General features: G+C 43.3%; 11 protein-coding genes across 16 annotated transcripts; 4 read left to right on the top strand and 7 right to left on the bottom strand.

The window, feature by feature from the left end:
- Positions 1 to 29,850: 29,850 nt before the first annotated feature.
- Positions 29,851 to 32,086, bottom strand: LOC6596824. Its single transcript, XM_002022024.2, has 2 exons — positions 30,104 to 32,086; positions 29,851 to 30,047 (listed from the first exon to the last, which is right to left on the bottom strand). The coding sequence occupies exons 1-2, from the start codon at positions 32,075 to 32,077 to the stop codon at positions 29,919 to 29,921; spliced, it is 2,103 nt and encodes a 700-aa protein (XP_002022060.2). The 5' UTR covers positions 32,078 to 32,086; the 3' UTR covers positions 29,851 to 29,918.
- Positions 32,087 to 70,037: 37,951 nt separating this feature from the next.
- Positions 70,038 to 77,329, bottom strand: LOC6596827 (DNA repair endonuclease XPF). The gene is made up of 6 exons (XM_002022027.2): positions 77,068 to 77,329; positions 76,840 to 77,001; positions 76,183 to 76,779; positions 75,968 to 76,122; positions 75,091 to 75,914; positions 70,038 to 71,596 (listed from the first exon to the last, which is right to left on the bottom strand). Exons 1-6 carry the CDS (start codon positions 77,307 to 77,309, stop codon positions 70,655 to 70,657), a joined length of 2,922 nt encoding a protein of 973 aa, XP_002022063.2. The 5' UTR covers positions 77,310 to 77,329; the 3' UTR covers positions 70,038 to 70,654.
- A 361-nt stretch (positions 77,330 to 77,690) lies between these two features.
- On the top strand, positions 77,691 to 79,441 carry LOC6596860 (mitochondrial ribonuclease P catalytic subunit). The gene is made up of 2 exons (XM_002022028.2): positions 77,691 to 78,977; positions 79,038 to 79,441. Exons 1-2 carry the CDS (start codon positions 77,719 to 77,721, stop codon positions 79,369 to 79,371), a joined length of 1,593 nt encoding a protein of 530 aa, XP_002022064.2. The 5' UTR covers positions 77,691 to 77,718; the 3' UTR covers positions 79,372 to 79,441.
- Positions 79,379 to 80,450, bottom strand: LOC6596861. Its single transcript, XM_026990189.1, has 2 exons — positions 80,075 to 80,450; positions 79,379 to 80,017 (listed from the first exon to the last, which is right to left on the bottom strand). Exons 1-2 carry the CDS (start codon positions 80,401 to 80,403, stop codon positions 79,450 to 79,452), a joined length of 897 nt encoding a protein of 298 aa, XP_026845990.1. The 5' UTR covers positions 80,404 to 80,450; the 3' UTR covers positions 79,379 to 79,449.
- Positions 80,451 to 80,514: 64 nt separating this feature from the next.
- Positions 80,515 to 81,101, bottom strand: LOC6596862. Its single transcript, XM_002022030.2, has one exon. It carries the CDS (start codon positions 81,073 to 81,075, stop codon positions 80,698 to 80,700), a length of 378 nt encoding a protein of 125 aa, XP_002022066.1. The 5' UTR covers positions 81,076 to 81,101; the 3' UTR covers positions 80,515 to 80,697.
- A 112-nt stretch (positions 81,102 to 81,213) lies between these two features.
- Positions 81,214 to 84,652, top strand: LOC6596863 (PHD finger protein 12). Its single transcript, XM_026990016.1, has 5 exons — positions 81,214 to 81,327; positions 81,491 to 81,678; positions 81,780 to 82,455; positions 82,546 to 84,074; positions 84,140 to 84,652. Exons 1-5 carry the CDS (start codon positions 81,280 to 81,282, stop codon positions 84,333 to 84,335), a joined length of 2,637 nt encoding a protein of 878 aa, XP_026845817.1. The 5' UTR covers positions 81,214 to 81,279; the 3' UTR covers positions 84,336 to 84,652.
- Positions 84,653 to 85,358: 706 nt separating this feature from the next.
- Positions 85,359 to 87,358, bottom strand: LOC6596864 (zinc finger protein 316). The gene is made up of 4 exons (XM_026990060.1): positions 87,132 to 87,358; positions 85,998 to 87,076; positions 85,750 to 85,939; positions 85,359 to 85,678 (listed from the first exon to the last, which is right to left on the bottom strand). Exons 1-4 carry the CDS (start codon positions 87,333 to 87,335, stop codon positions 85,436 to 85,438), a joined length of 1,716 nt encoding a protein of 571 aa, XP_026845861.1. The 5' UTR covers positions 87,336 to 87,358; the 3' UTR covers positions 85,359 to 85,435.
- A 207-nt stretch (positions 87,359 to 87,565) lies between these two features.
- Positions 87,566 to 88,918, top strand: LOC6596865 (protein GUCD1). Of its 2 annotated transcripts, none has more exons than XM_002022033.2 (3): positions 87,566 to 88,108; positions 88,226 to 88,311; positions 88,375 to 88,918. In XM_002022033.2, exons 1-3 carry the CDS (start codon positions 87,630 to 87,632, stop codon positions 88,476 to 88,478), a joined length of 669 nt encoding a protein of 222 aa, XP_002022069.1. In that variant the 5' UTR covers positions 87,566 to 87,629; the 3' UTR covers positions 88,479 to 88,918. The 2 variants fall into 2 exon arrangements, with proteins under 2 accessions (XP_002022069.1, XP_026845858.1); XM_026990057.1 differs by having other exon boundaries at positions 88,166 to 88,311.
- LOC6596866 (dopamine N-acetyltransferase) lies at positions 88,918 to 89,664 on the bottom strand. Its single transcript, XM_002022034.2, has one exon. It carries the CDS (start codon positions 89,619 to 89,621, stop codon positions 88,932 to 88,934), a length of 690 nt encoding a protein of 229 aa, XP_002022070.1. The 5' UTR covers positions 89,622 to 89,664; the 3' UTR covers positions 88,918 to 88,931.
- A 3,906-nt stretch (positions 89,665 to 93,570) lies between these two features.
- Positions 93,571 to 94,787, top strand: LOC6596867 (probable V-type proton ATPase subunit D 2). The gene is made up of 4 exons (XM_002022035.2): positions 93,571 to 93,759; positions 93,819 to 93,936; positions 93,991 to 94,354; positions 94,413 to 94,787. The coding sequence occupies exons 1-4, from the start codon at positions 93,719 to 93,721 to the stop codon at positions 94,637 to 94,639; spliced, it is 750 nt and encodes a 249-aa protein (XP_002022071.1). The 5' UTR covers positions 93,571 to 93,718; the 3' UTR covers positions 94,640 to 94,787.
- Positions 94,788 to 98,760: 3,973 nt separating this feature from the next.
- Positions 98,761 to 135,688, bottom strand: LOC6596868 (PDF receptor). Of its 5 annotated transcripts, none has more exons than XM_026990056.1 (9): positions 135,431 to 135,688; positions 104,395 to 104,825; positions 103,357 to 103,467; positions 101,586 to 101,749; positions 101,245 to 101,514; positions 100,894 to 101,190; positions 100,560 to 100,823; positions 100,200 to 100,372; positions 98,761 to 100,127 (listed from the first exon to the last, which is right to left on the bottom strand). In XM_026990056.1, the coding sequence occupies exons 2-9, from the start codon at positions 104,798 to 104,800 to the stop codon at positions 99,755 to 99,757; spliced, it is 2,058 nt and encodes a 685-aa protein (XP_026845857.1). In that variant the 5' UTR covers positions 104,801 to 104,825; positions 135,431 to 135,688; the 3' UTR covers positions 98,761 to 99,754. The 5 variants fall into 5 exon arrangements, with proteins under 5 accessions (XP_026845857.1, XP_026845855.1, XP_026845854.1 ...); XM_026990054.1 differs by lacking the exon at positions 135,431 to 135,688 and adding an exon at positions 135,215 to 135,417; XM_026990053.1 differs by lacking the exon at positions 135,431 to 135,688 and adding an exon at positions 132,058 to 132,207.
- Positions 135,689 to 135,922: the final 234 nt, after the last annotated feature.

Raw genomic sequence — 135,922 nt, 5'->3', positions numbered from 1 at the left:
GGAGACGGCAATGGCTGACTTTGTAGCCGGTTGAACTTGAGTGACCTCGAGGCATATAAAAACGAAAACTGCGACAACAAAGGCGCACAGAACGAAGGAGGAAGCGCTCCAACAGGGAAGCAGCACACAGGACTCCACAAACATCAAGTGACATTTGAGCAAAGACAAAAAGTCATTATCACGGCGACGTTGTGCCGCACTTGGGCTCTGACTCTGACTCTGCCTCAGACTCAGACTTTGCCTCTGACCCATGTGCAGCGTATGGAGCAGGAACAGGAGCACGTGGTTGAGGCGGCCGTCGCCATCTCTGTCGCCATGTTTTTTGCCTTTTCCGGCATTTTGTTTACGATTTCTTTTTGTTTTAGCCCAGTCTACGTGTGTGTGTGTGTGTGTGTCTGTTTGGGCTCCCCGGAGTACGCGGATTTCCTTTCGAGATGCCGGAGTTGGCAGACGGCAGTTTTCCCTGAATGATTTTCACTTGTTTGTCCTCGTTGGGTGCTTTGTTCGCCGTAGAAGGCCGACCGACCGACAGACAGAACGCCACCCGGCCCTGTTTTGTCCCTCGCCAAGTGCAATTGTCATAAAGTGTCATTGGCTGACGTCGCTTCGCGTCGCGTCGCGTCGTGGCAGTATCCACGGCAGCATCCGTGGCAGCATCCTCCACGGCACGAGTAAGAGTGAGTATCCTCGTCATCCAGCCCTTTGTCCGCAGTTGTGGGTGTGCGGTGAATCAACTTAAATGAGTATCCGCTTTGTAACTACAAGTGCGTGTCTTCGCTTTGTCCCCTTTGGGCCATCCATCCCTTTGGGCTGAGGAGCAATTGGCTTTGTGTGCGATTTAGCTTTGTTTCAAGACTGGGGTCTAGGTCTAGGGCTGGCCGCGGCGAAGGGGTAATAGTAATGGCAATGGAAATATAAACGGAAATGGGACCGGTACCGGGAACGGGTCTATCGTATGGCTGCTGTCTGGGAGAAGTCATAATCCATAGCCTTGCTTACTGCCACTTGTACTACTACTCTTTAAGGCAGGCCTCCTTCGGCCTCCTCCATCACTTACAAAAAAAGCTATCCCCTAAATAGATGGTGATAAAAAAATCCCTATGTCGGGCTAAAGCAAGCAAAATTATGATATATGATGTGTATAAGATAGTTTTTATGGGAGAAAGCACCCCTTAAGATACGTATCATGTACATATGAACATGCTAACATATGGAAAGAACAATAGCTTTTCATTTGATTGCAAGTGCCTTATCAATTCTCTATCATGCCCCCTTTAATTACCCTTTTAGGCAGCTTTTCCGCGCAATGCAGAACTGTACGTTGTGCCCGGCGGCAGCATCTATGCGTGCCAGAGCCAGTACGAGTGCGAGCATATGAAATGGCAAAAGCAAATGGCTAAACGAGCGGAAAGAAGGAAGCGAGGACGAAACTTGATTTATGCGGCAACACTGTTGCAGTTCCCATCAAAAAAGAAAAGGACTGGCAGCTTCCTCCCTTAAGCGGCTTACAGAACTACTAGCGAAACTGGCTCCTAAGCGAATTATACTGCATCGCGGCAGGACACTCGCAGCAGGACTCTGGACCATGCGGCAGCCGGTCATACGCTTTTCGATTCGGTCCCGCAGCCCTCCTTGGAACTTGGCCAAAATCCCTGAGAAATTGGGGAAAGTGGCAGCTTCAGGTGAAGAGGTCTAACAAACTTTGTACATATGTATGTACAATGTACATACATATTTGTCTATGTTGCATTCCTATGGGATGTGCGACGGGGGATCTGGGTTCCTGAAGCATTTTTCGCGAATTGAATGAAAACAATTACAAGAGAGCTAACACGGAGGCGCCGGAGGAACACATAAATGCCACCAAGGAATGATAAATTGACGGAAAGAGAGCAGACTCGCGATGGGATTACATTTGAGGATAGGATTGCAAATGGGAATGGGAATGGGACAGGGACTAGGACTGACTCTGGGTTTGCCCAGCATTCGACGCCGACGACGGGCGACATTGAGCAATTGCCGTGTATAAATATTCCAGCACTCCCCGACACAGAAACAGACACGGACAGGGACACTCGCATGTAGGCGACAACCACCTGTCAGTATGGGGAACAGCATAAACAAGCAGAGCAAATCAAAACAAGAAGTAGGGGGAATCCCCCCGGCGAAAGTCGGAGAGAGAAAGTGTGCCGGCCGGCGGCAACATGCAGCCAGGACTAGATACTTAGGACCTGCGCACTGGCCCCAGCCACATTGCTTCCCACTTCGAAATATTGGGCAACATTTTCGAACTGTCGAACATCGCTGGCACCGAAAATAGCCGAGCAGCTGCACTTGCGTGGTGGAGCACCCGCCATAAAGCTCATGAACCAACTTAGGAATGAGAATTAATCCTCCAATGGGCACACAGACCTACAAATATAGTGTGAACAACTAAAGACCTTCAGATACTCCATCAATATGGCAAAAATAAAATATGGTACTTATCCATTTTTATACATTTGCTTGAATAATACCATTAAAATAATTAAAGCGTAAACGCAATATAGTTTTTTGTTTTAATTTCCCTTTTCCGTCCGCTTACTCGATCTAGCACTGCACAAATATACCTTACATATACAACAAAAATTTGAAAGCTAATGTTCAGGACTTCTATTGTCCTAACGAACAGCACGAATGGCAAGTACATTTCATTTAATGGAAGCCGGGAGACGTGCTTAGAAACTGTTACGAACACTAGTTTTGGACTCATTAGTCTCTTCGCAAAAATGCAAAGCTTGACATCCTACAGCTATGCACAAAAACCTTAGGAGCTTATATCTGTGGGAATGAGAATATATTCAAAGCTCTTTATTTGGATTAACGGATAATTCAACGCAGTTTTGGAAAGCCCATTGGGCGGCATAATTACTGAAAATTCCATATTAATGAGTCTTTACTTAAATCCCTCTCGCATGAATGAGTTTGCATTATGCATTATAGCCGACACAAAAAGTTGTGCCGAACCAGGAGGGCCAAGGGTCGCACGTATGTATGTAGTACATACATATGTATGTACAATGTACATACAATATGTATATGAATATATAAATCTGTCTACCCTATATACATATATTATTTATCTTTTTATATAGATATTGTATCTGTATATGGTTATATCGTGCTAGTATTTGTTTGTGCGCCGCGCAAGTGAAATCGTTGTGTAAAAACTGTGTTTAATTAGCATATGGCGGCAATTAATTAATTTGCAGAGCACCGGGCAGCGCACAGCATTTTCTGGCATGGCCCCTGGCTGCTGGACCCACGCTCCCTATGCAATTTTCATATTAAATCAAAGATTATTCTATAATTAAATGTGCACACACAAAGCGCGACAGACAGGGACAGGCGTGGAAGTAGGGGCTCACGGAAAAAGAGGGAGAGGGAGCGCCATTTGAGTCAGTAGATGAGATGGGATGCCCTACAAATACGAATATATCCGATTCTTCCAGCTTGGCATCAACTTACATCTGAATAAATAAATATAACTTGATGCACTCTGCCAGCACTCCAGCACTCCGCAGCACTCTCGATGGCCATTGAGAGCATGGGCAATGGGTTAATTGGCGACTCCAATCAACTGAAATCGAATGGAAAATGCATTCAAAATGTAAACGAAAAATGAAATTAATGAGCGAAAGGCAATCCGACATCCGTATCGAATGGATAGATGTTTGGGTTTGGCTGGGACGGATGTTGGTTTTGGCCACCGCAAAACTGTTGACAGCATAATCGACTTGCACTTAAAAACAGTAGCGAATGTGTTAATTGAATCACACATTATCGCTGTCCAGCAGTCGGCCTCTCGAGCAGCCGAACATCCGGGTATGGGTCTGATTCATCAGCTGCGATTGTCCATTTTAAGCAGGGGTAACTTCCAGTTTATTAGAGCTTATATTTTGCTTTCACTTTTTCAAATAACTGAAGTTCTGGTTTTGTTGAACTTTGCAAATCTGAAAAGCTGATAAATGCAGCTACAAAGCGCATTCAACTACTTTGTAGCTTCAGCCTACCGCCTGGAAAATATTAAGCTAAAAAAATTCAAAATTTATAATTTCTTGCTGTATTTTAGCCTTCGAAATTTGTTCTAACCTCAGAAAAAGTGTAAAAAAAGTATTTCCTAGTTTTTTATTTTTGATAAATACAATAATTAAGCGTCGTTTAAAAATGTTTGTACAAATCTATGGGTAAACTGTTAAGGTGCAGGCGTTTGACCAAACCTTCTAAAGCCGCATTAAATCACGCACTAATGCCCCTTTAATGCATTCGATCATTACGAATTCTGCCTTTAGTCAGTTTCCAATCACCCCGAATCACTTAAAACCGAGTGCGAGCCCAGAAGTGGCTCAAAATCATAGCTCGCATATATCGGTCAACTCTTTGTCACTGTCAAAACTAACAGCCGCGCTCCTACTTTTTTACCCGGTAATCAGTCGGTATATATGTGAGCTTATTTATAAATATATACAATCAGCAAGCTCTGGTTTTCAGCCGAAACATTTCGTTCAGGTTAAGGTGCTCCAGCGTTCAAAAATATTTTTTGTCGATATGATTTATTTTCATATCGACAAATACAGCTGACCTGGTTGCCACGTAAATATACAGCGTGATAAAAATGCCTTTTATTTTTAATTGCCTATTTTAAGTAAGAGATTCAGGAAGATCAAGACATCTCAGATTCGACACCTGTGTATTTAAATCGTCTGACGAGCTGTGAGTAACAGTAAGCATATTGTAGCGACTCTTTACTTATACCTGAAACTCAGTCAGTATGGCTCCCCTCCGCCAGAGGGCAAACACATTCACGACGAAGAGTGTGTTGGCGAGAGAGACAAAAAATAAGTAAGAGTGTGGAGCGACGCTGCGTTGCCTACACACTGCAAATTAATTTTTTCCTTCTGGCTATAATAATAATCCAATCTGATCCATTCGGCAGCCTGCTAGATCTGGTTATTCTCTACGGTTCTGCGTTTTTGTTTTTTTCGTATCTTCAAAATTGCAGATGCCATTGGATAGCATTTTGTAAACTCTATATTTATTACAAAAGATGGGGTTCATCGAACTTTAGTTTTTATAATGATAGCAATATGTGGTCGGAAACGTACCCGAAATAGACCTCGTTCTTTTTACCCGTACAATCGTACACGTATATGAACCCTATTATAATGAATTTGAGTCTTTATCGATACGAGGAGTATCTATTCCATAATTTACCAAAAATCAAAATACGCTCCGCTCTGAAATTTGTCAAAAGTTAAGCTTGCAAGTCATTCCAAGTTCATTGACATGTCATTTGTCTCAATTTGCCTTTTCCACGAGTTGACAATGGGGGGGGGAGGGGGGGGGGGGGGGGCGTGATTGATTCATACCACAGAGTAAGATGCACACAGCACGGGTATGGATGGTCCACCTACTTATGCTCGGAGTTGGTGCCCTTTTATCTTCCGTCTGAAATGACACACTTTACGAGGAGCGTTTGCCTCATTTTAATGCAAATCAATAAATTAATATCCAACAATGAAAACATTTGAATGGCCTGCACAGCTGTGGTGTCCAGTGGCAGAGACAGGGGCACGCGCTGGATAAGGGCTGGACTAGGGCCAGCCCGGGGGCACTTCAAGTTTCGCTCCAGCTTTTTATTTCAATTTCCGCCCACAACCCCTAAAAAAAAGAAACACAAATACCAAACAAAGGACAACAAAAAAGACAAATTTATGCCACATTAACAGCTAAAAGCTTTCAAAATGCGTTTTTCTTACGCCAGAGGGGTTTGAGTTTGGGTTGGGTTCGAGTTTGGAATACGGGGCAGCTCAAAATGTGATGGAGAATTGTTTGCAGAGAGTATGACCAAATTTTTGGCACATCTTGCACATCTTGTATAGTCTCCACACACAAAAACGAAAGCATTAAATTTAACGCGCCAAAAACTTGTCCCATTTCAGGATTCTGGATGCCTGCCGCCTTCCCCTCATTTGTTGCGACAAATTTCAGTTAGCTCATCCGTCGTTGTGCCCCATCAGCCCCGACCCTCAGACCAGTGTCACACAGAGCGAAATAATCATCATAGTATCATGGTAAATACTTATGATATACAGATAATATTAGTTCCCATTGATAATACAAAATGAGGTATTGCTGATATCTTCATGAATGTCATATAAAATATACTGGGAAGAGCTTATAGTGTTTTGGTGTTCCAAACAAGATTGCTGAAACTGAAGATAAAAACAAATCCTTGAAAAATGTATCCCAAATATTTTTCGTTTTTTTTGCGAATCTATCATTATTATAGCCAGAATGAAGGAACAAATTGCATGTGACTTGTACAACTTGTGTCGCAACACGTGTGAAGATACTCCAAATGCTTCACCTACCTTTTTTTTGTCAGTGCAGGCATTCAGTCGGTAACAGAGGCAAAGGCATCTTGTAACGTCAAAAGTGCAGCTCTAAACTTCAGAGAAGTGTGGCAACACCCGTGCGCTCCAGCCGCCGGCTGGCTGGCAACCCTGCCTCCGTCCCCAAAAAGACAGGGTAGATATCCTGTCCTTGCATGCGCTAAAATTAAGATTTATTAAGGCTCTAAAAAACAACAGCGTCACCAACACCCAAAATGCCAGGGGAAGTGGAAGTAAGAGTATAAGTGTGAGGGAGTGGCATGGATGAGAGGGATAAGAGGAAGGGAGATCCAAAACGAGGGAGCAAAAGAGAGCGAACATAGGCAATGAATGCGCCAAAAATTGTAACACCCAAATGATTACAAATGAGGAGTAGTGGGGCGGATACGCCAGTGGGTGTGTAAGAGAGGAGGAAGATGGAGTGAGCGTTGTTTTGTACTCTTCAATGTCTTCCGTTCCATTCCGCGTGTTCCCAATTATGTCCTTTGCTATTTTCCATATGATATCACGAAATGGAAGAAACATTAAGTAGGCAAAACCGTAATGAAATGGTACACTATTGAAGCAAAAGTTCCAATTGGACTGGTTAAATCTTTTGGATCAGTCACCACTGACTTGGGACTTTGGGCGTAAGAATGGGAATAGAAGTAGCATCAATAATGGAAACAGAAGATGTTATAGGAATAAGAACAAAAGGATACAAGGATTTGTGTATAAATGGGACCCGAAATGCCAATATAAGTTTATTATACATACTATTGCCTAACCAAATCGAATATTAATCACACAGTGATTTAGTATGCCTTGTGCGGCGTGGGCGTGGCAGGATAATCACTGCCACATTCCGAATAATTGATTATCCCACAAAAAAGCAAACAAATTCACAAAAAATCGAAATGATTTAATTTTCATGGCAAATTTTTAGCACTCGATGTGTGTGTTTAGCGATTTAATTATGCTCATTATCCACCATTAGGTTGCTAATGGCCTAAAGAAGGAAAGGATGTAAGGGCTATTGGAAATGAGATCGACACGGAGACTTCTCAAACACTAGAATATTCTGTCTGGATCCAAATTCTCAATGGTATTAAAGGGAGAAAATACTGGTTTCGGTGCTATTATTTATTTGACATATTTTCTTTTTGTACTATTGGTGAAATTAAAATTTAAAATGGTACGATATTCATTTAGGCAGTGGACTTGTCAACTACTGCCGGGACAACAATATTGGTGGACCTTCACTGCACTCTAATCAAATTTCCATGAAGATTGGGACGGAACGTAGTCCGAGTCCGAGGAATCAGTGGAGTCACTCGACTCAGTGTCAATACTAACAGGATTTGTGAACTTGCGCTTCCGCGACTTCTTCACAGAGGACTCCTTCTAGGCCTCGGCCTTTTCTTTGGCCAATTCACGCTTCTTGGCCCGCGAATCCCTGGCTGTTGAGAAAGGTGCTGGTGCTGGTGGTTGGTTCCCTTCAATTTCTTGTAATATCTTTCTCATGGTAGCTGAATTTCTTCCGAAGATTTGACGCAACAGTGGCCAAAATATTTATCTGCAATTGAAAAAAAATTTGCGACGTGTTTTTCTTTTTATGTAGTTTTCATTATCTTACCGTCAGTGGCCTGCTTTTTTTACACAGTTGATTTATAATTGAATGAACACTGAAACAATGAAGAAAGGCTTTCAGCTTTTCTTAGTTGCAGCTTTTCTCTAGCAATCTCCCGAAAAAGAGCACTTTCAACACTCAGGATATCTGCAATTGGAAAATGATTTCCAAACTATTTTTGTATTATATTTGCAGCATCGTTTACCATTGTTGCAGGCTTAATTTTCTTACCCTTATCTTTGGAACAATTGTTTTACAATTGAATGAAACTTGATCTCAATATTTGTAGGCGTTTCAATTTATTTTTTCCCCGAACATATTTTCTCGACCAACTTTGTTTTCTGTTCTGACTTCCTTTGACACTGAAGTGTTGCTAGTGTTGGCAGTCAGTGTAGGTAACCAGCACTGTAAAAGCGAATGTGAATAAGGAATTGCAGGGGCCATTAACTTGCCATTAGGATGCACCTAACGACACCCAAAATGTCCCCTAATGAACTGCAGATGCGCACCCTCCTTTATGAATCAACCACCAAATATTTGTTGATATTATTTCCATTTTCTTGTAGAGGCTCCTAGACGCAAGTAACACTTGATAATGATAATGACTTGAGCGAGACAATATTTAAATGCTACTCTCTACGTGACACATTTTTTGCTCCTACGCCGCAGACAAAAAGGAGCGCACAACCCAAAAAAAAAGAGTAGAAAATAAACAGATAAAAATCTTGGCACACTGCAGGAAAACCGCCAACTTCTGGTACTCTTCGAAGTCTTGATGGGATGATAACTCGACTTCTGACCTCAGCAATGACCACATGGGGACATAGACTACAGCCAGTCCATGCCGCAGTGCTTTGGCCACAGATCTGAGAGGAATCAGAAGAAGAAAAATGTACAGAAACCCTGTGGTGATCAACTGAGAAATCCAGAATAAAAACAAGTCAAGCCCGAAAACTACGAATAGTATTGTGATTTTTTTTTATACCCGATACTCAAAATGAGTATTGGGGTATATTAGATTTGTGGTAAAAGTGGATGTGTGTAACGTCCAGAAGGAATCGTTTCCGACCCCATAAAGTATGTATATTCTTGATCAACATCAATAGCCGAGTCGATTGAGCCCTGTCTGTCTGTCTGTCTGTCCGTCTGTCCGTCCGTCCGTCTGTCCGTCCCCTTCAGCGCCTAGTGCTCAAAGACTATAAGAGCTAGAGCAACGATGTTTTGGACTTCCAGAGGACGATCCAGACTTCTGTGATATGTCACTGCTACAAAAATATTTCAAAACTTCCCCCCCCCCCCCCCCCCCCCCCCCACTTCCGCCCTGTGGCAAAATCTGTGGCATCCACAATTTCGACGATACGAGAAAACTAAAAACGCAGAATCGTAGAAGATGACTATATGTTCTAGAGTGTTAAATCTGAAACAGATCGTATAATTATTACAGCCAGAATCAAGAAAACAATTTCATTCTTTCTCGCTCTATCGCTCTCTAACACACAGGTTTCATGGTCGGTTTTGCCAATTGCAAAATATGAGTTCAAGGATCTCAGAACCTATAAAAGGCAGAGCAACCAAATTTGGTATCCACACTCCTGTAATATCGGACCTTGACCGTTTTGTGTCCAAATTTCGCCACACCCCCTTCCGCCCCCGCAAAGGACGAAAATCTGGGGCATCCAAAAATCTCAGAAACTATTAAGGCTAGAGTAACCAAATTTAATATCCGCACTCCTGTTAGATCTCACTATAAAACGTATATCTCAAAATTTCGCCCCACCTCCTTCCGCCAACACAAATGACGAAAATCTGTTGCATCCACAATATTGCAGATTCGAGAAAACTAAAAACGTAGAATCATAGATAACGACCATATCTATCAGATTGCTGAGTCTGGATCAGATCAGATAATTTTTATAGCCAAAAGGAACAAATCTATTTGCAGTGGCTACGCAGCGCCCGACGTCACGCTCAGACTGATTTTCTGTCTCTCTCGCACGCACTCTTTGTCATGTTCTTTAAATTAGCGGTGTCTGCCGGAGGACGGAGGAGAGCCCTACTGACTAAGTATCGGGTATAAATGTAGAGTTGCGGTGTCCGCAGCAACTCACAACGTTCCCCCTCGTTTTTCCTGCAGTGTTCGTGCATCGTCCGTGATGTACGATATGGTCCAGCGCCTTCTTTTTACCACTTGAACTCTGCAGTCCGGACTCCGCATTCGACCCCGTTAAGGGGCAAGTTGGTGCCAATATTGATATTGGCCATATCATTTAGCCTGCTAAGCGCTAACGAGTTGGCCAGGTGGCCCAATGGTGCACAGTCCCGCTGCCGCTGCCTGGCCGGACAGAGCCAGTGGGGCGGGCGGTGTCCTGGCCGTGTTTAGTTTTCCGGCGTGTGGTTTTCGCGGTTTCCGGCTGGGACTCTCGTTTACATGTTTGACTCCCTCCTGGGGGAAGGAGTGGCCTGAGTGCGGCCATGTTAATACATATTTCATGGCCAGCCGGCACACATATGCCTATGCATATGGCCAGGCCATATAACAGGACATAAATGTTAGCTGGCATTTTGCCTTTAATTTAATTAAAATGCCTGCCCCTTTCAATATCCAAAGCGATGAGAGGATTTACCCAGTGGATTTTCACTGCATGTCGGGGAATTTGGCAGCGATTTACCGTCTAATTTGTGTGGCAGCATTTTAATGAAGAGCAGCATAAAAACAATTATTCCTATGCTCCATCCACCCACCATAATCCCAAATACTAGAATAAGAGTGTACATATGTATGTATATATCGGTGTGCGGAGGAGAATCCATATTTCTCTATTAAGCTCTGTCCGAAGATGAGGAATCGTAGTTGTGTGACCAGTGCTAGATATTAGATAGTAACGTGGGCATTACAGTGTTTGAGAGGTACCAGAAGTCGCACAGTGGGACATTCGTCCAATTTAGCTTGCTAAATTAATTATTTCTTTCAAGATTAAGTCTGCACATGTACAGGGAGTTACGACGACTAGAAGCTTCACAATATTGTGTCAAAGTTGAACTTTGTTCCGGCGCATATTTGCCAATATAAAACACAATTTTTGTATTTAATTATTTTTTTTTTGTCTATAAAGAAAGTTTAATGGACATTTTCGCTACATAACACATTTTTATATTTAATTTTTAGCCTTAACTTAAACATTTTTTTTTTGAATTTGCATTATAAAATCTTGTGAATTTTTTATTTATGTAAAAAAATCAAACGCATTGCAAGTAATATTTATTTTCTTTTTCTGTAGAACTTGCTATGCAATAAACCAGTTTTTTTTATGAGTATTGATAATAATGAATAATAAAAGATACCATAAAAAGAATCATAAGATAAATAGTTCTATTTTTTCTTTTCCACCGTAAAGACGCAGTAAGTGAATAACAGTTGAGTACATTTTTGCACACTGAAACAATTTTAGAACTTTAAATGCTCAAATCTCCCAAAGAATGAGTCCGATTATTTGAAAACTAGATATTTGAAAGCTCTCTATTTATCCAAAGCGCTCTTACAATTCATTGACTTTTGCCACCTCTTTTCGGATGATGTCCCACTGTGCGTCGGGGATATGCGGCTGTACCACGGAATGTTTACAGTTCTTCGCTTCTTACGCAAAATTTCCGATGAAATGAAACAATCAATCTTTTAATCAATGGAAAATGAATTCAGCAACACAGGTGGCAAAGTTATACAGCCAACTTTCCAATTCACAAACAAGTTGAAAAGTTTTGTGAAAGCAATTGACTTTGAAAAGATTTCACTTATATTATTTTCTACTGAACGGAATTCATACGAAAAGCATAGAAGAAAGACTGCTCCGAGAGAATGTTTCTGGCATTGGGCTCCTGAAGATTCTCCTGGTTTTGGTTTCGGTTTACGGTTACGTCCACTGCTTTGATGACACTTCACTTGAGCATTTCAATTGAGTGCGGAATTGTTTGTTGAGGGAATGCTGGGGCACAGGCGGAGATGTCTGACACTGACAGCTGCCTTTGACTTTAAGCCAAACAAGCTCTGGAGATCCCAAGTTGAGTAAATTTTAGTTTGTCATGAGTGGATGGGTATGCCGAGGAAGGGCCGAGGGCTGGAATGCCCTCGAATGGCCTGCGGTCCTCACTCAATTTGTGTAATTTGCCAGACAACAGCAGCAGGGCAGCCAGAAAACGGATCAAAACTATGTTAAACGTATGCCAGTCGCCGCCAACTATCCTCCCCCGGAGGTCTGACCCGGAGAAATGAACAGGATGGATGTAAAATGAAGAGATGATAGATTTTTGCGGCTTCCTGGCGATGTCAAGCGACATTTAGTGTTGCATAAAGCCTTGTGTTAGTGTTGATAATATCCAAAGTTTCACCTGCCGGGTGGTCCCCAGATGTGTGTGTCTGGGAGTGTGGAGCTGCAAGCAGCGCGGGAGTGGGAGTGGGCCGCCTTACATAGTTCCCTCTACTTTTGTTCCAACGGATACTTGCGGTCCAACTTCCACTTGAGCCGCATGCCAAACTATGCTAAAGAAACGAGTTTGTGCACAACAGCCAGCAGGACGCAGTACCCACAGGAGCGGCAGCGAAAATGGCTACACAACTTTGGACCTAAACCAGCTCCCGCTCCGCTGCTACCCGGCTTGAACTCAAGAGCAGCCTGCGTTTCGAATGAGTAAATTTTGTGAAACACAAGTTTATGAATGCCACGAGGCTGACCCGTATCAAGCCGAATCATTTTCACTCTTGAGCTTGTACGCATATTTATATACTATAAACACTATATCGGAGTCTGATCTGTAAGAAGTGAACAGATCCTCATTTGACTGGTGTTATTCCTTAATAATCATGTCGAATCGTCAATGGCATGCATATCCTATACGAGAATGCGCCATAGCCCAACCCAGATCGTTTCTTTATGTTTTGTCTTTGGAATAAGACCCCTACCTCTTTGTAGAGAATAAACATTTGCTAAAATATTTTCGGCAAATACTTTACCGCTCTCTCTATATCTATAGCTATATATACTTGTCTCTCTCTCTCTCTCTCTCTCTCTCTGTTCATCATAGCAGTTGTGAAGTTTTTCTTTTTCCCTGAGACTTGGCCGGGCTGGAACCAGAAACAAAGAGACTGAAACCAAAACGGAGCTAAGTTTTCCAGTGCATAAGCAGCTGTCTGAAAAGGGCCTCCGGCTCAGTTACGTAATCCAGAGGGGGAGGGGAGGAGTGGGGTTGTGGATCGGGTAACAGGAGCTGGTAGTAGAAACAGAAACAGCAGAAGCAGAAGGAGCAGCAGCCAATTACCGCCTACATGAGGGACCGAAAAATGTGAACACATTTGCCGCAGGCTCTACTATTCCGGTATATGGCCCCGCCACCGGCACTGGCTGACGTGTGGCGGCCATAATCCATGCGAAAATAGACAAGAAAATCCGTCAGTAAACTCCCGGAATCACCCAAGGAACTTCTCTGCTACGCCACGTATGTGACCGTATCTGTGGGATATGTTTTGAGGTGGTCTGCCGGTATACCAGCTTGCTTGTTCCTATTTGCAGATGCATTATGTGGGATTTGGCCTCTGCATTCGCATAAAATATCAACTTGCCGAAGCCGAGCATGCACCTTATACCGACTGGCCCGACTTTTCCAATTTCAATTTTCCTCCAAAACACAAAAAAAAAACTTTCGCAACAAAGTTCGTTCTGGAAATAAAAATAAATCCATATTGAAAAATATGAGCAAGAACAAGTCGAAAAACTTCCATCACCATCTATCTCTTTCGTCCTTTTCACTTGCTTAGGTCGGGTTCGAGTCTGAGTCAGAGTTTCGGGTCAACTGACTTTGACTAAATCTAATTACATTCCGAAAAAGCTAAGAAATCAATTGCAATGTTATGACATTAGAGGAGGTCACACTGGGGGAGAGCGCACTGCCGTACCGAATCCAAAGTTGTCTGCTTATTTTAGCCAAAGTTTTGCGACCAAAGCCAATGTGGATGGGAGGGACTGGGAAGGGCAAAGGTGCGGCAGAGCTCTTTCCGGGATAATGGTTTGAGTGCAGCCAGATTTCGAGTGGATTCGCCTTAACGTTTTTCATTTGATTTGTGGGATAGACATTTGAATCTTCAAATATGCACGAGTAACCTCATTTTTGCTTATTTCAGTCACGATGTTAAGTTACAAAAATTTGCTCGGTTAATCAGAGTTAAAAATATTCCTAGAACCAATGTTTTGTATAGTTGAATGTATTAGAAAGACTTTGTAGAAAATAATAATAAAGAAAACCAATTCTATAAAATATGAAAAAATACCGAAAAAATTAACTTTGTGCATACCTTTCAAATCGAATAACTATTTATTAATAATATAAGTAATATTTTATAAAAGTAGTTTTATATAATCATATAAACGTTGATGAATTATTTCAATTTTCAGTTATGTTCAATACTTGTTCAGGGGAACATCTGTAGCAGAGCAATAGCGCTGTTAGCACCCTATGTTTTCCGCTTGTTATCGCTCCCGGGTACCACTCTCCATTAACAACCAGTTACAGCGCTTTGTACTCCCTCTTTGACAACACTCTGAAAGCGGTCCCGCGCTCACTTTCAAGATCCATCCGGCTCTTGGCCGGCCTTAGTTTATTAGCTAGAAATCACATAATGAGTTACGATTCCACTTCAACCGATCGGCATTATATAGGAAAAAAACACATATGTATCTACTACGACTACTTCTTTGGAATTATCTTTGGAAACAATACAGGAACGAATCGCCCCCCTACAAACATTGGTCTTTTGAGCCGGATCTTCGTTTCCGAAGCGAACCGACCTCCTACAAGCAATATTAAATTATTACAGTCGAACTTCCATATAGCGAATCTCAAGGGGACCAAACATAAATTCGTTGTACGCAAAATTCGTAATATAGAATTCGTAAAAACAAATTGTTTTTAAATTTTGTTTGCTTTAAAATAATTCGTAGTTTTTGTTTGCGTTTGATTTTTCCACTTCTCCTACTCAACAAAAACTTCAAGGACCTTACAGGTAGCAATACTTTTACAGTCATGTTATTATTATGTTCTCATCTCGACAGAGGTACGCATTACCTGTTTATCGATAGTTCGGGACTTCCTTACTTACGCTGTGGCAGGAAATCACAAGAAAGTTATAGGGAGATTTATTTATTTGGCTTTCCTAGTTCTACAAGCAAGGGGTCACTAGATATCACATTGGTTTTGGTTGGATCAAACTAAACTAATATGAATACATAATCTTTCATTCTAATTTAGGGTTACATATATGTATGTTACATTTGTATTATTCATTATAGGTTATGTTGTTTTATTTATTTTCAATCTTATTTTTATTTCAATCTGGTTTTGAGATATTCAGATGTTCAGTTTGTTAATCTACTGTAAGGTGGGCTCTTAACTGCGTTTTAAACTGTGAAAGATTTGTTATCTTTTTCATGTGATACGATAGCTGATTCCATATGCGAATGACACTGACGAAGAATTTAATTTAAAGTTTGATATCGAATGGTGATAATGTTATTTGTTCTGACAGAATTAATAAATCTAGAAGAATTACAAGCATCTTATATGCAATCCATTTGATAAATTAATTTTTGATATTATGGATGAGAAAGCTGAGATTCTGTCATTAGGGCTTAACCGAAATATATCTAGCTGTATTATTAAAGCCCACGTTCAACTTTTACTTGTCTGCGTAACCACAGTTACCAAATGCCTCAATCCCCTATGTGAGTACAGGTACAGGGCATGGCTTTGCTATTTGCATCCGAATGTTTAGTGGTATATATCATTTGGTAATATTTAAGTTTTCCCAAATTTAAACCCTGACTGAGCAGGCTATATGTCACTCGGGATTCTCCAAGAATATCGCAGTTAAATAAAGTTAAAATAAAGCAGTTAAAATATGGTCAGTTGCATAGGCAGCTGTTTAGAAAAGCCTGTTTTGCAAACCATCTAAAATATGGGCTATCACATCAAATCAAATCGCATACAAAATCATATTTTGACCGTTTTTTGTGCGAGGTTATAGCATGTAAGTCGCTATAGAAGCCAAACGGCTCCGAAGCCCAGAAAGAGCTTTAGACTTAGTTAATAAATAGTTCAAAGAACGTATAAAAAACAAATCTTGGGAAAATTTAGGGATATATTTTTGTAAAGTGCAGTCAGAGTTGAAAAACTGCTCAAAAGTTAGCTACTTATAAATCCATATGCTCAGGTACACTCAATATTAGAATAATTTTCCATCTCGCGCTACCTCAATTATGTTGTTAGTTATGTATGAATATGCAGGCTAGTATTTCTACCTTTACCTGTCGTTTTGACCAGGTTCTGCATGCAAGAATTAACATAGATGTATGGAGTTCATTTTAAAACTTGCATATACCATTCTGCGAGAGGGAGAATCTTTTGACATCAGCACGCTATCCACGGAAATACAAAAGACTAGGAAAAAAATTATTCATTAAAAATTCTTAGACAAACTATCACTGAAAATGGACTGCCCCAAACAAGGATTTGGAAACACAAGCGATGACAGCTCATCACCGACATTCTTTGAGAAAAACGAAATTACTGTATAAATAACTGGAGATATTGACATTATCAAAAGATTGGGTGTTATTTTAAATATTTTAAACTGCAAAGAAAAAAAATACTCGCAAGTTTGGTGAGTATGCCTCGAAGAATGCTGAGCTGTTACAGGAAAAATATCCTGAAAAGAAGCTAACTCCTATGCTTCATAAAATTCTGACACATGGTAAAATTTTAATTGAACACCAGAGCCTACCAATTGGAGAGATGTCAAAGGGAGCCCAGAAAACGAAAAACAAAGATTACAAAAAATACAGGAATATGAATACGTGCAAGACATCACGAATTAAGCAAAACCAAGACCTTTTCGACATGTTGGCAGCCTCTTCAGATCCATATACTTCATCCATTAGATATGTGAGATCACAAATTAAATCGGCAAGTAGTTATTCTTCAGAAATGATAAGATTATTAAATATTCCTCCCACTAAACAAGAAGTGAAGGATTATTTTATAGAAACAAAAAATTCAACCAACTTTCAGATAAAAAGTTTTTTTTTCTTATTTAAATTTTTATAATTAGGTTGTGATGGACCTATGTATTTTATGCTGAGGTAAGCTCAGTCACGTCCAGGGGTCAATCCAGAAAAATTTGTAGAAGTTGATGGAACTTTGAGGGAGACGTCGGGGTTGGCTGGATACTTTAACACTTTTAATTTCTTAATTAGATTAGTTTGATGACTTTAATGATCGCCAGACTTCTCCGTAAGCTCTTGGTACAACGTCTGTATACGAAGCCGGGTTTCTGAGTAAGCTTAGTACAACGTCTGTACTCGGGGCCGCTTTTCTGCGTAAGCTCCCTTCTGGTTCTGACCGGCGAACTATGGTCCGAACGACCACTTTTGTTGGCCAAAATTAATAACTCCCGAACGGAACAAGATTTTTATACCCGATACTCAAAATGAGTATTGGGGTATATTAGATTTGTGGTAAAAGTGGATGTGTGTAACGTCCAGAAGGAATCGTTTCCGACCCTATAAAGTATATATATTCTTGATCAGCATCAATAGCCGAGTCGATTGAGCCCTGTCTGTCTGTCCGTCCGTCCGTCTGTCCGTCTGTCCGTCTGTCCGTCCCCTTCAGCGCCTAATGCTCAAAGACTATAAGAGCTAGAGCAACGATGTTTTGGATCCAGACTTCTGTGATATGTCACTGCTCCAAAAATATTTCAAAACTTTGCCCCGCCCACTTCCGCCCCCACAAAGGGCGAAAATCTGTGGCATCCACAATTTCGACGATACGAGAAAACTAAAAACGCAGAATCGTAGAAGATGACTATATCTTCTAGAGTGCAAAATCTGAACCAGATCGTATAATTATTACAGCCAGAATCACGAAAACAATTTCACTCTTTCTCGCTCTGTCTCACTCTAACACACAGGTTTCATGGTCGGTTTTGCCAATTGCAAAATATGAGTTCAAGGATCTCAGAACCTATAAAAGCCAGAGCAACCAAATTTGGTATCCACACTCCTGTGATATCGGACCTTGACCGTTTCCTGTCCAAATTTCGCCACACCCCCTTCCGCCCCCGCAAAGGACGAAAATCTGAGGCAACCACAAATCTCAGAGACTATTAAGGCTAGAGTAACCAAATTTGGTGCACACACTCCTTTAAGATGTCACTATAAAACGTATATCTCAGAATTTCGCCCCCCCCCCATCCGCCCCCACAAAGGACGAAAATCTGTTGCATCCACAATATTGCAGATTTGAGAAAACTAAAAACGCAGAATCATAGATAATGACCATATCTATTAGATTGCTGAAGCTGGATCAGATCAGACCATTTTTTTAGCCAAAAGGAACAAATCAATTTGCAGTGGCTACGCAGCGCCCGACGTCACGCTCAGACTGATTTTCTGTCTCTCTCGCACGCACTCTTTGTCGTGTCGTTAAATATTAGCGGCGTCTGCCGGAGGAGAGCCATACTGACTTAGTATCGGGTATAACCGTAGTGTTGCGGTGTCCGCAGCAACTCACAACGTTCCCCCTCGTTTCATTTAGTTTTTTGTATTGGATATATACTATAATCAATAAGAAATGGATTTAAGAAAAAAAATGCGTGTGGCACCGCCCCTTTTTTTAATAATGCATATTTAAATTTTTAGTTATAGTGAAAAAAAGTATTAAGCATATTTTATTAAGTAAATTTAAGAATTTATTTATAGCTGCATTTATACCCGATTCGATACTCAGTCAGTATGTGTGTTAGATAGGAAGATGGGAAGCGAGATAGTATGTGTGTTACTATCTCGATTCCTTTCGCTAGATGTCGCACACTGCACGAGCAAGAGTGTGTGAGAGAGGTAATGAGTCAGCGCGTGGAAGATACCTAATTTTATCTGTTCCTTCTGGCTATAATAATGATCCGATTTGATTTAGCAATCTCCTAGATATGGTAATTTTCGATTTTTTCGTATTTGCAAAATTATGAATGCCACAGTTGTTTGCAATTGCACTCTTTTAGTCTCTGAGATCAAGACGCTCATCGAGATTGACAGACAGACAGACGGATTGCTTGCGTCCCAAAAAAAATGTAGATCTCCGGCAATATCTACCAAATTGCCGAACATAGATCACATCGGATTATTATTATAGAGGCTCTATGGCTCAAATGAAATTGCAGTGGCTACGCCTCTCTCACACACGCTCTTCCTCGTGCAGAGCGAAAAAACACGGCAGATGTTGGGGTGAGAATAAGGAAATAAGAAAGATGTAAAATAAAATGTAAAGAAAATTGGAAACAGATAAAATCTAATGCAAACAAAAATTTGTTTGCCAAAAAATCAATTTGTCACTTTTGCGAACAGCGAACATATCAAATATATTATATTAATTACATAAATGATAAAATCACATACATATACATACGAGTATACTTACTAAGTACCAGGAATAAAGGTAGTCCGCCCTTGCCGCGGCTCACAATTTTGTATCCAGTTTTTGTATTTTTATATTTATTTCAAATGTATATATGAATTTATTTGCTAACATTATTTTTATCGCTTTCTTAAGAGTTCTTAAGTTTGTTGTAGAGGAAATGAGTTGCGCTCCTGAGTGATTTTATTTTATGGGGAAGATTGTTCCATCAAAAATTTATACACCATAAAAGAGAGTGGGGATGAGAATTACTTTAGAAATGTATTCATTTCTCATTTCTTCCTGCAAAAAGACGCCGAGAGCTGACGTAACAGACTAGTATTGCTAGATAGCCAGTTGCTATTGAGATATGTTTATTCCGTGACAAAGTGATACTGAAGGTTTTGCCCAGATTAACTGCATGGTATTCATAGGAAATGTGTGTCTTTCCTATGTATTCATTCTCGAGATTGTTGTATCAATCAGGTTTTTGGAAATTACAATACATTTCAATTCTTTTGAATTTATTCCTAAGCCATTCTTCTTTGCCCATTTCTCAATTAAGGAAAGCATTTAGTTAGACGTACTGATACAAAGATTTATTTCATTGACGGGACTACTAACATAAATTTGGACGTCATCGGCATATAAGTTTACTTTACATTCAGCTGTAGACTTCACGTTAGCTAAACACGCATAGACATCAAATTGATTGACCTACACAAAGCTTAAACTGTTTTCACAGAGTGGAATGATATTCAGGTTCGTGTTAATTGTCGCTTCAGGTACATAAATTATCGAAAACTTGTTGTTAAGTTTTTCGACATTTATATTAAGCTCGAACTTCTGTTTACATTTTCCTATTCCTATACTGTTAATCTCATTCCATCTTTGTTTAATTTTGAATCTTAGATTTATGATAGCCACGAATATGAGATTTTATACCTTTGTTAACAGTTGCTCTCAATTCTTTGTAACTTAAACGAAAGTCAGCCGTTCTATATTGCTTCCATTTAAGAAACATCTCGTTAATGAGATAGTTTTTCAATCTCATTGCTAAACCTCGAATTTTGTCTTAGCTTGGTCACTTTGATTTTTAGTGGTTAAAGTTTTTGAGCAAGTACTGAATATTGCTGTTCATAACATTCAATTTACAATCAATCTCATGGAGAGATTCTTAAATGGATGCCCACTCACACGCATTAAATTCTAGATCAAGTTCATTATAGTCAATATTTGTAAAGTCTGTATACGTAGAGGAATTAGTTTGATAGTCCAAAGCCAGTCAAGCCAAAGATAAGGTAATTTTTAGAAGAGGGCCATTAGTGAAGAAAATGTCAAGAATCACAGGTGTTGCTGAAATGTGTAAGAAAGGTTGCATTAACTGCACACAGCCCCAGGGATGGAAAATTATACAATAGATTGCCATAAAGATCGCCTGCAAGAATAATGTCCGTGTATGACACTGAATTGTCCGAGATAATATTTTCTTCTTCGGAATCACATAGTACGATTCCGTGGGTAAATACAGCCAAGCAAAATGTTCTTGCTCGTTTTGCTTGTGATTTCCAACAGGAGATATTCAATAGGACAATAGGACAATAGACCATTTCTGTGATTAGTTTCAGTTTGTTTTTGATCTTGGTGGACCTTCCCGTCCATAAATTCATTTCGCTAACGATTTAATACTGCTTTAATAATAGTTACCTATTGTTTTTTATGCTTCGTTCAGGTTTTGGAGCATCCTATATCATTATTTCCCATATAGCCTGCAATGGAATTACTATGTCCACAGTCATGCCTCACTCCAGTCATCTTACCCTGTAGAGAACTTATATGAACTTTTTCTTTGTTCACTTCTTTCCATCCCTTTCAGCTACTTTTCTGTCACAAAATGGTCGCGATTGTTCCTCCACTTTAATGGGATTCAATAATTCGTGAGCAGCTCTTATTAGTGTTGCATACTCATTAGCATTTTACAGGGGTTCCTTTGCGTAGTGGAATTACCAGTAGGTGCGGTCGCCACCCATCTTACATAACGATTTCGATATTTTTCGACAGTAAACCCACAAATCCCTGCCACTCAGATGACTTTTGTGGGAATCTACGAGAACTCGCATGTGGAGCCTCAATCGAATGGTGGAATAAATCTAAGCCATAACCCAAATGCAGATATCTGTGTGTACATCGCCGCATGGTTATGTGCATATGTAGGTTGAATTGCCGCACATATTTTATATAAAGAAGAAGGGCACTTGGAAATTGGGGAAGCATGCGTTATATATCATTTGATGCCCTTTTTGTTAGCCGTGGGTACTAGTGTTTTGAGCTGAGTTTGAATCCGTAAGATTCGTAAAAGAACTCATTAAAGTATCATGAATATAGTCAATATATTCACGCTGGGGTCTAGTTTATATATTCAGAAATTCTTCAAGCTGCGCCTTTTTTTTATAGATCTTTGATTAGAATTATATGGTCATAACAATCGATTCCCATATATTTACATGTGTGGCTTTTGATGGCCAGTTTGAAGAGTATTGAAAGCTTTGTATCCGTTCTTTCTTCTTTATTTTCGGTGTTTTTTTTCTGAATTCTCCGTGTTTTCGTTTTGTATTACTTCTTTTAGCCAGTGAAATTTATGTGACTCACTTTGCCTTTCAGCCGGCGGCGGTCTTCGGTCTGCCTTCCAACTGCAGCTGCTTTTGGCCTTAGCTCAAGCTCCAGCTTCAGTCTCATCTCTGGCTTTGGATGTTACTCTGGCTTGGCTGTGGCTTTCTTGGGTGTCTCAACCAGGCCAACCAGGGGGTTCCCGTTCCGTTCGCCCATAGCAGACTGTCATATGAATACGAATATTTTCGCGCGCGACTCTCGCATATGCGTGTGGGCTGGCCGTATCACATCTCCAGCAACTTCCATTCCCATACGGATTTGTTTGTGTTTTTACACAATTTTTGTGCATTTTGGAGCACTGCTAACACAATTTGTGTGTGCCTGATCTTATGATAGCCCTGTCTACGTCTCCATCTACGAGTGTGTTCAAGTGTGCAGGGTGTGCGCGGTACTCGTACGTCCTCCGCCCCTGGCCTTCTGCCTGCTGCCACTAACTACAAGCTGACTGTCGCTATAATTTTCCAAAAGGATTTACAATGCTAAAATTACTTCCTAAGCCATCCGACCATGTCGTCGTTTCGTATGAGGAGCTGCACTGCTCTGGGACGGGGAAGAATGGGTGGTGAGGAGACCAGCTGCCAAGTCGCCAAATGGCAAAACTCGCGAGGCCCTCCATCTTTTTCTTCAGCTCTCAACTAAGCACAAATCCTCGATGAAACCGCTCAAAGCTCCCCCAAGCGATGGCTGCGTGAGTCACGCCCCTGCTACCAGCGCTATCACGATTAATTCTATAGGATGTCTTAGGGTATCATGAGTAATAGCTTATCCCGATGTGGTCTGCTTTTGATTAGCAATACATGAAATGGTATAATTAAAATCTAGAACTCAATAAAACACTTCCTCTAAAATGAAGTGATCAGGGAACCAAATCCCAGAGTCATCCAAAAGCTTGTGACATGAGGAGATACCTCAGAAATCTCTCTAGAGGAACACTCCTCTTCTTTAGGTAGAACTCTTGCTTGTTCCTCGCTGTCTCGTGATCCTTGAAATGTGATGGCCTCGTGATGCATTCCAGCTCCAGTTCCTGTCTGAAGTTTTGCACCAAAAGCAGGATCACCTCACGCTCTCCTCCCTGGAGACGCTGTGGGCTCGGAACTTGTTTGTCCTTCGTTTTGGCCCAACATGCCAATGTCCGGGCTCATTTTTTTTTTTTTTTTTCACCAATATCTCTCTTTCTCTCTCTTTCTTCATCTGTGTCTCTGTTCCCGATTCTTTCTTTCTATTTTTCTGCTTCTCGCTTCCTTCTTTCTTTCTGGCATGCTTTTTTGGGCATGTTGTCATCCTCTGGCTTTTGGCGTTGTTCAACTTTCGCCAGACACCCCCACATCGAAATGGCAGATGCTGTCAGTGGTGCCTCTCCCTTACCCCTTGCTTTTTACCTCCCACCCTGCTTGTGCGTGGCGCTTCTTTTAGCTCTTTGTGAGGAGGCAGGATTGTGTCCTCTAAGTCATTCTGTCGCTGCCTTTTTGAACTTTAATATACTGCAGCATTCATGTGTTTGTGCAGGCGACACTCATTCTTTCTCTGTCTCAATAGCTATAGATGTCTCTTTCTTTCACTGTCTTTCCATCTTTCGTTCTCTCTATCTCTCTCTCTATCTCTCTCTCTCTCTCTCTCTCTGTCTTTCACTCTGTCTGTCTTTATTTCTCTCTCACTGCCTGACTAACTATATTTGTGCCTCACTCCTTGTGCGGCGTTCGTACATACATATGTGCTGATATCCTGTGCGTCTGCTAAGGACAGCCGCCAGCTCAAATTTACAAAAGGCGTTGATGTAAGCACACACACACACACACACAAAGTGGTGAAGTGGAAAGAGAGAAGCACAAGAGGGTACCCTGGTAGTTGTAATAGTAATTCCATTTATAATTTACTGTCGTCGATTTATAAATGAGCCTAAGCCATCAACGTTCCGCCAGCACCAGTAGCCAGGCAGCCAGCAGCCTCCGCCTTTACCCTATGCCTTGGGAGCGACGCTGGCAAGTGCTTAACATAATTTAAGGCGCATTTGTGGCATTAACATGGACGCATTTGCATACGAGAGTGTCTGTCCGCGAGTGTGTGTGTGCCGTACACTAGAAAAAAAAACTCGCACGATAACCTATTTTAGATCAGACCGAACAGAATATTTACACATTTAGGACACCTTTCTTTGACATAAATATAAACTAAAAAAACAACTTTTTTCGACTTAGTCTTTCTTCCTGTCCACATCTCATACTCTGTGTGTGTATCTTAATTACTTGGATCCTATGATCTTACCATGTAGCTGTTTTTTTTTTTGCAGAATTCGTGGCAGTGCAGAGCATTCCCGACTGTCGCATTAGGGGCTACAGGTGTGGCTATTGAGGCAAGCTTTTAAGCTGACCGAAGCCGCTGGCCCTGGCCCTGGCCTGTAGTCTGCCATTTGTTTGTGCCTAATCGGGCCACAGGCCGTATACCACATGCCACTTGCCTCACGCCGAACAAGCTTATTAGAATTTTATAAAGTGCCAACGACCAAAACCAGAAGGCAACCTAAAATCTCAGTTTAATTATATATAGTATGTTGTAAAGTTGTCCCTTGTTTTCGGACAGAATACAGAAGGTGTCCTGAGCATGAAAGGAACCCTTTCAAAAGAGTGTCTCTGATGGCGGTTGGCGACGAGAAAGAGGTTCTTAATACAATTCAGCAATACAAGCAAGATACTGTGAAAGACAGATACAGATACAGAGGTATCCCTATTGTACTGCGAGTAAGCTTCCCTTTGCCTTCCCATATTTCCAGCAATCGAGTGTTGGATAAAATCACTAACTAAAACGTGCTCGAGATTCTTAAATTATTTTATTTAGTGTACGCCTCGGAATCTTTTTCCGGCTTAATTGACGCCATCCGCTTCATCGAGCCTTCAGTAAAAGTGTACTGAGCAGACCGACATCAAACCTGGTCGGCAACGATGCAGCTAATCGGATGAACTAGTGTGCAGACCCCATCGACAACAGATTTAGCCGTGACAGAGGAATCCCGTTATGATCTCGGATTGATTGCCTTATCGTTGGATTCTTCAAGAGGCGCAATTCTTGTCAGCCTGGCTGACATGTGTCCCCAGTAGCGGTTAACAACAACGTCAATAGAGGATCGTAGTTACTCGTCGATATTGTACACCGCCATTTTAACTCTAGATTTCATATGCTAGGCTAAAGCATATACTATATATACATTTAGTTATGCAGTCCAGACAACATAATGGTTTTGGGAGCTTATGGGTATGAGAGTAACATTTTTCTTTCTTTGAAATTGCAAAGCCGTACACTTCAGTACGCTTGTGTGCATATAATAGTATTAACTATGTTTTCTTTCCTCAGAAGTATGCACCAACGTTATCATTGAGCTCAACGATTACGAATGGAGTAAGCGGTACTAGACTATCAACAGCGCTGTGAGTTTGTAAATAAAAACATGTACATATGTATATGCACTGAGCTAAGAAGTAACCTGCGTACTACCCCCCTTTTTATACCCGATACTCAAAAATGAGATTTGTGGTAAAAGTGGATGTGTGTAACATCCAGAAGGAATCGTTTCCGACCCCATAAAATATATATATTCTTGATCAGCATCAATAGCCGAGTCGATTGAGCCATGTCTCTCTGTCCGTCCGTCTGGCCGTCCCCATTAGCGTCTAGTGCTCAAAGACTATAAGAGCTAGAGCAACGATGTTTTGGATCCAGACTTCTGTGATATGTCACTGCTACAAAAATATTTCAAAACTTCGCCCCGCAGAATTTGTAAATAAAAATGGTAGCATAAAATTGAACGAAAATGGAACGATTTATATTTCTTTTTTTCGAACAGCGACATCAAACGACATATAAAATATGTTGTATAAATAACATAAATCATAACCTCAAATATATACTGACTGAGTACCGGGTACAAAAAAGATCAAAATTGTTCCGCTCATTTTTTTTGAAGCCATTTAAAGTCATCATATTGTTTGTTATAACTTAAAGTGTAAAAATATTGGTGGACTTGGACGGATTATCCTTAAAGTAGACTATTGGAATATTTGATTCTGTTTTGCGGCTGTTCTAAGTGGATAATTTGTTTGGTTACAAGAATATAAAAAACAAATTAATTACGGTTCTTGATTAGACCTCTTAAGTCCCAGCAGTCCCAGCTATCCATCAAATTATTTCCTGCGTTTAGCCCACTTCTTAAAGAGCAGAGCGGATTGAAAACCAAAATGTAGCCATAATATTTCCCTAATGGTACTTTCTGTCACCCCACATCTACATACATAGATATATGGTACGAGTATGTTATAAGCATATGCATAAAGCTTTTTGTAATTTGTTATGTGCCACGAGGACTGCGGAATGAAGACTTCTGCCAGTAAGCAGTATCCAGCTCCAGTTTCCCCCAAAACTTATAAAATTATGATACCCAGAAAGCAACAAATTTTAATTGCAAGAAAATTTTCGTAATTCACGCACATACAGAAACGCAGAAGGAGGTGCAGCAGCAGTACCAGCGCCAGGGGTGTACCACATGCATGGCGCTGAGACTTATCGTAGATACAAATGTATCTAAAGTAGCGCTAACCAGGCAGTGCAGGCAGTGCCTCCTCCTCCTAGCGAAACCAGAAAGAGGACAAAACGTTCTAAAACTCACTAAAGTTTTGTCGGTGCGGATGGATGCTGTGAAACTGTAACTGTTACTGGAACTTCCTATCCCCGACTATCTGTCTGCGTATCTGTATCTGAACCTCTCTCTCTCTCTCTGTCTGTCTTTCTGTGTATGTGTGCATTTTTGTCTGTGTGCTTGCATTATAAATTTATTTAGCAAAAGCGCGTAAAGCGCATAAATTGCTGGAAGCACAAGCTGCTCAAGGGCTGTGTGCCACCCCCAAAAACGTAGAACAGCAGCCAGCAGCAACCGGAAGCAGCAGCAGCAGGAGGCAGCAATTTCCATGAATGCAATCGTGTGCGGTCTGTGTTTGTGTTTGCGCGTGAAAAATTGAAATTTATTGTTATTGTAAGCTCCATACAAAAGCACACGAAAACAGGGCAAAAGACGATGCGGATGTTTGGATGTGGGGCAGTAGCTGCCTCTTGGGTGGTTACACCTTGTGGTATTTGCTGTTGAATAGCTCGCCGACAAAATAATAATGTAATAATAATCTTTCCAACTCGTTAAGACATGAAACGTGTGCACCACACACGCAGATACGTATGCTTCACCTTTTCCAAGACTCGACCTCCCCCTTTGTAGTGGGAATAAAGGGTGCGTATCTGAAGAAAAGACATTTTTGAACTAATGTTAAATGAAGCTTTAATAGCGACTAAGATCGGAGATCAATCAAATTTATGGTTTGCCTACGTTAGGTTAGGCTAGGTAGAGGTGGCTGTCAGGATCGCTAGGAACCCGTCACACTTAGGTCGGTTTCGGCCTTGGGTCTTCTCCTCTTCTCCCTTGTGAGACGTGATGTCAGCAGTTATCCCATCCGAAATTTGCTATCTTTCTGGGACATATTGTGGAAATTTCTGAAATGTCATATATGAAGGGAGAGCCTAAATGTTTTTGGCTTTTTCTGCTGAGAGCTGGACATGAGTAGAAGAGGTGTTCCACCATCTCCTCCTCTTCATCTTCCCGACAATTATGACAATTATCATTGTAGGAAGCAACCGGCCTGTTTGCATGGGTCCTATTAGCAAATGTCCTGTAAGGGAACGTATGACTGCGCTGCACCGTCTTCTGCAGAGATCGCAGAGCCCAGAGGTGCGCTTTCTATTTATGTTCGGCCATGTTTGCCGAGCTATGCGAAATCGTAGCCCTAATTGCCACCAATTCTCTTTAGTTGCTTGAATGGCTCTTTTATGATGAGCTTACAGGTGGCCATTGAAATGCGAATATCCTCCTCGTCGTGGCAGCCCCCTTGGCTTGTAGTGCCATGTCTGGCCGGTTCCTCTGCCATACAGTTGATCGTGATTTGATTTGATGGCAGCTTGGCTGTCGCTTCAGATGTTTCATGCCGCGGCAGTTGATGCAGCGGGGTGGGGTTCCTGATCCGGCAACAGATCCTACCTGGGTGAAGCGGGTGATCTTCTGGGGAGCTTGCTGGAGGGCCTAGTCGATGGAAGACGGATCTGTCGTCGACATAGATGCGGCTGCAAGCGACTGGTGAACGCTGCTGGCCGTGACAGTAGCACAGGCTGAGGGGTGGCTGTGTCTGGCTCGCTTCGCAGCCGGCGACGAGGCGGTGGACTGGCCTAGGAAGGCCGCCGATAAGGAGGTGGCCGTGAAAGTGACGGTGGACTTGGGATAGAGCGAGGAGTAGGTCCCAGCGGAGAAGCTACCCTGCCCCGGCTGGCACATGTTGCTGGCGAACTGGGAAGCGTGGCGGCGGCGCGTTCGAGAGCTGCCCAGCGATCGGGGCACCATCTTAAAGTGCTCTGAGTTCTCTATTAGGAACGATATTCATATTAGCTATCAGGTTGTCCGCCGTGTAGCCGTCCTCGCACAGGGCCTCGCATTCCACGGCAGGCTGTAGCTTAGTACGTCGTCCGCGTACGTTCCTGGTAGAAGTCTAAATTAATCCCCTTTTAAAATAAATTAAATGCTTTAATTCTGTTTCGTTTCGCAGATTTTACCATATTACTAGATTAAGCGAATGTCGACTTCTGTTTCGTATACTTTTACGACCACATATTTCTCTCATTATTAAAACTCGATGAACCCCATCTTTTGAATTGAACATCGAGCTAAAAAAATGCTATCTAATCGCCTACAAAATCGGGACAATTTTTATTCGTATCTTTTTTTACATCAAAATGAAGGGCGGAAAGGCGCATATGTATACATATATCATTATAAGAAAATACTAAGGCAGAACGGATAGTACATAAATCATGTAAAAAGTGGACCTTAAGATGTATATTCAGACATAAATAAGAAGTCTTGAAACGAAAAATATTATTAGAAATGATATTAAGGAACGGACCAGATATTAAGAACGGACCAAAACATGATGATTCCAAACGATCGACAGCAATGGGTTACAAATCTTCGACGAACAGCAAGTATTAATCGATGAACAGGCAATATTAATAATTTCCCTGGATATTTTCAAATTATAAATTGATGTGCCGCCCCAGCAGCGATGGGGAGCACTAATGAATCGGATCTTAAACACACGCTGACCCCAATACGGAATGCCAGAGTACCTTTTCTATGGCTGTTTTCGATTTGGGCGCCAGCCATTGCATTGCTCTGCTGTCGTCGGTACCCTCGGCCCCTCGGTCCCTCGGTCCCTCTGTGCTCTATCCTCTTCGGGGGCCACTTGTCAGCTCTCTCTCTCCCTCTCTGTCTCTCCTGCGTTCCTGGGTGCCGCACCTGCTGCTTCCAAAATTGTTTTTAGCCATTGTCAAAACACAAGAAATCCATTTGAGGAAACGCTCGAAATCTGTTTGAGCATAGAGAGCGAGAGAGAGAGAGAGAGAGAGAGGGAGGGAGATGGCAGCTCAAAAAGTTTAAATTAATTTATGGGCATAAATTGACTTAATTAAATGAAAGGAATCCTGCAGGAATTATGAAATCAATCAGTGAAGGACTCTACACAATTGAAAAACGAAGGAATACGAATAAATCTTTTGCGGCGCCAAATATTTGTTTTTTTAACTACAAATTTAATTTTACACAATCAATCGAAGTTCAAGGAGAGGGGAGGTGTGATTCAGTGGGAAAAGTGCTCTTCGGATATGTCTGTCTGAGGTACTTGGGCCGCTAGCGAATTCGATGTTTCCCGTTTGTCCGGCTTCTCTTGTGCATTGGGGGATGGCTCCTCCAAGATTTTGCATCTCTCCTGCGGAGAGGTGGATCTTTAATGAATTTCACGAATGGTTTGACTGGGCAACCCACTTTGTATAGCTGGAAGAAGGGCACCATCAGAGTGGGATTTCCCATGTCATGAGTGAACTGGCACAATGCCTTTAATTGTGTGTCATTTGGGTCCGGTGAGTAGCCGTGCTCCTTTCGCCAGCGAGCGCAGTCGTCACGTGTACACTGGTTTTGCACCAAAAACTCTTCCATTTTATCGTTGCAGCTCAGGGGCGGGGCACAATCGATGGCCAGCGACGCCTCTTGCGCTTCGCTCCTTCTTCGGAGGCATCTGGGCGATGCCGATCCAGGCCTACTCAACTGCACGTGCGACAACCAGGCGGTCGTCGATTGCCTGCACAGCGTATTGGTCGCGGGGCTGCTTGTGGCGCTGATCAACGGCGAGTTTCTGGGGGATGTGGTCGGACTGTCCGTGAACGGCACGTATATGTCCGATAAATTATCGGTATCGTCGTCAGTATCCGTGCCTTCAGGTGCCTCTCGCAGAAGTTCTCTAAACCAGTCGATATCATCGCTGGACGATCGCCAATCGATTTCATCGCTGGACGACATTGGCAGGTCATCGGACATCTCATCAAAGGGGATATTGTTGGGGTGATCGCGTTGCGGGTCCCACAGTGGCTCCCAGAGCTTTGTCAGGTCCTTTTCCTTGGAGCGCAACAGGTCTCGATCCTCTTGCGCCAGGGAGATCGCAAAGCTGAGAAATTGCTTGGAGGACAGGTCGACTTGGGGGGGCGGAGTGCGATTGTGGACATGGTAGGGGCAGTTCTCGTCGCAGATCCACTCGCGCGGTGTCTCCATTTGCAGCCTGCAGGCCTGGATAAGGGCCATAAGCACCTGATGGTTATCGAACTGAAGGCACAGATTGGCCACTCTCACGGCCTTGTTGACACGCTCCCAGAGTCCGGGGCAGTAGGCAAAGGCCCGTAAGATAATTGGATCCCCTCTCACTTGGAACCACTCCAGGGGCAAGCCCCATCGGGCCGAAAACAGGCAAAACCACATCTCCAAGAGCTTCGGGCGGGGCATTCGAGTAAAGCGCACGCATTCCATCAGGCGGGGCAAGTCGGACAGCCGCTCTTCGGGATCGATGCACATCCAGCGGAGGGCACCGTAGAAAACCTCAAGTTCTGTATTGACGCCGATTGAGTCCTGCTCCAACAGGGTGCAGATGTCTTCCAGCGGCATTTCGGTGTACTCCTGACTACCGACCATCGTCAGGTAGTATTTTCCCACACGCTTCAGCATCAGCTGGCAAATGCTCCCCATGTTGCCGTAATGCTTCGCCCGCACGTAAACCTGCAGGGCCCGGCGCTCCGTAAAGTGGGATGAGCAGAGGTAGCGGTTGCATAGCATCTCCAGGTCGCGAATGTCCAGATGCTGGGCGGTGAACAGAAGATCCACGATCTGGTTGGGCTCACTGTGCTCGCTTTGCACGCTGCAGTTCAGGGGCTCCTGGAGGCGCATCCAGGCGTAGGCGGCCCGAAAGCCAATCGGCGTCAGCTCTGGCAGGCTGTACTCCTCCCGTGACTGGGGTCTAAAGAATCCGCTGTGACGATTCAGCAGCGCACCAATACACCAGAAGGTTGCCGGCCCGACCTTCACACGCACGGTGGCCCCCAGATTACCCTGAAGCATCCGCGTCCAGTCCTCATCAGAGCTGCACTCAAGGGGCCTTGCGCTTCGCACGTTGATCGTCAGGAAGCGGGCATCGGACCAGGGCATCTCTTCGACCAGGGTCTCCCTCAACTGCTGGCGCCGCTTGTCCCGTTCGTCCACACGGGTCAGATACTCCAGATCGGTCTCGTATCCCAACATCTGCTCGTCAATCTCCCGCTCTGCATCCTGCTGGTTATGTACTATAGCATGCCAGTCGCGCTGGTCAAAGGGGGTCTCCTCCTCCACCTCATGATATTTCTCCTCCTGCGAAGTCTCTTCGAATGAGGCGTGGGACTGGGTCTCTTCGGACTGTGCCTTGAGCTCCGTCACTTCCATGTCTATGGAAAACGTCTTTATCTGAAAGCGGAACTCAAATTAGTTTCCAGCGATCACAACGGGGATTGGGGATTGGGGTTTGGGGTTTGGGCGGTGGGTATTGAAATTGGATTTGAGCCACTTGCAGGCATTTTCAATTACATTTCAAGAGCGCGACAATTAATATCCGGACCAAGACCACGGACTCTGTATGAGAGCAAATCGTTCGACTTCCGTTAAATTAAAAATACACGCCCGAGGGCATGCCCTGCGCGATTTTTGTATTTATTTTTTTTGCGGCTATGTTGTGTGTGTCACGAAAGGGGGTGTTGGGGGAGTTCTGCGCTCTTACCTTATTCAAAAATCTAACGAAAATATAGAAGTGAATAATCCTAAAAGTATACTACGCTCCGCTTTAATATTTTTGAGTCTATACGGAAAGGTTGAATGGGGAACGAAAAAGCAAAAGCATCTATCTCCCTTTAAAATTATATATGCGTATCTGAAGCATTGTATCTGGTTTATTGGGATCCTTAATCATTCTCGACACAACAAGCTGGGAGTGTTTAGTTATTCTTTTTATACCCGATACTCCAAAAAGGGTATAGACCCCGTAAAGTATATAAATTCTTGAGAAAACGATCATATCTTCCAGACTGCAGAATCCGAATCAGATCAGATAATTATTACACCCAGACAGAAAAAATAAAATTTCAGTGGCTACGTACCGTGGCCACCCTGCTTACTCATATTCTGTCTCTCTCTCACACACTCTGTGTCGTGCATTATGTGCGGCCTCCGGCGGAGGGGAGTCATTCTAACTAAGTATCTGTTATATATGTAGAGTCGCGGCCGTAGCAGCGACTCACAACGTTACCCCTCGCTTTAGCTAATTTTCTGTTCTAAAATCAATTGAATTGAAGCGCATTCCGGACTCACGCTGGCCGTTTCTGGCCATTCATCCCTGCGCGTGATGGCACTTAATGATTGATTTCTCATTCCAATCCAATCCATCCACCACAAATCCAATCACTCGCCCTTTGGTCCCGCTATAATGGAATTTTAACACAAATTAGTTGTACTGCTTAAATGCCTGCCTGTAATTTGGTAATGCCAAGTGCCAGATACAGGAGGCAGGAAATAGCGAGCAAGAAGCTAGACCAGAAGCAGAGCCAGAAACCAAGCCGGAGGCATTTTGGTAATTACGACCAAATTTGCGATGGACTCTCACCGCAAAAGCAATTTATTTGGCGGAATGGCATGGCACTCGGTCCTTCAGCGAATGTTTTCCCAACCTAATCTCTCGCTCTCTTCATCTCTATCCTCGCTCTCTGGTAAGTCATATTCAATACTTTCTTTTCCTTGCAATGAAAACAAATCAATAGCAACAAGTGCCTCCTGCAGCCGAAATGAAATCATTTAACCTCGGGGGTCACGCAGAAGCCGAAAATGGAACCCAAACGGAGGAGGGTAGCGCCACAAACGAAACGGGAAGGAGCGAATCGAAATAATATTGAACATGATTTATGCCATTTCACATTGCTCTTAAGAAAAAATATTAGCAAAAAACCTGCGGCCAAAAGCGATTCAATTTGTGGACAAAGGAGAAGCAGTAGTAGCAGGACGACGCATAGCTCTGGATGGCCTGAAGAACCAATAAAGTATCGGAAAAGTAAGAATGATGTAAGATGAAGCAGGACAGAAGGAAAATGTATGATCGGAAATTGTTATAAAGAATAGAAAATTAAGATACAGCACAAATATAGAAAAGAAGGGATTTGTTAAAATATAATAAAAGCCTACACATGTGAAGGAAAGATAAAAGCTTGTAACGATCGAGGGGAAAACCAGCAGAAACAATGCGAGAACAAACAGAATTCTGTCTTTTAGAATGTTTAAATATGGCAAAATTAGATTTAAGAGCATGGATCATCGATAAATTATAAAGGAAAAACTAACTAAAAAAACATTTCACTCTACCTCATTGTACAATGGAATATACGAATACATATAGTAGAGAGAGTTTTTGGATCATTGGTGACCATCCATTGGGTGAATAAGAGATCTCTACTAAAATATGTAAAAGACAAACGACAAATGAAAAATTATATTAATTTTCTGGGGAGCATGAGCCAAAAACTCCAACTCCAACTACCGACTTGCTCCTGGCTCCTGGCGCCTGGCTACTGGCTCCTGGCGAGCACGCTCCAAAAGCAATATGGAAAAATCTCATAAACCCAAAGGGTTTCCAGGCATTCCGGCACGTTGGCAATTTATTTGGCGTGGCTCCTACTGCTTCTTTTCGTCTGCAGGGACAGGGAAAGGGACATGGCCAACTATTTAAAAGAACACACAATAGGAGAAACAGTACGGGGAGGCAGACCCAGGCAGAGGCGATTTGGGGCATGGTGGAGGCGTGATTAATGCCCGTCGTGGGCTTTTGTGCCTTCGTGTGCAAATTTCGTGTAATCTACTTTAAAGCCCGAGCATTGCATAATTTGAGGCAAGAGACCGGGACCTGGCCTCGAAGCACTTTCTGTCCCTCTCTCTCTTTCTCTTGCTGCCATTCCTGTTCCTGAACCACGGATTAGCTGGCCAGCAGGAGCAGCAAGGAGCTGGAGCAGAATAGAGAGGCTGCAAGATATAGGGGCAATATGGGATTGGCTCCGTGTGGGTGATGTGGTTGCAATCTCCCAGGCAACCGCCAGAGCTATGGAGTGTTATTAAAATCATATCTGACAGGCACATTTGTCTTTTGTAGTACTCTGTACCTGTACGTTGTACTTGTTACCTTGTAGGTGGAAACTGGAAGATGGGCTTAAATTGTGGCTGGTGGATGTTAAAGCAGAGCCAAAGCAGTGCTCTATATGAGGCTAAGAAATAGGTTAAGTGGCGCTTCCGCTTTCGCTTCAGATGAAGTCCAGTCAAGAGTCATAGTGTCACAGTTTACAGTGATACATGATAAAGTGAAAGCTAAGGTTCAGGATAGGGAATTCAAGAAGGAACACACTGAAGAAAATATTGCCAAGCTCCATAGCGTTGAGCTTTAAGTGAGGGAAGTATTACCCAAAAGAAAGAAGATTATTACCTAGCCTGAATAGTCGAGTCGATATAGCCATGTCTGTCTGGCCGTCCAGATGAGCGTCTAGATCTCAGAGACTACAAGAGGTAGAGCAAACAAATTTTATATAGTCTGACATCACGCTCTTACAAGTGTACATATTTCGAAATACCCCAAAATTACCCAAAATATAAAACAATTAATTTATTGATAAGAGAATTGCACGATCTTTCATAAGATTTTTTATTTGTGTCAATACAATGAAAATTCCTGAAGATTTATCGGCCTCAAGAATAAGCCTTTAGACTGCTTCAAAAGTACGCCCACAGGGACGAAGATAAATCCGATTTGACGGGCTTCCAAATCACTGGACTATCGTTGGAGGGGGCATGGGCATGAGCATAAAATTGTCAGGCAGCCGCATAAACATTCCAGCAATATGGTGACCCCGACCACAGACTTCCGGTTTACAACTTGCACTTTGAGAGAGAGAGGGAGAGAAAGAGAAAGAGATAGAGATAGAGAAACCGAGAGATGGTATGGGGATAGGGCGAATGTGAGCGGTTGAAGGTTTGTCGCGGTCTGTCCTTGTCGTTTGCGTTGTTGTGTTGTGGTGTCGTGTTGCGCGGTTTCTCTATAGTGGTCGTAAACAATTTTTACAGCCCCAACATTTGGTGGCGCTTTGGCACCCCTTACCCCGTGTATTACCAGCCGTCCTGCCTGTCAGTGGCCTGTGCCATTTTATTTATATTTTTATATTTATTGTGTTTATATATTTAAACACACAAAACGGCGCACAGCATTTTAGTTAACGCTTAGCGCCATTTCCACCTCCCCCCATTTCGTTTTCAGCCAAGGCCAAGTGGCAGTCTATGGAGGCGGGTGGGTGGTATGAGCCACGCAGAGTACGGGAGCACGGCTGTAGCTGACGCTAAGTAGTTGGAACCCCATATTTCCCCGCGACTCTCTCCAAAAGAAATTTTTGTTTGGCTCTTGCTGATTTTATTTGCTGCTCTTTTTCTACTTTTCCTTTCTCACTGTTCCTCTTCCCTCTCTCACTCCCTTACTCTCTCTTTTTAACTATTCAGCCCTCCCCCCTGCCACCTTCTCTATTCTCTGTTTTTCTAGAGAAAAGTTTGGCGCATTTATTTGCGTAAATGGCAGGCAGGCCCGCAAATCTTGTTGCATACTTTTTGGGGCAGAAGCCATTCCGTCCTCATTCCGGCTGTACCCTGCCGTCCTCGTCCTGCCTCCAAAAAAGCGTTAATTTATGCATGTCACTGACAGCCAAATCGGACCATGAACGTTCCTGGTCCACGGAGGACCGTACAGATAAGGTTAAGCTGTGTATAACGATTAACCTGGAAAAGAACTGACCGAGAAGTGGTCCATTGAATAAGAAAAAGTTCATTGAACTACCATTAAAGTTTAGCCCTAGATAAAAAAGAGTATATAAAAATGCGCAACAGCTTATGGAATAATTAAGCTTTGGAAGAAGGCTCTACAAGTCTCTAAACAATATGTCTTTGCTCCTGATTATTCCTGACGATATATTATCTGCCTGATGCCCTGAGCTTCCTTCCGTGATTTCCTATAGGGTATGTACATGTCAGAGCACCACTCGAATTGACATTGAACATATTTTAGGCCACCCATCGGATCAGTCAGGGTGAGGAGGCGGGAGGCAGAAGCCAGTCACGGACTCAAGTGTCAGCGCCGTCTCTCCTGTCGCCTGTCGACGTCGACTGCCGCCTGTCGCCATTCTCATTCCCGTTTATTGCTTTGCACAAAATTTTCTGGTTAAAAAAAAGGAAATGGGGAAATGTAAATGAAGAAAATGAGTTGCACAGAGCACAGAGTAGACAAAGATAAACAAAAATAGAATTGTCCAATTGCAGGTCCAATGTTCAGAGAAGAAGGGAGGCAGAAGGGTGAAAGAGACAGTGAAACCGATTCGACTCTGCTAAGAAGTTGGCATCGCCATTTCCATTTCCCTCCTCATCGTTGGGAAATTTATTTTCGATTTCTATCTGTTTTCTTTCCTCCCCTTTCCCTACCGCCTCCTACCCCACCATCATTGGCCTATCAATGTGGGCCCCCACTCTCTGTAAGTATGTATGTGTGTTGACAGTGGCAATTGCTTAAATAAATAGAGGAGCGAAACCCTGATGCGGATGCTGGAACCTTCTGGGTAAAGTCAACACATGTACAGAGAGAGGGGGGAGCCTCCACCTCCTCCCACACATATGTATATAAATTCGTATATGGAACGAATGCATTTCTCATATTTCTCATATTTTCAAATGAAATTCCATGCAGCGACAAAGAGAAATGAGCTCGGTGCCAGGCAGCCAAACAAATGATGGAGAGAAGCCTGAGACAGAGATGGGGATAGAGATGGAGATGGAGATGGCGATGGGAAATGGGGAATGAGAAAGAGCAAAATAGATAGAGGTAGATGAAAGTATCTCAATATAAAACTAAATTGCTGGACGTACTTTGGAAAGGGGGTTTGTTGTAGGGCCAGAGGTCAGGTGGGAAATCAATCAATATGTTGGGAGTACAATTAATAGGAAAGTATGGTACGTAAAAGGAGAAAGACTTACAGGTATTAAAAAGATGAAAAGATAGATTGATATATATATATAGATAGATAAATAGCTAGATCGAAAGGTACCCATGTCTAAGATATAAGATAAAAGCTGACCCGCAAACCATTTACCGGTGTATTGTAAAACTATTTCTCTTGAGAAACAGGTTGGAATCTGAATCCGTGCCGATGAGCACGCTGTTCCATCTAAGTCATGATTGAGGGGGGGAACGTTGCCACTCTACATTATACCCGATACGTAGTCAGTATGGCTCTCCTTCGGACGGCGACAATATTAATTTATTAATTATATAACAGACTCGGCAATCTGGTAGGTGGGGTCATTCTCTATGATGTGAGTTCTTAATTTTCTCGTATCTTCTAAATTGTGGATGGCACCGATTTCCATTCTTTGTGGGGGCGGACGGAGGCGGGCGAAGTTTTGAAATATTCTTTTAACAGTGACTAACCACAGAATTCTGAATACAAAATATCGTGGCTCTAGCTTTTATAGTCTCTCTTATAGCTCCACAAATCCACTTTCAAATTTAATACACCCCTTTACCCTTTTTCAGTATCGGGTATACCTCTATACCCTTTTTCAGTATCTGGTATAGGAAATATTTAAATTAAATTTCAAATATATTTAGATCAAATATTTTCACATCCATGGTATTATGTGCGTAAGTGAACACAATCTCTTTTTTTAATTTCACACCTGCACACGTATTGGTATCCCCTATCTTTACATCTAAATGAAACTATTCGATTCTCAGGGAATTTTTCTCTGGGTGTAAGCTAGTTCTCCCACCTACCACTTTGACTGAGATTCGGCATCGCATTTTTATTTCCTAGGTATAGTCTTCGCCAAGAGCATACCCAGGGTCTCGCGAAGGAGGGGGAGGCCGCATTTTTTTCCATGCATGATTTTTAGTCGTAAGATGATAATGTTATATGTATGTATGTAAAAAGATTGATTTGGTATATCATATCAAATCAATTAAGAAAAAACCATTATTTTTAAAAATGCAGCGAAAACTAAATGAAAATAAACTTTTTTCTAAGAAGCATGCTGAAGGGGGACACCTGCCTACCCCTGGGGACGCCCTTGGTCTTTAGAGATTACAGTCACAACAGATGCAGGGTAAGGGTGTAAAATAGTTAATCCTCCTAAGTTTCCTACTATCCAGCATTACAAAAATATAGTTTTTAAAATGTGTGAAATCATCAACGGCACTTTTACTCTTTCCTTTTGTAAACATTGGTAGGAAAGCTTTTTATTGCTCATAATATAATTTTAGGGCACTCGACTACGTAAACTTGAATATGTAAATTTTGACAACGCACTGTGTCATCAAAAGACGAGTCGATTGAGCCCTGTCTGTCCATCTGTCCGTACCTATCAGCACCTAGTGCTCAAAGACTATCAGACCTACAGCAACGACATTTTATATCCGGACTTCTGTGATATGTCACTGTTACAAGTATATTTCAAAAATTCGCCCACTTTCGCCCCCACAAAGGGCGAAAATCTACGGCATCCACATTTTCAAAGATACGAGAAAACAGAAAACGCAGAATCGTAGAAAAACTATATCGTCTAGAGTGCAAAATCTGAACCAGATCGTATAATTATTATAGCCAGAATCAAGAAAACAATTTCATTCTCTCACGCTCTGTCTCTCTCTAGCATACAGGATTCATGGTCGGCTTTGCCTATTGCAAAATGTGAGTTCAAGGATCTCAGCGAGTATACGAGCTAGCGCAATCAAAATCTGGTATCCACACTCCTGTGATATCGCCCCACCCCCTTCCGCCCCAACAAAGGACGAAAATCTGTGACATCCCCAGTTCTCAGAGACTATTAAGGCTAGAGTAACCAAACTTGGTATCCACACACCTGTTAGATCTCACTATAAAACGTATATTTCAAAATTTCGTGATACCCCCTTCCGCCCCACAAGGAACGAAATTCTGTGGCAACCACAATATTGAAGAGAAGAGAAAATTAAAAACGCACAGTCATAAAGAATGACCATGTCTACCAGATTGCCGAATCTGGATCAGATCGAATCATTTTTATAGCCAAAAGGAACAAATCAACTTGCAGTGGCTACAGAGCGCCCGACGACACGTTCTGACTGATTTTCTGTCTCTCTCGCGCACACTATTTGTCATTTAATGTTAGCCGGAGGAGAGCAACACTGACTAAGTATCGGGTATAAATGTAGAGTTGCGGTCGCCGCAGCAACTCACAACGTTCCCCCTCGTTTCTTATATGCATATGTTCCCGCCTGAGCACATACACTACTGGCCAAAAAAATAAGTACATCGGTGTCGTTCTAGTTTTTTATGGAATAGCTCGAATTTTTGTAAATGTATGGATGCCAATTGTTTATATTTGGAAAGGTTACCGTCTTGCCAAATATTTAAATCAAAAATTAGAGTGAGGAACCATATTTATAAAATTCTATGCTTTAATGTTTGCTGGATAGGCATTTTTGGTCTGGCCAAAATAATAAGTACACTGCTGTTATTTATAAATATGTAGGTATAGGTATCTGAGGCTGTTTTTCTTGGCATGGCGTTGAGCCGGTACATCGCATAACTGATCCTGTGATCCAATTCTGATATAAAAATATATTGACAGACATTATGCAGCCTTATGCTGAGGAAAACATGCCCTTGAGATGGGTCTTTCTACAGGAAAATTACCCAAAGCACACCTCAAAGGTTGTGAAGGCTTGGTTTACGGGAAAAAATGTAAACGTTATGGATTGGCTAAGTCAGTCTAATGACTTAAACCCATTTGAAAACCTTTGGGGTGACTTGAAACGTCAAATTGGTAAAAATGATTTTCGGAAAGAAAAAGAATTGTGGAGAATTTCTGCCAAAAACGCGGTGTGAAATTCCAATGGAGACTTGCCGCAAACTTATCGCTAGTATGCCAAGAATAATGGCCGAAGTCATCCAAAATAAGTGTTGCTATTTAGGATACTAGTAAACGATTATATATTATAAGAAAAAAGTGGAAAAATTTTGATACGCGTTTAGTTTTTCGCTTTGGAAATTTGCTGTACTTATTATTTTGGCCAGCCCCTTTTTATGCTTTTAAGGTTTAATCGGTCATAAAATATATATTTGAAATGAAAAATGCTTATGGTAAACATTTTTATAGTCTATTGTAGGTTAGAAAACTAAAAGTAAATTTGATTTTTAAATTATTTTTATATGACGTGAAAGAAAGCTCATAATCGTGCTCTTATTATTTTAGCCAGTAGTGTATATGTATGCCTTTTTCAATTGTATTCCGTCTACTTGTGGCGGACATCTACTTGTTTCTTACTCTCAGTCACAAATAAATACCGCAACGAATACTTATAATGTTTCTCATCTCAAAAGTTTCGGAATAATGGCCCCATGGATTTTGCTTATTGCTGGGCTTGTGGTTCCCAATCTACGCGGATTTCTCCAGGGCTTAATTTATATGATCTTTAATATAATGTGTCAATGGCAATCAGTACAGTGTTCATAAGTAAATTCGGAAGACTTTACTGACTACGCGGTGTAAATACTTGATTTGCTTGCTGACGTTGTCGGCCAACTTCTCCGTGAGTGTCGATTACGAACCAACACGCTTGCCTCCGTTCCAATTTTCTTTTTTCATTTCGTGCCCCGTGCGATGAAGATTCACGCAATTGCGACATGCTCACAGTCACATTTTCGCTATCTTGTTAGATTCGTTCGTCTGTTCTTTCTGCTGTAATGTTTTCCGATTCGCAAATCGGTTTAAAATCGGTTTTCAAGAAATTGAAATTTGTATAAATATAAAATTTAATTATTATTTGTATGATATTTGAAGCCTAACTTATAATTTGTTAGCCAACTTTATTTCAAATTACTTCGTAGATTCCTTCAGACATTGAATCTTATAGGGACTGTTCAATGAACCCTCGCTTCAGACGAGCTTGATGCCTTTCCGAAATAATTAAACATCTTTAAATTTTCAACCACATTTCTATAATTTACGCAGAGTTATTCCCATAATTCCATAATTCCAATTAAGAAACAATTTTGGGCTTGAATCCACTTTTTAATCACACGAGCGGTATTTGTTGAGAAATTATCTTGTTGAAATAATATAATTAACAAAAAATGACGTTTTCGACGTTTGGTTCATCCCACAGCGCCAGTTCTGCTTACCAAAAGTGGCCCACTGGGCACATTATATCATAACCTTAAACTTCATATCAAGAAAGTTAAGGTTCTTACCCATTTAAAGTTTGAGAATAGGTTAAGATCGTTTCGACCCTAAGGCCTCTAATCATTCGCTTTACCAGATAAGATTATTTGGTAATGCCAAATGTATGGATCCCCACATTCGGATGATACTCGTGCCAATAGGGACTCAAGAAACCGACATCAATCGGATCCACTCCGGATGGCATTTTTCCCCCCAAAGCGGATGCGAAATGACATCGGAACTGAGTCTCGTATTGGAACTGTGACTGTTACGGGAGCACCTCTTTTGTTTTTGTTACTGTAATCGGCTTACGGAATTGTGCTTAATAAACATTCCATGAATGTTGCTATCCATTCGACGAATCGAATGGATTCCATGGCGTTCACTGGCATTCAATTATTCAGGGAATTCTCCGATTATGCGGCTCCCTTGCACAGCACTTATTTATTATGCCCATGCCGGAGACCGGAACAATGAAAGTAGCTAAAAAAACAAAACAAAAAAACGAGCGGAAACGTTGTAAGCCGCGGCAAGGGCCGCGTCTCTACTTTATACCCGATACTCTGTCAGTATATATGTATGTGAGCTTATGATGTATGTAATTTATTCAATATATTTTATGTGTCGTTTGGTATCGCTGCTCGCAAAAGGGACAAATTGATTTTTTTACAAATAAAAATTTATAAAAATCGGTCATATCTTTTGGGAGAGTTTTGGTTTTCTCGGCAGAATTAAAAAAAAAACTTAATTCAATGTGATATCACCGGAGCACAAAATGTTGTTGCTCTAGCTCCTATAGTCTCTGAAAACTAGGCGTCAAACAAGACGGACAGACGCACAGATAGACATGGCTATATCGACTAGCCTCGGTCGAAAACAATTCATTCTGGGTGTCACACGCATCCACTTTCACCACAAATCTAATACACCCCTATACTCCTCGTTTACCGGGTATAAAACACTTGCCAAAATACCCGTAAAATATAAACGAAAATAGCAGGAAAATGCATCGAAAATCGAGCTATAGAGATTTTGGATCGATCATTTTTTGGGATCAATTTGACCTTCGATAAAAACTTGGAGATTATTGAAATAACCCAATACATTGGAATATATTTCAAAGTATAAAAAGAGCAAAACGTCACATAAGAGTATATTCCTTTGGATTCCTTAGTGGTTGCTATTTTCTTGTTATCCTCACTAGTGAATTATGAGAATTATACAAATTTCGTAAAGTTTTACATAAATCGATTCGTTAACTATGATCAATTTAGCAATTAAATCGGCTAGTCGGGGAAATATTTCTCTGTTATGCAGAGCAGAAGCAGGATGTTGAGTAGCAGAACGGAGAGCAGGAGCTGGAGCAGGGGAAAGCGTGTAAAGGTGGACAGGTGAGGACTTGCGTCGCGCGGCGACATATGCAATTATTTTATTTATGCTCAAGCGCCGCGGTGCCGTTAGCCCGGAACACACACGTGCATAATTCACGGCTTACATGCACGTCCACCTGCCAATATTTGATTTAAGCAGAAACAGGCACAGACTGGCACATCCTGCACATATGCGATGAGAAAATTCTTTTGGTTGGTGATCACAGGTAAAAGGCCGTCACTTGTACATTGTAATGGATAAATAATCGTTCTAGATGATAGTCAGAATATGAAAGGAAAAGGCACAAAGGGAGTGGAAAGTGAAGAGATAATCCATATAGGTATACATATAGGTACAAATAGGTACATATAGGTAAACAAACAAGTTAAGAAATGGATGGATATCATGGATCATGGATGGATATCTAGAATCTGCCATATTCGTACATCAATATCTTATCAATACTACACATTCCGGGCTTGCTGTTTCGATTATTTACATATCAAATTATTGATATGTGCATAAAAGAATGATCTGGCAGGTGGAGTGTACGACTAAATAACCAAATGACACTGCAAAGCCAGTGCGTTCGGATAGTTATCGTTCAATTATTTTCCCGATTGGTCAAAGGGAAGAAAAAAAAAGTATTATATTCGATTTTGTAAAGCTTTGGAAAACTTTTCACCAGGTTCGTTTATTCATGTTATCCAAAGCAATCCTAAAATCTTTAAATTCTGCCACCTCTTTTCGTATAATGCCCCACGGTGCCCCGCCTCTACGCGGACACGCACTCGTCTTGCATTAAGTTTGAATTATGAATTTTTATTTGAACTTCTTCGGCGACGCTTTTCCGCATTTCCCATGTCCCAGCTTTTCTTTTCCTCTTTGCCGAAGCGTTATTCCTGTGCAACGTTTCAGATTGGCGCTGGTATTTATTTAATGGCTCATACCTTTTGCCACAGCATGGCTCTGGCATGGCACGGGACCCGGGGCGCCACAGCTTGGCTTTAATCCTTGGCTCCAGACCCCCAGAACCCCACAAACCAGTTCCCAGTACGGACTCCTGGCCATAACTCACAGGTGCAACTGGCGGCGGTGGTGGGCCAATGAAATGAAATAATGAAAACAATTTCAACGCCCGTGCATTGAACTGCAATGCCATGTCGAAGCCCTGATGGCTGGGGGGGCCGGATGGGTCCCGGATTGGTTCCGGGATTGGTCAGGGATTGGGAGCAGGCGAAGCTAAGGGCTGCGGGACATGGACTTGGGGGCTGCAGGAAAAACAAAGAATAAACAAAACTCTATGGCCAAAGACCTATTAGTTATGCTACATGGGTTTTATGGGTCTTAAGACTTGGGCCACCGCCGGACAGCCCAGACACGAACAAGCACAGAGGCAAAACCAGAGCCCCGTAAACGACCTGAATCCAGAACTACACGAGAGGACAGGACATTGCCCAAAGTGAATTGAGAAGTGGGGTACAGGGAAGTCGTGTGCCGCTTGATCCCTTCGATTAAAATCATCCTCAGTCTAGTCTCTCCGGGCACCCCTTCATTACTTGGACAGTTTATGGCAGTCTCTGATTGCACATAAACCCACCTTTTGACGTTGTGCGGCCCAGTCGACGAAGAAATTTAACTTGTTCTTATTCCCTTCAGGAAATGGCCAGAAACAAAAACGAAGCTGAAAGTCACATTTCTTTAATACAAATTATAGTTTTTATTATAGGAAAATGTCGCCCGTTTATCCATTTTTGAAAGCAAGAGCGAAAGAATGATTTGATTTTGTTCATATTTCACTTGAAATCAAAAGTATTTGTCTTTCCCATGGCCTTGATAAAGATTTATTTGCATACATTTTATCTGACCGCTTGAATAAAACCGCAAAAATAAGCTCGAATTGGTATAGACTTAAACAACTGGCTTTATTCTTAAAGATGTCCAATTAACCAGCCGTGTTCGGGCCATGCTCGAACAACAAAGCATACTCTTCGATTAGCTGCTCGCTACCAGCTAAGAGCAACTAAAAGCGAACGACATATGGTAGAAGCAGAACGACCTGCGCAAAGAGCTTGTTGCCAGCTGATGCTGCGAATATTAGTCTTTGATTACGCAATAGACCATCTTAGACATTATTATATTTCCCCCTGGGACTATTCCTCAACCGCATTACAACTAACGTTAAAATCCAAATTAAATTCTAATATTACAATATATAATAATAATAAATTTAGTAAATAATTTAATTTATAAAATAATTAACACAGTTTTACATAATTCGCTCGTATTTTTCGGGCTGAGAATATGTGATTGATTTTACGTGTTGTTCCATACAACTCCGAGCCAAGACTGGATATTTATAGTATAATCCGGCATCATAACAATAGTCAGCCGAATTAATCTCCATTTGTTACAATATTTTATTAATATATTATTCAGACTATTTACTTTAAGCATATCCCATAAAATATGAATCTTATAATTAATATTCATAATCAGGCAGGCTCCGTTTTTTATTTACTTTTGCAGATTACGTTTTCAGCCAAAACGTTTCGTTTTAAGGTTCTCCAGTTTTCACTAATTTTTGCTGTTTGCACCAAAACGAAAATTGGTGTTGCCCTGGTCAATTTTTTCCGAGCCAAATTTGAGGTTGGGCTAAAATAAAATTATTTAGAAAGAAAGCAAAAGTCAAATTACCCTGATATAGGTGTCAAGTTTATGATAATGCATCAATAAGTCATCAATTATTTTTTTCTTTCGCAATTAAGGGTCGTTACGTTGAATAAAAAGCCGTTTACTTTTCATTTTGTCAACGAAAATGTTTTCGTTTTGAAAACGAATAAATATTAAGGAATGTGAAAACGGCTCCCGTTTTTTTTTTGTATGTGTATTCAAAGGTAAAACTTTTGTGAATGTGAAAAACGTAGAGTGGCTGAAAAAAAATTAAATTAAAAAAAAATTAAATTAAATAAAATAAAAAAAACGAGAGACATTTCATTTCTATACTTAAATAATTTTGTTACATTGTTACATACAATACATACAAATACAAAGTATTTCTAGAAGGGGGAGGCAAATTTGATTTCTCATAGCATGCAGAATCATATATGATTGCATATGATTGTAGGAAACATGATTGGAAGGAAGTTGTTGTAGAATTGAGGATAACCGGCCTCCAAATACGGATAGTACTTTACTACCACAATCAGAGCTCTTACAAATAGCCCCACTCAACACATTTTGAAACCACCCAGAACATCGAATCAATGGGTCATCTGCCGTGCAGACATTTCCTTACATGTAATAGAATCTTTTTTTTTCGATGCCGAAAGAGGCTGATGATGTCTTGTTTTAGAGATAATGCCTTCTGAGTGCCAACTGCGCTCAGTATGGTTTATCAACTACCAAAGTTGATTTTCTTATAATTAGGCAAGAAACTTAATGAGCAGCCACGTACCTGATATTGTACCAGGACCAAGATCCATTTAAATTATTATAAATATTATTATAATATTTGTGGCTATAGTTTCTGCATTCTAAGCATGCAATTCTATGAAGGCCCGCAACTCTTCAATAATTGCATTGGGACTTGGTAAAAAAAAAAGGACTAATTCGAAAATCACGTCACATGATTAATAACAAAGAGGGGGAACGTTGTGAGTTGCTGCGGACACTGCAACTCTACAGTTATACTGTATGGCTCTTCTCCGGCAGATGCCGCTAATATTAAACGACACGACAAAGAGTGCGTGCGAGAGAGACAGAAAATCAGTCTGAGCGTGACGTCGGGCGCTGCGTAGCCACTGCAAATTGATTTCTTGCTTTTGGCTACAAAAATGATCCGATCAGATCCAGATTCAGTAATCTGATAGATATGGTCGTTATCTATGATTCTGCGCTTTTTAGTTTTCTTGTATCTTCAATATTATGGGCGCAACAGTTTTTCGTTCTTTGTGGGGGCGGAAGGGGGTGGGGCGAAATTTTGAGATATACGTTTTATAGTGAGATCTAACAGGAGAGCGGATACTAAATTTGGTTACTCCAGCCTTAGTCTCTGAGATTTGTGAATATCTCCAGATTTGCATCCTTTGCGGGGGCGGAAGGGGGTGTGGCCAAATTTTGAAACAAACTCGTCTCGGTCCGATATATTAGGAGTGTGGATACCAAATTTGGTTGCTCTAGCTTTTATAGTCTCTGAGATCTAGGCGCTAATGTTTTACTCTAAGCAAAGACGCCTATGCTACGTGTGTGTTAGAGAGAGACAGAGCGAGAAAGAATGAAATTGTTTTCTTGATTCTGGCTATAATAATTATAAGATCTGGTTCAGATTTTGCACTCTAGAACATATAGTCATCCTCTACGATTCTGCGTTTTTAGATTTATCGTATTTTTAAAAATGTGGATGCCACAGATTTTCGTTCTTTGAGGGGGCGGAAGTGGGCGGGGCGAAGTTTTGAAATATTTTTGTAGCAGTGACATATTACAGAAGTCTGGATCCAAAACATCGTTGCTCTAGCTCTTATAGTCTTTGAGCACTAGGCGCTGAAGGGGACGCACAGACGGACAGACGGACGGACGGACAGACAGACATGGCTCAATCGACTCGGCTATTGATGCTGATCAAGAATATATATACTTTATGGGGTCGGAAACGATTCCTTCTGGACGTTACACTCATCCACTTTTACCACAAATCTAATATACCCCAATACTCATTTTGAGTATCGGGTATAAAAAGAAACTTGGAAAAATATGGAGCGTAAATTAAATAAAAATTGTTTTTCTAATACACATGCGGCAGCTGCCGCCGCCCCTGGGTACGCCCTTGGTTACATATTTATTATTTAAACTCCTTTAAAATCGCCTACTTTCGAACTGCATGGTTGTGTCCTGCTTCCACCTCACCTTGTCCCGCTGCCGCTGCCTTCTTGACTGGTCACGCCCACAACGGAGCGGAACGGAAAGGGGCGGAACGGAGCGGAGCGGATCACACACACACACAAATGTACGAAACGAAAGAAAAGTGGAGTAGAAAAGTAACACATTGCTTTCCATTTCCAACACACTTGAACATGCTTCCGCACTTAGGCGTGAGCGAGCGATTGAGGGGGGATGGGGCGGAAGCGGTTGCGGATGAGGATGTGGAAGCTGTGAAGATGTGTGAGTGACACTCGAGCTGCATTCGTAGCCTCACCAAAAAAAACCACCCACCCCCCGAAACTGCCACAGCCCGCCCGCCCAATCATCAAGTGTGCACTTCACACGCCTACTAGGGCTCATATTACTTACTTAGTTTGCCTTTTAGTCCTAATGAAGCCGCCTCTCCACCGTGGGGCAGCAGATAGATCCCCCCTTTCCTCCGGTTCCCCATTATCAGGATGAAGAAGGATGAGAACGGCGGATGCCAGCAGCAGGAGGACTGCAATCAGGTGGCCTTCCATAATACGCATCCATGTGAATACCCTTTTTGAATTCGACAAAAATATAAATGTACACTATTGACTTAAGATTTCCTCAAAGATCATTTTAGTACGTATATTGATGTTTGTTTGATGTACATTCTACACAGAATACATATATTTATTCCACTCAATTATATCTCTCATTTATGTGGCATATTTCCCTCGTTTTTGGAACTCATTTGTATGCAGAATCTTTCTACTAATCCTTAATGCACTGTAAGAATCATATTGAATTTATTTACATCGTTGCATTCGGTGCAGAAGCGAACCCCCACTGCCTCAAGACAACAACAACAAATTTACATCAAAACCATAATCGATTTACTTTGTTTTTCCACCAGCAAGGACACACGGGAGACCCGGCATAATGGCTCCACTGCACTCTCCAAGCCCACACTCAGATCCAAATCTCCCTCATTCCTCCTTTCAGAAACCATTCAGACCCAAATTCCCGATGTGGGGTGGCGCCCCCAAAAAGTGCCCCCCCCAAGGTATACGCAGAGCAATGCGCGGACTGGCAGCTGAAAATTTAATTACATCACAATGGAATGGAGAGATAAGAAGATAGAGACAAAGAGAAGAAGGGACAGAGAGGGCAGTGGAGGGAGTGGAGGGAGTGGAGATGTTCGGGCATGGGCCAAGACAGCGCCACATTTTCCACATTAACGAAATGCTTTTAATTGTGCACTTAACGCTCGTAAAATGTGATTTAATAGTTTCTGCGAATGCCAAAGTCCAGGGACAAGGCGCAAGGGACAGGGGGCCAGGACAGAGGCAGGACAAAGGCAGGCAGACGGCAACGTCCTTCGTCCAGCAAACAGCGGCGGAATAGGAAGTGTAAGCGGAAGTGGAAGTTGCTTGCCTTAGTTCCCATTTAACCTTAAGCACAAATACACAAGCACACAGTGACGTCTGCCAGTCCCCTTTTGGGGGCTGCATAGGTGCGCGGTGCTTATCGAGGACGCCACATCTGTGGGGTCGCTTGACTTTTGGGAATTCCGGGAAAACAGCAGGCAAACAATAAAAGCCACCAGTTGGCCTGGGAGAGGAATGGGGATTGGCACTAGGACTAAGACTCGTACTCTCTAAAATCAATACGAATTGCTCGGTCACGTCACCCTCCTCCTCCCGGTGTACAATGTGTTCTGGCCATTTAACCACTTAGAATAGGAGCCGAAGCAGAGGGCAGCCAGTGGCTATTGTGACACCAACAAGCGGACATGGAACGGAATTTGTGTGTCTCTTCAACAGCAAAGGCTGGCGACATGAATCCGCTCCCCTGGGTGGAGGAAGGGCACTGTGGCAATTGATGGGACATCTACATCTAGTCAATCAATCCTTGATTGAATTCCTTCCAAAAATCCTGTTTCAGTTTCGCAAAGCTCTTTATTTATCCCCAAATACAGGGAAACCACGGACCAGGTGGCAGACAACGGAAAGGTTTTCGATTGGACAGTATTACCCGAGTAGGCGTAAATATCTGAAATTATGTGGTGTCGAGTAAGGAACGATTTAGTCCGCTAACTTGACTACTAAAGCCTCAGATCCAATTAAAATTACAAGCGTCACAAGAACAGAGTCTAGAATACCTCTAAAGAAAGCCTTCCTTTGATCACTAGAAGCACATGCTCATTGCCTCACCACCTTTTACTATGACACTATGTATTTCGCTTCGAATCAAACCGACTTTGTCTGATAGATTTGGAACTTAAAAGTATTTAATGAATTTTTTTTTTTATTGTATGGTTTTCATTACAAATTTCAAAAAAGAACGAGGTAAGAGTTGTGTCTCGTTTCTACGGCCGCGACTCTACATTTATACCCGATACTCAGTCAGTATGGCTCCTCTCCGCCAGAGGGCTCACACATTGCGTAACAACTGCAAATTGATTTGTTCTTTCTTGATTCCTTCTGCTTGATTCAGATCCGGCAGTCTAATAGATATGGTCATTCTCAACGACTCTGCATTTTTGGTTTTTTTGTATCTTCAAAGTTTTGGATGCCAAACATTTTCGATCTAAGGGGCGTGGCGAAATTTTGAAATAAACTTGATTTAGTGTGATATCACAGAAATCCGGATACAAAATTTCGTTGCTCTACCTCTTACAGTCTCTGAGAACTAGTCGTCAAACAAGACGGACGGACGGACGGACAGACAGACATTGCTCTATCGACTCGGCTATTGATACTGATCAAGAATATATATACTTTATGGGGTCGGAAACGCTTCCTTCTGGGTGTTACACACATCCATTTTCCGCACACCCCTATACTGACTTTGAGTAAGAAAACCTTCGGGTATATAAGCCGTACCATGAAAACGAAACCGTAATTCATCAAACAAATTTAAATTTAAAGTCTATCAGAATAAGGCGGTTTGGTTCAAATCGTAAATAAAAACTTCAACTTTGTTGCCTAGTGTAATAGGACAAGCAAAAAACCATCTAAGATTTTCATTTGGTTCATGGTTTTTGGCTGCCTTGTCCATGGCTTCCATGCGACTGACTCCCCATTGGGCGGCAATTTCCTCCACCTCCAGAGATATGGGCCAGCGATTATTTCGTTTACATTTACATTTACACCAAATGCAGCCAAATGGGAACGCCAACTAGGAAGCCGTTTGGGTCCTTCGGCTCGTGGGGAGAGGAGTGAAGCTGTCTGGCTGGCATTTCTGGTGCTTCCATTCTGTTGTTGGTCGTTTGGCATTCGCATTCCCATTCGCATTCGCTTTAAGATTTGTCATTTATGATAAGCTGCTCTGCCTGGAAAGAGGGCAATCGTTTAGCAGGGTACCCAATCCACAGAGCATCGAAAGATTCGATGAAAGTTAAGCCAAAGTGGAAGCTCGGATTGCAAAAGTTCTCTTTGGAGAACCTACAAGTATATGATGCCCGAAAAATAGAGGAATGGAATAGTTTCAGTTGGCTGTGGAAAAAAAAGAGAGCAATTAAGCCTAGATGCATTTAGTGATAAAGTGACGGCCTCACCACATCTGCTCTCTTTCGTCATTATGCATGCAAGCGTACAGAACAAGACGAAATTACTTAAATTAAAGGTGGTGTCGTCTGTTGTGGTGAAGACCATCCTCTTTTCCGTTCGCTATCTCGGCTCTCAGAGAGACAAGTTCTATAAAGCGATAGCAAACGTTTTACGTTCTGCAATCTTTGTTCGCTATTTTTTCAGCTGACAGGAAAGAAAATATTTTCTAATATTTCTAATAAATAAAACGAAATAATTAAAAAAGAAATTATAATATCATTGCTAATTAAAGTACATACATGTATGAATATCGTTAAAGAAGTAACAAAATAAGAAAGTTCGCAACTTTAGCGTTGGTGAACATATTTTTCTGGATAGGCAATCCTTGGGATGCAGTTTGTTTTGGTTTTATGCATTAATTTTATAAAAAGAGTGTAGTTGTTTGCACTGTTTTTTATGTTTTCTTACACTGATCTTTAAAAGTTTAAAAGCAACCACATGGTTGATCTAATTGTAAGTGTTTGACTGTGAACTGTGTTTTCTCCATGTACATATATTATTTGCAAATCTAGTAGAAACGATATGGAAGTTTTTCCATGCGTCGACCGTACACTTGATGGCAGTACTGCAATGCTGACCTATGCCAAGTATTCGAGGATTTGTTTTGCTCTGCTTTATCTTAGTCTTGTTTGATGCAGTCCATTACGACAAACGAACAAGAAATTTTAGAGGTACACCAAGGAAAAAGCCGTGTGTATTTAATATTTATGAAATACTAAAACCAGTATACCTAACATGATAAAAGCTTAGTGAGAAATGAAAGCCTGTTTAACTGAGCACAGGCGATCAAAATTTGGAGCAATCGTTGATGAGGCTGCTCTCATCTCTTCATTGATCGTCGCCAGGCGTTCTCTTTTTGTCAATTTAATAGTAGTGAGTAGAAAATCCAAATTCGCATAAGTAGGTTGTGGCAAATGGTAATAGAACTGCAACAGCACGCCTTGAAAGCAATGGATACTTATTTTTTATATACAGCCAAAACGCTGCTATCTCTAATTCGGAAAAACGTTGGTCAAACAGGAAAATAACAGTTAATTTTTTTCGCTAGTAGCTTCAAGTGATTTTGACATTGACTACCATTGACAGCGTGGCTGATCCATAACACCAACAAAGAACGAAAATCTTTGGCATGCACAATTTTGAAGATACGATAAAATTAAAAACGCAGAATCATAGATCAGATTATTTTTATAGCCAAAATGAACAAATCAACTTTCAGTGGCTACACAACGCCTTCCACGAAAAAACCCATTCCTCCTCTCTCAAACACTCTCTCTCGTGCAGTGTGCGACATCTAGCGGAGGGAAGCGAGATCGCAACACACACATACGGACTGAATATCGGGTACAAATATAAAACCGCGGCCTTACATTTACCTTACATTACAACCCTCACAGCCTTCGTTTCCGCTCGTTTAGTTTGTAAATCGGAGATAGCACTTTTTCGTGAGAAAGCCATCGTACGAACATCGTATGAAACAGAAGTGACCGATGATCTGCTGCCATTTCCTGACACTGCACTAACTAAAGTAAACAGACGAGAGTTCAGCGGTCGCGCCTATTGTAATTATTTCTTAATTAGAACATATTGTAGGACAAACAGTTCATCAGGTAGAGACTTCGTCATCAGTACTTCTCTGTGTGAAGAGAAATGTACATTTTTTTCCCCATCCCCAAATTTTTCACGTCGTAGCTATTGCTCCGTCTCCACAAAAGCTTGTGCAATTGTACCATTCTTAATTATGGTCACTGAAGTACTGGTCTGTTACGTTGAATAATTCTTTTCCTGTGGCATAACCAGGTTGTGGTAGACAAAATGAAAACTCTTATTTTAAATCCGCCAGTGTACCTCACTTTTGAGTAGTGCATAAACTCCACTAAGTCTCAATTTTTTAATTAACGTTGGTTCAATGTCGCTAGAAAAATGGAGATGGTATCTACTGACGATAACTTGCGAGCTATATTTATAACAGCTGGATTTACCTTCGATATCGATGTACAAGTCTATTATTTGTTCGATACTGTCGATATGGATATAGATAAGGGGGGCCTTCGCTATTGACTAGGAAAGCTAACCTGAGGGCCTCTGGTTCCATTAGTAATCTACTAATCTACTACAAGTTTATATCCGGCGTTGCAGGAACATTCTGGTCCAATGTTGGACGTTCTATCCACTCGGTCTTCGATTTCTTATTTTTGCAATAAGGCTGCGATGCGGAAGTATGGCGGAGTTGTCATTGGATACAAATTGAGATATCATTGAATTAATCAAACCCGTGAGGCTGATCTTTAGTTGGCACAGGAAATCGATGCACAGAAATGCAAGTTTGTATAAATTTAATTGCGTTCCTTTTACTCTAAGAGTTCTACGAGATACCGAATAGTGAAGATATTTAACAATAATAAAGCCCTCAAAGGAGTCGCTTTAAAGAGGTTCAACTTGGAGTAGCCGCAGATTTACTTCTACACAAGATGCTGGTCAATGTCCAGGGACTGCCAGGGCCATTTATGTCATTCTCCGAGGAGTCCATGAGGAGTCTTTCTCTCCTCGTGAAACCAAAGATGTTGGTAGAAACGGAAGGAAGATGCTGTGGCATCCTCGTTTATGAGAATATGGCGGCGCTTTCGGCGTCCAATGATATGCAAAAATGGCGAACAGGCCGGAGGTTTCGTTTAGTTTGTTGCATGTTTAGACATGCGTCGCTAGCTGGCTTTGGCTGTACGTGACATTTGGCGGAAATGGAAGAGTAGCAGCAGTGGGTGGGCCAGCCAAAAGTACAGTAGGAAGAATAATCCAGAGATGAAGACTCTCCTTTGACTTGTTTGCTACTGTCAGTGCTTTGTGCTTGCGATTGCTTCTGATTTCTAACGATTTATAAGGATTTTCATTGAATTTTCGATACATATATAAAGAAAATTGCCAAAATAACATCTCCCATGGCTACTGCCATGGCTGACATACATATAATCTTGGAGGTACATAAGTTATTTTATGAAGAAAGATACCTTAATAATCGATTAATGTTGTACTGCTACCTTCCGTTAATTTTCCACGAAATTTTCCCATCCTATGCATTTAAGTACTTTTCGGTGCGAAATTGCAGGCATTTTTGTAAGCTGTTAGAAAATCCTCAATGCATTTTACTTGTTGGACTGCACCAAAACTACCATACACAGCCCAAATAGCCCATGAAATCTTTAAAATCGTCCAACTTGCTCGCACTCTGTATTCGGGTCTAATGAAATTAATCAAAAATCGATGGCACGCCTGACAAATGGCTCGTTGTGCCTTTGACTTTGACTAATGAAATTCCAGCAGGCAGACGACTCGAGTCGCAAGTGCGAAATGCTAATCAAGTACATGACTCAACGCAAATGCCTATGGCACGACATCATTGCTTTAGTTGGGATCGTGTGTGAGTGTCACATTGAGAGGTATATTTAAGACAGCAACCACAATAGAAGCAGCAATGTTATTTCATCCATCGATTGATCCTTTTAACTATTTTCCAGTCCACGCTTTTTCAGCTTTTTGGCTTTAAGTATATTTTATTATTATTATTTACTATTACACAGTGAAACATTTTGTGGGGGTAACATTAATCCATGGGGATAACATTCTCTCCACTCCACTCCACTGAAGGCGTCTATTTCCATGACCAGAAATTCATTGATAATTGGTTCGATGCAAATTCGATTTTTGTTCGTCCATTGTGTGTGAAATGGACCTCTCCCCTGAATCCCAATCTATGTGTTTGGCCAGCCGTACGGGAAATATCCAGCTAATAATTCAAATGCCAGCTCCAGTCTCTGAGGGTCCGCTAACTCCTAATGATGCCTACGGTTAACGATGCTGCTGGCGGCTCTTAATTTGCTTTTCAGAGTGGGAATGATTCGAAACTGGGCCAACATTCCAGTCTGCCTCTCTGTTTCCTTCCCTGCTATCACGACAATGAAGTATGCAAAAAGTTTTCAATTAATGTTGATCAATTATAATCATCGAATGAATTAACATTGTTCAATTGAATTCTAGGAATTTCGGATAATTTCATTTGCCACTCGAACGAATCTGTTGCTCAGTTTGTAGGCCTCTAGCTTAGCGGTTCCTTATAATCCATTTCGATTATTGTTTCAAAAAAGACATTCGAAACATATGCTCTTTTGAATGAGGCTTCCAGATTTACACGTTTAAATCAAGATCTCGCTGACGAATTTAATTTAGATTGGCCATTGAAAATTCAGTGGACTAATAATGAGGTGTGGGTGCAGAGTGAGTCAAAAGTAATTAGTGTTTGTGTCAAACGAAAAATCAATCATCAAAATCATTTATGTTGAGAAAAGTTAGTCTTAATCTCCCAATTCAATCTCTTGATGTTGATTACACTAGTCAACAAAATTTAACTTTTTTTCCGCTGTGAACCAAACCAACTTTCTATGATACATTTGGGGGTTTAAAAAGTTTAATAATGCTTTTTTTCTATGTGTAATTTTTTTAATATTTTTTAACATAAAAATTTTGTTTTTTAGGAATAGTGCTTTTTGTGTATGTTGGTGTATATACGTATGTATGTATGTACGTTCTCTCGCGTCTTTCTTTCTATCGCAAATCGACCGCCTGCTCTTGGATCTAGTCTGGACCTAGCACTGAATTCTTGCGCGACCCGACCCCCCCGTCTTAAATCTGACCCAGCCTGGAATCGAGCTAATGATCAAAAATACTCGTCGTGCTCTTATCGTAAACATAACTCGAACATCTCGCTATTCGCTCCATACTTTACAAATAATGTTTTGAGAGATAGAATTCATGGATAAACAGCATGCCCCTACCTTAAATTCCCTCTGATTGGACCCAATTAGGGAGATTAATTATACTTAAATGTGGAATATGTGGAAAGCATCCCAAAAGATAGCGTACTTGTTTTGGAAAAAGTGGAAATTATATTATCGTCAGCTCCTTTTATAAAGTGGTAGAAAAGAAAAGTAGAAAAAGTAGCAGAAGTAGTAGAAAATAGACTAAAGACCAAATTAAAATTAATGAAGGTTATTTTGTCTTGATTACTGAATTGAATTTAAAAAGAAATACCTGGCCAATGGGTAAATTAATAGAAACGTATCCATCTCAGGATGGTCGAGCTAGACGCTATGACTAAAAATGGAATTTAAAAAAGTCCAGTTGTTAAGTTGATTAAATTAAATGTAATGAAAAAGTATTGCCACGAGTAACGCCAATACTTTGGGAGGAGAATATTGCGAATCTTAAATTTTGAATGTTAACAATTTAATTTAGTTTAAACTCGATGAATAGCGATTGTTTGAATGTGCTAATATTTATGGATTCGATCATTTTTGAGAAAATTTTGGATGTGAAAATACATCTAACAACTAAATAGAGAATACCCCAGATATAAATGTACCACATATCTACTTGCAATGAACACCCTGTGTTATGAATTTGATTTCACTGCAAATTGATTTGTTACTTTTGGCTATAATAATCCGATCTGATTCGGATTCGGCAAGTAATGTGAATACAAGATTTGATTGCTCTAGCTTTTATAGTGTCTGAGATCTAGGCGCTAATGTTTTGCGCTAAGCAAAGCCGGCTATTCTACGTGTGTGTTAGAGAGAGACAGGGCTATAATAGTGATACGATCCAATTCAGATTCTGCATTCTAAAAAATATTGTCGTTCTCTACGATTTTTTCTCGTATCTTTGAAATTGTGGATGGCACAGATTTTCGCACTTTGTGGGGGCGGAAGAGGGCGGGGCTAAGTTTTGAAATATACTTGTAACGTGACATATCGCAGATGTCCGGATATAAAATGTCGTTGCTCTAGCTCGCATAGTCTTTGAGCATTAGGCGCTGATAGGGACGTACAGACAGCCAGACGGACAGGCAGACAGGGCTCAATCGAATCGGCTATTGATGCTGATCAAGAATATATATACTTTATGGGGTCGGAAACGCTTCCTTCTGGACGTTACACACATCCACTTTGACCACAAATCTAATATACCCCAATACTCATTTTGAGTATCAGGTATAAAAACAAACTACGTGTTTTGACTGCGACGGCGACAGAGCCGGACTTTTTCTGTATTCTACAGGTACTACACAACAATATCAAAGATCCATTCCGAATGAGAATTAATGTTTTCATTGTTGGACCAGCAGAGGCTGGGTGGATAGGGATGGAGAAGGCGATGTCATTTACCCTTTGTCCGTTACTTGATTGAAGCGTTCGTTGGGGGTCGAATCTAACACTGGAGCGGAATGAAGCGAAAGAGAAACTGACATGTCAAGAAAGAGAACAGGCGCACAAAAATTGGCGCATAATACCGGCAAAGAAATCGGGAGCGAGGCCTTGTAATAGAGTTTTAACTGTGCCCTCTGCTCCCCTTTCCCGGGTCTGTGCCTGTGGCCCACGGGCATTCCCCGTGATCTGGGGCCGCTGCCATCCCGATTCAACGGCACAAAGCGCAGCCAATTGGCAAAAATGCTTTGACACACCGGATCGAAGGCCGCAAAGCCAGTGAGCGCCAGAGTCCAGTGTACCCCGAAAGTTTTCCCCATCATCAAAGTTTTGGATTCACTTACACTGAAAAGAATGCGACCCACACACTCGCCTCGCAGAGGGCCAAATAAAAGGACCAGAGAGATAATGCAAACAAGCAGAAACACGCTCTAAGCGCGCTTTGCTCAATGAGCCGGTCAGCAGCCAGACATCAGTCGAATAGCAGCCGGACAGCAGCAAAAACCGGCACCAAACAAACCATGAAAAGAGATTTCCGTGAAGTCTGGCAATACCGATGAGCGTGGTACCCTAAAAACCGGCATTGAACTGCCAAAAGACACAATGTGCAGACTCTCCCTCCGTATCCGGGCTTTCAATAATACTAGAGAGAAAAAAAAGCCACAAGGATAAAGGAAGAGCTGTGAATTAAAAATGTAGACCAATATTTTCTAAAGTCTACGGACTAGACTAACATAAGTCAGCTATCCTTCAGTCTATTATATCAGAATCTGAAGGATATGTATATGTCGTTTTTTATTTAAACACATAATAATTCCAATTGATACCTCACCAGAAGATATAGAAACCTCCTGAAGGTAAATCCCTGCCTTAGAGAAGATACTTTATGGGTGTAAAGCCAAGATTGAAGCCAAGAAATTACTTCTAACGAGGGGGAACGTTGTGAGTTGCTGCGGACACCGCAACTCTACAGTTATACCCGATACTAAGTCAGAATGGCTCTCCTCCGGCAGACGCCGCGAATATTAAACGACACGACAAAGAGTGCGTGCGAGAGAGACAGAAAATCAGTCTGAGCGTGACGTCGGGCGCTGTGTAGCCACTGCAAATTGATTTGTTCCTTTTGGCTATAAAAATGATCTGATCTCATTCAGATTCAGCAAATCTGATAGATATGATCATTATCTATGATTCTGCGTTTTTAGTTTTCTCGTATCTTCAAAATTGTGGATGCCACAGATTTTCGTTCTTTGAGAGGGCGGAAGGGGGGGGGGGGGGCGAAATTTTGAGATATACCTTTTATAGTGAGATCTAACAGGAGTGCGGATACTAAATTTGGTTACTCTAGCTTTTATAGTCTCTGAGATCTAGGCGCTAATGTTTTACTCTAAGCAAAGACGCCTATGCTACGTGTGTGTTAGAGAGAGACAGAGCGAGAAAAAATGAAATTGTTTTCTTGATGCTGGCTATAATAATAATACCTTCCAATTCAGATTCAGCAGTCTAAAAGATATAGTCATTCTCTACGATTCTGCGTTTTTAGATTTATCGTATTTTTGAAAATGTGGATGCCACAGATTTTCGTCCTTTGTGGGGGCGGAAGTGGGCGGGGCGAAGTTTTGAAATATTTTTGTAGCAGTGACATATCACAGAAGTCTGGATCCTAAACATCGTTGCTCTAGCTCTTATAGTCTTTGATCACTAGGCGCTGAAGGGGACGGACAGACGGACGGACGGACAGACGGACAGACGGACGGACGGACAGACAGACAGGGCTCAATCGACTCGGCTATTGATGCTGATCAAGAATATATATACTTTATGGGGTCGGAAACGATTCCTTCTGGACGTTACACACATCCATTTTCACCACAAATCTAATATACCCCAATACTCATTTTGAGTATCGGGTATAATAATAAAGCCCTCAAAGGAGTCGCTTTAAAGAGGTTCAACTTGGAGTAGCCGCAGATTTACTTCTACACAAGATGATGGTCAACGTCCAGGGACTGCCAGGGCCATTTATCATCTTTCTCTCCTCGTGAAACCAAAGATGTTGGTAGAGCGGAAGGAAGATGCTGTGGCATCCTCGTTTATGAGAATATGGCGGCGCTTTCAGCTTCCAATGATATGCAAAAATGGCGAACAGGCCGGAGGTTTCGTTTAGTTTGTTGCATGTTTAGACATGCGTCGCTAGCTGGCTTTGGCTGTACGTGACATTTGGCGGAAATGGAAGAGTAGCAGCAGTGGGTGGGCCAGCCAAAAGTACAGTAGGAAGAATAATCCAGAGATGAAGACTCTCCTTTGACTTGTTTGCTACTGTCAGTGCTTTGTGCTTGCGATTTCTTCTGATTTCTAACGATTTATAAGGATTTTCATTGAATTTTCGATACATATATAAAGAAAATTGCCAAAATAGCATCTCCCATTGCTGACATACATATAATCCTGGAGGTACATAAGTTATTTTATGAAGAAAGATACCTTAATAATCGAGTAATGTTGTACTGCTACCTTCCGTTAATTTTCCACGAAATTTTCCCATCCTATGCATTTAAGTACTTTTCGGTGCGAAAGTGCAGGCATTTTTGTAAGCTGTTAGAAAATCCTCAATGCATTTTACTTGTTGGACTGAACCAAAACTACCATACACAGCCCAAATAGCCCATGAAATTTTTAAAATCGTCCAACTTGCTCGCACTCTGTATTCGGGTCTAATGAAATTAATCAAAAATCGATGGCACGCCTGACAAATGGCTCGTTGTGCCTTTGACTTTGACTAATGAAATTCCAGCAGGCAGACGACTCGCGTCGCAAGTGCGAAATGCTAATCAAGTACATGCCTCAACGCAAATGCCTATGGCACGACATCATTGCTTTAGTTGGGATCGTGTGTGAGTGTCGCATTGAGAGGTATATTTAACATTTGCAGGACCGAAAGTAGGTGGGTGGGTTACAAAAATATTTGAGACCATATTATTATTATTGATATGACCACAAAAAATAAACAAAATAAATTTCGAGGTCCCACATATCCTGGCTCCCTAGCGAAATAGTGCCTATTGCAACATTGGGCATTAACATACCTACACGCACACTCTTTTCCTGAAGTAAAATTGGGTTGATCGGGAGCATGCTGTTCTATTCATTGTCCACTTATTAGTATTCAAGAGCCCCATTGAATCCTATACGCGATCTGGTTATATCTATATGTATGGTTTTACACATATATCTCGAGACGGTTTCTGAACATACATACATCACTTTAGGAGTAGGAGCTTATTAGTCGGATATAGCTTCATATGATAGAGCTGGTGTTGTTGGAGCTGGAAATGCTGATTTTGAAAATATTGGTGACGAATTAGCGAGTTTAAATTAAATGTTAACTGCGGTGGGTGACCTCTTTTTCGTGAAGAAATCTCATTCTTGCATTGAAGAAGTTCATTCAACTTCTAATTTAAAATTTATTAGTCATGTGTGGTCTCTTAGGCGTAGTACCCAACTATTGAACACTCCCAAAAGACGATGTGCATATGCCACTTATTGGAACGGTGGTTGATTTTATAAAATCAGCCCGCCCATGTCCTTATCATTGCAATCTACAATAGCCGGACGCTTACCATTGATAGATCTTCGCCATAACTGTATGTTTCATTTTAATTTCAAGTATTTTGTCTCCATCTCAAAGTGTCCGGATACACTTTATCGAAATTTTTCTGCACCGTTGCATAACTACTCGTAACTCCGCGATCATTGTCTTCGCCCTCACTCCTGTTCAAAAATGCTACTTCAACAGTGTTTCCTTTGACAATAACATCTGTTTGTTTTCTATAGTGTGTTCTATAGTGTTTTCTAACACATTTTCGAATGTGTAAATTGTGTTCAGATCTCATTAAGCTCTAACAACGAAGAGATCCATTTTAAGAAGAAAACGAGCAGGAACGTTGTGATTCGCTGCTACGGCCGCGACTCTACATTTATAAAGTGAGAGAGAGTTCGTGAGAGACAGAAAATAATTTATCGGCGTGGCCATGGTACGAGGTCACTAATATTTCATTTGTTCCGTTTGGCTAAAATAATGCGATTTTATTCAGATTCTGCAGTCTGGAATATGGTCATTCTCTATGAGTCGTTTTTGGTTTTCTCGTATCTTTAAAATTCTGGATGCCAATTGTTGTCCTTTTGTCCTTTTGTGGAGGCCGAAAAGGGCGGATACAAAATTCTTTGCTCTAACTTTAATAGTTTTTGATAGCTAGGCGTCAAACAAGACGGACGGACTGACGGACAGATGGACAGAAATGGCTCCATCGTATTGGCTATTGAAGCTGATCCAAAATATATATACTTTATGGGGTCGGAAACGCTTCCTTCTGGGCATTACACAAATCTAATATACCCCTATACTCTTTTTGAGTATCAAGTATAACGATATGTAGCGAAAAATGTTTTGGGGGTAATATTAATCCATGGGGAAAACATTCTCTCTACTCTACTGAAGAAGGAGTCCATTTCCATGACCCGAAATTCTTTGATAATTGATTTGATTCAAATGCGACTTTTGTCTGTCCATTGTGTATTGAAATGGACCTCTCCCCTGAATCCCAATCAATGTGTTTGGCCAGCCGTACGGGAAATATCCTGCTAATAATTCAAATGCCCGCTCCAGTCTCTGAGGGTCTGTTACCTCCTAATGATGCCTGCGGTTAACGATGCTGCTGGCGGCTCTTAATTTGCTTTTCAGAGTGGGAATGATTCGAAACTGGGCCAACAATCCAGTCTGCCTCTCTGTTTCCTTCCCTGCTATCACGACAATGAAGTATGCAAAAAGTTTTCAATTAATGTTGATCAATTATAATCATCGAATGAATTAACATTGTTCAATTGAATTCTAGGAATTTCGGATAATTTAATTTGCTACTCGAACGAATCTCTTGCTCAGTTTGTAGAACTCAGTTTATTTCCTCCCAATTTCTCCTATTGCTCCGACAGTTATTCTTATTATTCTTATAGGCAACCGCCGCAAGGACGCACAAACAGACGGCTGGCAAAATAAATGGTGTTCGTGACCGAGGCTTGGCCCCAATATTGAAATAATAAAACAACATAAGGATTTTTTTTTCTGTTCTTCAAAAATTTCCGCTTTCAAAACAATCATCAGATCCAATCCTGTCAGTCTCTGGATCTAAGAAAGATGATGAACCAACAAAAATGTTGGGAACAAAGGGCATTATATTAAAGATGGATGCAGATGGCGATGGCATTTCCCCATTGTCCGTTACTTGATTGAAGCGTTTGTTGGGGTCGAATCTGACACTGGACGAGCGGAATGAAACGAAAGAGAAACGGAAAAGTCGGGAAAGAAAACAGGGAAGGGAACGACTCCGAATGGAGCGGAAGTCAACGGCCCCCAGGGCGCACAAAAATTGGCGCATAATACCGGCAAAGAAATCGGGAGCGAGGCCTTGTAATAGAGTTTTAACTGTGCCCTCTGCTCCCCTTTCCCGGGTCTGTGCCTGTGGCCCACGGGCATTCCCCGTGATCTGGGGCCGCTGGCATCCCGATTCAACGGCACAAAGCGCAGCCAATTGGCAAAAATGCTTTGACACACCGGATCGAAGGCCGCAAAGCCAGTGAGCGCCAGAGTCCAGTGTACCCCGAAAGTTTTCCCCATCATCAAAGTTTTGGATTCACTTACACTGAAAAGAATGCGACCCACACACTCGCCTCGCAAAGGGCCAAATAAAAGGACCAGAGAGATAATGCAAACAAGCAGAAACACGCTCTAAGCGCGCTTTGCTCAATGAGCCGGTCAGCAGCCAGACATCAGTCGAATAGCAGCCGGACAGCAGCAAAAACCGGCACCAAACAAAACATGAAAAGAGATTTCTGTGAAGTCTGGCAATACCGATGAGCGTGGTACCCTAAAAACCGGCATTGAACTGCCAAAAGACACAATGTGCAGACTCTCCCTCCGTATCCGGGCTTTCAATAATACTAGAGAAAAAAAAAGCCACAAGGATAAAGGAAGAGCTGTGAATTAAAAATGTAGACCAATATTTTCTATAGTCTCCGGACTAGACTAAACATAAGTCAGCTATCCTTCCATCTATTATATCAGAATCTGAAGGTATATGTATATGTCGTTTTTTCAAACTCATAATAATTCCTATTGATACCACACCAGAAGCTATAGAAACCTCCTGTAGCCAAAGCCCTTCCTTAGAGAAGATACTTTATGGGCCACTGTATACAAGTGTAAAGCCATGATTGAAGCCAAGAAATAACTTCTAAAAAGGCAACAGAGGGTAGCTCTTATTCGATCAAAAAACGACGGTATATACCGATGACAAGCAGTCCCAAAAAGTCAAACTTTTCCCTAAACCAAAATTAGAGTAGAGTAAGGGCATTACAAGCCAAACAAAATGGACCCCATCCACCATACCGCATTCCATTGAACACTCATACCCATACAATCCAATCCCCATAGCATACCATTTAATGCGACCCTGTGCCATTCCTTTCCACTTCATTCCATTCCATTCCGAATGCCAATTACCTCGCTTAGTGGTCTATTCAATTGGCATCCAATTGCGGTTTTTGAAATTATGCGATGACTCTTTATTGGGTAGGGATGGGGATGAAGATGAGGATGCTGATGGGAGTGTGCTCCCTAGAGTGTGCTCTTTTCTATGTATATTCTTCAATATGTATTTGGCTAGCCAATCGTGGTTTTATTCAGATTATTCGGTATGCTCTGTATTTCACATTCTAATACAAGAGGTAGGGCTCTTTGTGGATGCTTCTGTCGCGGCCGCTACCGGTGCTGGTTCTCATCCTGGCCCCCCTCTTGGGGATCTTCCTGACGCAGCATATGCTGCTCTCCCTGTCCAGCAGGAGGCCAGTGCAAGTTATGCCTTGGCTCTGGCGGCCAGACCACATCCTCGGCCACATGAAGATTGAGCTCCCGCAGGAAAAGGATGGAAAGTCGTCGCAGCCATTGAAGCTCCTCCTCCTGTCGCGCCAATTGCACCACATCATGATCCAGTTGCGGGGCCCCCCTTGATGGCCCCATCAGACCGTTCGTGGACATGCGACGGGCGAGGCCGCCATCATCCCCGCCGGCATCGGGCAGCCCACTGACTTGGCTCTCGAACATGGTCGCCTCGTAGCGTAGTCGCGTCTGGTGCACCATGTTGCGGATAAGGCGCGCATGGGTTCGAGAGCGGCGCACACTCTCGCTGAAGACCTCCATCTGGTTGGTGCGGTGCTCGGGGCTCATGAAGCGGTTCTCGTGCACCCGCTCGATGTCCTCGTCGATGGCCAGCAGTGCGGTGTGGGCCAGCTCTCGCTCCTGCTCGGATCTCATCAGCCGTGCGAGGGAGACGTATCCGCGGCGCAGCTCCATCAGGACATCCAGGACCATCAGCATCGAAGCGTCCTTTTCCGATGCACTCTCCCGAGCGCCCGTTCCGCGGCTGGTGCTGGGCCTCGACTCATCCTCCTGCTGTTCATTGGCGGCCATTGTACTTCCTGCTATCGAAAGAAAGTGCGGAAAATTTTGAATTTAGTATTGGGTTCCGGAACAGATATGTTTTTGGTATTTTGTATTGTTTGCAAGGACAGGCTCTGGTGATATGTATACTCTGACAGACGGACTGACTGTTAGATCATATACGACTACTTGGATGCTAAATGGATATATTATTTAAAGGTGCTTCAAAGTAACGTTGGGCTTTCTAATAAGCCCCAAATCATCAATAGTTATCTCCCTTTGCTACGTTAAATAACACTTTAATAGGAGGCTGGTTTGATACGATACATAAGCCGTGCACAATTGTGTCGTCACCATTAGAAATTGAGCCAGTTGGACTGCGGGTAGGGTATCCTACGCTGTTCAAATTATGGTCTAAAGACATGGTGACAGCCTCTAATAATTGCGATGGAAGATGATACTAACATTATTCAACAAAATCTCCATTTATAGAGATTATAAGAGGGAAAAAAAAGTGCTGAGTGTGAAAGAATACGCCACAATATAATTGGAATAATATGGACTTAATATTATATTATTGTTTGGTATGTGGTTGGGCAATAGTGATGATCAGCAATTGGCCCAGTGTTTTTTTCCCTCTGAGGAACGATCGCATTTTCAGCAGAATTCTCTGCAGTGGCAATTAGGATTGACCCAGCTAGAGTTCTGTGTAGTGAGGTTTCCCTGTAAATGGGTAAACTTTGTTTATTCGATATAAATGTTATGTGTATTTCTTAGAAAAAAACTGCAATAAACCTGTCAACCTGTCATCTCAAACAGCTTGGTGCACACAAAACCGTAACGCTAGGGTGTTTACCGGGCTGAGAGGCAAACGAAAAGGCTAATTTCCTCGCCAAGAAAAGATAAAATAAACCATGAATCGACACCGCTTTGATCGGACTTAGATCGGAAATTATCGCTAAATAGGACGACAAAGAGAATGCCCCGCACTATATTTAAGGAGATCTCAACATTTTGTGGGAGCAACTGCGACCCCCTCACAGGGTTTAGGAAATGATACCCAGCAAAGTGCTAAATTTGATTAAAATCCCAAATATATTGGGCACATAATCATAGACCTAACCCTACATATATTTATATATACATGTATGTACATATACTGCAATACATCCTTTAAAAAAAAATAAAAATAAAAAAAAAAATAAAAATAATGGAAAAATTGTGGCCACCCCTACTTAAGTTTTTGCAGACAAGAGATATATCTAACAATTGTCAAGTGTGTATTTTAACTAAAAATTATTTTTGTTCAAATACTAAAGAGATCAAAATCTCTGCTTATTTATGCGAAAAACAAATTTTTTCAGATGCGTAAATTGTAAAGTTCTATAATTCGATGTGAATCATTAGAAAAGGTAAGTTCTATGAATATTTTGACAGTAAAGTTATTATATTTTGTGATTCAATACCGATAGCCAACACAATGTACGTAACCTCAATTTTTTCGGAAAGTTTTAAAATCACTTCCGAATTCGGGTGTGGCCACCACTTTTTTTGACAAATACATCAAAATAATGTAGCAGTGCTATCTTCTAGTGACACTACACTCGTACATATACTATTAGTTCTTAAGCCCACTGTAATTGCTTCAAAGGTGACTATGTTGAAACCGTTGAGCTTTCATACTCAATGGCTGCCAGCGAGAATGAAATGGACGAGGACGAGCGTCACCCAATCGTGGTATATCCAGATCCGACTTTGCCACGTCAAAGAAGCCCCAATGAAGTCAGAGCCATCTACTTCTTCAGTTTCCTCTCTTCAGCTTCCATTTTAGATCAAATCGGTCCTTGCATAGTGTCACCCCAAATAAACCATTTACTCACGGACGTAAGCCAATCAAAGCAAACGTGCTAACTAAAAAATAAAGCACAGCAGCGTGAAGAAAACAAAAACGGCCAAGGAAGCGAAAAAAGAATCCAAGGCGGCAATAGGTATAGGTTTTATGTTATGGTCACAAGCTATGAGCTAAAAACAAAGCGCTGACCACACCCGAACCACTTTCCATAATAATAATAAAAACGAGGGGGAACGTTGTGAGTTGCTGCGGACACCGCAACTCTACAGTTATACCCGATACTAAGTCAGTATGGCTCTCCTCCGGCAGACGCCGCTAATATTTAACGACACGACAAAGAGTGCGTGCGAGAGAGACAGAAAATCAGTCTGAGCGTGACGTCGGGCGCTGCGTAGCCACTGCAAATTGATTTGTTCCTTTTGGATAAAAAAATGGTCTGATCTGATCCAGATTCAGCAATCTAATAGATATGGTCATTATCTATGATTCTGCGTTTTTAGTTTTCTCGAATCTGCAATATTGTGGATGCAACAGATTTTCGTCCTTTGTGGGGGCGGATGGGGGTGGGGCGAAATTCTGAGATATACGTTTTATAGTGACATCTTAAAGGAGTGTGTGCACCAAATTTGGTTACTCTAGCCTTAATAGTCTCTGAGATTTGTGGTTGCCTCAGATTTTCGTCCTTTGCGGGGGCGGAAGGGGGTGTGGCGAAATTTGGACAGGAAACGGTCAAGGTCCGATATCACAGGAGTGTGGATACCAAATTTGGTTGCTCTGGCTTTTATAGGTTCTGAGATCCTTGAACTCATATTTTGCAATTGGCAAAACCGACCATGAAACCTGTGTGTTAGAGTGAGACAGAGCGAGAAAGAGTGAAATTGTTTTCGTGATTCTGGCTGTAATAATTATACGATCTGGTTCAGATTTTGCACTCTGGAAAATATAGTCATCTTCTACGATTCTGCGTTTTTATTTTTTTTGTATCATCGAAATTGTGGATGCCACAGATTTTCGCCTTTTGTGGGGGCGGAAGTGGGCGGGGCGAAGTTTTGAAATATTTTTGTAGCAGTGACATATAACAGAATTCTGGATCCAAAACATCGTTGCTCTAGCTCTTATAGTCTTTGAGCACTAGGCGCTGAAGGGGACGGACAGACGGACGGACGGAGAGACGGACGGACGGACAGACAGACAGGGCTCAATCGACTCGGCTATTGATGCTGATCAAGAATAAATATTACTTTATGGGGTCGGAAACGATTCTTTCTGGACGTTACACACATCCACTTTTACCACAAATCTAATATACCCCAATATTCATTTTGAGTATCGGGTATAATAAATAGTCATTGTTGGGTTACGCAGCCCGATATAACCCAGTAATACATAGTCAGTGGTGCAGAAGTAGAGTAAATCCTATTATTGTTCGTTATTTTTGTTCACTACCCGCTGTACCACATTGTAATCTACTGGTCAAAACAGTAAACTAATAGCTATCGTGCTTCTCTGTTATGAAATAGCTCGAATGTTTTCGACTGCATGGCTGCCAAAAGTTTATATATTAAAAGGTACCAGTCTTGGCACAAATTGAAATACAAAATTCAAGCGGAGAACCCTCTTTATTTAATTCGAAACTTACATTTTTTTTGGATGGTCATTTTTGATCTGGTAAAAATTAAATTAAATCAAATTAAGTCACTGGTGTTATTGAACGATTTTAAGCATTTTCGTTATCTGCTCTTGGTAAGAAAACTAAAAGTAAATTGAATTTTTATACACGATACCCAAAATGCGTATATGGTATGAGTAGGGGTATGTTAGATTTGTGGTGAAGGTGGATGTGTTTTAGTTTATGAACTAACGTTCAGAAGGATGCGTGTGAGTCCTGGCTCAATCGACTCCGCTATTGATGCTGATGAAGAATATATTTAATTCAAGGGGTCGGAAACGCTTTCTTGTCTGCGTTACACACATCAATTTTCCGCTAAAACTAATATACCACTGTACTTGTTTTGAATAGCGGGTATACAAATCATCGCCTCAGTAGCTTAACAGTACCTAATATAATAGCTAAAATATTTAAAGAACGTTAATATTAAAGTATTTATTTTGTTTATCTGCTGCAAAGATTATCGATTCATAAACTAACATTTGGAACTAGAAAATTAAACTTTAAGTAAATGAACTAATATCCCTTAGCTATAGGCTCAAACAACATACTGGGGGCCAGTACATTTTGCGAAATCTTCATTATGGCATATGCTATTATTTGAAGCATTTGTCATTGGTTTCTTGATGTTTTATAATTTTCTATCACTATGTAGTGATGAGTTATGTCTAGGAGAGCCCTTTTCCAAAAACACAAATTGACTGTTTTACATATCTATAATAATAATATGAACCTAAAGTAGATACTTTTCAAGCCTACACGTAATTGGTTTGGACTTCCCATCGATTGCTCGTATACTTCTTCTCTAATTGTTTACTTTTTACGCAGAAATAAATTTTTAAGAGAAAAGCTTACAAGAGTTTTCATCAGTTCTGGGCTTGGTGCCTTTTTAATTCAGAATACATTTGAAGATAAAGTACTGATAGTATATATATTATAAATCCATACTATCTTATATGACCAATCTGCTTTCTGCTTTTTCAGAATTTTCTTCATAGAAACAGTACAAATGCCTCTTATAAAACATAACCTCAATCTGTTTTTATAGCCTTATTTATACATTTATTTATTATATCCAACAGTTGTGCGCTATTTTTTACTGGAGGCTGCCTGGCAACAGAGGGTCATAGCTGCTATGTATATCAAAGGGTTCGTCCCTTCGGCTGCTGCTGTTCGTCCTCCTCCTCTTCCTTTTCAGTCGATTTTTCGGAGACCGGCGGGAGTTGCTCTCTCTCTCTCTCTTTCGTCAGGTGCAGGCAATTAAAAATGTATTGAAAATTGATTTTTATGCGACGGGCCATCCCTGATGCCCATCTGCAAACTGCTGCAGTAGTCGGTGGCCGTTGGCATTCCCAGTGGTCATCACTGTCCCCGATTGTCAACGTTGTCTGCGTTGGCCAGACATCTACCTGCTCCTGCTCTTGTTTCTCCCACTGCTCTTGCTGCCGATTTAATTGCAACGTTTAAAAATTTCCTTAATTTTGCGCCGTGACTTTGTTCTGCACTGTTTGCCTGGCCGCACTCCTGTTGCCTCCTGTTTCTCGGTCCCTGCCCCTGTTTCCTGTTCAGCGTCTACCCCGACGCGACTCCACGGCGGCCTTCCTGAACCGATTGTGCGAGCCGGCACCAAACTGTTTGCCAGCAGCCAGAAGGGCCGTGGAGCCGGCCACCTCGTCCTTCTCGGGCAGATGGGCTACATGAAGAATGTCGTAGAGCAGCTTGCCGCACTCCTGCGACTGCAGCATCTCGGACAGCTCCGTCTGGGTGCGCAGAAGCAGTTGGCGCAGGCTGCCGCCCTTCCGTAGCAGGCCGTGCACGTTGCGCGTGTGGACGCCGGGCAGACGGAGCAGGAAGTCGTGTATGCCGCTGTTATACTGCAGCTGCTCGCCGGCCACGGGTTCCTCGCTGCCCAGAGCCACGGCCTGGCAGGGGTCCGGCTCCGGCTTGCCCAGCTTCAGCTCCTCAAACAGCTGGGCCGTAGCGTACGGACTGGGCGACCAGATGAGACGCAGCCGGGGAAAGTGCAGTGTGAGCAGCTGCAGCTTTTGCACAATGTCCGCATTGGTGGCCGCCGTCTGCTGCGATAACATGAACTTGCCCTGCAGGTGGAAGGGCTTGTTCTGGTCGAATTCAATGAGCAGTATGGGCTTGGCATAGTGACGCTGCATCTGGACGCACTGATTGTACAGCCGCCCCGAGTTGAGGGACCCAATCAGATCTGAGATTGACTTGCGCTCCACGCACACCTCCGGCGTCAGTATATAGTCCCCGATGGAAATGGTCAGGGGCAGTACCTCTAGCCCCCGCTTGTGGATGAGGCATGGCAGGTCCGATCGGAACTCTCGCATGTCCACAATCACCTTGGGCGTCTCCTTCTGCCTCTGAGGCTGTTTCTGACCGCCGGCTTGCCGACTCTGGGCATTGTCCCCTGGCTCGTCATCGTAGCTCTTGTACAACACAAAAGCCTCGTCCGTCTTGCCGTCCTGATACTCTGGCACAACCATTTTCTGTAAAGAAATGTACACAGTTTAGTGGAAATAAAAATAAAAAAATAAAGGATCTACGAGGGCTGCTTTTTTGGCCTTATTGGGATCCAATATTCATGTGCACTAAACATTTTTGTATTTTCTGCGATAACTCTACTGTTTGGCCTAGCGCCTTCCCATGATCAACAACAAATGGTAATGTTAAAACTCTTTCGATAGAGAAAAGTATGAGTTTTTTGAGAATTTAGAAAACTAACCTGCAAATACGGATTGTACTGTAATACCATATTCCGAGCTCTTACACATCAGCCCTCTCAAAAGATTTTGTAACCACTCAAATTATCGAATCATGCCGCCATCTGCCTTTCAGATATTTCATTACTTCTAATGGGATCTTTTTTTCCAGCTATTAAACAAAAACTGAGTGGTCAAAGTTTTTCTACACCTTCTGTGTGACTAAGTGTAAAATGGGTATCCGTCTTCTTGGAGAATATTGCTTTAGGCCCGTTCGTTTTTTCATAGTTAGGCCAGAAACTTAAGAGCATCTACGTAAGCTTGACTTAGGTATGCATGCAAGCTTTATCGTTGGCCTTTCGTCTGCATCAAACTCCAAATGTAAAGCTAATATGAAAAGCCGGCAGTTTAAAATATATCAAATACTTGAAGAAGCTCGGAAACAAAACTATACAGTTTATGGGGCCATTCCTAAGACCAGAAACAGTAAATGAAGTTATAGGACACATTTTATTGACGATGGGCAGAACAGAACAGAAAGAACAGCTTGCACTTGTACCACAAGATGAGTCTCCCAAGGATCAAACTACTTTCAAACTTGGTAATATATAACATATTAGCTTCGTTATACGGGGAATACAGATTATACGGGAATACAAATTTGAAAAACCAATGCCATCAAAAATATCTAAAAGAAGCTACAGCAAGGTTGAGTACAAGAATGTCAGCAAATATTAAAAATGGCCAAGCTTCGGTACAAAACAAGGCAACTGTAGACCCAGTGGACATGCATGAATTGAATGTACATTTTTAAATGCAAGACCCAAAATAAAATCAAACCAAAATAAAAATCAAACCCCAAGTTCGAACGCTAATAATTGTAATTCACACGGGTGCAGAATTTTGCATTATTAATGAAAACGTAAGCAATCGAAAATGGAGAACAGAAATTGAAATTGAGGTCAGAGCGCAAGGAAATATAATAAACAAATTATTTACTACAATATACATATGTACATACATGAATGTAGATTTCCATGTTTTGAAATATTTAACTTATACAACACATTCCCACAAAAATAAAAAGTGCCGTGCGCGACTGACCAGAGTATCATATCCTTATGTATTTTGGGGCCCTGAACGTCAGGTTTTTTTTCCAAAACCTCAAAAAATCAATGTGGAAACTCATTTGAAAAATTCATAGGATTTGCTTGAAACTCGTGACCGGGGGGTTTTTGAGGGTCGCTGATGAAGATTTCTCTGGGGATTAATTAACTTCTTTACGAGCCAAGACGACGACTCGGAAACAATACATAGCTCAGAATCCGAAGATCGCAACTGTATTAAAATTACAGGAAAAAGCTCAAAATATTTTCAAAATACACATAATACTAAAAGCCGGAAACAACGAATCATGAATCACCCTAATTTTTACTAATACCCTAATTAAAAAAAAAAATACAACTGCAGTGCGTGTAATTAAGCTAAATTTGAGCACCAAATGTTATTATTTATTTCATTTTGTATCCGAAAAAAAATAGTATGTTCAAAAATTTGTTGTCAATAAGAATAACACAATTTAATGGTTCGAAATACACTTTGTTATTCAGTAAGCCCATACAGTAAGCCTAAGTTCCAACGAGATTCCAATTTATGAATTTATGAAAATACGCTTCCACATCTGTTATGACCTCATCAGTTGATGAAAACCGCTTTCCAAGCAGGAATTTTATTTAGGTTTGGAAACAGATAAAAGTCGCTAGGAGCCAAGTCTGGTCAATACGAGGAATGCTCCAGCATTTCAAACTTTAATTTATAGATTTAAGCCATTGTCAAAATGATTTTGTGACACGGTGGATTGTCCCGATGAAAAATAATTTGTTCAGCTGGTCTAAAAGGATACAGCCAAAATTTTTCTTACACTGCCCAATGAGCTGCCAAGGGCTTCTACTAAATCTCTTTCAGTCACTCGATAATTCTTCAATACGATATCCTGTATTTTTTCTACAATTTCTGGTGTTGTTGCTGATTTTGTACGTACTTAACGTGCGTAGTCTTTAAGGCTTGTTTAATTAAATTAAATTAATTAAATTAAATTAAGTTAAATTAATTGAAGGCAAAGAGTCTTTATAAACCTTCAATATTCATAAATTTTCTTTGCTTTTAAAATTTAATTTAATTTTGCTAAATGATTTAAAAAAAATGAAATGACAGATTGAAATGAAACTTCACATATGTACGTTCATATGAAATATGCAAATTAGGCTAGTCGCAACGCCCTCTCTTATCAAACCGCACAACTTATTGGACATCCTTGTATCTTACAATTCATTAATTAAGTAAACACGCCACAGATCGTGGATATTAAACTTATGAATTCTACAGCTGTTAAGTCTGGCAAATACCAAAATACAGATCCATTCACAAATCTTACAATAACACAATCCATAGCCCTACCAATACCAGGCCAAAAGATCTGTTAAACATTTTACTTTTTTCTGACGATATTTCGCAGTTACATACATATAATTTTATAAGGGGGGAAACGCTTCCATCTGGGCGTTACCCACATCCGCTTTCACCACAAATATAATATACTCCGATACTAGAAGAAAGATTTGCAAAATTATTCTTCCATTATAAGGATGATCTTGCTTAGCCATAAACCTGGAGCTAAGGTCGATTTTGGGCAACTACACGTCAACACGGGACAAAAATATAAGTTGTCTTTCGTGGCGATCAATTCAAACTCAGGTTTCAGTGAAATTTGAGGCAATATATTGATGAAAAGTCCTGGTAAATGTTGTGCATTGATACCCATAACTACCAGATTTCCGAATTTGGCTTAGATCGGATCATTATTATAGCCAGAAGGAACAAATGAAATTGCAGTGGCTACGCAACGCCTTCCCCGATCTTACTCATTCTCTCACTCACTCGTTAACGTGCAGAGTGCATCCTCTTGCGGAGATGAGGCATACTCACTGAGTATCGGGTATAAATGTAGAGCCGCGGCCCTAGCCGCAGCTCACAACGTTCCCGCTCGTTTCCACTTGCAATGTGTACGCTTGTACGATTGGGTGGACTTTAATCTGCGACCTTTAGATGGCAGCAATCCCTGGGAAAAGTGGGACATTTAAAAATCCAACATTACTTGAATTAATTTCCTTAGCCTCTGGTATGACTACGTAAAAAAAATTAAGTATCCAATCAAAAGTTGTAACATTTTTGGGCTAGTCCTTTAGGGATCTGTGGCTTTTCTCATTTTGTGTTTTACTCACGCTCTTGGTTTCGATGATTAGCTCGAACGCGGCCTTCTCTCGCCTTAGGCTTGTCAGATATGACTGCTCCTCGACTGTCCGTGCATGGATCAGAAAGTAGACCTTCATCCGTTCGGCGGGTGGCAGGCAGCGACGCGCCTCGAACACTTCCAACTGGCGTATGGCCGTCACATTGGTGTTGTACATAACCACATGGTGCGGCTGGAGCTTCTCCAGTATATGCTCCAGTGCCATGGAGCCCTCGCGCTCTGTCTTGAAGGTCTGCAGACAGACGTAGGGCTGCTTGCGGTGGGCCGCCGCCTCGAGGGCAGCCGTCACATCGAATTGTTCGAGTTCAGGTATCGTTTCGAAAATTGATGTATTCGGATCCGCCTTTAGTTGCTTTTCCTGCGACAGAGAGGGCTGGCTCATCGTCAGCATGTAGCTCTCCTCAAAATGCTGCGCTTCCGCATCCGTTTCGCTTAGCAGCTGCGCAAGCTCATCGATCCCAGCAGCAGCAGGCTGGGAGGCCTCTACCGCAGCGGCTCCTGAATTGGGGTGGTCTACTTTAGAGGTAGCTGCTGCTGTTCCGGCCGCAATGGACTGACTTTCGCGGGCATAGCTATCGCTCAGATTGCCCACGGGCACCTCGTGGTGCAAGGCCTGCTGCAGCAGGAAACGAGGCCCGCCCTGTGTGAGGTATTGCTTCAGCTGGTAACAGGTGCGCGCATCCTGGCAGAGTATCAGCACCTTGGGTTGCTCTTGTCCATGGCTTTTGTGAGATATGTCTTGCGTGAGCAGCTCGGTCAGTGCCTGCCACTTGGGGCAGGGCTCAGGCTCAAATTCTGTTTAATTAAAAGTAATTTTGGGGATGCCATTAAATAACTGGACGACTCACCCTGCTGGCCATTGTAGACGCGCTGCTTGGAGAGCTTGAAGACCTGTTCGGCGGCATCGAGGAGGGTCCATCCCGAGTTGCTCAGAGCATACTCCGTGCTGCGGTAGCGCTTCATCAGGGCATAGGCGCTCACAGCGTCGTGATACATGGTGGATCTGGGAGTGTGATCGCAAATGAAAGCCACTTCCCGCCAGGATTTGCCGAAAAGTACTCACATCATCAGACTACGCAGGATCTTGAGGTCGGCGACAATCAGCTTCGTCTGTGAGTTAAGCTGATGCCAGATGCAGTCCAGCTGCGCCTGTAGGATTTTGTGGAACTTCTTGGTGACACAATTTTCAACGGTGACGGCCTCCATGTCTACGTTCCGATTAATCCGCTTGATCTCGCGCACCAGAAAGTTCATTATGTCCAGGATGTGCGTCTGGATGGAGGTCATATGTTGGCTGAGGGGGACATGCAGCTCGATAGTCTGCGCCTGCCACGGTTTGAGGGCGCCGCGTACTGTTGCATGGAAGCGGGGCCAGATGTACAGCTGCTTGACAAAGAGATTGCGCATGGTGCGCTCAATGTGCGAGTAACCGATGGTGAAGGCCTCCGGGCTGTTGGAAAAGGCCTTCACGAAGCCCGTCTTGTTGCGCTGCCGGTAGAGGCGCAGGGCGAACGCCTCCTGGCAGCTCTCGATGATGGTGTGGGCTCGCAGCACCACTATTCCGGTGATCAGCTCGATGGGGATGCGCTGCTTGAGCAAATCAACCACCAGGATGCGGGTGCTGATGAACTGAAGGCCTCCCTCCAGATAAACACGCTCCCTGCGGAACAAACATGGATCTGAGTGAGAGGGAAATATGAAAGGACTGGTTATTTTTCACCTTTCCGTTGCCGTATTGGCCACCTCGTGCACGTACTTGGCCTCCATTTTCGATTTATAGTACTGCTCTTCCCAGTCGGAGCCATTGATGATCAGAATAAGGTTTCCAGCATCGCTGTACGCCTTTAAAATGTGAACCAAGGCGCGCTCATAGCTCAGGCCCCTTGTTTCGGGCGGATAATTCATGGTGTTACTTGAGTGTGGGCAACCCCAACTGATGGACACTTACTTGGCACACACCAGCAGGCCGTCTGCATGGACCAGATCGAGAAACATTTGCTTCTCATACTCCAGCAGAACAATATCTTTGCTCATCAAATACTCCTCAGCGGTCACAATGTTGGCCAGCTCGTCATCCTCTCGCACGGCCTCGTCTGTCTCCAGCAGTTTGCTTGTATTCGTCTCCTGAGACAGCTCTTTGCCAGCATCTGCATCCGCATCAGCGGTTTTTTCCGCGGCAGTCTCGGACATGGCTTCAAAAATATTTCACAATTCGCACAAAAAATGCCGGGTTAATCAGCTGTTGTCAAGTCAAAGATAAAATCGAAAATGTATTATCGATGGCGGGAAAATTTCAGAGAATATCGACTATTGTTGGTGGTCCGGCAGCGCCTGACCAGGTACAAACAAATCAGGATTGATTAATTCACTGAAAAAGCGAAAATCTTTTGAAGAAATTGCAATAATCAAATGAAAAACGTGGAACTCTAGAATACTAATTCAAAAGATTATGCACCATATATGGCTTTTTAATCAGCATTTTGAGGATGCACAATATCGATGGGGCTGCCAGACTGTTGGAATTGGTCAATTTACAAAATATTCAAAAACGCAAGAAATAAATGATAATACATAACAAATTCATTATAAGCAGTCAATTATGTACAACATACGTTTGCTGCGGCAGCTGCGGTGGTTCGGCGGCCACCACCGCCTGATGGCCAGCCAGCACAAGCGACCCCAGCTGCTAGGCAGCGTGCCCTCCGACCAGCTAGAGCAGCTGAAGAGCAACTACTTCGCTCGGCGGCAGGAACTAAGCGGCGATGAGTGGCAGAGCGTGCGGCACTCGCTGATCGAGGGCTACAAGCACATCAATGACCACAACGTGGACGCCGTCATCCTGGGCGTGTGCAGCGGTCCCCAGCAGCTGTCGCTGGCCAAGAACTACGTGGATTACCTCAGGAGCACCGGAGCCGGACCAAATGCAGCCACCCTGGGACGCCTACTGCGCGTCTACAACACGGCCTACCACACACGGCCGCTCAGCGAGGCGGAGCAGCGGGAGATCCTCCAGATCTGCGACTCGCTGCAGGCAGCCCATGAGACACTAGACGCCACCAGCTGCGAGCAGGTGATCCACGGGCTGGTGGCCACCACAGAGCACTGGCAGCGTGCCCTCCCACTGCTGGAGATGATGAAGGTGACTAGCACGCCCAGCGTATCCGCCTACAGTGCCCTGGCCGAAAAAGCGTTTGGCCAAAGCGACCAGGCGGAGGAGGCCTGGCGCCTACTCGAGGAAATGACTCTGGCCCGCAAGCAGCCCAGGTGCGAAGTGTACCTCGCCCTGCTCAACCGTCTCGCCCAGGAGCCAGCAGCCACCTCTAGCCTGAGAGTCGAACTGGAGCGCCTGCTGCAGTTCCTCGAGCGCCACAACATCCTCGTCAGCCAGAAGGTGGCCCAGCGGCTGCTCCAGCTAGGCCAGCAGCTGCCACAACAGCTGCGAGTGACCGCCAGCCGTCTGGGGCCGTTGGGCAAGTGCCAGGAGTGCCGGCAGCATCTGCAACCGGTAGCCATCAGCGACGAGGAGTTCCGGCAGCTGAGCGAGTGCTTTCTGGAGAAGGTTCTGATACGGGGGGACGTGTTCCAGAAGTCCACACCCGAGGAGGTGCTGCGCTTCAAGCAGTACGTGGAGAAGACTGCCCCCTACGACTGTGTGATCGATGGCCTCAATGTGGCCTACTCCACCGGCGCGAAGAAGGCACCCCAGCAACTCGCGAAGCTCCTGGCGACGGTAGTGCGTCACTTCAAGGAGCGACACAAGCGTGTATTAGTCCTGGGCCGGGAGCACATGCGGAAATGGTCCAAGTCGGCCATGCACTATGTGCAGAACAATGCCAGCCTCTTTCTCACCAACAATCTGTAAGGGACTCCCATCCGATCCGATCACAGAATAACTTTTTTCCCTCCCCCCATTGGCAGATCGCACGACGATCCCTTTCTGCTGTACGCAACGATAAGGAGCGGACAGGAGACTGACTTCTTCTCAAGGGACCTGATGCGCACCCATGCCTTCCTGCTGGGAGCCGAACTGAAGCCCATCTTCCGACGCTGGCAGCAGGAGCACCAGTTCTCTCTGGTCACCCAAACACAGACGGGCAAGATCATTGTCAAAGAGCCCATCCGGCATCGCCTCTCCGTCCACCAGGCGGAGGGTGGGTCCTGGCATGTGCCGTACTGCGATGTGTACACCCCAAATCCCACCGACAGCTTTGACGTGCCGGAGCACTGGCTGTGCCTCATCCTTAATACTTAATAGATTCTCACATGTGTGTCCGCGATTCATTGGACAATAGAAAACCCATACATGGAGCGCATCCCTCGAACCCCCTCCTTACCCGCATTTGGGGGCACTGCACTTGTCGAAAGCGCTCTTTTTGAATGTCGGCTGCTGCCTGTTGCGACGGCGCTCGTAGGAAATCTTCTTCTCAGCAGCGCACATGAGGCGACGCTTGATGTGATTGTCCATCTCCAGGTCCATGTCGACGGGCTTGGCCAGCTCGTTGGGATCACGGGTGGCTGCCGAGTCCAGGGCCTTGATCACAAGACTGAGGAGAGCGTGGGCCAGGCGGTGGCACACATCATACTCGATGGCGTCCTGGCTTGTGTAGTAGATGGCCGACTGTGAGGTCGGTTGCACACCAATGGCCAGCAGGATGTTGCAGAAGATGCCGCGCTGCATGCGGGCGTACGGATCGACCAGCTGCGGCGGTATGCGCATGGTGGTGGCCAAATGGGCTATGAACTTGGCAAACTTCTTGATAAGCACGTTCAGGTACTGTGTACGACACTGGCGCTCCAGTTTGGTCAGCATGTTGTAGTACAGCTCCTGCTTGCGCTTCAAGAAGTCCTCCTTGCGTCGCTCTTTCATTTCGTTGCTCTTCAGAACCTCCCCAAGCTGTCTGCAAGAAAAAAGATTGCCTAATTTGGGTCTTCTATTGGCTTTTGTGCGCACTTACTCTGTGGTTATGGCATTGTATTTGCCCAACATTCTCTTGATCCGCTTGGCCCGCAGCTTAGGGTCGTAAACATCCTTGAACCGCGCGTAGCTTTCCATCAGGTCTTGCATCCTGGGCTGGGATCTGGTCACATCGCTTGGCCGTGCCTTGGGCGGCATGGATGGCTGGTAGGCCATACGGCGGACATATGACCGCAGCTTGTCCACGTTCTCCTCCTGCCTGCGTTGCCGATTGCTAGGACTGCAGTAATCCGGATCCTCCTCTTCGGCCTCCTCGAGCGATGATGTGGGCAACGGCTCATCCCAGTCAGACACGTTCGAGCTGGCCATAATGATTCGTAACTAATATACACAAATATATATTCTCACAAAAATTTTGCAAAACGGAAACAAAAAATTTCCTTTTTTTGAGCGTATGCGAAAAAATTAAACCCGAAATACTTTGGAGCTCACTGATAATTTCAGTTGTTGCTTAGTCGAACGTTGAATATTGAATGAGCGAGGGACGGGATGACCTCACAAATCTCTCGGCCTACCACATTCAATATTCAATCCTTTATTACAGAATGACATTAAAACTATGATAAAGCTATTTGTAGTTAAAATATACATCTAATCAGCTCTCTAGTTGCTATCCTTTTGCACGGACCGCTCCAGGGCGAAGGTGTATTCCTCGGCCAGACGATCGACGGACACCTGGCGCGTTAAGAGGGCCAAGGCGGCGTCCATCTGCTGCTCGGCACTGAGGCTGGCTTCCTTGGTGGTTAGATGGGGCGACAGCTGGAAGGGTATGTCGTCCAGATAGCTGTAGCTTGCGGGGCCGGACACTGGCGCCGTGAATGGCATCGAGGGCGGGTATATTCCGCCAGGATTTGCGCTGGGCTTTCGCTCAATGAACACAAAGTCATCGCCACCACTGGGTCGGGGGGCATCCGCAGGACCTTGTATGGCCTCCTCAGTGGGAGTGGCGGTGGGCTTTCGCTTACCAAATACCGAAAACATTTTATAAAATGTCGAAAAATATAAAAATAAATGACGACTGCGCTCGATATATGTACAATCGCGCACAGCGTTGCCAGTCCGTCGCCTTGATGCGCAGGGCTGCATGCGTCTTGTTGTCGGTATGAGTTTCAACTCTTCTCAAAAATTAGCGACAACAAATTTGTGTACAGATAATTGCTGAAGTGAAATAAAAAAGTGCGAAACATGTCGAAGGTGGACCAAGACGCCAGCGCCTCGACAAGCATCATGGAGGTAGGTGATTGCCGCTGCCCAATGCACAGTTTCCCTGCACACCAGTGCCCGAAGGTGCAGCAGAATCCGCGTACACGCTGGCGGACGCCCCGTCTGCCCGCCCAATTGGGATAAACGCAGATTTTAACTATTAACTCTCTCCTTTTCTGCATGTTTTGTTTAGCAAATCAAGGTGCTTATTGAGCCGCCGCCCAATGAGGACGAGAAGGCCGTGAAGGGTACAAACACCAAGCATCCGTACTACAGGCGTCCGGGCCGTGGCCACAATCACGATTATTGCGATGCCTGCGAGGAGGGGGGCAATCTGTTATGCTGCGACCGTTGCCCGTCCAGCTTCCACCTGCAGTGCCAGTAAGTAGAGATGCGATTGAATCCCCTCCCCTTTCCCCCGTAGGTAGCTCCACCAAGTGCACAGTGTTTTAGTGTTCGCTCCCTTCCCTTTTCACATTCAGTGATCCGCCGCTCAGCGAAGAGGATATACCCAGCGGCCAGTGGCTGTGCCACAGCTGCCGCATGGTGAAGGTGATCCAGCCCCGGTCCAAGGCCAATTCCGTGGAGCGCGTGCCCTCGGGCGGTAGTGGCGGCTCGCGCGGCCACACACCGTCGTCGGGGGACCTGGAATCGATACCGCAGAAGATCCGCAATCTGCGCAAGCGGAGCAACAGCGAGCGAAACAGCACCGAGAAGCTGCTGGCCAAGATGCCCCTGGCCATACAGCGGGCCCTCGACCCAAACAAACGTCCTACGCCGCTGGACGACATTATACGCGCTGCCAGCATGCTCAACCCGCAGCAGTTCTCGCTGCCCCCCGAACTTGAGCTACACACGCAGTTCCCCGGCAACGGCAAGGTGCAGCCCGTCCAGCAGACGCAGCCGCATGCGGGCAACGGGCGGAGCCGGGTCTCGGGGAATCAGCGTCGCAACTCGAAGCCGTTCGAGCTAGATGGCCAGGGACTAGTGCCGTTGCCGGCCAAGACATGCTTCTACTGCAGCAAATCGTGCAAGCGGGCGCCGCTCCTTTCCTGCGACTACTGTCCGCTGTTCTACCATCAGGACTGCCTCGATCCGCCGATGACGGCGCTACCGGCGGGCCTCTGGATGTGCCCGAATCATGCCGAGAACTTCATCGTAAGTGCTCCTCCTTCTGCCACTCCTACCACCACAACCACCTCCTCCAGCTCCACCAATCCTGCAACAAAGCCTGCTCTCTCTCTCCAGGACGCCCACATGACCACCAGCATTTCGGCCACAGAGCGTGTGCGTCTATGGAATCGCTTCCATCAGCCGGTTGACCACGAGAGCGTCAAGATGGAGTTCTTCCGCCGCGTACACACGCGCCATCCCCCGTTTCGTACCAAAACCACGGTCCGTACACGCGCCCACATCGATGTCCCGGCCAGTGTCCGGCACCACTACGAGCATCCCCCGCCCCTGCTCCCCTCGATGCGCCAGACGCTGCGCTACGATGGGGTGAAGCGCCGCAAGAATCTCCCCAATTCCGTCGAGGAGATATCCAGGGAGACGGTGACTGAGTCACTGCTCAAGGATTTGGAGGCCCTGCGCTCTGCCCATGCCAAGTTCCGTGAGATACAGCGGGAGTACGGCAATGGCCAGGATTTGGAGGATCTGGTCATCGACAGCGATAGCGACAATAGTCCAGAGGCAGAGCCAGATGCGAGTACGGCAGCGGGAGACGCAGCAGAAAAGCAGGAGAATGGCACGGCTCCCATGGAGCAGGAAGCAGGAGAGCCAAAAGTTGAGCCTTCGGCAACGGCCATCAAAATCGAGGAGAAGGCGGAGAATCCATTTTTGGACATGAGCTTCGACGAGGAGGAGGAGTCGGACAGCAAGTTGGCGATCATCGACGCGGATCTGCGCCACCTGGACGTGGACATCATCAAAAAACTGGCCCACCAGCGCCTCCAGCAGCTCGTCCAGGAGCATCCGGAGATTGTAACACAGTACAAGAATCGCACGGCCGCCCGTCGTTTGCGTCAACTAACGGTTCAGCAACAGCCGACGACCCCTTGTGCCGCTTTGCAGGGCGACCTGGCCCCGGAGGACATGAATCGCTTCTCTCTGCTGTTCACCAGCGAAACGTCATCGATTCTGGCCCAGAAGAACGGTAATGCCGCCGACGAGGATCCCATGATGGCTCTCCACCCGGCCCTGGCCACCGCCGCGGCCATCGCGGCCGCCGATGCCGCCGCCGAGAGCTATGAGCCGCGCGTGCGCACCGATGCGGAGAAGGCCTACGAGCTGGCCTCTCGCCTCGAACTGAAACTGCTCCACTGCAAGGTGCGCGCCCGTGGTGTGCTCACGCCCCTGGGCGATATGCTCGAGGACAGCCGCTGGTTCAGCAACCTGGGGCTGGAGCAGTCGATCTTTATGCGCTACCGCACCCTCTATGTGGGCTATGGGGGTCATTTCACGCCCTCGACATCGATGTGCCACACCGAGACCGTTGATCTCTCCGCCATCGGCTACTGCAGCCGTATCTCGCCCCAGCACGCCATCATCTTCTACGACGAGTTCTCCAAGTCCTTCGAGCTGATCAATTACTCCGAGTTCGGAACAGAGGTCAATGGCCAGCTGTACACGTGCGATCTATCTGAGAATGGACGCACAAAGGCCGCCAAGCGCATGCGCCCAGACGATGCCGATCTGAAGCGCCGCGTTGACGAGATCCTGGACAAGCGTCGCCACATCGAGCGCCAGTACGAGCCAAAGAAGTCGGGCGAGGAAAGGTGAGATATTTTCGGCGAAAACCATTATATCTCAAACCCATTTTCTTTTCGTCCCTTTCTTGCAGACTGGTGGGCATTGTGAAGCCTGCCTGCCGCTGCCAGGCGACGGGGGAGCCAGTTCCCATGGTGCCGGGGGCCTGGGAGGGTGCCGCTGTGCTCGCCCACGGCACTCTGTTGCGCTTCGGCTGCCTCGCGTTTGTCTTCTCAGTGCCCTCGAAGGATCTGCTGCAGGCCCAGGCACGCGCCAATCGTCAGACGTAGGACAAAATGCATTGTAGCCAAGGACCCCAGGGACCCCAGGGACCCCAGAGATGCCCCCTTCCCTACCCAGAAAATCTCAGTGAGAGCAGCTAGCAGACTTTTCCCCATCCATCCATTATCCCTCATCCTAGAATTAAGTGCCAAGTGCATTCAACAGTTAAACTTCACACAAAACTAATGGAGGTGCCACGGAGGATCACTGTCGTAATTTTTTTGTGTCATTGTAGTAGAAGAACCCCACATCCCAGCCCCTCAAAGCCCACACTCAAACACACACAAATGTATAAATGAAGAATAAAGTCTAAGAAGAAATACGATGAAGAAAGCAAAGTTTTTAATGCTAAGCGTCATCCAAGATTCCTTTTGAAGATGATGTTTGCTGGAGGAATGCACCACGACCTCTAAAGAACAACACGGGACTTCTGGCCATCGGCATTCGGAAGCGCTACCCGCTACCCGCCGAGGAGCTGATCTGTACTCCGACTGCCGTCGCCTTGTCGCTGCTCTGGATATTTTCGGAACACATTCAGGTTTCGACCTGTCTCCTGGCCTCCTCTGCCATCGACATAATGCCCGAAATCCAGCTGCAGATCCCGACTCGCTCCAAGGCGCTGTCCTTCTACTGATATTGATGGAGGCCAATGACCTTTTCACCTTCAGTTTAAGTGCGGGATAGACGCACTGCCGCATAAATCGCATTTTCCTTCGACAGATTCCATAAAGTACTTATATATAACGTCTTATTGAACCCATAATCCATAGACCTGTATAAAAAAAGATTACCTCCTGCAACGTCCATCCGATACGCAATCCACAAGTAATTTTCGGGGCCATTTTGGGGGACAGAAAAAACCGATTGAACATTTTATGGAAATAAAGGTTTTACTTTTGAAGGATAACTCCAGATGCAGACGCAGTCTGGCAGTCGCCAAGGCAAACGTTAGTAATTGAGAATACAGAGGGAAGAGTATACACAAACAGGAACCTCCTTTGAGGACGAAGGACAGACACGGAACAGAGAAATAAGTACATAAAATACATTATGGGCTAGCATGCAATACAAAACATAGAATAGTACAGGAATAATACAAATATAAAAACTATGGGTGCCCTGCGTCCACATAAGCGGCAACGGATGTTGTGGCTGCTGCCTCCTGGACAGCACCGGCAGCACCTGTCTGTACCGTTTTGGCAGCGGCAGCGGTGCGCGTGGCCCTCGAACGCTCCCATTCGACTTTGTGCTTGCGCTTCGTGTGGTGGTACATATTCGATTTGGAGCGAAACTCTGTGGGGCAGAAGGAGCAGGTGTGCAGCTTGACGCCCGTGTGCGTGGCAAAGTGTTCCTGTCGCAACAGAGAGAGGGAGAAGCTTAAGTTTGCGGCTTGCGGATTGCGCAGACACACGCAGTACTTACCTCCAGGTAGCGCTTCATCTTGAAGCACTTGCCGCACACTTCGCAGGCATATTTGGGCTTTGTCAGGCAGCGATGATTCTGGCCGGGCAGCTCCCCGCAGCTGGGACAAATGATGGGCGTTCCAGTGGCAGGCAGAGGAGCGCTATCCTCCATTCTGTGCCGCCGCTTGTCCAGCATTCCAGCCACAGAGCTGTAGAGAGATTCGATATTGGGGCTAGAACCATTTCTTCTGTGACTCTGTGCCTCACCTGTATGGATGCGACAGCCCTCCGCCTGCTCCTGTCGTTATGGTGGTGGCTGCACTCGTACTCGCCGCCGCTGCCGTCATGGCCGTTAAGAGATCCTGCTGCTGCTGGAGGAGTAGGCTCGCACACAGACGCTGCTGCAGGCTGTCCGCCGGCCCGGTGGCAGTCCGGTCGCTGAACGAGGCCGCCGCCACCACAGCGGCGGCCACTGCATTGTAATTGGCCAGCATCAGTTCGTTCTCCTTGAGGCGCTTGTTGTGGTGATGCTCGTGATGCACTGGACTGCTGCTGCTGTTGTCCTTGACATCGACATCCCCATCGCCGTCGCTGGCACTGCATTCGGTGTTTTGGACCTTCTTGGGGGACTGGGTCTTGCGGCGGCTGGACCGAGTCGTGCGTGAGCGGATCGTGGATGGAGACGTTTTGGCCATCGTTAAGTTGATGGCTTCGATGGAATCACTCTTGATGGCGGACAGTGGAAGTGGCGGCGGCGGCGGCGGCGGAGAAGGAAGCGAAACTGTAGGTGCTGGTGGCGGCTCTTCTTTGATCACAGCTAGTTCGCTGGATACATCTGGCTGGGTCTGCACCTGATTCTGGGACTTGGCCGCATCGCGCTCTTCGCGCGCCTTCAGCCACTGGGTAGTGTGCTTGCTCTTCACGTGCGTGTACATGTTAGAGCGGCAGCGGAAGGCCATTTCGCAGTAGGGACAGGCAATTGGCCGGTCGCCCGTATGGGTGGCCACATGCTCCTCTAGATACCGGCGCATCTTAAAGGATTTTTCGCAAAACATGCACGGAAACTTGTTGACTGCCAACGCCGTCGCCGCTGCTGCGACAGTCTTCGATTCGGCGTACTCAGGCTCCTCCTTGAGGAGCTGGCAAGGGGACGCCTCATCGACGTCAACATCGACATCAACAACATCGCCCTCCTCCGACCAGTTCACATCGCAGTCAATCTCCAGAAACTGGCTGCACAGTGTCGTCTGCTTTAGCTCCACCAGCTTCCAGAAATTGTGGAAGCTCTCCAGCTGCCCGCAGCAGTCGGTGCAGATGCAGGTGGAGATGGCATCATCGCGTGACAGCTGCAAATGGCCAAATTGCGTACTGCAGGATACTGTGGGATGGGGTATTACTTACGCAGAGATACAAGTGGATCGAGATCAATTGGACCAAATAGCTTTCCGGCACTGGTTTGTTGTTGGCTGCTGCTGGCGCTCCTGCTCCTGTTCCTGCTGCCGCTGCACTGTCGCTGTCCGGCGGGGCGTCGGGGGGAACGGTGCCACCGAACAGTAGGACGGCATTCTGCTCGTCCAGCGTGTTCAGGCACAGACGACAAATCATTTTTTCAGAATATTTTTATATTTTTACTGCAGCATTGAGTAGTTTATATGTTTTACAGTACGGTCACACCTTTACCTAGCGATGGGCGATATCGATTATAAATTATTGAAAATTATAACTATTGATGCATCGGTATGCGTTTACGCGTTAGGGAATTTTCAGAACAAATATCGATATTATATCGATAATCAATATGATATGTTTTTGTATCTGTATTTCGGTGGCCAAATACTCAATTCGGGTCTTAAAACGTTGCAGAACATCGCATTTCTGAAGGAGCAGCATTCCTGAACAATGAACGGCCTCCCACAAAGCAAGCACTACAATCTGACGCACTACCAGCAGAGGTACAACTGGGACTGCGGCCTGTCCTGCATCATCATGATATTGTCCACCCAACAGCGGGATGAGATGCTGACCAATTTCGAGGCCATCTGCAAGGAGGAGGGCTTCGGGTCGAGTACCTGGACCATTGATTTGTGCTACCTGCTGCTGCGCTACCAAGTGCGTCACGAGTACTACACCCAGACCTTGGGCATCGATCCAAACTACAGCCAACACACGTACTACTCGAAAATAATTGACAAGGACGAGAAGCGCGTGACGCGCAAGTTCAAGGATGCCAAGGCCCATGGGTTGCGCGTTGAGCAGCGCACTGTCGACATGGAGGTTATTCTCAGGCATCTAGCGCGACACGGTCCGGTAATCCTGCTGACCAACGCCTCGGTGCTCACCTGCGAGATATGCAAGCAGAATGTACTGGAGAAGTTCGGGTAAGTGTGGACAAACCCCTTCCGTTTGCTCAAGCTCCCCTGCTCATGTCCGCTAAGCTGTTTCCATATTCCTTGTATTGCCCGAAATACACGCTTGCCCGCCGCCACCAAAAAAAGGTATGCCGGACACTATGTGGTGCTCTGCGGCTACGACATGGCCACCGAAAAGGTATTCTACCACAACCCGGAGGTGCACGATGGCCGTAAGTATCTTACTATTTGTCCATCAATTAAGAGCTAAAGCTATATAATCATTATGTATGTAGATATTTGCCGCTGCCTGGCCGAGTCGATGGATACGGCGCGTCGTGCCTATGGCACGGACGAGGACATCATCTTGATATTCGACCAGATGGCCAGCAAGGAATAAAGAGACTCCGAGCGGAGCGTCTGCTGCTCATCGTAATCGTAGTACCTGCCCAGCAGTTGCCGTGCTTGAATGGAGGATGGATCTGCGCTTTGTGATATTATTGGATAGGCTAGAAAATTACTAAACGAAGAAGGATTCGATTGGATTGGAAATGGAATATGGTTTGGCTAGGCTTGGCTGCTACGTTGTCGAAGCGAAGCATTTCATTGGCACAACAGTGGACTTTATTTGAGTTTAGTTATATCATTGATACGCGCGCGGCATCTGACGCAGTTGGTCCCAAAAAAAAACAACAATTACAAACGCAATTATGCAAACAGGACGCCGATCAGGCTGATGTCCTGCCCACATTCCAATACGATTATCAATACCTTTGTGAATGTATAAATACTATATATGTTGAGTGTCTCTGTAGAAAATACAAAAGATTATTGTTGAATGCGAGCTGCTGCCTTACTGTGGATCCTCATCCCCATCGTCGTGTCCCACTTTTTTGGTCAGCAGCTGGAGTTTAATGTGCGGCGCCTCTACGGGCAGGACGACCTGACCGCCTGCGTCCGTGTACTTGGCGTACAGCTGTTCGGCAAATAGCTCGAACCCGTGGGAGCGGAGGATCTTCTGCGAGAAGATTCCCGTGGCATCCGCCTTGAGCAGGCGGAAGCCGCGCTTGCGGGCCAGCGACTCGGCGTGCCTAACCAGCTCCTTGGCAATGCCCTGGCCGCGGTAGCTCGCATCCACCGAGAGGATGCGCACATCAAAGATACGATCGACTTTGAAACGCCCGAAGAGATCAACCTTCAGGTTGTGGCTGTAGAGCAGCTCGAAGATCTTCTTGAAGTTGAGGTCGCTACTCGCCTGGAGCTTCTGCAGGGCCTGCGCTGTGTCGCCCGGGCGCAGGATGCCGTTCAGTATTACTCCGGCTATCTTGCATTCCTCCTGTTCAGCTCCTTCGCTGCGATCCACGGCCATCAGGCTGAGCTTATCGTGCAGCGTCTCCAGGCTGTGGTGCTCCAACTCGCTGTTCCCGAATCCCTTCTGGCACAGTCCAGCGGCCTTGTTCAGTGGCTCGTCCGCAAAGAAGTTCCTCCTCAGGTGGTCGATCACCTGCTCGTAATGCTCTGGTCCAATCAGTTTGTACTCCATAACGGCAATGCTAGTGCAAGTGGGTGGGTGGGTGCCTGGGTGCCTGGGGGATGGAATGCTCCTTTAATTTAATTGAAATTCTGTTATACATACATTTGCAAAATGTCTGTTATAACCACACAAAGGGCTCATCTAACTTTCCGTATAACGCAATTAGCTGTTACCGTCGTCCTACCGTTCTTTCAGACACACATACATATGTATGTATGAAAAGTGCACTCACTGTTGGGCAAGGTACATACAGAATTATTTAAATGAGGTGAGATCTCGAACAATTAGGCAGCCATCGTATGAGTCATTTCTGGCAATGCTTCACCCCATATGAAGACACCTTGCAGGCAGTAGGCAGTGGAAGTGTGAGAGTGTGAGCCCCTTACCCATTTGATGCCTTGTTGACACACCTCTGGCTTTGAGAGCTTAAATCTTTACTCTTATTTGTCTGCTGCTCTCTCCACTTATCTTTTTCAATTAGGAAAAAACCAAACTTTACCCAAGGAGCGCACTTAACTTAAACAATTATTTAACAATTTACAGTTACTTTCAGTTACTTTCACTTGTTGTCGAGCCTGGAAAAAAATGTGTAACCTACTTGCGGGCGCTGCCAAATGCGAACTGCGACGAGTAGAGCCTGGAGCTTGGAGCCACAGCAGCAGCATCACGGCGCTGTGGTGCGTGCTCGTGTATCCCTCTCCTCTCACCCGAAGTATGGATAAAAAATGTCGGCAGAGCTAGGGGTAGAGGCAGAGGCAGAGGCGTGTAGCCTCAGGGTCACAGGGATACAGAAGTGCAAAGGTTATTCCGTCACCCCTTTCAAGGCACTTCCATGATTACGCACACACGCAACTGCCTTTGTGTTTGATTGTGTGCGAGTGAGTGAGCGATTGCTGGCCGTGACTTATGGCCAAATGCCAATACAATTGCAGGAACGAACAGTAAAATTGAGAGCTGCTCTCCTCCACCTCACTCACACTCGCTCACACTCGCTCAAGCGCTCTTACTCCCTCGCGAATTTGACTTTGTTGTTGAGCGCAGCAACTAACTGTTGATTCTTCTCCTCTTCCCTCCTTTGTGCGTGACTTTCTGAAGGAGAAGGAGAGGGAGTGGAGGAGAGAGGTAGGCTGTGTGTGCCGTCATCCAGACACAATGTAAATACGTACAGTATGTCCGAAAAGTCTCACTACAGTCGGAAAGAGTATATATGTATTTTCTGAATAAATGTAATATTGATAGCCCTAGATCATACAAATGTGCGACTTGCAGGGAAGCCTCACTCCACACCTTTTGGTAAAACAGTTCCCTTCGGCGCTATCATCCACTGAAAGTGAATAGGAATAATTAATTAATTAAGAATATTATTTATAGTTTATGTTTTCTTATAGTTTTATAGTTTTAATTTAAAAATTTGCAATCTAAAAATATGGTTCATTAAACCTCTTTTTAAACGGGAGAAACTAAAAAAAATTGTTAGTACTTTTCCAAAAAACTTTAAGATTATATCAAATACTGGAATGTCAGCAAAGAAAGACCTAACAGACCCTTTCTTTAAGAGGTCTAAAGTATGATAAACAGTAATCCAATTCGAATGTTAGGCCCCTGCTATTGTAAAATGGTAGCATACTTTCTCGATACACAGTTTTTTACAGTATTTGCACGCACACATAAGGAGCTTGACTTTGCCATAATGCTGTCAACGGCAACGACAACGGCCAAGACGTGCCACAATCAAACGGGGGCAGAGGAAGGAAGACAAATTGTGTTAATAGATGTATGCATACACGCACAGGCACAAATATGTACATTCATAAATACAGGGAGCGCCATCTCTTAATTCGGTATTTAAACTTTGAATAGCTTTGAAAAAACGACTGATTTTCAAATATAGGGTATTTTTATTTGGTATTTAATTTGGTGCTTTAAAATTTATTCAGACTCATTTTTGAAATCAACATCAATCAAGTGGCCGCCTTTATAGGACACAATATAATGTGCCATTTTTCTGTGTTTTCCATCACATTTTCGAGCATCTCGGGCGATATAGCGAAGATATCGTCACGAATATCAGCCTTGAGCTCTTCAATGGTATAAGACTTGCTGGCGTAAACTTTTTAAATAACCCCACGAAAGGAAGTCTGGGCAGCCAATCAATATTCCCATTTTTTAATACCAGTAACCGTTCAGACCATTGAACGACTATTTGCAATGTACAGCATAACTACATATTTCAGCGCGTTGTTTCGGTAGTTTCCAAGAGTGGTCTACTCAAGTCAATCGGTTTACAAGTGTCCAACCTATTCAATGCTTTAATACCGACATAAGAGATGGCGCACCCAGTATGTGTGGGATACAGGATTTTTAGTACACACTCAAAGATAGGCAGGCCTTCCCAAGGATATTTACTAAGTAAAAGAGTTTGTCAGCATTTTGATGAAGTGGATGAGACTTCAAATGATTCTCCAACCATATCTGAACTCCCCTTTAAAATCAGCGGATAGTGATTAAATCTATTGACTTTGTGAGAACTGATCGTAAGAAGTATACAACGTATATACTTATAGAACGTTCGGTCTATGCTTTTTTAATTGGAGGAAAGAGTATGAAAAGAAAAAAGTAAACGAAGACACTCCCAAACGTTCGTTCTTCTTTCTGTGAAGGAAGATAATCAATGTATATGTACATATGTACATATATGTATATAAAATCCTGCCAAGACAAATTCAGTCTAAAAGCTACACACGCTTACACGTTTACACACGCGCTGTATGTGTGTGTGTGTGTGTGGGTGTGAAAAGAAAACAATGCGAATAAAGTCGCTGTCAAACTACGAGAGGTACCGTTGCAGAAGAAGCAGAAAAGGAGATCATTCGATCACGCAGCGAGTGTGTGGGCAACAGATAGAGCGTAGAATGGATGCAAGGAATTAATCCTACCATACATACACATGTGTGTATGAATACATACAGATGTGCGTAGCTCCCTTAACAGCGATATCCGTATCTCATAACCATTTAATAGAGTCTACCGAATGGCGAAAGCTCCAAGTACATATATGTATGCATACTGAATACTTTAATTAATAGTTGCCCGTCACTGGACTGTGGCCAAATGGGGCGGACGGGCACGTGTCCATTGACACATATAGAGTCATCACAGAGCCCTCCCATACAACAAATAATGGAAGCACATGACGGCACAAGACGCATATTCAAATTGCGTGACGCTTCTGTAGATCCCATGCCATAAACCGAAGCCGTACCTAAACCAGAACCTGAACCAGAGCCATGGCTATTTTCGGGTCAAACGCACAAAGGTATTTCAAAGTCAATTTGGTCGGTTGTCGTCTGTGTCTGACTGTGCAGATGGCATTTCTTTTGTGTAGTGCGTGTGTTTCCGCGCCCCGAAATGGGCGTATGTACATTGCAGCGTACCCAAAAATATCGTTGTGCGTTATTGCTGCCAATCAGATTCAATTTAAATCAATCTTCCCCACTAACGGTAACTGCTGCACGGAACTGATATCACTTCACGCCGTTCGTTCGAAAAAACGGTACGATACAAATCCATCAAGTTGACAGCCCAAACAAGCTATCGATTGATGAGGATCCACCATCCCAGTGGTACATTTCATATAAAGAGTGTCCCAACGAAATCCTGCTATATGACAGAATTCCATTTTGATTTATACACTGCCAATGAGATCCTGATCTTAATTTGTGCAATACCTTATTTCAAAATTCGATGTTTGTCGAACGATCTTTCTGAAGATATTCCATTTAATATGTATATTATATAGGATCTATTTATCTATCTATGAAGAGACCTCATCTGTGAAAGCACTCTCTCTTTCATCGCGGACAGCTGTTGCGGAACAGCTGACCATCGCGTCTCTCGTTCTCCGTCCGGACCGAACCGGGTCGCTTCGGTGTCGCTCATTCGTCGGCCCATTCTCTTGACGTGCACTCGTTCCGTTGTGGCTGTCCCGTCCGTTTATTTTCGTATTGTCGCATATATTTTTTGTGTGAATATTTATAGTTTATAGTTGGCGTTGTGCGTGTGACTTTTGTGTTTTTATTCTCTGTACGACTCTAAAAACTCTAAACATGGCATCCAGAGATCGCTTGCCCGTGTTCCCCTCCCGCGGGTGAGTACCCAACCACCTATCAGGTGTCCTGGGGTGTGGTAATTCTCATCCTCCAACAGGGCCCAAACGCTGATGAAATCGCGTCTGGCTGGCGCCACCAAGGGACATGGACTGCTCAAGAAGAAAGCCGATGCCCTGCAGATGCGCTTTCGCCTCATTCTGGGCAAAATTATTGAGGTATGTGGTATCAATGCCCTAGTCAATCCAAACTCAAATGAACGCTGCTTCCAGACCAAGACTCTGATGGGCCAACTGATGAAGGAGGCCGCATTTTCTTTGGCAGAGGCCAAATTCACAACAGGCGACATCAACCAAATTGTGCTTCAGAACGTGACCAAGGCCCAGATCAAGATACGCACCAAGAAGGACAATGTGGCGGGTGTCACGCTGCCGGTGTTCGAGCCCTACACCGATGGAGTAGACACCTACGAGCTGGCCGGCCTGGCCCGAGGCGGCCAGCAGCTGGCGAAGCTCAAGAAGAACTATCAGAGCGCCGTGCGCCTCCTGGTCGAGCTGGCCTCGCTACAGACATCATTTGTAACCCTGGATGATGTCATTAAAGTTACCAATCGTCGAGTCAACGCGATCGAACATGGTGAGTCGTGTGTTTTACCTATGTATATCCTCCAATTATCTTATACTTTCCTGTGCAGTGATCATACCGCGCATTAATCGCACCATTGAGTACATCATCAGCGAACTGGATGAGCTGGAGCGTGAGGAATTTTATCGCTTGAAGAAGATCCAGGACAAGAAGCGAGAGGCACGCAAGTCTGCCGACAAGCGACGTGAAGAGCTGCGTCGCCTGGGCGACGCCGCCGCCACTGAGGAGGTCCAGAACATACTCGATGAAGATGGCGATGAGGATTTGTTGTTCTAGATTCACACACCTCCTCACTTTCTGCTACCTCACCTGATCCCCCACTAATTCTTGTTCCTGTTCCAAATTGTTCATTGGGATATCCACATAAATGTCTCCCGTTTATCGTTCTTGTTGGAAATATACTCGTATATTGATATTGTATGTATATCTGTTTGTACATAAGTGATGCAAAGCCATAATGTCGCTTGTGTCTCAATGTCTCAATTGTCAATTGGTTTCTATGTTGTTTCTGTGTGTAACGTAACCCAAGGGCTTTCATCATTTTATGTACGTAACGATCAAAGCAAGTGTCTGTCCATATGTGTAGCTAAAGTACCCTATCAGTACGAAATGTTTTACATTTCTCATCAAGTATTTAGTTTTTTTTTTACTGTGTGAACCCTCCATTCTTTGCAGCTTTCCGATGTGGTAGATGATCGTTGACGCTTGTACTTCTAACGATTAGAAGTACAATGTGTACATACATATGTACCCACTCTTATAGAAGTATTAAGTATCAAAGTTCAATGGATGTAGGGAATGCTTAAAACATTCACAACCTTAGTATCAAAGATCTAAAGATCATAATTCCGTATCGATTATCTTAGGAAGTAAAGCATTGCATATTTTAGGAATCCGTGTTTCAAATACATATCTTACTAACGGAAATATCCAATCGCTTAGGAACCTAGGCATCAATTTTGTTATGAATTTAAGTATTAAATTTAATAGGTCTTTAATTATCAAATATTTTGCAAGTGCATCTCCTTCTTTGGTATCTTATATTTTATATGCATAATATACTATGTATATGATTATGCATATAATTTGTATTATAATATTTTAATATGATGGGCCATAAAAATGTGTGATTAATCTGGTTATGGCTCTCAAATTGCCAATTATCGAATGCTTTTTGCGGATTCACGGCCGGTACGTGCCGCGTACAGTCATTGTGTCATTGGGTTTGGAGATCAGTTTTCGACCACAGCTTTCGCACAGCACTCAGAGATCAGAGATTTCCATTTATCCAACCTGAAACCAAACCCACAAATGCCACAGAGCGCACGAAAACTCAATTGATTCTGTTGGTTGTTTAGGAGTAGTATGTATACATTCAAAATCATGTTTATTCATAGTTTTATATTCCATTTAGACTTATACACGTAATAGTATACCATTGACCACTGGGTGATCTGGTTTTTTGTAGTTTAAATTCGGCTTGAATTCATTGCATATAAATATTTGTTTTTTTGTTGAGAAATTTGCATTAGCATAGCCAAAAGCGAAACGAAAATCAATACGTGAAAAAGCAGCAGATTTCACACACATTCCATTAAAATGCAGAAAGCTTAGAGTTAATTAAATAATCAGTATTCAAGCGCACTGATATCCACTGAGCCGTTTGATGAGTGTTCTAAGCGTGTGAAATATTGTAAAGTGTTGAATATTGTTCCAAAGTCCTCTTAAACCTCCGTCTTGTGACCCATTTCATTCCACGTGCTTTGTACTTTCGTGTTGCATGTTGCATTTAAATTCAATATACGATCGATCTCCTGCCTCTCTAACACTCTCTCTCTCTCTATCGACCGTTTAATGGCACTGAATGCCTCTCAGGTTTTTTAGGCTTGAATTTTCTTCTTTTATGTAGCGCAGTGTAAATATTATGTAAATATGTTTTCTCTGTTGTATACTATATATATACATATATATATATATATATATATATATATATAGATAATGTATATATGTAGATTTTCCAAAAAAATAATATTAACATCAATACGTATGTATGTGCCTGACATCAATATTACATCAATTTATCCACACAACTTCATATCTGTATGTTGGTTCTTCCATATGTTCATATTCACGATAAAAAAAAGAATTGTGATCCATCGGTTTCGGCATATGTATGTATCTATGGGGTAAATATACCAAAATAAGTATGTACATCTGTATATGTATATATAGACATATTTAGTATATAAATATATATAATGTAAAGGTATAGGTATGCATTAATATCGAACGATATTCTTTTGATGCATGTGTTGCCTAAGCCTTTGCTTACAAAAAAAGTTTTAGTACAGTTTCTTCCGTACTTCAAGGCGAAGTACAGTTTCTCTCGAAACAGCAGAGTGACAAAATGAAACGGTCACTCTGTTTCAGAGATTTTGTTGATTTGCATACAAAAAAGTTTAGTCAGCTTTTGGATAATGATAAGAACTTTTGATAAGAACAGTACTCTCCCCAAAACCACTTGTTTTATATTTGCTCGCTCATACGCTAAGCTTCTACAGTTGTGTGTTTTTCTACGCCTATGAATTTTGCATACGGAAAAACATTAAAAAGTACAGTTGTTCGCCTTTGCCGTAAGCTGGTACAGTTGTGTGTTCTTTTCAAAGCATGTGTGCCTTTTGCATACGAAAAAGAAATGCAAGAACAGTTGCTCACTTCAACGCTAAGCTGGGCTAACGGGACAGCTGCGTTTTGCCAAAACGAAACAGACCAAGAGGTCTGCTCGGGAGATAGCTTTACGCTGTGTTTGCATGAAGATGCCTTGGAGTTCTCTTTGTCCTTGCCTCCGATATTATAGACAGCTTGGTTGCTTCTGGTGTTCCGGGTGCGGTGTGTATTTGAGCTACCACTGGGGATGCGGATAGGGTATGGCATGCGGTTTTTGCGTCCGCGTTTGGAGCTGTCTCTGTTCCTGTTTCTTTTACTGTTGGAGAGGCGCTTACAGTGACAATTGCGAGGGCCATCGCTGATGTAGGCAGCTGCGAGGTCATAAATATTTGCTGTGCTACATGGGGAGCTTTGGGGGGCATCACACGTTTGTTCTGAAATGTGAAAAAGGACAAACGAGCAGAAAGAAAGGAGAGAAAGATATTTTTAGTTGAAGCTTTTGGCATATTAATCCTTTAGTGAATATTTTTTTGATTGCAAAGCACAGCAAAATAAAGTCAAAAAGGTGAGCATGATCCATCGTGAACGATAGAAAAAGCATACTCGTGACAGACAGTGTGACCAGATCGCTGACCAAAGTTTCACTTCTAACGCTATTTTCCAACAGAAGTTTCATCGATTCAGTTCTTCGTTGATCAAAAGCCAGCTTGCAGTCCATCGAAAGTACTTCCACGTTACTAATCACAAAATTAGAAATTAGAAGAAACTGAAAATAAACCTGTTTATATGTCTATAAATCCAAATCAACACACAGTACAATAAAAGTCATAAGTGAATCAATTTAATGCTCAATAAAATGATACAAATAAATATGTATTTTCAGAATATCAAACTGATTTATCAGTAAATAATGATACAAATAATGGTAACGCGTAGATCAAATGTACATCAACATAAAAGCAACTAAATATAAAAAATATATTTTAATTTAATCTAAAAAAGAGCTGGAACGTTATGAGCCGCGGCAAAGGCCACGACTCTACTTTATACCCGGTACTCACTTTATAAAAATCGGTCGAGCCGTTTGGAAGATTTTTATATATTAGATTTGATCTGTTTCCATTTTTATTTGCATTTTTTCACATCTGTCTCTTTTTTTCTATTCCTTTACCAACACCACCCGTTTCATCTCGCTTCCTACTGCCAGATCACACACACTTTGCATACGAGGTGCAGTGTGAGAGAGAGAGAGAGAGAGAATGAGTAAGCGCGTGGAAGACGTAGCGTAGCCACTGAACCACTGTCTATAATAATCGTCCGATCTAATCGAGATTCGGTAATCTGCTGGATATAGTGTCATTCTCAACAATTGTGATTATTCGGTTTTTCCTATCTTTAAAATTGTGGATTCCACAGATTTACGTTCTTTGTGAGGGCAGAAGAAATTTTGAAATACACTTGTAACAATGTACTTATTCTGGAGTCTGGGTTTGAGGTTTTGTTGCTCTAGCTCTTTAAGTCTCTGAGAGCTAGGCGTCAAGCAATACGGATAGACGGATGGACGGACAGGTAGACATGACTACATATATCGACTCGGCCATTGACGCTGATCAAGAATATATAAACTTTACGGGGTCAGAAACGCTTCCTTCTGGGTGTTACACACATCCATTTTCACCACAAATCTAATATTATAGCAGCCAATATAATTATCTTTAATACAACTTCTTAAAGCGATAGGAAATCGGGAATTTGGATATGACTTTAACATTGTGTTTGTTGATCTTTGACCTTTGGTCACACTGCATGGTCACGGTACAGTTGTGTTTTGTAGTAGTACTCGAATGCAATAAGTTATTATAAAATATTGTATATATTAGATTTAAGATATTAGAGAAACATGCCGCTCAAGTTTTGCTGTAGAATTCACCAAGCGTTTACCGTGTGTGTGTGTGTGTGTGTGACTGTGCACAAAAATAGAGTGTAGATCTAATAGAGATTCATTTTCATCAGATATTTGTAGATATCGTATAAATATACATAACTTTTAGCGATGGGGTTCAATGCTAGTGAAGGAAAGTTCTGTCCACGGTTGCCACATTAATCTACACATTATATATTCAGATGTAATATGGATATATCTCAAGTTCATTAGGAACTATTGGTTGAAAACAACCTTTTTTTTAATTAAAACCTCCAGTGATCCTTTGTTATTATACTTTTAACTATAAGGATACACTACGAGGGCTATTGGGACGTTGAAGTGCCCTGGCTGACCATTACTGGCCGCAGCTAACATGCACGAACCCGAAGTTTATTACGCGCAGATCCCAGGCAGAAGCGCAGACAGACCGAGGGGCGCTGCTGCATAACACGGGGCAAATAAACTATGGTTTAATATAAGACTCGCTTTTATGGATATGCTCCTTAAGTTTTTTGTGGTACAACTGTGGAAACCGTGGCTCTATCCTATGAATATCCAATAATTTCTATCAATTTACATCTGCAGGTACACTATTCTGTAATTTTTGTAAAAAGCTAGCAATGGAAGGACCATGATTCGAGATGATTAGGACTTTTGGGAGATGGGAATTGGAATAAAGTGTTTGGCAAAGGATGCTGCTACTTTTGGAAGAGTGAATGAGAGTGGTTCTACGAGTGACTAAGTGACTAATTGGTTATATGGCTATGGCTACGGTAACGGTCTACGTTTAGTTTAGTGGCCTACTGCTCTGACAACTCAAATACAACTGACTCGGGTGGTACGGATGACGTTGACGGTACTCTAAGTACCTTTTGACCCCTGAAGCAGAGGCCGGAAATCATCCACTTGGTTCCAGCGTGTATGCGTGTCTCGCGCTTCCTACCCACCGCACCACCGACAGAGTCCTGCACTACAACAACTTCAGCCTCGACTCCGGCTCCAGCTGCAATTCCGATTCGGTCTTCATCATCAGTCCGTTCCCCCCTTTGGCGGCGTGGACTCTCCTGGTTGTTGTTGTTGTGGTTTCGCTGCACAAGACGCTGTCGGTGGTTGGGTTCGTGGATCATGACGATACTGGCACTAGTGTTCTGCCGCCTGTTGATCGGCGACGTTCTAAAGAAGGATTTATTATAGGATTCATTATGGGGCAATGTGGCAAAGTGTGTAATCGCATGGATGGCTTACCGTAAACCTCCTGTAGCCGCCTGCGTCTCGGCCACCGGCTGTTGGCCGACAGCGTCCGTATCAGGGGCGGTGTTGTAGGCCCCCGAATACATTGAGGGCCGCTTTGGCGCCCATTCGGGATGACCGCGCAGCGATAACTGATTCGATAAACTCTTGAGCAAGCAAGCGCGTACCTATCGAAGGAAACAAGGGGAAAAATATATAATTATCGGTGGAAATTATCTCTTTATGAGAGCTTTCTTTGAATACAAAAAGAAGATATATTTCAGGAATCTCTTTCACAAATATCGCCTTATAACCGAAATCGTTTGTAAAGTATCGATATTTAACCGATCAAATCAATGGATAGACAGGACTCACCTCGCCATTAAGGAAACAGTAGATGAGAGCAATGAAGAAGCCTTGAAAAGAGGTAAGAAAATGTGTGCCGTACGACCACACTGCAAAATTGGTGGCCGACTTGAGTACAGGCCACTGGTGCAGGAGATTGGTGATGCCCAAAAGAGGCAGCAGGACGATGGCGGCCCTCACGGCCTTGCGGGTCTGCTCGATGTCGCTGGCCTGCGATTGTCGAAGCTTCATCACCAGCACCCGGATGATGTTCACCAGAAAACAGAAATTCAGCTGCGAACGAGGGGGGCATTGAGCAGTCATTGGGGGAGTCCTAAGCGAAGGAGCGGGTCAAACGACTCACCAAAATTACTGCAAGTCGGGGTCCCTCGAGTATCCAGTAATACGGCGTCAGATTGTAGTTCCACAGGCATTCACCCATCGAAGTGTCCATGTACATGACGGTGCATCGTGCCCAGACTGTGGTCATCAGGATGGGCACGCACCAGCCCAGACGCGAGAAGAACTTGAGCGGAAACTGGCCCTGGAACACGGCCACCGTTACCATATTGTGCAGATACAGTCCCTCAATGAACATCCACATGAACATGGCCGTTCGGGCGTACTCCAGCAGGACATAGGAGGCCTCGCATAGATATGGCTAGAATGAGGGGAATGTTTACGAATGGCTGGTCTATTGATGTATCCTACTCACCGTATTCTCGATCGCCGAGAGACTACTACTAGAGTTTGAGGAACTGCCACTGGATTTGCTGCCGCGCTGGAATTGGTCCAGATAGATCGTGAGTCGGATAAGCACCTGAAGGACCATGGCGACGAATAGATTCTTGTGGATCCTTGTACGGTTGTTTCGCAGCGATCGAAAGCTACAGAAGATTACCAGAGAGACGAGCAGGGCAAGCAGCGACAGGCATAGGCCCACGATCTCCAACGTTCGTGTATGCCTGGCAATTTCAATATAGAGCTAAAGACGTTACGAGAAGAGAGAGATTAGTAGCCATGCTTGAGAGTGTGTGATTCATTGATATCCCTTACATCAATATCCTTGCTGCCCATCTGCTGCATTAGGCGGATCACCTCAGGTCTGTAGCAGGGTCCATAGTCGGTCCAACCAGCGGCAATCGCTTCCGCTGTCATATTTGTGGTATCTGGTCGTGTGCCCCAGCGGCCATCCAGCTCGCACTTGCGGATAGCAAACTCTGTTTTTGATCATCAAACCAAACACCACGAAAATAGGGAAGAGAGAAGGAAGGAATATATGAACGGTATGCAGGACAGGCCTTAGATGTTATGGCGTCGGGGAGAACTTTTGATTTTTACTTTTAATAATTATCATTTCGTTTAGCTTCGTCACATCAATTGATTGATATATTTCAACAGTTTTTTGTTCAATACGAGATAAAAAATCTTCTTGATTGTTATCGCTAATTAATGTGGAAAAAAATTAAAAAAATGTTTAAAAAGTCGATTTTTATTGTAAATACGAAGAAGAGACTCATTTTAGCACTTAAATTTCAATTAGGCGACAGAACTACAACAACGGAGAGAACAAAAGGGAGGCTTGCAAAGGATATTCCAGGATTATTTAATTTTAGCACTTCTTGTTATTTTGTATATGATTTACCCGAGTCTATAAGTTTTAATATATCATTCGAATATTTATACAAAATTAACATTCAAGGCAACATTTGACCTTCTTATGAAACACCATCTCTAAAGATGCATATAATTTTGGGTAGATTAATTTGTACTACATATTAAGAAAACTCCGAAAAGAAAATACAATTTTTGTTTATAGAAGTAGTGCATAAAGTTGTAAAGTTATATAAGTTGAAAGTTTCTATTCGTCTGTACGACGAAGATTACCTTCGCGGGGTGATACTAACAATGCCCTTACAGAGCTAAGTTTCTTCAGATCGCTAAGACCGTTCGAGTGGTATTCTCGGATATATATTAATACACAAACATGCTAAAGTTGCGAGCTCTATCCGGGCCCCAGAACAATACGAGTACCTGGCATTTGGCTTTTCAATCAATCCGTGACCCCTCCGCTGACAAGTGCAATGATGTCAATCGAATTAAACTTTGCGATCTGAATCGATGGGGTTGTGTGCAAAATGAGGCCAGGACAATGCTACTGGTACGCACTTCCATCGACGGAACTCAATTTGTGGGTTACACCATAATTAACTAATCGATTGAAAGGACGCTCTCCTTGGACTACGTCTACCTGACCAGCTCAGCCAGTTCAGTCCTCTTCGTCCCAATTTCGGTATGACCTCGGCTGCAGTCCTTACCGATGTCCTGGATTGGGTTGTGTTGGTTGCAAAATGGTTGAACGAACGCGTGACGCCGTGAGGCATGCAATGAATACGAAATCAAGTAATTGTTTGCCAAACTACTGACTAGGGATCAAAATAATTCAGGCCGTAATGTTTAATTTTAAAGGGAAATATATGTACATACATATGGTTTTATTTATGGGTCACTTCTCACTAAATATTTAAGGCGGAAAGGTAGACAGGACTCTTTCCACAGAGAAAAAAAGAAAATTACCTGGGCTTTCGTAGTATCACTTGAAATATATATTTTAGATTCATGTCTTAGACGATATCTTATTTCCTCGCACTTGCAGTCATCGCGAGTCTCACACGAGCATTCTGATTCAGTCTATTGCATTCTGAGTTCCGCATTCATACTGATAGTGAATCTAATGATTCAATATGCTTCGATTTGCTACACTCAATGGATGCTCTGCTCTGCTCTACATTCTATAGTTCTGCTGTCTAGAAATACGAATACTTACTTCGCGGATCGACCCCATGAAAGCCCGCTGGGCAATGCATACGTGCCATGACTCCGGCGGGAGTTGGCGGCCAACAGGTCAGAGTGTCCCAAGTGAAGTTGCAGTAGATGCCTAAAAATATTGCATAGAACGTGAAATAGAACGTAGCACAGGCGCAGATAACACAGTTGAACACCCACAAGAACTCCATCCCCACAGAGAATAGAAAGAGAGGTCTCAGTAATTCATCAGTTCATTTAATCGATACAAAACTTCGCCCCCACAGCGTTCAGATACCCAGTAGCTCCTTCAACTTGTCGGCCTTTAGCTTGTAGTCCACGTGGCTCAATTCGAACTCATTTACCGACAATTGGATGCGTGTTCCCAGATCTATGTATGGCAATCTATAGGAACCCCAATGGCGTAGCGCTCTTTGAGTGCGAACATGTCGTTTTCATCACATACTATTTGTTCCTCATTCGGTGGTGTCCATGTCGATCGCTTGCAGACTCGATGATCCTCGTTGAGTTTCTTTATATGTTTGATCATAGTATAGTCCATGTATTTGGAAGATCGCGCGTGTCGCGTAGCAAATTTTCGACCGTAGATTGTTTCGCGAGCAGTGAATAGGGCTGGCTCCAGCGTTCGATGGGCATTAGACTGACGGGGCAATGGAAGTTGATGTTTACTTTCCGATTTCCTGTATTTAATGACAGGAGATTTGTAGTGTTCGAAGTGTTTTTGGTATCCATATAGTAACCCATTTGCTCATTTACTCGGTACCAACGCATCCGCCTTTCGAAAGTTGTCGTTAGATTCTTGTATATTCTACTTTTTCTATTTTTAACCTTCTTTTTCTTGTTTTCTCCAAACCCTAGCACCTACCGATTACTCCCATTACCTTCCTTTTTCCTAGTATCTATCCACCTTAGCGGTGGATAGCCCATCTAAGGCTTGGATTAAGAGATTAAAGGTCTCCCTCTACCGGGACTAAATACAAATTCCCCTTTCTAACATGTTTCCCTAGTTATCTGGAGGGTCCCTGAAGACAACACTCACCTGCTTCTGGTTGCGTGTAGTTGGCAAAAATCGCCGAACAGTTCTCATAGTTGGCGGCAGCCGCAGCGGCCAACGTTAGATTTCCGTGAATAGTACCATTGGCAAAGCTGGTGTCTACCTCTGGCAGGGCCTCTGCCAGCACCTCCGATGCTGTTGTGGTGACCTCCAGGGCAATACGGGCCACCTGTGTGACCCGGTCGATGAGATAGGAAGGTGCCAGCTCCGCTGCGGCTGTGGTGGGCGATTCGGTTGTCATTAGCGAAGATGTGGTGGGCTCTGGCATGGAGTTGGGTGCAGCAGCTGCAGCAGCCGATGATAATGACACGCCGGTGAGGCGCATCAAGCGGGCGAAGAAATGAGTGGCGACACCGCCGCCGGTCTCGTCGGTACTTGGCTGATCTGTCATATCGCCGCAGACAGTATACCTGCCGCTGTGAAAGAAAAATAATGATGGAAGTAAATTAGATTAAAGTCCAAATATAAAGTCTATAAATATAACTGAGAAGAAGCCGCTCTCCTTTTGTGATGCATGTCCAAAGAAATTGCAATTCCCCCCCCCCCCCCCCCCCCTCAGACGGAGGTGCACGACCCCCACAGTAGAGATTTAATTGAAAGCTTATCAAACAATGCTGGAGCCAGAAGGTGGTACCAGACAGTGCATGGTACCGAGAAGAGACACCGTCACTGGCTTTTGATTAAGTCCAGCCCACGCTCACGCCCGGGCATTGCCATCGCCAGTCCGTGATGATTGCCTACAAATAAATACTACTCATGCCTGACTCGTATCATATGGGATGGAGTGCAGTTTCTGTTTCCTCCAAGTCGAGTATTTATAGCTAGTGAAAACATCCTCCTGCACGTACACTGACACACAGCACACATCCCATTGCATAGGGAGGAGCTTGACGGGATTATGATTGGCAAATGGCCAGGCAAAGCTCATCATCACCAGGCCAACGGCCTGGATTTCATTGAGTTCTAAAAAGATGTTCTGCATAATCGAAAGGAACCTGTGCTATCCATGTATAAATTTCTTCGCAGCACTAAAGCTTTGTATACATACAGTAACCTAAAAAAGTCGGAATATCGTTAACGAAATAGGGGTATATTAGTTGTGTGTGGATATGGATGTGTGTAACCGCCAAAAGGAAACGTTTCCGACTCCATAAGGTATATTTATTTTAGATCAGCATCAATAGCCGAGTCAATATAGCCATGTCTGTCTGTCAGTCTGTGTATCCGTCCGTCTTGACTAGCGCCTAGATTTCAGGGACTATAAGAGTTAGAGCAACCAAATTTGGTATCCGGAGTCCTCTGATATCACACTGTTATGGTGGGATGGCATTTATCCACACTAAAATTCCTGCCCAACACAAAACAGTGACAAAAAAATTTTGTGAAATTGTTCGGCAATATTTTGTATTTCAGTATCTTTAAGTACTAGAAAAAGTGTTATAATTTGTGTGTAAGCAATCCCAAAGCTTTTCAACAGTGACGGTGTAGAGGTCTCGTTTATCCTGCATTTCCGCACTTGCAGCTGAATATACGAGTTTTCCCGAAAGAGTCAATACTGTCTCGGGGCGCATTACTGGGTGCCATTCAAGTCTATCTGCGATATGCAATGGTGTGAGCGGAGCACGCTGTGGCATTTTGCTCAGATCTCCCGAGGTGCCTTTAAGTGCATTTTACATAATGTCTTCGGAATTCAACTTTGGATGTTGACAAATGCAGTTGCAGTCTAAAGGGACCCTTGTAAGCCAATCTTCTAATTATTAACATAATGGGCGTATGACATTTGGCTTTGCTTTGACACTACCAACAGTCAAACAGATTTTAATCGTAGCAACCTTACACGGAACGGTGCCAATGCATATACATACATGTATGTACGTTTGTATGAAGGAACGAAGGAACGTGTTAAAAATACTCTCCAAGAAGATGAGTGCAAGTCTTAAAACGTTTAAACATATCTCTGAAACATATTTATCTCTTTGCTATAGCTGGATACAAAAATATCCCATTAGATGAGAGGAAATGTCTGCAATGTAGACGATTCCTTGATTCGATATTTAGGGTGGCTGAAAAATCTCTTAAGTCTGCCAATTTGAGTGAGCTTGGATTGTGGTAGTAGAGTACAGTCTGTATTTGAAGGTTGGCTTTACAAAAATTCACAAAAAACTCCCAGCCAGAAAATGACTTTTAACAACTCAGAATTTATCTTATTTCTTTTCTCCTTTGCGAACATTTCGAGCAGTTGATTTGAAATGATCCGTTGGGAAAACTTTTGTGTCCTCTTCTCGTTCAATTTTGTCAATTTAAGAGCCTGAAAAACATTTAATTTCTATATACATATACATTACATATTCTGGCAATCCTCAAAATTTATTCAACAAAAACGGTGCAAAAATACAAGAAATACGATTTGGTTTTAACTGGAAATTCAGCATTTTCAGCTGAAAGTATTTTTTTCCCCGAAAGAGCCGCATTTCTTGCCCCCTTACATGCACCATATTATCCCTCTGCCACGTGCCACGTGCCACATTGCAGGGGCGGGCGGAGCACCCTGTCGCCTTTTGCTAAGCTTTCCCGAAATGCCTTTGAGTGCATTTGATATAATTTCATAAGAATTTCAATTTTGAAGCGCATATATGAGGTACTCGTACTCGCACAGTCCTCCCCTGCGTGGATGTTTCTCCCCTGCGTGTGCCTTGGGCACAGCCAAAGGTATCAGCAACATTCCATGTGCCCGAAATCCTTGGACAGATGTTGCATAAGGCTGCAGGGGCGATATTCTATGGACATCGAATACATCGACAGCATTGAATGCGGAAGCGATTGCAATTAAGCTTAATAATTTCAAAAACCACTCCCCCGAATCTTAAAAGTCTCAAAAGTAGAAAAAACCTCCGACTGTGGGCCCCCCTATCATTGGCCGTGTCCTGAGACCACAGTCCCATGTGGCACGTTTCACCGTCCCCAGACGAGTTGGTCCTGAGTTGGGTCACTGTGCAGCCTCTGGTGCCGCGGCTTGAGTGGGTGGATGGAAAGGGAAGGCCTTTGAAGAGCTGTCAAGGCAAAACTCTATTAAATACTTTAATAATTTAAGGCAGAAACCGCAAAAATCTGCAATGAAAAAATATACGAAAATGAGCAAACTAAAACTAAAGCGGAAGCTTATATATATAGCCTTTCAAAAATTCTGTAGGCTCCTCCCATAGGAAAAGAGTCTTTATAGGACAGACTCGAGTCGCATGTGGCTAAGAAATCCTTTGGAATCTCATAGGAATCTCTTTTCGAGTGCACAGCCCTTCTTTTGGGGACTCTCCCACAAAAATTCCCACCAGCATTTGACTAAGGCGTTGGGGCGTGGCGTGCTGTTCACGTCTTTGGTATAATTATAGTGCGCAAAAAAAGAGAAAGAATCAAGGAAAAATAATCTCAAGAGCTCTATTCATAAAGGGCGAAATGCATAGAACGGGCCAATGCCCCTAGACAAGAGGGTGGGAATGGGGCTTGGTGTTCGGTGTCAGGAGGGGGTAGGAGAGCAGGCTGCTGCCGCTGCGGCATTTGGAAAGTTTTTCGCGCTATTTGACAATGCTGTTACCCTCCCTGGTGGCCATCTTTTACTGCAGCTTTTTGGCCAACAGCACATGGCAAACAGTTGAATGGCAGAGCAGCAGCCACATGTGTGGCCTGACAGTGCAGAACATTGGTATCATGACATATGGGATCTTAATAACATTAAGAAAATATCGAATTATCAGCCGGAGCACTATAGGAGTTCTTCCAGCGTGGCTCTCTCTTCAGTATCTTTCTCGTTCCTAATGTGTCTTGGTTCATTTCATTTCATTGGTCATTTCATTTTCGTTTTAAACTCATAGATGGTGCTTTTGTATACGGCCTTATAGCTTCAAAACGCACTGTGTTAACGCCAGTTAGTCGCTAAACTAAAGGATATGCCAATCGAAAGTTTTTGCCAAGTTTTACCAAACCAGGACTAGATTGCTGCTTTAAAGAAGGGTCCTGCCCGGGTTATATCAACCTTTTCGTTGCTCCCCGAAAAATCGTTAGGACAGAACCAAAGACAGAACATGTCCTTTTGGGTGGATGTGGGTGGAATTTTCCTTTTGTAGCCGCAGGACATTTGCCGCTTGGCTGCAGCAAGCAGCCACTGGAGCTGCAGCTGCTTATACAATTTGTGGCATTGAATTTGCCAGTGCCACTGGTTGCAGTCAGCCAGTAGCCAGGAGCAAACGAGGATGCACCGAGCATTTTTCGACGGGTGGGTTCGCTCTGGTGTTTTGTTTTGCTCTGGGGGTCTCGTGAATGTCTTATAATTGAATAAATGAATAGCTCTGAGCTGCAGTGAAGATAAGGATGGATGAATGTAAGTATTCACCAAGTACGATTATTGTACGATTTTCAATGGAGGTCTCTCGTCGCACGCCTCACTGAATGCACTGTTGACCCATTCACCCATTCAAATCCATTCTGACAGGCCCAACAGATTTTGACAGCTACTCAAGCTGCGGTGTTTTGTATCCCTGTATTCTTTTGTCTCCCCCTCTCAATATTTCATTTAAACACAGAGAGTGTCCTGCTGTCTGCCTGGTTTTGCTTCTGCTTCTGCTTCTGGCTCAGTATCCTGTCTGGCTGGTGTAACTGTTGCATTACTGATTACGCTGCTGTTGTGCAATTTGCCGGATTGCCCCATTCGAACCAATCAATGTCGATACATGAACAGACCAAAGGAGTTATCGTACTCCCACACATACACAGTATGTGCACAGAACGCGCCACGGCCTAGAAGTATTTACTGTCAGTATAAATGCCATTGGCAGTGTAGCAGTGTCATCATCCGTGTGGCAATGACAGTGACAGTCCTTCCACTCCTCCAGTGTCAATGTCAATGTAATGCAAGCTCTTTTTCCACATCCTACCATTGAATTGGTCGTCCATGGGAAAATATTATGCCTCAATGGATCATCAGACCACTTTGTTGTTTCCTTCTTTTGGTTAAAGTCACAGAAAAGCAACAGATTTTACACTTGGTCTAAGAGATATTCAATATATTGTATCATCCTGCTCTTTTAACCATTAAATTTCAATTTTTTCTACCCGATGCTCAAAATGAGTAAAGGGGTGTATAAGATTTGTGGGGAAAATGGATGTGTGTAACGTCTGGGTCCGCATCAATAGCCGATTCGATTGAGCCATGTCTGTCTGTCCGTCTGTTCGTTCCTATGAGTGCCTAGTTCTCAGAGACTATTAGTGCTAGAGCCACGAAATTATGTATCCAGACTCTGTGATATTTTACTGTTACAAGTTTATTTCAAAATGTTGCCCCACCGCCTTTTGACGCAAATCTGTGACGTCCACAATTATAAGATACGAGATTGGGAACAAATCAATTTGCAGTGGCTATATAGCGCCGTCCAGGCGATTACTTATTTTCTTTCTCTCTCACACACTCTTCGTAGCGCAATGTGTGCACCCCCTGGCGGAGGAGAACCTTACTGTATCGGTAGTATCGGTATAAATATAGCGGCCGTAGCCGCGACTCACAACGTTCCTCCTCGTTACTCGTTACCAACGTTACTCTATGAAAGATCTGTAAGCCTCTTCAAGCTTCTACATATTATAAGAAACGAGGGGGAACGTTGTGAGTTGCTGCGGACACCGCAACTCTACAGTTATACCCGATACTAAGTCAGTATGGCTCTCCTCCGGCAGCGCCGCTAATATTAAACGACACGACAAAGGGTGCGTGCGAGAGAGACAGAAAATCAGTCTGAGCGTGACGTCGGGCGCTGCGTAGCCACTGCAAATTGATTTGTTCCTTTTGGCTACAAAAATGATCTGATCTGATCAGCAACCTGATAGATATGGTCATTATTTATGATTCTGCGTTTTTAGTTTTCTCGAATGTGCAATATTGTTGATGCAACAGATTTTCGTCCTTTGTGTGGGCGGAAGGGGGTGGGGCGAAATTTTGAGATATACGTTTTATAGTGAGATCTAACAGGAGTGCGGATACTAAATTAGGTTATTCTAGCTTTAATAGTCTCTAAGATTTGTGAATATCCCCAGATTTGCATCCTTTGCGGGGGCGGAAGGGGGTGTGGCGAAATTTTGAAACAAACTCGTCTCGGTCCGATATATTAGGATTGTGGATACCAAATTTGGTTGCACTAGCTTTTATAGTCTCTGAGATCTAGGCGCTAATGTTTTACTCTAAGCAAAGCCGCCTATGCTACGTGTGTGTTAGAGAGAGACAGGGCGAGAAAAAATGAAATTGTTTTCTTGATGCTGGCTATAATAATAATACGATCCAATTCAGATTCTGCAGTCTAAAAGACATGGTCATTCTCTACGATTCTGCGTTTTTAGTTTTCTCGTATCTTTAAAATTGTGGATGCCACAGATTTTCGCCCTTTGTGGGGGCGGAAGTGGTCGGGGCAAAGTTTTGAAATATTTTTGTAGCAGTGACATATCACAGAAGTCTGGATCCAAAACATCGTTGCTCTAGCTCTTATAGACTTTGAGCACTAGGCGCTGAAGGGGACGGACAGACGGACAGACGGACGGACGGACAGACAGACAGGGCTCAATCGACTCGGCTATTGATGCTGATCAAGAATATATATACTTTATAGGGTCGGAAACGATTCCTTCTGGACGTTACACACATCCACATGAGTATCGGGTATAAAAAAGTGCTACAGAGCTAGGAAAAATGAGAGAGAAAAATAAGAAAGAACGAGAGACACCTTTGCAATCCGGTCTTAGACGGTCCATTGTGTTTACCAAATTGAAAATTTTGAAAAATTTTTGAAGTACGGATTTGCTCTCGATAAGTTTTTTCAATTCGACTATGGCCTTGACACTTACCCACACTAATTTTTTTGTCTTTTCGATTCTATACAACACTGAATGGTGACTTTAAATACACTTACAATTTTCATTGTGTGGCAAAGTAAAAAAAACGGATTGAGAAAATGTACATTTCTCTAAAAGCGTGAAAAAGGTATTCTCTGCCCACTCGCCACACATTGCGGCAATCTATTTTTTTAAAATTTTTAAATACGGGATACCGCGGTCTTATTTGTGTGTTTACCAAACTTCAAGCTTTATCCAACACCGATGGTGCTGTGGCCCGTTTATCCAGAATTTCTGTATTTGCAGCTACCATATTTATATTTGTACCATATTAGCCCTCTGCGTCGTGCCAAATTACAGGGCCCCATCATGTCTGTCTGCGATATGCAATGGGGCGTGCCGAGCACCCTGTGGCCTTTTGCTGTAATTTGAATTTCATAATAATTTTAATTTTAATTTTGCAGCTTGCCACATATGAAGGTACCCATGAAGGGCTCATCCAATTATTAACAGATATAAGTACCACAAATGGCGGCACAAATGACGTGCTTGCAGTGCTTGCAGCTCACCCTGTGACCTGTTTGTTTCTGCTTCTGTCTCCTGCTTCAAATTAGATGGATGGGGCCTCTCCTTAATTATCCGCGCATTTATTCTCAGTTCGATCTGCAAGTCGTAATTTAGGGACGACCGATAGCGATAGATACACAAGCACATCTGTGACTGTGAAGAAACGCACTGCGGGTGGGACATGGCGGTGCATTCCGTTTTCCGGTTCAAGTCGCCATTTTCTGGGTGCTCTTCCCCAAGGTGCTGCCGCTGCCACTCATTCAGGTGGCTGGCACATCATTGTCCCACTTTACAACCCTCCTGGAAATTGGCTGCCATCTCACGAAGGAGATTCATTACTCGTTAGGACCTTGGCAACGCGCCGGACGGAACGGGACTACGGGGCAACAGGATCTGCGCCACGCTTCCGGCAGTGGCGTATTGCAAGAGGGTGTCTGTGTGTGTGCTCTCAGCTAAAAGTTTTCCATATTTTTAAAAATATTTGTAATTGGGTGCAAATGGATACACTACTCGTCATCAGGTTAGCACACTCCCTCGCTTTTGTTGTTTTCGCTTAATTCTATTCAATCTAATAAGGCGAAGATTTTAAAATTTTGTTTTTTTTTTGTTAGCTCATTTATTTTTTAATTTTAGTAAAATAAAAATGATTGTTTTTAAATTTTTTGAAAATTTTTAATTAATTTAACTAATTTTAATCAATTTAGACCCCCCTTTTTGATGACCCTGCATATCGGCTGTCCTTATAGCAGCGGCTAAATACGAGTATTTTGTAGAATCATGTGATGCTTAAAGTTCAAAAAACGAAAAGGTTTTGCATTGATAAAGTCATGGGTATCCAAAGCTTTCAATTCTTCATTCTTTCAGCTTCCTAGGACCCTTCTGCCTACGCCACTGGTTGGGGCTGTTTTTGTGGCTGTTTCTATGCCAGTGCGGCTGTGCGTGTGTTTTCTTATACTTTTGGGCAAATTGCCAGAATAATTTTGGTAACTCTCGTTTTGGCCGGTTCGTTGCCTGATTGTTGTGGTCGCTTACTTCGGCTGTTGCCTCGGTCTCCCCTGGTCTCCTGTTCCTTTGGTGCTCCTCCACTGCTTCTCTCCCGCCCTGCTCCTGCTCTGATTTTTCAATGTTCTATCTGATGTATTTGTATCTCTTTTTGGTCATTTATTTGGTTCAGTGATTTGATGCGCGTTTCGAATGACATGAGAATAATGAAATGAATGCCGCACCAAATGTGTTTATTGTTCGGTCTACAATTATGCATAATTATCTTGTTATTGCTGGCTGAAACCCACACACCCACCGACACCCCCCATTTCACATTTCCATCCGCATCCATTACCTACAGCCTCTCTTTGGGTCCTTTCATCTGTCAGTGTCCTCCCTGTGTCGAAGGTACGAGTATTTATTGCATAATCCGCCGCCCTTATGCCCTCACGCACGCGGCAACAGGGCAGCAGATTGAAGTGTGTGGCAGGGGGGGAGGTTGTGTTCAGTTTGTTATACAACTCCATCACAGGTTTAAGGGAAACGCAGGCCAGATGTGGCATTGCAACAGTACCCCCAAGGCTCTGCGACATTTGACCTTTCGGCCATTAAGGACTGACACGTATGTTTGACCCTTTGAAAATCTACGTTTTGAATGGGGTTTTTGGCGGAAATGCTGGTCTTATTTATAGCTCCCTAAGATCTAGAAATGTTGGTGGCAACACAATAAGGTCTCCCTGAGACTCTACACGTCAGATCATTTTCTGTATCATAGAGATGCCGAAGAAACAACCAATCAGCCAAGGTTTGATGTATCAGAGTCTATGGTGAACTCCCACATAAACTACTACACAGCACTAACAATCTACACAGCCTCAGTTTGCTGTTGCAAACGATTTGTTGTTCGAGTTGTATAGTATTAGGTTGAATGCAGTGAATGGAACATGTCCCACTGTGCACATCGAACTTACTTGTTTCATTTTTTATGTTTCAGAGTCCCCCAAGTATCCCGTGCCCGTACAAGAACTCTCAAGCCAATACGAAACAAACACTAACAATGGCAAGTCCAAACTCTCTCATTGACATACATTTATCATTCTTTTAATGCAGACCCCTCCGCCCGGAGGCCGCGCCCCGTCGTGATGTGGGAAGCTCGAAAAGATCGAATCGTGTCCAGCCTGCGGTACACTAATAAGATACATTTTTGAAAAATATACATTCTGGATACGGTATTCAAACGTCGCTATGCCGTGGACTTCTTGAATACCGTAGATACAGTAGATACGAACGCCACGATGTACCATATGTATGTACATTGAAAAACCAATGGACCTAAATACTATCAGACGTCGCGTCAACAATGATTTTTACTGCTCGATCCATGAAGCACTGGCAGACTTCCAACTTATAATTGAGAATTGTTACAAGTTCAATCGACAGGGGGATCTAGAGTACCATCGCGGCGAGTTCAGGAAAAAGTTTCTCAAGGGCAAGGTGAAGATCATGCCCACTGGCCCGGAGGTGCCGTCGAAAAACAAACCACAAACGGAGCTCTCCAGATTGGGCACCGCCCGTTAACCCATCCCCAGCTCGGCCGTGTCGCACTTTGTGGTCGCCACTGAATTAAAACAGCTGAGGTCCTGGATGTCGCAGTCAAAGGTCCAGTCCACATGCGTCCAACAACCAACAAGTATAAAGCTCCGGACCAGGAGAAAATTATGACGAAGAATGAGACTTAATGCCAGTACCTCGAGCAAGCGTTCAACAAGATTATTGAGGCAAAAAAATTTGGAGAAGTCCAACATACTCTTATGGCGCTGGACGGTCTGAGCGCCATTGAGTGCCAAGCCCTCAAATGCCACAATCTTATAAAGCTCGCCAACAAAGAGCTGGCCATCGTAAAGGACAAGACGGCCCTCATCTATGCAGATCTAAGTCCAGAGGTCAAAGAGAAGGCCAAGAAGAAAGATGCCGGTTCTTCAAAAAAGCAGCAAGAATCCTCAGGGAGCGATCCGTTCAAGATGCAATCTTACGACAATGATACCCCACGGGTGCAGACCAACGTCTCGAGCCCATTCAAATTGCAGGTCACCTGCACCGGCCTGTCCCTAATGCAAGTCATCGGAACCCGCCCGCCCAGGATGCAGGCCACTGATAACGGTTTTCCTAAGACGCAAGCCAACTGTTCACCCAAGCAGCGGGCCCCTCTGAACAGGCTCCCGAAAAAGCAGGCCTCCGGGAAGGGTCCGCAAAAGCAAAAGCTTCCAACGAAAGAGCAGCCCAATTCAGTGGCAAAGGTCTACAACCCTAGCGATAGCAGTACAGATTCGACCTGCGATTCGAATCGTAACATAAGCTCAAAAAGAAGCGCCGCGTGTCCGGGGATCAGATTGACGAGCTGGTGGTACAGGTGGAAAGACTCTCAGATAGCAGTGAGTCCTCGTTCGGCTCGCCGAAACGCAAGCACCGCTGCAATCCAGCTGTGCTAGCATCACAAAAGCGATTCGAAGGCAGCAGCAGGAGCAGGAGAAGGAGCAGAAACCCCAGGTGGCTCATGAAATCCATTGTCGACAATCGAGCGGGTACAGGCCGCAAATAAGCAACTCCATGAGTCGATAGCCGAAGGTTTACGTAAAAAGCGAGAGGATGTTATGGTGCGGTTGCAGCCACAGCAGCAGCTGAAGCAGCAGCGGATGCAGTATCGCCTTATAGCCCCTCAACATTTTTGGTCGAATGGCAAGAAAGAACTTGGAAGAATCATATAACGCAGGGAGCCGTGGAAAAAATGGTGTCCAAGTGTTTTGAGGAGTCCATAACAAAGATGGAGCGACTTTCGTCGGAGATGCAGCTTCAGGAGAAGATGCTGAACAAAATGTTTCGTGATATCAATGCCAAAATCATCGAACAGAACGACCAGTTCAAGTTCGTCATATCGACCCATTTGCTAATCGATAACCAAACTTTGCACACTCGAGCCCTCAACCATTCCAGACTCTGGCTAGTTCATTGCATTGGAATTAGCCTAAATGTACGTGTAGCTATTACATTATCATTCGAATTTTATTATGTACTATGGAATAAATATTGATGTCATTTTCTTACATCTCTGTGTTCAAATTATGGAGAGCAAATGAACGGAAATAAAATTAAATATAAAACTCGAATTTTTGAGAAATATTTATTTCGGTTTAATTTTTCTAATCATTTTAAGCATAAAGTGATTATTTTTTTTACTTAAGTTAAGCATAAAGTGAAATTTGTCAAAATTAAAATTGTACATGTGTGCATATTCCTACAGGCCATATACACATGCGGGAAAGAGTCATCTGTATAGTCAATCGTTCTATTGGTACAAAATTGCAACTATGAGCAGGGGAAGGAGCCGCAGCAAAAACATCGGCGTATACAGGGGCAGAAAAAAATGCAGCAGGATCGGCAGCTGCAGCACCAACAGAAGTAGGGGCAATTGCAGCGGGAGCAGTCCATAGTTGGCGTATTCGAAAAAAGACGAGGTCAAACTATTCAGCAGCAGCAGGAGCGTCAGCAGCGGCATGATCGTCAATAGAAGTGGCAGCAGCAACAGCAGCAGTGGCAGAGTCAGCAGCAGTTTCAGAAGAAGAGTCTTTAACCTGGATCAGAAGTTGCAGCGGCAGCAGCTGTTGCAGCGAACGGAGCAGATGCGACGGGTGAAGTTTCGGCGGCAGCAACAGTCGCAGCAGCAGCAGCAGCATCAGGACCGTCAGCAGCAGTTGCCGAGGCAACAGCAGAAACGTCAGCAGCATAAGAAACGTCAGCAACAGCAGGAGCATCAGCAGCAGTTAGAGGGGTAGAAACTGTTTCAATGGCAGCAGCAGCAGCAGGAGGGTGTGGCTCCAAAAAATCCTTTACCGAATGACGGTACCCGCGAGCAACAGCAGGAGCATCATCAGCAGCTGTAGCGGCAGCAGCAGAAGGAGCGTCAGCAACAGCACTAGCACCAGCAGTAGTTACAGCGGCAGAAGCTGTTTCAAAGGCAGCAGCAGCAGGAATCCATTGTCGAAAGACGTTCTTCGCAGCCGCAGCAAGTCTAATTTCGGATCCGGGAGTAGTTCTTGGCCGAGCAGCAGCAGCTCTGATTCCAGCTTCAGTTCCGAAGTTACCAAGAATGAGGCCGTTTAAACTGAATATTTGTTATAGTATGAAATCTCAATAGTTGTAAATCTAAATAAATAAATACTTGCTGTTCACAATTGAAGTCCAGAAATGTTTCGGGCAGTACACATCTTAGTGCCTGCTTATACAATACATTAGAACACCGGGTGGCTCAGTTTTTCTATACATTCGTATGTAATATTAACGACAGCAAAATGATAACATTCTATGTAGTATTTCTTTCATTTGAATCCATTTTAAATCTTTAGGTGCCACAGGTGTAAACAGTTTTGGGATCGATGTGGAGCCTCTTGATATAGCCATTAGTATCAGGTATTCTTGAATGAAATCTCGTTGTCCATGGCTGCTCTCTGCCCTTTCAGATTTCCTTCGGTCCTATCTTCCACTCTTACTCATTCCAACACAGTTTCACAGCAGGAGCATGGATTGTCTGTCTGCCATTAAGAAAATGCTGTCAAAATTGTGAGAAATGCAGACTGGGGGTAGACAGCAATGCTCGACTGCAATCAATGCAACTGAAATGCTAGCAAAAAACTATAACTTTCGACGAATGGCACCATCAGCTTTCCACCGACGCCATCTTTAAAGCGCGTAAATTACCCTTCCATCAAAGTGGTTTATCATTGGAAACCGTTCCAAGATGGTTACTGTTAAGGTTTTAAGCTTTTGTAATATCTTTTTTGGTAAACGAAAGCGAAAGCACTAGTATGTATGGGGAATAGAAGGGGCGATAGAAGGGGAACTGAAGCAACTGGTAAGAAGGCGGATAGCATATGCGGCATAACAATGACTTTGTTCAGTGGTCAGTGAAAAAAGCTGTACCACTAATTTAAGGCTATAATTCAAGGATTTGACGACTTAATATCGGACTGGGAAAACCGACGGTGCCTTTGGCAAAGTGTGAAATTGTATGGGCTTTCGTGTGTGCAGAAATTCAAAATGTGTCGGTAAAACATGTGTAAGTATGTAAAAACATGTAAAATGTGTTGGTGCAACAGCAGCTCAACTGCTGTCAAAAGAGTGGTACAGGGAGATCCCGAGCAGACAGTGCAAAAAAAAAATAAATACTAAAAGAACAACAGTCAGAGAGCAGAGAGCAGAGAGAGGCTAATGTTTACCCGATAGTTGCATTTTTTTTAACCTATTTTTTTGGTGGACTTAACTCACTGACAGCTGCTGTCAGAATGCACAACTAAAGGCACCCAACCACACAGCATCAGCACTTTCCTCCGCCTTCAGAGAGGGATGGCCCCGATGTGATATTGTAATGAAATCCGGATTACAGATCAAAAAAGGACCAGCGCGCACGCGGAAGGCCGCGGATGTCCTGCTGTTGACGGCGGGTTTGACCCGCCGACCCAGGCCGCTGCCAGGGGGATTAACCCAATTGAATGGAGGTGGCCTCCCGGTGGCCCCCCGCTGGCCCGGGGATTGCCCTAATTGAGTGCCGGCCGATTGGGTGTTGCCTGGCAATCGCCTTAGTTCAAGTGTCAAGGTCGTGTCATTTGCCATCGCTTTGCATACTTAATCTATGCCCTTCTCCAGAGGTGTAGAGCACAATACCCTTTCTATCATTGAAACGACGCATTAGGAAGAGTATCAAAAACTTCCATCCACTATATTCTTCCATTCGCCCGCCTCATCTTGCTTTTCGCACATGTGTGGCTAACTAGTAGAGGCTCTCTTCTCCTCTCCTGTTGCATGTTCCCATTTGATCAGCTTACGGGAGATGCAGCACAGAGATGCAGCATACTTCAACTGGCTATCTTTACCATTTTTTTTTGGGAGGACATAGGATTATCGCAACTTTTTGGCATTGCGCGTGGGACCAAACCGCAGAGGAAACAGACAGCTTAAATACGGTACACATACGGGAATTAGATGAAGCTAAGCAAAAACGAGAAGACTGCAAAATAAAAGTTTCCCGCTCGTCACATTCAATTATCATTTATGTGCACCTGTATAACATGTGGCAATTAATTGCAGATTACAGCAGCATCTCGAAAATAAAAAGAGAATGAACTTACAACCCCATCAAGGAGAGAAAAGTGCAAGGGGAAGGAATCATAGCACAGAGTGCATGTCCTAAACCAAATGCACATCAGAAGCACACTTAAAGTATGTTGAATGGAATTCTACTGAAAATATATTCTCAAATTTTAGAATATCATCAAGAAGTCATATGCTGGATTCGTGTTCGTTCGGGATAAACTTGAATGCTGCTACTGAAGTGAGTGCTTAAGTTCCATTTTAGATGTATCAATGGGGTAGCAAGAGCATTCCATTGAATTAAGTGTAACAATCCCCATCGTGTGAAATCGATTCTTCTTGAAAGTTCCTCGTGTGAACTGGGTGCAAGTGTGGCTGCTGTGGCTTAATCTAAGGATAGCTCCGGTTTCTGTTTTTGGTTGCCTGCAAATGATTAGATAGAAGCGCGATTCTTAATTAGACGAAGGGTTGGACTGCTGCTGTTCTGATAATTCTCGCTTCGATTAGTTTCGAATGAATTGTAATTGAATCGGTTGCAAATGCAGCGGCTGCGACTCCGACTGCCACTGCTACTGTCACATGCAAGTGCAACCCGCAGCCAAGATGCCACATGGCGTATGATTAATTTGGGTCGTAAATCTCATTACGCATACGCAGCGGAGACCGCATGCGGACAGAGATGCGGGCCCTAATTCTGCAGAATGTAATGCAATAAAAACCAAATAATTTAAACTGGAATCAAGCGTAAAAATAAAACATTAATCAAATAATTGCATCATTTGCGATTGTGGCGACTCCGCGACTCTCGCTCTTTCGATATCGATTACAGCATTAATTATTTATTACGTTTCCATTTCATGTTCCGTTTCGGGCAACATTTAAATAGATTGGGCAAACTTGTTGGAAAATTTAGGGAAAGACCTGTTACATCAAAGAATTCTTTGGGAGTACTCCAGAGACAAGAGGACTCTGATAGAGAATCCTAAAGGGCTGTCTGCACTTAGCTTCTCTTATAACAAAGCATTCTTTCGAATTAGGTTTTAGAGGTATTAACCTACTTGCATTCTGATCCAGTCGATCCACACTTTCTTTTCGCTTTAAATATTATAATTTTCCCCAACTTAAAGTTTAATTTCTGTTTGCTAATCACCAAAAATTGAGAAGGCCTCTGTCTGCCTTGCTTGCCGCTTTCCGTTCGCCTGGGCGTGGCATTGCCACAAGTGGCAACCGAATCAGGGATGAGACGCAGAGGGAGAAGCGGGAGGCTGTGGCCACTGTTTTTTGCTGCGCTCTGCAGTTTCCTCGAAGACAAGACAAAGGCCCCGAAATATCAGACAACGCTAAGAGGCCAGGCCGCACGCCTACATTGTTCCATGCCCCACACAGCAGACACACACAGAGGGGAGGATGATAGAGGGAGCACACACACACACAGACACACACAAAGTGGAGAATGATGAAGTGATGGTGGGGTGTAGGGATGGTGGGCTTTTTTCCTTATTATATATTATGGGTATTATGATGGGCTGTTGTTATGAGTATTCTGGCCTCACTTTGTTCCCGCAGACCTGGCCCAAAACTGTTGCATTGCTCCGGCTAAAGAATCTCTACGAACACACACACATAAACCCCAATAAGAACGGACATGGGGTAGGCCAGGCTAGGGTTAGAGGCAAGTGGCAGTGGGGAGGCTGGCATGGCAGACACAATGCCACAAACTGAAATTCTATGCCATGAGACCACTGTAATGGGCATAGTGGCACGCACACTGGACTGAAATTATATGAAGATAGTGTTTCTTAAGATTCATTGTCTAATTTAATGTGACAGCTGATTTTTTTTATTGCACTATAATTAATAGCTAAAAATTATGATAATTATATATGAAAATGTGTTTCCGTTGTCTCCTCCTTTATTATGATTATGTCCAATGTTCGATTCGTTTAGGACAAAAATATGTGCGTATGTGCTTTTCTATTTTCCATGGGATAGAACTTCATTAATTTGAGGATAAACTTATCTACCTTTAAATTCTGACCCTCGTTCAGCAGCGCTGTGCCTCGTCCGTGTTCCTGTACGATGGCTAATGGCATTTTTCATCAGTCTAAACAGTCAAGTATTGGAGTGCAAAAAATGTGATGTCCGGGCACCACTGTGCCTGTTGCAGCTGCATGTATTCGTTTCTTTGGGGTGCTGGTACTGCCAACTCTTTTGCAGACGCTTGGCCTGCCATTTATGTTAATCATTAAGGCAAAGAGAGGTGGCAGGAAAGTAGGTGGCAGGGCTGTAGGGTAGAGGAGAGGACGAACAGCCTCAAACTCACCATGTGTGTGACCATGTTTATGTATGTTTGCATATCCTTAAAGTGTGTTCTACTTGGCAGCACATACGAAAGAGAAAAACAAACAGACAGACAGAGAAAGAGAGAGATTTGAATATAAAGCAGAGCATGCACTGCTTGCATAACTTGTTCTACTTATAAATGAGCCGTTGAGTGGGTGCCGTTCAGTGTGTGAGGGAGACCTTGATCTTGATACGATTCAGCAAAGCAGTTCACATGATTGATGAATAGTAGAGAGAGCAAGCAGTGGAAATGGTGGGAGAGAAAGAGAATTCAGTGTGCTGATGTATGAAAGTGCGAAAGATTGAAAACACTTTTAGGAACCGTAAGATATCAGGCAGCTGAGACTATGAGAAAGGAGGCAGTTCACTAATAAGAGCAATGAATAAAGAACGAGAAAGAGCAAGCAGTCGTTTAGTAAATGCCTAAACCGAGAGAAACACAGGGACCCAAAGAGGCATCTGAAGTCGAGTGAAAGCGCTTAAAATGAAAAGGAAAGGCATAGCGCTCTTCCTGTTCGGTGTGAGAGAATATATCTCTTAATTTGCTAACCCCCTTAGCCAGCTTAACAGTGATGATCGGCTGTCAACTGACTTGGGGATCACTGCCTAATGAGTACTTTGTGGGGTTATGGATTTCGGGCTATCTAAAAGTTTCGGGCTATTCTGTGGCATTTACAGTTTCTAGGATTTTGAACTGAACTTTAAGTCAACTATTTCTTTTGATGAATCGGACTATACGTAAATGCATACGGAATGCACCAATCAGCACTTTCGGATGAGCGGAAGCCAGATGAGTAAGACGGATAAACGAAACACTTGTTTGTGTTGAATGGAATTTTTCTCTCTAAATGTCAATTACATACCGTTGCTTGTGTCCGTTCCAATTTTCAATGTTGATTTCGTTCCTCTAATGCATCTTGAGACTGAAAGACACTCAATTGCAACATGCTCACGCGCATATTTTCGTTATATGTATTTTTGGACTCGTTCGCCGGTTTTTTCTGCTTTATAATTTTGTATATTTCTTGCTTTATTCGTTCGACGGCTCAATGAAACACAGACAAAAAAACCAAAATTTATATTCTAACTGATAAAAATCGGTTACAAACCTTTCGCCGAGACAAACTCCAGACAAATACATCAAAGAATACTTGATGATATTACATTTTGTATGGAATATTTGGGTACTAATGATACAAAAATACTAAAGTCCCGATTAAGAAGTAGTGGATGGTGGTCAGCAGATGAAAAATTTAAGTTAAGAACCCATTTGAAGACCTACTAAATATACAAACAAAATTTCATAAAAATCGGTCTAGCTGTTTAGAAGGAACAGATCCACAAACACCGCTGCACGAGACATTTAAAATCTAATATCTAAAGATCTGAACATAAATCAGTAAATTTGAAACGTGTTTCAGAGGTGTTGTCGAGACAATTAATTCTCAATCCATCTCTATGATCCTTCTGAATATTTCAGAACTACCTCAACATTGGACCTACAAACAGAGAGATGCAAATATTTAAAAGAAATTAACTCCTCAAATATTTAGATAGTGAAAGAGAAATGGGAGAAGAGAATATAATGGAATATAATAGACGAGAAAAGCCGAAACTGGAAAAGCTGGGTTTGCTCAGCAAAGAGCAAAAGAGTTAATTAAATGCCAAAAGGTGCATCGTGGCACTGATTTAAGAATGGCTACTCGCCACGCCTATTGTCCCTCCGCCTCTCAGCCATTGCATAACGCGAAATGCGGTCAGCTGTGTCTCTCAGTAGGTGGAGGAGGGGGGGTGTAGATGTAGATGTGTTGCAATCTGTGTCTGTGTCTGTGTCTGTTGGTGTACGTTTTTCTAGTTCCTCTTTTTTATAGAGCAAGTGGCAAGGTCAGCCGTGAATTTTGATGGCAAGCCTAGGCCCAACATCGTGGTGTGGATGCCGCTTGCCTGGCGGCAAATGAGAAAGAGAGAACAACAGAAAGTGCCTTCATGTACACAAAGATTTCGATTGTGGGATACCCACTAATTAAGTAAAAAACCGAACAAAATACTTGCTCTTCCCCAGATTGGAATGATTTTTGATAGACTGCTAGACAATATGTACGTAAAGACATCTACGGGATGTCATCCGAAATCTAAGGTCTAGTCCCAAAATGATTATAGGTGTATTTTCATGTTTGGGATCCCATTCGTTTAACAAGAAATTCTATATACCCTATCATTACCATGTTAATAGGGTGTAAAATCCAACAAAAAAATAGCAGGGATTGCAGTGAGGAATGCGTTGGGCAGTCGGCTTTTTAAGTGAAACAACAACGAGGAAAAAAACCTCGTTCCAGTTGCAGTTCGAAGCTTTCGCTGATGGTCATTCGATGGTGGGCCGGCCGATGGCTCTGTGCCCACGTTTCCATTTTTAGCAGAATACAAATAATAATTAAAAACTTTACCAAGAAAAGGCGGTACCTCTTCGGAAAGTACTCGCCCAGTTTGGAACTTTTCACTTTTCGAAACTTTTTTGAATGGGGCGCCGTCATCATTCAGACCATCATTCAAGTCCGTAGCCGCATCCTACATCCACGAGGACGAGTTCACCTCAAAGATTTCGATTACCCATTGAGCTGAGTCAGAGTGTTCTGAAGCCCACTTCACTGGAGACTACGAAATAAGGAATTCTTGAAGATAAATGGCAATCTAAGGGGAATGCAATAAAACGGATTCAATTTGTAGCCACATTACAAACAGACAGAAGGATGAGGAAGCGCGAGTTGCACCAGTCATAAGGAGCAATGGAAAGAAATTAAAGTTATTTGAAACCGATGATGAAAGCATTCAACATTGAATGCAGCAGCATACAACATTCGAGGAACAATTCATAAAATGTATAGAGTTTTTTAGGCTGATATTCTCCTGAGACCCATTTAGAATCCAAGGCTCTCTCTTTCAGAGAAGAGTTGTCATCAGTACGGATCAATTGCGATAGTTATCCTTCTGCCTTTGTCAAGAAGTGATACAAGCTGTATCAGAAAGCTTTAAAAGCTAAGCTTGGGGCGAAAGGATTCTAAGCCTCTCTCGGCATAGAAGGAAGATCTCATAATGGGGCTAATAATAATGACAGACAGAATCACGTATAAATGCTATATGTTAATTATGTTAATTTAATTGGCGGACGGTCTGGGTAGGGAATCAAGAACTCCATATGGAATTTTTAAAGCACCTTCGAGGCACCAGTACAATGAATGCATATTAATATCACTCAGAACTTAAACATCTTTCCCACATCGAGCTGCAAGCTTTGAGGCCTTCAAAGATATTGAAGAGTTGACGCTGCCCCCAAAAGGGAATGCGTTATGAGTCGCCTAAAGTGCTCCTGTGTGTGTGTGTGTGTGTGTGTGTGTGTGTGTGGTGAGAGTTTTGCATAGTGTGGTACACCTGTCGTATATGTCGTATGCTAATTTCTGCAGCAGGTTAAGTGAAATTAGCGGCTGCCGGTGGAAAGCCAAGAGCTCTGCGGATGTGGGAGCTTCTGTTGGATACCAGATGGTGTTGCAACATTATACAAAAATTGGAGGCATGGCAATGTGTTCGTAATTGACTTCTAATCATCCACATTCCAGGGAAATGCTTTTGCTTCTGTTGGGGTGCAGCATATGATATTCATTCTATTTGACATTTGTCATTGTCGTTGTCATCTTTGAGGTCCTGGCACTTGCCATTGGCCAATTATATCATGTGCCATGTGAGTGCGGCATGTGTGCCCACAACGACAGCTGCATGGATCACAATGGGAGGCAGGAAGTGTGGCACTTCCACTTGCCCCCCCCCCTCCCCTCAGTGGCGACGATTCAATTAGAGGGTCTAAGGAGGATAATTGGCATGCCACTCGAATGGAGAATGCAATAACAACCAATGGCTCAGTGGAGCAATGCAATGTGGCAACTACTTATTGGGGGAGTGATCGGTCCTGCAGGATACATTCCTCAAAGTTAAGCTCCGCTAATGAGAACGGAAAATATACTAAATAACAAGGTCGAGGTCAACAGCATCCATTTATGTTATTCTTCACCAGAATGTGTGCTTCATTCCATGCAAGCTGGTGTCTTTCGACTCTCATGGTATTTACAATTTTCAAGATACAAATGTGTATAGCAGAGCATAAGAGCTAAACAAGTGCCTTTACCATGAACTATTACAAGGGGATAGCTAAAAAGTAAAGCTCCATCTATGTTTTCGTCCATAACGTACTCATATTCAATGAATTTGCGTGTCATCTGTTGTGTTTAAGCATTACAATTTGTGTTTGACTCAATAAATGTGTCAAAGAAAACCCCAAATCTGGGCTAAAGAAATAAACCAGAATTTGAATGCCGCTGTAAAAACACTTTCTCGGTAGGGCCTTGCCTGGAGACGCACACAAAAGCCAAGAGTCTAAAATCAGAAGAGGATGTAGTTCTCTGCCTGTTCTTCATCGGCATTTTCTCTGCCTTTACTTTTTCTTAGCCCTCGGCGGCGGCTGCAGTTGCAGTGCCTGTGTGCTGCCCCCCAAAATAAAAGTAAGCAAAAGTATGCCATAATCACATGTAACATGTCCTGTGGATGGGGCGTACGAGTGGGCGAGCGGACGAGTGGGTGAAATCTGGGTCTCTCTGTGTGCCATGTGCATAAAATCAATAATAAAATTTTCGAAAAGAAAGCGCAAAACATAACGGGCAATGCGACAGAGACTTCATCACGATTTTACGTCAAATCCACTGACAGAAAAATGTGCAGGAAAGTCTTGTAAATAATTCCAGAGAACTCCAAAGACTAGGGGCCATAGGTAAGAAATTATCAATGGGAATTCGACAGATCTCGCTTGTTGTCTGGAAACATGTGTATATTATATATGTGTTAATATGTATCTGCCTCATGTATGTTCAGAGCAAGGAAGGCTATATGTTTTCATAATTCAGACTCTGACTTGAAGAAACTATTAATATCTGATCATTCAATCATGGGGAAGCGATCTGTGGGGAAAGGGAATCTACAGTTTTGCCTTCCTGCAGCTATTTTTCAATCTTCGACCGAGTGGCGCTGTAGCATGACGCTCGTTTCTCTCAGTGCACACTGCAACTGCAGGGAACTGGAACAGTGGAAGCCAGTGATTCACATAGTGATTAGGCGACATCTGTGACGTGCTGTTGATGTATGTAGGTGCAAGGCACTCCAGCGGCACTCTAAGTGCATTCACCCACGCATACACACACAAACACACAAACACAGAGCACACACATGAACCGATGTACATATATGTGGGAGGGGCAAAATTTTCGACTGAGCCGCACAATCGCCTTCGGCGTCGAGATTTCGTTCCAAATGCGCTCAATTGCGCAAATTAATTTAAGGCAGTGCCACGCCTGTACCTTTGGGCAACGTGCGGCAGAGTGTGCGTGGCATCGTGTGTTGCACAGTGTGTTTGTGTTGCCACTAAGCCGATTTAGCTGACAATTCTGCCACAACAGGAGCAGCAACAATCACGAATAGAACATGTTTCGAGAGTCTGCCACCCGCACCCACACCCACACCCACACCCACACCCCGCCCCCATGTTGCATGCCACACACATTGACAGATCGCGCAGAGCAGTGTTTGACATCCTTTTACATGACGGCCCCACACAAGAGGGTAAGGAAGGAGGAAGGATTCTGATGTGCAAAGTCGCGCTTTAATTTGTAATCCTTTCTGAATAAAATTTAATCCATTAGCCCCCGGATAGCACTGTGGCGCCCGCCCTATGCAGCGGGGTTAAGCTTCTCATAGAAATATGGCCTACGACCCCAGTGGACAAGTACTAGAAGCGACTATTATGATGTTGAACAAATTGTTTCCTTTTCACATTCATTCAACAGGAAAGTACAGTCATATCAGAAAACAATGAAGGGACAAAGAGAAACAGACAAGAGGCATGGCTTTTCGACGAAGAAAAACCGTTTCTTGGACAAGATGCGGAAATCTATAACGAGAAAGGGACGGCTACCCGAATGAACTTCACTTCTAAGCGGGTGTTCCTCTATTCCTCTCTTCCGCTCCCTACAAACTCCACAGTTTGGGGATTTCGATTTAAATCCAGCCAAACCTATTTTGATTGCGAGGATTACAAACATCCCATTGGAATTCAATTGTTGATCGAGTTGATTTATTTGTGACCGCGAATCGAATCATGATTTATTCATCGCACAGCTTGCTGCCGAGAAGCCGACTACCAGATCGATTTCTTCCACCCTACCCATTATTAAGTTTTCGGTTATTCTTGTGAATATTTCATGGCTGCTGGCTTCCGCCTGGAAATGTGCATCCGGTGGCTCGGAATGTGCTCGACAGTTCCCCGTTTATCTCAGGAGATGGCTAGTAGCTGCGAAAGAACGTTGGGTGTTTCATGGACATCTGCACATGCAAAACCATGGTGGAAGGGGCAAGTGGGAAGTCGGAAGTGGGAAGGGAAACGATTCAACGAAACCGACGTCAAACGGTTGCTACCCAGCGACCCGGGCCACCGTTCCATGCTTTCGATTGAAAATAAACTGTTTGCTCTGTTTTCACTTATTCTCCGCCAAGTTTTTTGTTCGCAAAAAATGCGAAAATTAAACTGTATAATTGAATTATTGTTCCAACAACATGCCTATTCCTTTTCTGACGGCTTTTATGGCGATTTTTGACCAATAAATGCGCCAGTCATGTGTCTCAAATTTGTGCGGCGGGATGCAGGCGGAAAGGCAACACCAATCACAGCACCAGGAGCATCAATAGCCATCGACGAAGGCAAGAATTATCATCATCATCATCATCATCGATAGCCTCGTGGTAGGGTGTATTGAGACTCAGAAAATAGAATATCCAAGCACTCGTAAATGTCTCATCTCTGTCTTCTTCTAAGGTCGTAATTGAAATTCCGCCCTGAAAAAATATTGTAACAAAAAAATGTATGGTCGTTGCTCTTCTAACTTTTTACATAGTCTTTCATACATTTTGTGATGAGCATCAAATGGTCGGGACACTCTCTGCCCACGTATTCGTCAACCTTTTTGTTGTTTTGGTGGGCGACAAAAAAGTGCGCTTTGATTCAGAATTGAAAGGCGCAGAGTCGCATACAAAAACACTTGTTATTTGCAAACGAACTTCTGCGGCGCAACAAAAAACTAAATCGAATTACAAGGACATGCATTTATTTATATGTATTTATACTTATTGTATATTGTATATTCACATCCTACATCCATAACCAGATGCACATATGTACATATGTACAAGGCATTTATTTTAAGATGTTATCATGAGATGGGGAAATGCAATGTTTGCAGACACAAAAATAGAACAAAGGGTAGATGCTAATTGGCTTCCACTCCAAAGGTATCTCGGGATAAAAAAGATGCAATCGCAAAATGAGGAATTTCCTTGCTTTCACTGGAACCTGAACCCCGGAGAAGGAGGCACACAGCTGTGGGGAGGTGGAGGTTTTAATTAGCTATGTGGCGTCCCTGGTAACGGAATGGTTAGCACAACCTTTTGCGCCCCACTAATGCTCAGGAAATCAGTCTGTTAGTGAAGAGAACGAGTTCTGAGGCACAAAATAATGTCTCCCGCTGGCGGCCGCATAGGTTGGTAGTTATTTCATTAGCAAAAGACCCACACCTAATACCTTATGATCATCATAAAATATGGCATCACGCTTCAGCAAACCCTATTGAAGTCTGGCAGCGCTGTCTAAAAAAATTCTTTTTTTTAACAAAAAAGGCTTTTAATCAGTATCAAAGTCCGCACAAAGCCTTCCTTCAAAACAATACAAAATATGTAAAATGAAAAAACGTATCTACAAATTTGCTGAATCTGTCGGGATTTGGTGCCAGTTGCAATTCTAACTTTATCCCAACTTTATCTTAATTCCATGCTTTGGCTTCACCCAATTAGAGTTTCAAAAAACTATTTCTTCCACTCGGATTTCTTCTCCCTTTTTTCTGGGAAAGGGAGAGGAGAGGCCTTCCACATGGCAGTTTATTATTAGTAGAAAAATGCACTAAAATCCGAAAATCCATTCCGAAATAAGTCTATAACTTAACTTATAGATATATAGGTACATTCGCTTAATATATCGCTTAGTACAGATTTCAGTAGGCAGTTTTGAGTATATTGGAATTGTGGTAGAACAGTGAAAATTATGTATGAATGAATCATTGGCCCAAAGAAACTTTATCTTGTAAATCGTCTTCATTGTATTTCCAAACAAAATCTTTCAATCTTTCAAAATATAAAATACAAAATTCAAGAGTTCAATAAATTTGAGAAAAAATTTTAAGAACTTGAGAGCTAAATGCTAAATAAAGATCGATGATTGATGAGCGTGCATAAAAGTGTAATGATATTTTGGGATTTTTTCATTGGTTCATATGCATATAATAGTAGAACCGTCTCACTCTCTTACTATTCAGAGTTCCACCAAGTCAAGTGTTCACTGTATCCGCATCGAATCACGTTGTTCATTGCGATCGTATCCAGTGGGGCGGGGCGTACCCGTAGCATTTTGTTTATGCCTCTCCGCTCTTTGTTTAGACACTAGCTCCAGCAGGCGATAAACAAAGTGTTCAGGGGATGGGAAATATTTGCACATTACGTATACGCCCGGTGTTCGACAGGGGGCCCAAAATGCATCCGCATCCCCAAGTCGCATTCAAACATGTAGTTGTGCCTCGCCTACAGTCTTCCTCCTCACTCTGAGGTCTGAAGACGACGACAAGTGGTAAATGGTTCCATTCACATTTCCTTGCCGGTCCCCTGGCCCCAAAAAACCGACCCAGAAAGTGCCACAAGTAGCACAATTTGATTCCGAGAACGTTTAAGAACCACCAGGGGCTCTCTTGGGGGTCTGTGTCTGTTCCAATAATGAGTGGAGAAGGTGCCGGAGCAGGTGATGAAAAATGTGCCCCGGCAGTCCGCGAGTCCGTAGGTCCGCCGCTGCAGTTCATTAGAAAGTCAGGGCCGCTTACAGGCGCTGCTGCACAGCAGCACAAAAACACTTCACGACAGCACTTTGGACACTGCTAACGAGCACAGACAGATACAAATATACACAGATGCTACCACACAGATGCACAGACACACACTCGAAATATAAATACAAAATGTCGTTTCCTTTCTTGGTCTTGGTCCTGAGTCTTGGGCATTCCGCATCCTGCCATACACACGATGCTGATGAAGGCAGCAGAAGGAACTTTGTGAACAAAAATGAATGCAATTTTTTTTTTGAGCGGTGTGGGCGCCGGGTGGTTGGCAATATAAGGGAAAATGGAAATGGGAACGGTGATGGAGGCGTCGCTGGAGTGAGAGTATTTATCACACAATGGGAACAGACGGAACCCTAGATATTTGTACAGAGAGTAGCATGAGTAAATATTTGGCTCGCAAATGATTAGGATATAGATATGCTACTGCCACAAACACTGCCACTGCCACTGAAAAATGGATGAGCAAGAAAATGAAAGCAAGATGTAAAGACCCTGGAATGACTTCAGGTATTTGTCTAAATTAAAGATCTGATCCCAAAGTTCCCAAAGATCCCAAAACCATTTTCAAGAACTTTTCTGGATTTCCGTGAGCCCCCGAAGTAGAATACCCCTCTTCCGACCACGGTATTTTCCAAATAACATTTTGAGTTCCAACTAAATTCAGTTCGTCCAAAACGTTGGGCATTGCGTTTATAAATATTGAGACCCGAGAGTGGCATCTACGGATGCATTTTCTGGTATGCCACAATGCCCACAACAAGCTCTGACATGGACAGCGCAATAAATTTTCTGTTTGCGGAGCGCTTTTTGGGTGTTTTCTTGGAGAAAAGAAAAACAAACCACAAGGAAATGTGGTGCCAATGTGTATTGAAAAAATATCAATTAGTTAACCACTATTTTCCATGTGCAATATATGGATTATTAAGAGATACACAATTTAGAGTTGAAACCCAAAAATATGACAGCATTTTGCCACTTCTTTGCGTCTTCAAGGGTGTCTCTAATTATGCATTATTATACAAAGGATTAAATCTTTGAACTTTTATATCAATTGCAGTAATTTGTCCATTAGATGTAACATTAAAATGTATTCAGTAATAGGAATTATGCGTTAAATCGGATAAAAGGTACAGCTAACACTATACAAAAAGGGACATTTTGCCAGCAAAGGACGGATCACTTGTAACGTTTTTCAAGAGAGAATAGACTCTTGCATGTGGCAGCTTAACAAAATTGGAATATACACCGAAACTTAATTGAGTTTAATCTAACATCAATGGATTGAAAACTGCTCTAATTTTTCCAATGAAACATAAACATAAACAGTCACTTTAAATGGAAGAATTTTCAAAAATTTGAAACACTTATTGGACACTTAAAGAATAAGCGAACATTTTTCAATGCTTCTGCAGTGGCATCTTTGATATATGGCTTAAAAACTATTACGATTATTCCATTGTAACTGCACCAAAGCTACCCTTATAATTTTCGTAATTAGTACCAAACAAGAACAGGCGGGGGCGACCATAAAGAATGGCCGGCATTTACCAAAGGCAAAAACCATAAATGTGAAAACACATTTGAATATTTTCGTGCAAGTTTGGGCAAACATTTCTGTTAATCCGCTGGTAAATAAGTGCGTGTTTTTATCTCTGAAATTGTAATTGGCATTTAAACTGATTAAACAGTCCCTGGGCCATTGGGATAATGGAACACTCACCCAACTATGGCCTTTGGCGGATGGCTGTCCGGCCTTCGGCGTTCGGCTGTTGTCTTCTTTTGTTGCTCGATGGTTTTTAATATATGTATTCAACTGTTCAAGTTTTTATGGTTTATTAGATTGGAACTATTTTGTTGCTTATTTATTTTGTGGATTTTAATATTTTTGAAACACTTGCGAACACAACAACAAAAATAATCAACAATTGACAATATTTCGCTGCACTTTGATAAACATTTACCAAACACACAATATTTTGTTTTAAATAACCACAAATAACGGCTTTGTCTCACTGCACTGCTTGTGCACTGTTTGTACACTGCTTGACGCTTCTTCTGCCTTCGTAGCGTGCGCCACGAGTGCCGAAGCCGTTATGACAGAATCTTGCGAGCATCTGAGCAACTTATCCTTTCCCACGGCACCCGATGGCGGTACCGCACCCGAACGCGGCCTGGCCACCATCCGACGCAGTGCACGAACAAGTGCGAAATCATCTCCGTCTCTGTCTGCCGTTTTGGCCGTACTGTGGCGTGTTTCGTGTTCGTGCTCGTGCTCGTGTGCGGGTGCAACTGAAGGCATTTAACGGCCAAAGCGATAGCTTAGCTGCACGCTCTCTCCCGCTCTCCCGCTCTACCACTCTGCCATGCTCTCTTCCGCACTGTCCACTGTCTTTTTTGGACACCACTATGACCTCTCCCTTACACTGCTTGCGTTGTAAGTTGTACCATTTGTTTGCCTTGTTGCTTACTGTTTACTGTTGTTCGGCGGGGTAGGCAGGCGGCCGAGGTATAAAAGTGAAAATAAATTCCCGTTACTACTAACACAGATCCATGCACATGCACGCACAAACAAACTGTCGTGCGTGTTCGTCGAAATAGAAATGAGTGCCAAAATCCAAAAATACCCTTTAAGATCTATCGATATTATGGGAGCAAATCGAAGCTTGCCATGCGCGGATCCAAGACATACTGAGGTGCGCTGCCGCATTACTCTTAAATGTATATAGATATAGGGAAGAATAACTCCGTGGTTATATGTGCATATGTATATTTATATATATTTGAAGTTCACATAAGGCATCGTCGATTAGACAAGGAATGACCATCTGGGGCTAAAAAATACAGGCTACCCATTGAAGTTTGGGGTGAAGAACCTTTTAAGGGGTATTTCAGAATCTAATTTTAAGTCAATATTTCAGTAAAAAATTCACTCGAGTGCTGAATACTCCTTGAAGACTTATTTGTCTTATTTGATATTCTGATTTCGACATTTATCTACAAGTTCAACTCCATTTCAAAGGCCCTTAAGTATAGGCAACATTCAGCGGCTAGGATGAAAGCACCCCAACAGCATATACCCTTCGCTTACATTGCACTATGCTACCTCTCGGGTACTCTATACACTGGAACAGCGTATTGCACTTTCTGCCGTACTCCAATCCAATGAGTAGCATACACATATTCATGATCAACATAAACAGCTGTCTATGTTTCAGACAGTTTGTGCTCTTTGTGCAGGAAGTATGTGTATTTGAAACCAGTGGGTTTCTTTAGGCCTTATATCGTAGTTTAAAATATTTAAAGGTGAGCATTGGATTACCATATCAAATACGTGTTATCGTAAGAACTATCGAATGGCCTAACTAAGCCTTAAGGCTTTGCTTGTTGTTTGGACATTCAGTTGGTAGACAATCCCAGTGTAGTGGGGTGCCATCAATCTGTCTCAGGTCTTGGGGCAAACATCCATCTACTGGGGGCCTGCTCCCGATTCTTCTGCCGTCCATTTTGCTGATGTCAATGCGCGCGCACGTTCGCTGAATTATATTCCCACTACTTACTTTCAACGCTGATTCGGATCTGCTGCTTGCCGCAGCACGTGACTGACGCCGGCGCTGCATCCCCAAGCTCTCCGACCCAGACCCAGACCCAGACCCAGACAGTGGCTGCAATACTCTATATATAGGCCCACACTTAATTTCCTATGTGCGGCACACGAGCATACGAGCATACGAGTATTTTGGGCCGCTTCAATCTGCCTGTCAAAGGCACACGGGGATATGTGCCCACGTCAATGTGTGGCAATGTGGCAAGAACAGCGGCGGCACAGTTGCAGCATCCCCAAGAGTTACACCAGAGACCGACGTCAGTGCCCTTAACATTGGCCTAGTCACGTTTCCTCTCCTCGCATCTCGTGACGTGTGGCATGGCATGGCATGGCGAGGCGGGGCGTCTCCTATTCGTACTCATCGTTCGATTCATTTCATTTCGATTCGTCCCGTTGCACTCACATTCCCTCACATTTCGTTATTGCCTTTTGTTCATTTGGCTGCCCTGTGAACAGGAAATGCCTTACGGTATATCCGGACTTGGGGCTCCTATACTTATTAAGTCGTTTACAGAGTATCACTGTGGTCTGAAGCTGCGTCTACTCAAGCATTTGCCACTTGCTTTTCCATTTCAGCGCTGGCCTAATGAAAGGAAAAACAAGTAAAAGACGGTTGCAAATCGCGAAACCGAAGCACCATATACCCTATATAGCAGTCGTCAGCATTAGGATGGAGTAGTCCGATTCCAATATCCACTTTCTCATACCCTATAGATTCTACAGATCTTCAGAAATATGAATATTTCGTCATTTTTTTTGGAAAAAAGTGGAAACCAAATTCTTTTCCCACCACAACTAGTCTAAGGATACTACGCATATTACAGTTTTCTATCCCCGCCCCCCGTTGGAAGTGTATTCAAATTGGAAGAAAAAAGTGTGCCACCATCGGCCTGCAGTGTTTAATTACGAGTATAGTCACTGACGGAACGACTGCCTGCGCCGTCGGGCGCACTGGAACCACTCTCTGAATGTAATGCGGTCAAATGTGGGGCTTCTGCACGGCACGCTCATAAATCAAATGCTGAGCACCATCATGGATGCTCCCCTCCTGGATCTTGGTGTTTGTTTTGGCAGAAATCAGAAAGCAGGAAGGAAAGTCAGAAGTCCAAGAGTTACGAGAGCTTCGAGAGGCCGCAATAGGTAACGAAAATAGTTCGAGAAAGATGCAAAATCAGAGGGAACACAGTAGGAACAATAGAAAGACAAGCACCTTTCTGATTTCATAATATTTTCAGGAATGGATACAGTATTTTAGATAGCTGTTAACACTCACTGAGATACTCTTCAATACTCAACGAAGCCAAAGCCAAAGACTCTTCTTGGCGACTTTTAAACAACAAGTTGAATCAGTTGGTTGTCCGCTTAGGTGATCGTTTACTGTAGTGCCCGAGACTGACATAGAACCCGACCCTGAACCATGGCTTTACTCTACTATCTATCACCGACTTATACCCGGCTTATCTGGGGCACTGATGCAAATATTATTTACAGATTTGTTTAATTATTTTCCCCGTTGGGTTTATTTGCACGCCCGACGACTTCGGCGGGGGGACACGTCTGGGGACTTGGGGGCCTAGGGGCCCGAGGCTATGCTGAGATCAGGCGTCGCTGAGTGGCGGAATGGAACTGAAATTGAAATGAGAGACGACTGCAGGCGATGCCCATCCCAAAAGTAAAGGCCACGCCGGCGGAATGCCGCAATGAGAAGCATGAGAAGCAAGTGCACTGGGAGAATATGATATACATTATCAAGCAGAGAAATCATCCAATGGATCTATCCTTGATGGTACGAATCTATATTAACATACTCATCTTGTATCCCATTTTTCTCGGTGTATAAAATAAAAGTCAGCGCAAGACGAGAGATTTCTACACCCACAACAACTAAGAACATACAACAATAAACACAGAGTGAAAGAAAATAAAACGCAACACGAGAAAGCAACCAAAAGATGCAACTGCAACAAGATGTTGGCATGGA

Source organism: Drosophila persimilis, unplaced genomic scaffold, assembly GCF_003286085.1.
Source record: "Drosophila persimilis strain 14011-0111.01,24,50 unplaced genomic scaffold, DperRS2 tig00000520-arrow-pilon, whole genome shotgun sequence".
NCBI classification, from domain to species: Eukaryota; Metazoa; Arthropoda; class Insecta; order Diptera; family Drosophilidae; genus Drosophila; species Drosophila persimilis.
Note: the sequence above shows the minus strand (reverse complement) of the source record. Positions and strands in the feature narration are given on the sequence as shown.

What these genes read in the sequence shown, in the direction of transcription:
- LOC6596824 (XM_002022024.2), bottom strand. Translation starts at nt 32,077, where the DNA reads ATGGAAGTGACGGAGCTCAAGGCACAGTCCGAAGAGACCCAGTCCCAC. An exon ending in CCTTCTTCCAGCTATACAAA is followed by an intron (nt 30,048 to 30,103) that starts GTGGGTTGCCCA and finishes ACCTCTCCGCAG; the next exon opens with GAGAGATGCAAAATCTTGGA.
- LOC6596827 (XM_002022027.2), bottom strand. Translation starts at nt 77,309, where the DNA reads ATGTCCGAGACTGCCGCGGAAAAAACCGCTGATGCGGATGCAGATGCT. An exon ending in GCCAATACGGCAACGGAAAG is followed by an intron (nt 76,780 to 76,839) that starts GTGAAAAATAAC and finishes TTTGTTCCGCAG; the next exon opens with GGAGCGTGTTTATCTGGAGG. An exon ending in CGTCTACAATGGCCAGCAGG is followed by an intron (nt 75,915 to 75,967) that starts GTGAGTCGTCCA and finishes TTAATTAAACAG; the next exon opens with AATTTGAGCCTGAGCCCTGC.
- LOC6596860 (XM_002022028.2), top strand. Translation starts at nt 77,719, where the DNA reads ATGTACAACATACGTTTGCTGCGGCAGCTGCGGTGGTTCGGCGGCCAC. An exon ending in CTCTTTCTCACCAACAATCT is followed by an intron (nt 78,978 to 79,037) that starts GTAAGGGACTCC and finishes CCCCATTGGCAG; the next exon opens with ATCGCACGACGATCCCTTTC.
- LOC6596861 (XM_026990189.1), bottom strand. Translation starts at nt 80,403, where the DNA reads ATGGCCAGCTCGAACGTGTCTGACTGGGATGAGCCGTTGCCCACATCA. An exon ending in TACAATGCCATAACCACAGA is followed by an intron (nt 80,018 to 80,074) that starts GTAAGTGCGCAC and finishes TTTTTCTTGCAG; the next exon opens with ACAGCTTGGGGAGGTTCTGA.
- LOC6596862 (XM_002022030.2), bottom strand. Translation starts at nt 81,075, where the DNA reads ATGTTTTCGGTATTTGGTAAGCGAAAGCCCACCGCCACTCCCACTGAG.
- LOC6596863 (XM_026990016.1), top strand. Translation starts at nt 81,280, where the DNA reads ATGTCGAAGGTGGACCAAGACGCCAGCGCCTCGACAAGCATCATGGAG. An exon ending in CCTCGACAAGCATCATGGAG is followed by an intron (nt 81,328 to 81,490) that starts GTAGGTGATTGC and finishes TGTTTTGTTTAG; the next exon opens with CAAATCAAGGTGCTTATTGA. An exon ending in AAGAAGTCGGGCGAGGAAAG is followed by an intron (nt 84,075 to 84,139) that starts GTGAGATATTTT and finishes CCTTTCTTGCAG; the next exon opens with ACTGGTGGGCATTGTGAAGC.
- LOC6596864 (XM_026990060.1), bottom strand. Translation starts at nt 87,335, where the DNA reads ATGATTTGTCGTCTGTGCCTGAACACGCTGGACGAGCAGAATGCCGTC. An exon ending in GGGCTGTCGCATCCATACAG is followed by an intron (nt 85,940 to 85,997) that starts GTGAGGCACAGA and finishes ATCTCTCTACAG; the next exon opens with CTCTGTGGCTGGAATGCTGG. An exon ending in AGATGAAGCGCTACCTGGAG is followed by an intron (nt 85,679 to 85,749) that starts GTAAGTACTGCG and finishes CTGTTGCGACAG; the next exon opens with GAACACTTTGCCACGCACAC.
- LOC6596865 (XM_026990057.1), top strand. Translation starts at nt 87,630, where the DNA reads ATGAACGGCCTCCCACAAAGCAAGCACTACAATCTGACGCACTACCAG. An exon ending in AATGTACTGGAGAAGTTCGG is followed by an intron (nt 88,109 to 88,165) that starts GTAAGTGTGGAC and finishes ATGTCCGCTAAG; the next exon opens with CTGTTTCCATATTCCTTGTA. An exon ending in CCCGGAGGTGCACGATGGCC is followed by an intron (nt 88,312 to 88,374) that starts GTAAGTATCTTA and finishes TTATGTATGTAG; the next exon opens with ATATTTGCCGCTGCCTGGCC.
- LOC6596866 (XM_002022034.2), bottom strand. Translation starts at nt 89,621, where the DNA reads ATGGAGTACAAACTGATTGGACCAGAGCATTACGAGCAGGTGATCGAC.
- LOC6596867 (XM_002022035.2), top strand. Translation starts at nt 93,719, where the DNA reads ATGGCATCCAGAGATCGCTTGCCCGTGTTCCCCTCCCGCGG. An exon ending in CCCGTGTTCCCCTCCCGCGG is followed by an intron (nt 93,760 to 93,818) that starts GTGAGTACCCAA and finishes ATCCTCCAACAG; the next exon opens with GGCCCAAACGCTGATGAAAT. An exon ending in AGTCAACGCGATCGAACATG is followed by an intron (nt 94,355 to 94,412) that starts GTGAGTCGTGTG and finishes TTTCCTGTGCAG; the next exon opens with TGATCATACCGCGCATTAAT.
- LOC6596868 (XM_026990052.1), bottom strand. Translation starts at nt 131,917, where the DNA reads ATGTGTTTTCACATTTATGGTTTTTGCCTTTG. An exon ending in TCTCGGCGATCGAGAATACG is followed by an intron (nt 101,191 to 101,244) that starts GTGAGTAGGATA and finishes CCCTCATTCTAG; the next exon opens with CCATATCTATGCGAGGCCTC. An exon ending in GCGGCTACAGGAGGTTTACG is followed by an intron (nt 100,128 to 100,199) that starts GTAAGCCATCCA and finishes ATCCTTCTTTAG; the next exon opens with AACGTCGCCGATCAACAGGC.